At 46.5% G+C, this 139,464-nt stretch overlaps 6 protein-coding genes and 3 long non-coding RNA genes across 16 annotated transcripts; 4 read left to right on the top strand and 5 right to left on the bottom strand.

Moving 5' to 3' along the window:
• The first annotated feature begins 27,798 nt into the window (after positions 1-27,798).
• Positions 27,799-29,960, top strand: SLC16A11 (solute carrier family 16 member 11). Of its 2 annotated transcripts, XM_059998337.1 has the most exons (5): positions 27,799-27,803; positions 28,046-28,253; positions 28,522-28,665; positions 28,829-29,596; positions 29,684-29,960. In XM_059998337.1, exons 2-5 carry the CDS (start codon positions 28,052-28,054, stop codon positions 29,911-29,913), a joined length of 1,344 nt encoding a protein of 447 aa, XP_059854320.1. In that variant the 5' UTR covers positions 27,799-27,803; positions 28,046-28,051; the 3' UTR covers positions 29,914-29,960. The 2 variants fall into 2 exon arrangements, with proteins under 2 accessions (XP_059854320.1, XP_059854319.2); XM_059998336.2 differs by lacking the exon at positions 27,799-27,803 and having other exon boundaries at positions 28,037-28,253.
• Positions 29,961-30,329: 369 nt separating this feature from the next.
• SLC16A13 (solute carrier family 16 member 13) lies at positions 30,330-34,203 on the bottom strand. Of its 2 annotated transcripts, XM_059998340.1 has the most exons (4): positions 33,817-34,203; positions 33,523-33,666; positions 31,800-32,537; positions 30,330-31,156 (listed from the first exon to the last, which is right to left on the bottom strand). In XM_059998340.1, exons 1-4 carry the CDS (start codon positions 34,013-34,015, stop codon positions 30,957-30,959), a joined length of 1,281 nt encoding a protein of 426 aa, XP_059854323.1. In that variant the 5' UTR covers positions 34,016-34,203; the 3' UTR covers positions 30,330-30,956. The 2 variants fall into 2 exon arrangements, with proteins under 2 accessions (XP_059854323.1, XP_059854324.1); XM_059998341.1 differs by lacking the exon at positions 33,523-33,666.
• Positions 34,204-36,588: 2,385 nt separating this feature from the next.
• Positions 36,589-42,421, bottom strand: BCL6B (BCL6B transcription repressor). Its single transcript, XM_059996832.1, has 9 exons — positions 42,358-42,421; positions 41,617-41,807; positions 41,175-41,396; positions 40,718-41,065; positions 40,273-40,397; positions 39,548-39,712; positions 39,327-39,457; positions 39,072-39,209; positions 36,589-38,680 (listed from the first exon to the last, which is right to left on the bottom strand). The coding sequence occupies exons 2-9, from the start codon at positions 41,793-41,795 to the stop codon at positions 38,564-38,566; spliced, it is 1,425 nt and encodes a 474-aa protein (XP_059852815.1). The 5' UTR covers positions 41,796-41,807; positions 42,358-42,421; the 3' UTR covers positions 36,589-38,563.
• A 3,326-nt stretch (positions 42,422-45,747) lies between these two features.
• LOC132414602 (uncharacterized) lies at positions 45,748-50,288 on the top strand. Its single transcript, XR_009516987.1, has 3 exons — positions 45,748-46,143; positions 49,148-49,281; positions 49,534-50,288. It is a non-coding gene; the product is annotated as an uncharacterized lncRNA (long non-coding RNA).
• Positions 48,011-50,851, bottom strand: BACC1 (BPTF associated chromatin complex component 1). Of its 4 annotated transcripts, none has more exons than XM_059997280.1 (6): positions 50,703-50,851; positions 50,421-50,515; positions 49,680-49,781; positions 48,808-48,998; positions 48,469-48,573; positions 48,011-48,270 (listed from the first exon to the last, which is right to left on the bottom strand). In XM_059997280.1, exons 1-6 carry the CDS (start codon positions 50,721-50,723, stop codon positions 48,206-48,208), a joined length of 579 nt encoding a protein of 192 aa, XP_059853263.1. In that variant the 5' UTR covers positions 50,724-50,851; the 3' UTR covers positions 48,011-48,205. The 4 variants fall into 4 exon arrangements, with proteins under 4 accessions (XP_059853263.1, XP_059853264.1, XP_059853265.1 ...); XM_059997281.1 differs by having other exon boundaries at positions 48,011-48,266; positions 50,703-50,850; XM_059997282.1 differs by having other exon boundaries at positions 50,299-50,515; positions 50,703-50,774.
• Positions 50,852-51,028: 177 nt separating this feature from the next.
• Positions 51,029-52,783, bottom strand: RNASEK (ribonuclease K). Its single transcript, XM_059997278.1, has 3 exons — positions 52,567-52,783; positions 51,798-51,874; positions 51,029-51,419 (listed from the first exon to the last, which is right to left on the bottom strand). Exons 1-3 carry the CDS (start codon positions 52,642-52,644, stop codon positions 51,278-51,280), a joined length of 297 nt encoding a protein of 98 aa, XP_059853261.1. The 5' UTR covers positions 52,645-52,783; the 3' UTR covers positions 51,029-51,277.
• A 76-nt stretch (positions 52,784-52,859) lies between these two features.
• On the top strand, positions 52,860-55,669 carry LOC132414601 (uncharacterized). 2 transcript variants are annotated; one of them, XR_009516986.1, is made up of 3 exons: positions 52,860-53,201; positions 55,270-55,350; positions 55,530-55,669. It is a non-coding gene; the product is annotated as an uncharacterized lncRNA (long non-coding RNA). The 2 variants fall into 2 exon arrangements; XR_009516985.1 differs by having other exon boundaries at positions 55,270-55,394; positions 55,530-55,622.
• ALOX12 (arachidonate 12-lipoxygenase, 12S type) lies at positions 54,684-66,388 on the bottom strand. Of its 2 annotated transcripts, XM_059997276.1 has the most exons (14): positions 66,152-66,388; positions 65,354-65,555; positions 63,971-64,052; positions 63,762-63,884; positions 63,542-63,645; positions 63,128-63,288; positions 62,085-62,228; positions 61,083-61,292; positions 58,553-58,639; positions 58,162-58,331; positions 57,549-57,670; positions 55,576-55,676; positions 55,283-55,453; positions 54,684-55,167 (listed from the first exon to the last, which is right to left on the bottom strand). In XM_059997276.1, the coding sequence occupies exons 1-14, from the start codon at positions 66,284-66,286 to the stop codon at positions 54,988-54,990; spliced, it is 1,992 nt and encodes a 663-aa protein (XP_059853259.1). In that variant the 5' UTR covers positions 66,287-66,388; the 3' UTR covers positions 54,684-54,987. The 2 variants fall into 2 exon arrangements, with proteins under 2 accessions (XP_059853259.1, XP_059853260.1); XM_059997277.1 differs by lacking the exon at positions 54,684-55,167 and having other exon boundaries at positions 55,326-55,453; positions 55,544-55,676.
• LOC132414600 (uncharacterized) lies at positions 66,127-126,755 on the top strand. Its single transcript, XR_009516984.1, has 4 exons — positions 66,127-66,184; positions 80,725-80,802; positions 116,265-116,377; positions 126,688-126,755. It is a non-coding gene; the product is annotated as an uncharacterized lncRNA (long non-coding RNA).
• The last annotated feature ends 12,709 nt before the right edge of the window (positions 126,756-139,464 follow it).

Genomic DNA, 139,464 nt, shown 5'->3' with positions numbered 1-139,464 from the left:
CTCTCTCAACAGACCAAATAGATGACGATGGCTTTTACTATTTCTTGTTTAGAGCAGAACGATTTGTTATTTTAATAGAGAAAAATAATTTTTAGCCTTGCCTTAATATAATATTTGGCAGGAAAATATTCTCATACTTTAAAAATGTTATAATAAACTCATCAATATAAAACCAATCTTGCCAGTTTTAATACATTCCATTCCTTCTTTTTAGTGCCATTATTTATAGGTATTATATAAAGTCCAAGGAAAATAAATTTAATTTCACAAACCTTCTACAACTTTTTGTCCACCCAGGTTTTACCCTTCATTATCATTTACACATTCTGGAACAACTAAACACTTTAGGGAAAAAACTACTCTCTTTTTTCCCTTGATTAAAAAAAAAATCACACACAAAAAAAAAATCACATTTTTTTTGCATACACAGTCCTATTTCTTTGCTATCATTGTTTCAGATAGTCTCCACCACTTTGATTAATTATAACTGTCAAGGTAATAAATTTCACAGACAAAGCTGGGAGGCAGGTGATTGAGAACTGTTTGTTATATACCAGGGTCTAAAACTCCAACAAGACTCATGATCACACAACTACAACTCCCTATAGCCACACGCATTCCTTTTACACTTTTTAAAGTGGCAAAATGATTGTTTTAACATAACCCAAGTCAAGAAATATGAAGAGTGTGAGATTTCCTTGAAGTGTCTGTATTTTTGTCCTTCTTGTAAGCTAATGAGCTAGTCTGCCATCACTTTATATGTATGAGCAGAAGATCTGACACCACTTGGTCAGAGAGAAAAGGTTTTATTATTCACAATACAGCAAACAGCACGAGCCTCACGTTTGTTTCAGTTCCCTTGTCTTCCAAGCCCAAGGGAGTGACTCAGAGGGACCCCAGTGAATGCTGCAGATGCAGTGAGTTTGCATCACAGCAGAGGTACACAAATCTTTGTTTTTAATTGAACTATGGTTGATTTACAATATTGTGTTATTTTTAGGTGTATAGCAAAGTCATTCCGTTATATATATATCTTTTTTCAGATTATTTTCCATTAAAGGTTGTTATAAGATATTGAATATAGTTCACTGCACTATACAGTAAATCTTTGTTGCTTATCCATTTTATGTATAGTAGTTTGTATCTCTTGATCCCATACTCCTAATTTATCCTTACCCCACTCCCTTTCCCTTTTGGCAAGCATAGATTTGTTTTCTATGTCTGTTAGTCTGTTTCTGTTTTGTATGTAGATTCATTTGTAGTATTTTTTAGATTCCACGTATAAGTGATATCATATAATATTTGTCTTTCTCTGACACTTCACTTATAGTATGATATTCTCTAGCTCCATCCATGTTCCTGCAAATGGCAATATTTCATTCCTTTTCTATTCCACTGGGTATATACTACATCTTCTTAAGCCAATTGTCTGTTGAGGGGCACTTGGGTTGTTTCCATATCTTGGCTATTGTAAGTAATACTGCATGTATCTTTTAAAATTAGAGTTTTCGTCTTTTCCAGATATACACCTAAAAGTGGGATTGCTTGATCATATGGTAGCTCTATTTTTAGTTTTTTAAGGAATGTCCTTGCTGTTTTCCACAGTGGCTACACCAATTTAAATTCCCACCAACAGTGTACAAGGGTTCTCTTTTCTCCATACCCTCTCCAACATTTGTTATTTGCAGAATTTTCAATGATAGCCATTCTGACCAGTATGAGGTAATACCTCATTGTGGTTTTGATTTGCAGTTCTCTAATAATTAGTGATGTTGAGTGTCTTTTCATGTGCTTTTTGGCCATCTGTATGTCTTCTTTAGAGAAATGTCTATTTACGTCTTCTGCCCATTTTTTGATTCGGTTGTTTTTTTGGTATTGAGTTGTATGAGCAGTTTGTATATTTTGGATATTAACCCCTTGTTGATCACATGATTTGCAAATATTTTCTCCCATTCCGTAAGTTGTCTTTTTGTTTTGTTGATGGTTTCCTTTGCTGTGCAAAATCTTTTAAGTTTGATTAGGTCCCATTTGTTTATTTCTGCTTTTATTTCTTCTGCCTTGGGAGACTGACCTAAGAGAATAGTGCTATGATTTATGTCTGAGAATGTTTTTCCTATGTTCTATTCTAGGAGTTTTATGGTGTCATGTCTTATATTTAGGTTTTTAAACCATTTTGAGTTTATTTTTGTATATGGTGTAGGGGAGTGTTCTAATTTCACTGATTTACATGTAGCTGTCCAGCTTTCCCAACACCACTTGTTGAAGAGACTGTCTTTTCCCCATTGTATATTCTTGCCTCCTTTGTCATAGATTGACCGTAGGTGTGTTGCTTTATTTCTGGGCTCTCTATTCTGTTCCATTGATCCATATGTCCTTTTTTTGTGTCAATACCATGCTATTTTGATTACTGTAGCTTTGTAGTATTGTCTGAAGTCTTGAAGGGTTATGCCTCCAGCTTTGTTCTTTTTCCTCAGGATTGCTTTAGCAATTCTGGGTCTTTTATGGTCCCATATAAATTTTAGAATTATTTGTTCTAGTTCTGTGAAAAATGTCATGGGTAATTTGACAGAGATCACATTAAATCTGTAGATTGCTTTGGATAGTATGGCCATTTTAACAATATTAATTCTTCCAATCCAAGAGCATGGGGTATCTTTTGTGCTCAATTTCCTTTTCTTTGAATCATCTTCAATTTCCTTTATCAATGTTTTATAGTTCTCAGCATGTAAGTCTTTCACCTCCTTGGTCGGGTTTATTCCTAAATATTTTTTTGTGATGCAATTTTAAATAGGATTGTCTTTTTACTTTCCCTTTCTGACATTTCACTGTTAATGTAAAGAAATGCAACAGATTTCTGTGTGTTAATTTTATATCCTGCTACCTTGCTGATTTTGTTTATCAGTTGTAGTAGTTTTTGTGTGGAGTTTTTATGGTTTTCAATATATAGTATCATGTCATCTGCATATAATGACAATTTTACCTCTTCCCTTCCAATTTGGATACGCTTTATTTCTTTTTCTTGTCTAGTTGCTGTGGCCATGACTTCCAATGCTATGTTGAATGGAAGTGGTGAGAGACATCCCTGTCTTGTTTCAGATTTTAGTAGGAAGGTTTTCAGTGTTTCATCATTGAGTATTATGTTGGCCATGGGTTTGTCATAAATAGCTTTTATTATGTTGAGATATACAGAATCATTTCTTAATGTGGCTGTAACACAGCCACTGTCCATTTTCAGCTTGTGCCCATGTTCTCAACTGATCCATACATAAACCAAGCTTGGGCTTTTTCTCCCCCTTCAAATGAAAACCAGGGAAGAGAACTGATGCAAATGTGGTGGGTGAGAGGGGCTAGGGGTGTTACTTGCTCATGTAGCTCACTTGGGCCCTTTGATCTGGTCCTGCTTAGGCTTGATTCAATTTCCATCTGACCATGAACTGTTGCTGTTTATGTCTGACTTTATGATTTGGTAGGTCTGACAAAACCCAGTTCATAATGAGAAGTTTCAGATACATGGTTACATTGTATCCTATGGTTAAACATTCCATCTCTTCCAGGGTCCAGTAACATGTCAAAAGCTATTTCTCAAAGTGCATCTAATTCTCTGCTGCAGATATCATGGTTTTATTCCAGAATCTCAGAGGCTTGTGTTGTGACTCTTCTACTGGAGCTTTCCATAAGCTCCATTCTGCATCTAACACCTCCAAAACTTAAAGTCTGTGGGTCATATGGCCCAAATAGCAAGGTTGGTTGCATTGCAGACTTAATCTGCTGTAGTGCCTGTTCCTGCACTGGATCCCATTCAAAACTGTCAGCCTTCTGCATCACCTGGTATATGGACCAGAGCAGTATTTCTAGATGTGGAATGTGCTGCCTTCAGAACCCAAAGAAGCCCACCGGGCACTGTGCTTTCTTCTTTGTGGTGGTGGTGGGGAATGCAAACAGCAACAATTTATCTTTTACTTTGGAGGGGATATCCTAGAAATCCCCTAACCACAAGAACCCTGAAGCAATTATACTCCAACAAAGATGTTAAAAAAAAAAAAAGAACTGTAACAGCTTTATTGAAGTGGCTTATCCCTGAATTTTTATAGAGTTTATCTCCCTACATCCTGTAGAGTGTATGTGCCCTACCAAGGCCTCCAGTGTACTAGCTACCTCTTGCTCTTCCTGTCCAGTCAGCATGATGTCATCAATGTAGCGGATCAGTGTGACATCTGTGGGATGTCCAGATATCCAGATCTTTCAGGACTAGATTAAGATAGAGGATGAGAGAGTTAAATAGCCCTGAGGCAAAACTGTAGGTGAATATTGTCTGTCCCATGTGAATATGAACTTTTAAAAATTTTTAAATTTTATATTGGAGTATAGTTGATTAACAATGTCATGTTAGTTCCAAGTGTACAGCAGAGTGGTTCAGTTATACATATACATGTATCTATTCTTTTTCAAAGTCTTTTCCCATTTAGGTTATTACAGAGTATTGAGCAGAATTTCCTGTGCTATACAGTAGGTCCTTGTTGGTTATCTATTTATTTATTATTTAAAAAAATAAATCTATTTATTTATTTATTTATGGCCGCACTGGGTCCTCGTTGCTGCGTGTGGGCTTTCTTTAGTTGTGGCGAGAGGGGGCTACTCTTTGTTGTGGTGCACAGGCTTCTCGTTGTGGTGGCTTCTCTTGTTGCGAAGCAGGGACTCTAGGTGTGTGGGCCTCAGTAGTTGTGGCACACAGGCTCAGTAGTTGTGGCTCGTGGGCTCTAGAGTGCAGGCTCAGTAGCTGTGGTACATGGGCTTAGTTCCTCCATGGCATGTGGGATCTTCCCGGACCAGAGATGAAGCCTGTGTCCCCTGCATTGGCAGGCGGATTCTTTGGTTATCTATTTTAAATATAGCAGTGTGTACACGTCAGTCCCAAACTCCCAATCTGTCCCTCCCCTACACCCTTCCCCCGGTAACCATAAGTTCATTGTCTAAGTCTGTGAATCTGTTTCTGTTTTGTAAATAAGTTCGTCTGTATCATTTTTTAAAGATTTTGCTAAGTGACATCATATGATATTTGTCTTTCTCTGACTTACTTCACTTAGTATGATAATCTCCAGGCCCATCTATGTTGCTGAAAATGGTATTATTTCATTCTTTTTAATGGCTGAGTAATATTATGAACTATTTTTTTGATCTCTTTTCTAATTGGAATGGAAAAGAATTCATTAGTCAAGTCAATAGCCATATACCATGTACCTGAGAGCTTACAAGTATGCTTTGACAGTAATGCGCACCCAGCACAACAGCTGAAATGATAGCTTGGTTAAGTCTGCTTCACACTGTGGGAGAAAGAACCAAGTGCAAGCCATTGGTAATACCAAGATATTAGACCAGAGCAATACCACATCCCTGGAGAAATTCATAATATTAAAAGACTTGGGGGCTTCCCTGGTGGCGCAGTGGTTGAGAGTCCACCTGCCGATGCAGGGGACACAGGTTCATGCCCCGGTCCGGGAGGATCCCACATGCTGCGGAGCGGCTGGGCCCGTGAGCCATGGCCGCTGAGCCTGCACGTCCGGAGCCTGTGCTCTGCAACGGGAGAGGCCACAACAGTGAGAGGCCTGCGTACCACAAAAAAAAAAAAAAAAAAGACTTGGGAACCACAAAAGACCCCAAATAGCCAAAGCAATCTTGAAAAAGAAGAACAAAGCTGGAGGCATCACACTTCCTGATTTCAAAGTATATTACAAAGCTGTAGTAATCAAAACAGAGGGTATTGGCATAAAAACAGACACAGAGATCAATGGAACAGAGAGCCCAGAAATAAACCCACATATATATATAGTCAATTAATTTATGACAGAGAAGCCAGTAATATACAATGGGGAAAGGACAGCTCCTTCAATATATGATGTTGGGAAAACTGAACAGCCACATGCAAAAGAATGAAACCGGACCACTATCTTACACCATACACAAAAATTAATTCAATATGGATTAAAGACTTGAGTGTAAGACCTGAAACCATAAAAATCCTAGAAAAAAACATAGGGAGTAATGTCATTGACATTGGTCTTAGCAATGTTTTTGTGGATCTGACTCCAAAGTCCAGGTAAACAAAAGCAAAAATAAATAAATGGGGCTACAACAAACTAAACAGCTTCTGCACAGTGAAGGAAACCATCAAAATGAGAAGGCAACCTACTGAATGGAGAGAAGATATTTGCAAATTCTATATTCTATGAGGGATTAGTATCCAAAATATATGAAGAACTCATACAACTAAATAGAAACAACAACAACAAACAATACAATTTAAATATGAGCAGAGGATCTGAATAGACATTTTCCCAAAGGAGACATACAAATGGCCAACAGGTACATAAAAATGTGTTCAATGTCACTAATAATCAGGGAAACGCAAATCAAAACCACAATGAGATATTGCCTTACACCTATTAGAATGGCTATTATCTAAAAGACAAGAAATAGCAAGTGTTGGTGAGGACGTGGAGAAAAGGGAAACCTTATGCTCTGTTGATGGGAATATAAATTAGCGCAGTCACTATGGAAAAGAGTATGGAGCTTCCTCAAAAAATTAAAAGTAGAACTACCATAAGATCCAGCAATTCTACTTTTAGGTATTTATCTAGCAGAAACAAAATCACTATATTGAAGAAATTTCCACACCTCAATGTTCATTGCAACATTATTTACAATAGCCAAGACATGAAAACAACCTAAGTTTCCATTGATGGATGAATGGATAAAGAAGATCTATCTGTCGATCTATCTATCTATCTATAATGGAATATTATTCAGCCATGAGAAAGAAAGGAATCTTGCCTTTAGTGGTAACAGATGGGCCTTGAGAGCATTAGGCTACTTGAAATAAATCAGACAGAGAAAACAAATACAGTCTTACCTCACATATATGTGGAATCTGAAAAAACCTGAACTCACAGATACAGAGAACAGATTGATGGTTGCCGGGGGTAGGGGTGGGGTGGTCTGACACAATCTCCATCACAGACTTGACGCTCAGTAAAAATTTGCTACTGTCGCCTGCTCCTCCCCTCCTGTTCCAGTCAGGAAATCCCATTCTCCATCACCCTCTCTCCTCCTTCCCCCCATGGTCTTGAATCCTTGGTTGACTTCTACTTCTGAGTGCAGGGAAGCCCAGAGCTGGGCAAGCCTGATGAAGCTGGGTCAGGGGTTCAGATTCTAGCAGGCCAGGTCTGAATTGGGCAAGAGAAGAGAAATGGGTTCCTCTAGACCAGAGTCCGTGGTATCTGGAGACATCAGCAGTTCTGGGGAATTTAGAGGCAGGAAGTGAAATAAGATGAGGCAGAGGAGAAACAATAAACTGCACCCCTGGCTCCTTCCTGTCCTGCTAGCACCCCCTCCCAAATGAGGAAGTCAGGGAGCTGGAAAGAAGGGGAAAGGAGAGGAAACGCTCCCTGAGAAAAGGATGCCAGGTGGGGTTCATCCCCCACTGCTACCTAAATAAACCCTTTGCCTGTATTCCAACCTGTTTCTTATTTATGGTCCACAGTCAGGAGCTAGGGGATCTCAGGGTACAGAATGCTGGGCCCTTCACACACAGTCAGGAAGGATTCAGTCACTCATGTGGAATCTCTCCACTTTATGGCCCTTCATTCAGAATTTCCGGACCCTGGTACCTGGGCTGCCTGAGGAAACCAGGAATCACATTCTCCAACTTTCTGCAGATAACAGGACTGAGGAGGCAGGGAGAGTAGGAGGGAAGATGGGGGAGGGTGACTTTGTGGTTTCCTTGGAAATAAATGGGAGTTTGGATCACAGATTGAATTATTAATTGGAGGAGATTGAGACTCTGTCTCTCCACTGACCTCAGGATTGGGTTAGACACATCTTCAGGATAGGTTCCCCTGTCCTCTGTAGAATAAAGAATCCTCCCGAGCTATAAATCCCTCTGTAACTCTGGGTTTCCTGCTTTGGGCTGTCAGTCACTTGCAGTTACTAGTTCAAATGTCTGTCCAGCCTCAAGGATAGAGTCCTAGGAGGGAGAGCCACACCTGCCCCTTCCCTGACATAGTCTCAGCTCCTGGGATGGGGTGGAGGGTGGAGGAAGGAGCTTTCCCAAGGAGCAGACACAGTATTTCACAGTCACAGGAATCAGACATCTGAAATGGAATTTTACTTAGTTCTGTATAACATCCTGGCATTGCTCTGGAGCACACGTTATCGCTAATGGCAGAAAATCACCTTGTCAATTCGGAAGAATCTACTCACTTCTGGATTTTCTGTCCTTTTCAGGCTCAGGTCAATTTTGGATGCTCTCCCTTCCCTCTTCCCCTATTCGTCCTGGGGATGATAATACTTTTTTTCTTTTTTTATAAATGTATTTATTTATTTTTGGCTGCATTGGGTCTTCGTTGCTGCACGCGGGCTTTCTCTAGTTGCGGCGAGCGGGGGCTGCTCTTCATTGTGGTGCGCGGGCTTCTCATTGCAGTGACTACTCTTGTTGCGGAGCACAGGCTCTAGGCGCACCGGCTTCAGTAGTTGTGGCCACTCGGGCTCAGTAGTTGTGGCTTGCGGCCTCTAGAGCAAACGCTCAGTAGTTGTGGTGAACGGGCTTGGTTGCTCCGCGGCATGTGGGATCTTCCTGGACCAGGGATCGAACCCATGTCCCCTGCTTTGGCAGGCGGATTCTCAGCCACTGCGCCACCAGGGAAGTCCCGGGATGATCATTCTTGATGGAGCAGGGCGTCATGTTTTCCTCACAGGTGTCATTTCTACTTCCTGTCAGTGGGCCTACTGGTGTGAGGGCTTCGCCCCGAGGTCTTTTGCCAGCCCTTCATCTGAGAAGCAAAGCACAGATCTTCTCTGCTCTGTTGAACCCAGCCCACTGTACGTTCAATCTTCCTTGTCCCCAGAAATCTGACCCCACCAGTAGTCCAAGAGCCAATCCCTTTTATAGGAACCAAACCAAGGACTCACTCGCTCTTTTTTTTTTTTAAGTTGAATTATAGTTGATTTACAATATTGTGTTAGTTTCAGGTGTGTAGCAAAGTGATTCAGTTATATATATGTATTTTTCGGATTATTTTCTATTGTAGGTTATTATAAGATATTGAGTATAATTCCCTGTACTATACAGTAAATCCTTATTGCTTAATTATTTAACGTATAGTAGTTTGTATCTGTTGATCCTATATTCCTATTTATCCCTACCCACCTCGCTTTCCCCTTTAGTAACCATACATTTGTTTTCTATGTCTGTGAGTCTGTTTCTGTTTTGTATATAGATTCATCTGTATTATTTTTTAGATTCCATATATAAGTGATATCATATGGTATTTGTCTTTCTCTGTCTGACTTACTTCACTTAGATGATAATCTCTAGGTCCATCCATGTTGCTGCAAATGGCAATATTTCATTCTTTTTGTGGCTGAGTAATATTCCATTATATATACATATATATATATATACACACATTTTATACACACACACACACACACACACACACATCTTCTAGGCCAGTCATCTATTGATGGGCACTTTGGTTATTTCCATGTCTTGGCTATTATAAATAGTGCTGCTATGAACATTGGGGTGAATGTATCTTTTCAGATTAGAGTTTTCATCTTTTCCAGACATATACCCAAGGGTGGGATTGCTCGATAATATGGTAGCTCTACTTTTAGTTTTCTGAGGAACCTTCATGCTGTTTTCCATAGTGGCTGCACCAATTTACATTCCCACCAACAGCATAAGTAGGTTCCCTTTTCTCCACACCCTCTCCAGCATTTATTATTTGTACCCTTTGATGATGGCCATTCTGACTGGTGTGAGGTGATACCTTATTGTGGTTTTGATTTGCATTTCTCTAATAATTAGCAATGTAAAGCACCTTTTCATGTGCCTGTTGGCCCTCTGTACGTCTTGTTTGGAAAAATGTCTATTTAGATCCTCTGCCCATTTTTTGTTTGGGTTGTTTGTTTTTTCAGTATTGAGTTGTATGAGCTGTTTGTGTATTTTGGATATTAACCCCTTGTTGATTGCATTGTTTGCAAATATTTTCTCCCATTCCATAAGCTGTCTTTTCATTTGTTGATGGTTTCCTTTGTTGTGCAAAAGCTTTTAAGTTTGATTAGGTCCCATTTGTTTATTTTTGCTTTTATTTCTTTTGCCTTGGGAGACTGATATAAGAAAACAGTGCTACCATTTATGTCCAATAATGCTTTTTTTTTTTTTTTTTTTTTTTTTTGCGGTACGCGGGCCTCTCACCGTTGTGGCCTCTCCCGTTGCGGAGCACAGGCTCCGGACGCGCAGGCTCAGTGGCCATGGCTCACGGGCCCAGCCGCTCTGCGGCATGTGGGATCCTCCCGGACCGGGGCACGAACCCATGTACCCTGCATCGGCAGGTGGACTCTCAATCACTGCACCACTAGGGAAGCCCCAGGGTTTTTTTTTTTTTTAATTAAAAAAAATTCGACAAATAAATGACACTGAAAAATATCTAATTAGAAATTTCCAAAGATCTAGAGCATAAAGTTATTTACAACACAGATTTGTTTGAAAACAAACGACAGGCAGCAATGGAGGGTGGATTAACATTTTGGGTTGGGAATGAAAATCATGCCATAAATGCATATTTAATGATTAACAAAGGAAGTCGTGATCTGTGTTAATTAATAAAGCACATTATAACCTAAAAAAAAAACGAAAGAAATTCTCCCAACTTGCACAAGCTCTCCAAGTTTGGAATAAGTGAGTCAAGGTCACATGATAATGGTCACCCCCACAGCAAAGACAAAATCAAACAATTCCAGCCTGGTTGGGAGAGGACTGGGGTGTGATGGTGTCACAGGTGCCACAAAGGAGAGACTGTCCCAGCTCTGAAAAGTCAGAATGCTTGGAGTGGGGTTGACTTAGATGAGGGTGGGCAATTTGTGACAGGTTCTGAATATTAAGAATATCAATATCGAGGGACTTCCCTGGTTGCGCAATGGTTAGGAATCCACCTGCCAATGCAGGGGACACCGGTTCGAGCCCTGCTCCGGGAAGATCCCACATGCTGTGGAGCATCTAAGCCCATGTGCCACAACTACGAGCCTGCGCTCTAGAGCTTGCGAGCCACAACTATTGAGCCCGTGTGCCTAGAGCCCATGCTCTGCAACAAGAGAAGCCACCGCAGTAAGTCCGCGCACCACAAGGAAGAGTAGCTCCTGCTCGCAGCAACTAGAGAAAGCCTGCACGCCAACGAATACCCAACGCAGCCAAAAAATAATAAATAAATAAGTTTATTTAAAAAAAAAAAGAATATCAATATCCAGAAAGGGTGCAGGGACTGGAAGGAAGCACAATGAATCTGGCATAGCCGACGCATTGCAAATTGAATTTGCAAGCCGAGACTTGCAAATTGAACAAAAAGTGTTATATAAAAGCTACATTTTCACAAATTAAAACAACAACAACAACAACCTGAATTTTCTTCTGTCTGGCATGAATATATTTTAAAAGAAGACTGTTCCCTAATTTTAGGAAACTTCCCAGGCTGGCTCTCTAATTATGCAAACAAACCCTCTGTTATTCAAAGTTATACAAGACTCTCTTCTGAAAAAGGACTTTGGTCCAAAGGAGATAAAAGTGCTCTTGGGTGATCATGTAAGCTTTTCTATGTTGATTCTGGAAACAGAGTCTTAAGTAAGCAGAGGACGAGACTGAGGAAGGGCTTGTGTGACATGTGTTTGTCTGGACTTGTTTGAATCCCTATTGGAGTCCTATATTGAAAGGACTCTGGTTATAAACTACAGAATATCTCTGGGTTTAGGTAATGCCAAAAGACCATTCATTACACAAGGGTGTCTCACACAGCCTGTTATGGGTTGAATTGTGTCCTCCAAAAAGATGAGTTGAAGTCCTAACCCCCAGTACCTGTGACTGTGACCTTATTCAGAAATAAGATGGTTGCAGACGTAATTAGTTGAAATGAGGTCATATTAGAGTAAGGCGGGTCTTTACTTCAGTATGGTGAGTGTCCTTATAAGGAGAGAAGAGACACATGGGAGAAAACCATGTGATCACGGAAGCCGATTAAAGGGTGGCAACTGCAAGCCAGGGAAGGTCAAGGATTGAGGCATGAGAAGTTAGGCAGGTGCAAGGAAGAGTCATCCCCTAAAGGTTTCAGAGGGAGCATAACCTTGCTGGTGCCTTCATTTCAGACTTCTAGCCTTCAGAACTGTGAGACAATGCATTTCTGTTGTTTTTGCAGCAGCACTCTGTTAAGGCAGCCAGCCATACCTAGGAAACCAACAGGTGACTCTAGGGCAGGGAAGTGGCTAAAGCCCTGAGATAGACTGGAAAGGGGACCTGGAACCTCGAGAGACTCTTTCCTTTCCACCATCCACTTCAGTCCTCTTTCTCACTGCAGACTATAATTCTCTGTTCTTTAGCCAACACTTCCTGTGATCATTTCTTGCTTCTTCCTTTGTTCAGGTATACAGGTGTGGGGCACAAACCAGTCCGGGGTAGCCCCTCCCTTCTTCACTACTAAGGGCTGAGTTATGACTGGTTTAAGCTTATTAGGGCATGCCCACTCTTTTGTCTGTGATTGGTTTAGGGTTAGACATGTGACTCCGTTTTGGCCAATGACATTTGAGGAGCTGGAAACCTTCTGGGGCTTCTGTGCAAGATTTTCTTCCCTGGTTAAAAAAAAAAAGAAAGAAAGAAAGCTGTCTAGGGAGGACCCCTGCTTGTTGCCTTCCTGCTGTGGATGGTTCCTTGTTGAGGACATGATGTTTGGAGCGGTGGCAGCAGTCATATGACTATGAAGGGAAGGTAAGGAGTAAGGAGTTACTTAACTGCCGGAGCAGCGTGAACCTACAGTGACTCCTTGGGGGAAGGCAGAGAGCTGGGTGATTAGTGGATCTAATACTGGCTAAATGTTGTGCACTGAGTAAGGTGCTCTCCACATCCCGCTTCTCATCTGGAATGAAAACGTATACTTCTTAGAGTTAACCTACTTGTAGGTTTGGGGAAAAAGGACAAGAATCTGAACAGAATCTGAAGAAAATGTACGACTCATTGGATGGAAAGGAAGATAAATGCCTCTAGTTGTACTCCCAGAATTGTTAGGATTTGAAATGTCAGAATGAGTCATAACTGGTCATGTTTTGTAAGTGAAAAAGCAATCCCATTGTGTATTATTCACATGGTGCATGATTACTTCATGGAGGTGGATGGGAACAGTCTATTGCCCTTTAGTAGAATGGTTTCAGAATGAGAAAAGAAAACCATTAAGTAAATCAGGATAAGCAGTGCACGATGCTCCTAATTCCACCACTTTTCCATAGATCGATTTGCACTACCTGAGAATAAGGGGCAGACACCTCTCCCTGCTGTACACAGAGGCATAGCCGCTACCGCCTAAAATTAGCCAATCAGAAGTTAACACATAAACTCTCCAGTTTCATATCTTGACTGTGGTGAACTGTGACTAGGAATGGAGTAACTCTGTCCCAGAAGGTCATAAGGAACAGAATGCTTATATAAACTAAACTGCCAGGGGCTTCCCTGGTGGCGCAGTGGTTGAGAGTGCGCCTGCAGATGCGGGGGACACGGGTTCGTGCCCCGGTCTGGGAAGATCCCACATGCCGCGGGGCGGCTGGGCCCGTGAGCCATGGCCGCTGAGCCTGCGCGTCCGGAGCCTGTGCTCCGCAACGGGAGAGGCCACAACAGTGAGAGGCTCACATACCGCAAAAAAAAACAAAAAACAAAAAACAAAACTAAACTGCCTTAGACCTCTGTAAGAAATTATATGGACAGCAGTTGCAGATAACTGAAAAATATTGTTCCCTTCTGTCAGCAAAACTGTTGAGCTCTACTCTGCTGAAGTCCTCATCGGGTTCTATTGAAGCAGCAGATGGACAGGACTGAATGGGAAGTGAAGTCCTTTGCATTATACTCCCCTGACCACTCACATTAATCCTGAGACCTTTACCAGTTCACTGACCACCAATCACAGCCAATCCTGAGGTGGAGGCAGGTCTATACTTCTCAACATAAGGGACTGGAATGAACTCCCTCTTGCCTTTGCTGTCCTCATTCCACCACTGCTCTTCAGACTTTTCTTGGATTTTCAGGATGTCTCTTTTCTTAAAGTCAAAGAGAGGTTGGATAACACATCCTCTGGCTCTTCCTGCCTGAGAATCACTCCACTTCCCTGCCTGGCCTTGGGAACTGGTTTTATCGATGTTGTAGTGTCTAAATAGTACATTTTGTAGAATTCCAGTAAAGTAGGCAATGAATCAAACTTCTGATCTTCTGTTTGGAATCTGAGGTGACTCAGCTCAGTTACTCGGCTCCTCCAAGTGGAAGTCGCCTACCTTGGCCATCTCTGCACCCACGTGCTGAGACTCAGTAGCCGTGTGCATCCCCACCAGCCCCAGCATCGACACCACAGTGGACCAGCTGGTGTCTCAGCCTCACTGTTGTGCCTGAAATGGCAGTAGCAGCTGTGAGCACTCGCCACTGGAAGTCTCTCTAGTCATTTGATCATTTTTTCTTCATAATTTTTTTCATATTCATATTTTCAGACTCTTTTCTACGTATTTAAACATATTAGATATATTCATTTTGTATTTTTTCAATATTCCAACATCTAAACATAAAGTTCTATTCTGCTATTTGATATTTCCACTGACTGTCATTCCAGATGCCCTATTTTTTCTTTTGTGTTTTGTTTTGGTTTTTACACTATAAGCTCTTAGTTTTTGAGACTTTGTCTCTCAAGATTCTTTCGGGTCTGGTCTGGTGGTATATTCCTCCAGAGAGGATTTGTGTTTGCTTCTGCCAGGTGCCTAAAGTCCTTCCAAGCTGAGACTCCTTTAAATAAATCACTCAGCTGGATGTTTCTTGAAACTCAAATGCCGTGTGTATTTGTGCCCTGATCCTGCTTGAGGACAAGCTTGTGGTTATGAATTTTTATGAGAGTCTTCTTTCATTCTCCGGAAGACCAGCTTTCTTCTTGTCTTTGTCAACTGGAAAAAAAAAAAAAAAAAAAGCACAACCTGGGGAATTCCCTGGTGGTCCCGTGGTTAGGACTCTGCACTTTCACTGCTGAGGGTGCTGGTTCAATCCCTGGTTGGGGAACTAAGATCTCACCAACGGGGTGGTGTGGCCAAAAAAAAAAAAATCAGCACAACCTAAAGTTGAGAATTATGTTTTATTTGGCAGGCTTTCTGAGGACTTCATGCCTGGGAGACAGCCTCTCAGATAGCGCTGAGGGGCTACTCTGAAGAGGTAAGGGAGGAGCCAGGATATACAGAAGTTTCATAACAAAACCCAGGTAGTCAGAATATCAGAAGATTACTGTTAATGAAAGAAAACCAGACATCTCAAGTTAATGAATTTAGCGCTTGTCTATGTATGAGAAGATGGGCTCATTGAAATCATTCCTTTGATATGTACCTCAGCTGTCTGGGGCCAGTATCCTGTGTTTTCCCATCCTGAGACTCCTCAGGGTGCACCGTTAGAGGGGGGCTGCAGTGGCCGATGGCTTGATGGCGGGCATCCTGTTTCCATCCTGAGTGCCCTCAGCGCTCACTGCAGGGGGCAACTGTAAAGTGATGGCTTGAGGGCTGCACCATCCTTTGTTTACTGAAATGGCAGGCGATATTTTTCACTCACGTCTTTTCTGTGGTCCTTCCTGAGGCTGCTATTACGATCTGACTCCCCAGCTCACGTGGGCCCAAGTCTTCGACGCTGGCCACTCACACAGGTGTTCCGTTTGAAACTGCACGTTGCATTCAGCTGTAGGGTTATCTGCTTAACCCTTGCTTACAGCTCTGGACTTATTATGCTCAGCTGTAAGAACCTCTCTTATTTTCTTTCTAGCTAAGACACTAATTTAAAAGGAATTAAAAGATGTTTTTATCTAGCACTTTTAGGTATTCTGTAGTAGGAGTTTAGCTGCCCTACTGCTAAAAAAAGAACTTAAAGCTCCTGTTTTCATTTATCCATCTTGTATCCAGCCACCTTGCCAAAGTTTCTTATTCATTCTGAAAATGTTTTATGCTAGAGCCTGTTGTGTCTTCTAGGTACTCAGTCTGATCAGTATTTACTCTCTTTTTTGTGCCTGCTAAAACCTTTATACACCGTTGGGTAATAATGGTGATAACGCTTTTTAATGAAATAGATTTAACGATTTTCTCTTTAGAATAACTGCTTCTTTTTGGAGAAATGGACTTTATTAAATTTAAGAAGTTTCCTTATATTTCTATTTTACTTAGAGTTTAAAAAGAAAAGAAAATGGCTGCTGAAGCACATCCAATGTCTTCTTAGAATTTATCGGTGTGATGCTACATCCAATTTGTAACCACGCTGTGCCTATTCATGCTTCACTCGTTCACCCCTCTAGCAGGCTGAAGCTGAGGATACAAAGAGAGAAAGAGAGAGAGAGAGAGAGCTCTGAAGATATGATTTTCAGGCTGGATTCAAATGATTATGGCCCTTGTGCTCTTGGCTAAGGAGTCTTGAGTTTGTCCTGAGGGCAGTAGGAGCCTTTGTGGGTAGATCAGACTTGAATTTTGAAAAAAAATCACTGCTGCAGTGAAGAGAATGAATTGCTGGTGGCTGGAAGACCAGTTAGGATGTGGGTTCCATCATTGAGACTGGGGGAGGCGAGACACGCTTTTATCTGTTGCTGCTATATCGATGCCCACTTCATGACAGACATTATGTTAGATCCTTTCCACGGAGTATAGGTGTTTCTTCCTGCTCCTTGTGTATATGTGTGGTGGAGGGAGGAGTTTGTGGTAATCATCAGAGGGAACAAATCACATTAATAATAACAAACAAAAAATCCCCATTAGTGTCCCAGGAATAGTAATAGGAATTACTCCTCCAGAGGAATAGCCCCTCCAGAGTAATCTTTGGCTTTCCGACCTCCCCAGGTCCCTTCAGGCACCAACAGGGAGTTCATAGATGGTTTAGCCAACACTCTTGGTTTCCTATGCAACAATTATTCTTTTTTCTCCTTCCTAACTGACCCTAAATGGTGTTTAGGAATCCACCCTACAGCATACAGTCATGTGCTTCAGGTGAATCCAGCTCCAGGATGAGAATAAGTCAGTTGTGGTGGTCCTATCCCCCTTGCCAATGGCTGGTTTAATCATGAGCATGGGATACAAATCTGGCCACAGATGAGGGGCTATCTGCTGGGGGCTGTAGGGAAAGATTTCTTTACTACTAAGGGGGACACACTGGAAGAGTTGTGCTCATTTTTCTCCGCAATATGGTCATGGCTGGCTGCCATATCTAAAACTGGTGAAGCCATGTTGCAACCTTAAGAGGCAAAAACTAAAACCCTGAGGGTGACAGACTGAAAACATAGGAAGAATCTGATTCCTTGATGATGATTAGCTAGCTTTGGGTATTCCTACCTCTAGTTTTATTGATACATGAGATAATATACTTTGTTATTATTCAAGCCAAGTTGAGTTGAACTCTTCTTACTTAACTTTAATTAAGAAACATAACTAACAGAGATGGTTTGTGCTGCCAGTGAGCACACTGCATATGCTCTCCAGAAGGGCTTATGACGCGCAGCCAGCAATGATCTTCCCTTCCCTCTGGGGCTGGTACTGTTACCAAGCCCAAGCTCACTCTGCTCGCCGCATGACAGGCCAATGAATCAGAGATGAAGTGTTGAGGCAAGGAAGACAACTTTATTCGGAAAGCCTGCAGACCGAGAAGACGGCAGACTAGTGTCTCTGAAAAACCGTCTTACCGGGGTCTGCATGCCAGTTTCTTTTATAGAATCAGAGAGGGAGAGGCGGTGAAGAAGTAAAGTAAAAGGGCCATCAGTCTTGCAAAACATCTCCTAGAATGACCAGCCTCGGTGAGGGTATGTGTTAGTTTCTTTTTTCTTGCAGCCATTCACAGGTGGGCAGGGTTCCCTGAGGCAGGCGGTTATGTATGATTATAATAACAAAAGCAATGAGAAGCAAAGGTTAAAGTCAAAGAAACAGATCCAACGTGGAATCCGATTTAGCTCTTCTCCGTTACAGTACTACCAGGAACTGCTATCCGCTGAGCTTTCTTGGCACTGCCACTTCTCGTCAGCATCCCCAATACCAAATGGCATTATGGGAAGTTGGACCCCTAACTGGAGACAAAGCCGAAGGTGAAAGTGAGAGAGACCATCAGAGACTGGAGGGGTAACAGAGTGTCAAGGAGGTGTATGTATTGTGTAGGGTAGCAATGGTCAGCGGAGGCACAGGCTGCTCAAGGGTCCAGCAGGTCAGCGCCCAAATGGATAATTAGCTTTGGGAGGGACTAGGAAGACAGCTTCCTTAATAAAACCAAGTTCGAAACTCCATGGATTAGCCCAGGGAGGAGAAGCACTAAAACTGGGCAGCAATTCTCTGGTCCAAGTTTTCCCTTCTCCTTGGGGCTCTTTTAGCTCTGCCTCCATCCTGAAAGCCCAGGTGTACATGGTTCCTCTCATTGTTGTGGCCTAAGGCTGCACACAACACTCTCCTTTGGTTCACCAGCCCAGGTGAACTGGCATGGAACTTTCCTAAAGACTTAAGCAAACCCTCAGGGATCAAAAGCTCTCCTGCAGGGCCTCTCCGGTGGTGCAGTGGTTAAGAATCCGCCTGCCAATGCAGGAGACACGGGTTCGAGCCCTGGTCCGTGAAGATCCCACATGCCGCGGAGCAACTAACCCCATGCGCCACAACTACTGAGCCTGTGCTCTAGAGCCCACGAGCCACAACTACTGAAGCCTAGAGCCCATGCTCCGCAAGAGAAGCCTAGAGCCCATGCTCCGCAAGAGAAGCCCCCGCAATGAGAAGCCCACGCACCGCAACAGAGTAGCCCCCGCTCGCCGCAACTAGAGAAAGCCCGCGCTCAGCAACAAAGACCCAATGCAGCCAAAAATAAATTAATAAATAAAATAAATTTTTAAAAAAGACACTCCTCAGCTTCCCTGGTGGCGCAGTGGTTGAGAGTCTGCCTGCCGATGCGGGGGACACGGGTTCGTGCCCCGGTCCGGGAAGATCCCACATGCTGCGGAGCGGCTGGGCCCGTGAGCCATGGCCACTGAGCCTGCGCGTCCGGAGCCTGTGCTCCGCAATGGGAGAGGCCACAACAGTGAGAGGCCTGCGTACCGCAAAAAAAAAGAAAAAAAGATGCTCCTGCAAGGCAGCTGGTCAACCAGCTGCCCTCACCTTTCTTTAGGCCTACTCAGATGTGACTTCCCTCCAGGCCAGACCCTGCCACCACACTCTTCAAACTACACAGTAGGCATCAGACTCATAGACTTGCTTTAAACCAGGATCAGTCCCACTGTGAGAGACTCCTGGTTGTGAATCAAGAAAGAGATATGATCAGAGTTTGAGACAAAGGTGGGTAAAGCTGGGTAAAGCTATTTGTCTGAATGAGATAGAGGAAAGGAACCCTTAGGAAGAAAGGCTACCTAGCATGTAGCCTTTAAGCATGATTTAAAATGCTTTGAAAGTAGGGGAGAAGGCTTTGCAGAGGAAATGACATTGAAGTGCAGGCAGGGGCAAAGGAGATTCAAGGCAGACAAGCAGAACTCTGTTCAAAAGCAAGGGAACTGAAAGGCAAAAGACCCACCCTGTGCACAGACAAGAAGAGGTCTGTGGTAACAGGAGCCAGTCACAGCCTCTTTAGTTCACAAACCCTCGAAGGAACAAAGATCATACAACGGAGAAAGGACAGGACAATAAATGGCATTAGGAAAACTGGATAGCCACATGCAAAAGAATGAAACTAGACTACTATCTTACACCATGCACAAAAATTAACTCAAAATGGATTAAAGACTTGAATGTAAAACATGAAACCATAAAATTCCTAGAAGAACACATAGGCAGTAACCTATTGACATCAGTCTTAGCAGTGTTTTGGGGGATCTGACTCCAAAGGCAAGGGAAACAATAGCAAAAATAAGCAAATGGGACTACATCAAACTAAAAAGTTCCTGCCCAGCAAAGGAAACCATCATCAAAATGAAAAGGCAACCTACTGAATGGGAAAAAGTATTTGCAAATCATATATCCAATAAAGGGTTAATACCCCAAATATATAAATAACTCATACACTCCACAACAAAAAAACAAACAACCCAATTAAAAAATGGGCAGAGGATCTGAATAGACATGCAGATGGCTAACAGTCACATGAAAAGATGTTCAACATCACTAATTGTTAGGGAAATGCAAACCAAAACCACAGTGAGACATCACCTCACACTGTTAGAATGGCTGTTATCAAAAAGACAAGAAATAATAAGTGTTGGCGAGGATATGGAGAAAAGGGAACCCTCATACATTATTGGTGGGACTGTAAATTGGTGCAACCACTATAGAAAATAGTATGGAGATTCCTCAAAAAATTAAGTATAGAACTACCATATGATCCAGCTATTCCACTTCTGGTATTTATCTGAAGAACACGAAAACACTAGTTCAAAAAGATATATGCACCCCTATGTTCACTGTAGCGTTATTTACAATAGCCAAGATATGGAAACAACCTATGTGTCCATCGATGGATGAATGCATAAAGAACATGTGGTATACGCACAATAGAATATTACTCAGCCATAAAAAAGAATGATATCTTGCCATTTGGGACACCATGGAAGTGAAATAAGACTGAGAAAGACGAATACCATATGATATCATATGTCTAATCTAAAAAAGCAAAGCATGGCTTCCCTGGTGGCAGTGCTTAAGAATCCGCCTGCCAATGCAGGGGACACGGGTTCCATCCCTGGTCAGGGAAGATCCCACATGCTGCAGAGCAACTAAGCCCGTGCGCCACAACTACTGAGGCTGCACTCTAGAGCCCTCAAGCCGCAACTACTGAAGCCCGCATGCCTAGAGCCCATGCTCCGCAACAACAGAAGCCACTGCAATGAGAAGCCTGTGCACCATAATGAAGAGTAGCCCCTGCTCTCCACAAGTAGAGAATGCCCACGTGCAGCAAGGAAGACCCAACGCAGCCATAAGTAAAAATAAAAGTAAAGCAAAGCAAATGAATAAACTAAATGAAAAGACAGAAACAAATTCATAGATACAGAGAACAAGATTAGCAGTTATCAGAGGAAAAGGGGGTTAGGGGGTGGGTACAGGGGGTCAACTGTGTGGTGATGGATGGTAATTAGACTTGTGGTGGGGATCACTTTGTAGTGTATACAGATGTTGAATCATCATGTTGTACACCGGAAACATTTATATATATATAGTATACCTGTAAACCTGAAACACACATACACACACATATGTATGTGTACAGATGTACAGGCATATATATATAGTACCACAGAGGGGAAAAGACAGATGTCATCACTGGCCCCTTCTGGTGTGACTCCCCCTCTCAGATCAAGACATGGGAGCACAGGGAACTAGAATAGAGATTAGACGAGAGTAGAGGTGAAGGGGTGACTGTCTGTGGCCAGAAAATGGGAGGAAATGAAATGGATGGGAACCTGCATTTGTATAATGCCTACCATGTGCCTGCCTGCGGTTGTGCTGGTCCTTTCCAAGCTTTATTTCTTTGAAGTCTCACCAACAATGCTTTGAAGTATTACCACCTTTTAATAGATACCTAGAAAACGTTGGATTTGGGAATCAAGAACCATGTTTTTCACAATTCACCGTGTCCAAGTTGTTTTTGCAGGATGCACACACCCTGCTGCCTCAATTTGAATCCCGTTCCCATCCTGATGACCAGTTTTTAGTGGACATTTTGGGCTGTCTCGCATCTAAAACCCTTCCTTTGTTTGAGAAATTCCTGTGATGATGATGATGATTCCGCTTTACTGGGGTATGATTGACATGTTCCACCTTATTATTTTGGATGGGAAGCAGAACCCATGTACCTGTCAACACTGAAAACACCAGGTACTCACTCTCCTGGTGTCCCTTCCAGCTATGATAAGAGCACATGACCAAGGCTCAGGTGGTCAGAAGCACGACCCTGGACTTGAGTTTGGAGCTAGAAGTGAATGAGACAGAGAAGATATTTTCAACTGTTGACCATCAAGTAAGGCCATCAAGCCATCAGCCACTACAGCTGCCTGGACTGTGCACTCTCAGGGGATACAGGATGGAAGAAAACAGGATACCAGTCCTAGAAAGTTAAGGAGCATATCAAAAGAATGATTTCAGTGAGCCCAGACTCTTGCATCTTCCCATACACAGAAAAGTGCTAAATTCATTAACTTGAGATGTCTTTTTTTTCTTAGTTAGCAGTAATTTTTGAAGTTCTGACTACCTGGTTTTTTGTTGCAAAAACTCCTGTGTATCCTGGTTCCTCCCTTACCTCTTCGGAACAGTCCCTCAGAGCGATCTGAGGGGCTGTCTCCTGGACTTAAGTCCTCAGTTTATCCACCAAAAGAAAAGATAATTCTCAAAACAAACAAACAAACAGGATGTTTCTGAGCAGCAGCAGCAGTTTCTAGGTCCAGTGGCTGCAAAAGGCTGGCAGCGACATCTAGTGTCCGATGGCGACAGCAGTGGCCTTGGCCCCTCGCTTAGACTTGTGGCCGGTCTGTGTTCCTGCCAAACCTAGTTCTGTAGTCTTATTGGTAATTCTGAGTGTTACACACTATCCTGCAATCAATCGTTTCTCTCCTTAGGTAAGTCAGAGTTGGTGCCTGTGGCTTACAACTAAGGACTTTGACACACATGTTGGGCAAAGTCCCAGAAGCAGAAAATGCTGGAATAAGACATATTTGGATCTTTAAACAGACCAGGCGCAGACTTTAGCTAGGTGCTCCTCCGCCATCCTGATCTCCTGTCCTGGAGGCTGGGCTGTCCAGAGAGATGCAAAAGCCAGACGCTCCAGATCTTCAGCAGGTGGTGGGGCTGGGGAGGTGGGGGGCGGGAGGGTGACAGAGGGAAGGGATTGGGGACTGGATTGAAGAAGCACCAGAGACAAACTTGGTAGAGGGGCTCAGAGAGGAGTAACGTGGGGTTGGGACTCCCGTCCCATCCTAGGTCTTGGCCCCAACCTAGCTCCAGCCTCAGCTCTGTCTCATTTGTGCCAACTTCAAGCCCACCACCAGCCTCCCCTGGCCTCAGACTCAGCAACCACTTACCCAGCCCCAGCCCCAGCACAAGGTTCAGGGGACCTGGTTCAGTTCCCCATTCAGGTGTGGTCATTCCAAGCAAATTTGTTCTCTGCACATCCTAAGCCCCACTGAGTGGGCGCTTTCATCTTCCTGTTTCATGACCCACCCCCATTACAGAGTGTCTCAGCAGATGTGCTCCCCTGGCCTGAACCACAAGCCCTGACCTTTGTGTCCTTGGCCCCTTCCTGGGTCATGGTCTTCTTCCACTTTGAGGTCTATGCTGACTTCCCATGGCTTGGTCTTGGGTGAGCTGGGATAGGAGAAGATTCTGGGAGGCGAGGGGTGAGAGGCAGCTGTATTAGGCACTTAGAAGCCCAAGATCAGCAGGGCCAAACGCGGGAAAGCCTCATATTTTTGTGTACCTCAAATAGAGCCACGTTTCCTGTGGGTGATGCCCTGCACCCTTGTCCGCCCCTTCCTTCCCATCCATACTCTGCAGAGGGAGCTGCCAGTGGGTGTCCTTAGGCAATGGCTGGGCTCAGCTCAGGGATACCCAGAGGTTGCAGGCCCCAGAGGACCTAAGAACCTCTCCCAGGGGCTCCCAGGAGAAAGCCTCAGAGCAGTTTTAGAGTTCACAGACACAGACACACTCCCTGATCTCGTGGTCCCCAAAGCAAATTATGGACAGACCTTGCCCCTCTTGTCTGATCTCCCTAGACCCGACCTGGATCAGCATCTGCTTCTGGAGCTTTCTCTACGTGGGTGGACATTGCCAGTTTGGTCCATCAGCAACCACTTGTGATCTCGCCACATCTGATGGAGCACGAGGCCCCGAGTCCACACATTCAGTGGGTCCCGTGTTCAGTGTTTCTCTCATGCAGTGAGTTGTATTCACCTTTGGCACCTTTGGGTGTCAAAGATCCAGAGATCAATAATGCAAGGTCCCACCTCCTGGGCCTCAGGGTGCAGGGGCAATGTAGGGGTGGAGGGCAAAAAGGATGATGTCACTGCAGGCTGAAAAGTGCTCAGATGGGGTGAGTAGGCAGAGGGGGAGGCACCTAACGCAGATCAGTGGTTGGGATGACTTCCCAGAGGTGGCTTCTGCCCAGAGGAGGACTGGGGAAGAAAAACTTAAATAATTTATCTAGTCATTTAAAGCATAACTTTCCTATGAAGATATGCATCAATGATTATGAAGCAGGATGCAAAATTTTCAATGTAAAACAAGATAGTTCAAAGAAACGTCCCCTGCACAAAAGGTCTACACCCCAGACTCTCCTGACCCTTCTGATTCTGGTATGAGTCCTCTCCCCTCTGTGATCAGCTTCCAGTATTAGTGGATATTAGTGACTGCTGCATCAGGGGTAATTTTGAGAAGAATCAGTCCCCGGGAAAACATCTAAATTCCTTGGCCTGGCCTTTCATGATGGGACCCTCTGCCCCAGCAGCTTCGTCCTACATTATTCTCCTACACACTCCCTGTTCTCCACACAGCGGCTATTTACAGGTCCCCAAACAATAAACAATGTGCCAAGCTGGTTCATGCCTTTGTGATTTTCCACAGGCAGTTCCCTTTGCCTGGAATGCCCCTGCCCACACAGCCATCTGGCAAACTCCTACTCATCCTTCAAGACCCAGCTCAAAGAGCTCCTCTTCTGTGAAGCCTTCCCAGCAGGCCCAAGCAGAATGAGTCAATTCCTCCCATGCACCACTCTATGGTGTCTGCGTCCCTTTCGTTGTGTTGAGATGTCTTTATTTCACTTTTTCTCTTAATTTGATTGTGGGGGCTTGGAGGGGAGAGACTGTAGCATTCATAGTTGTATCCTAGCCCTAAGCAGAGCATCTGGCATGGTAGGTGTCTATAAATATTTTGTATGAGGAAGCGAATGAACAAAACTTATTTTGACTCCTTTTCTTCTCATTTGTTTTTAGAGTTGAGATAGGGAGACCAGCATTTTCTCCTAAACTTTGGAAAATGCTAAGAAAACCACTCACTACTAAGAGAAAAAATCCGTTTAACCTCTCTTTGTAGCCATTCACGTCTTATAAAGCTGTGTAGTTCTACTGAGAACTCACCAGACTAATGTGGTTCTTTAACCTTGAGGCATCAGTAGGTGTAGCCAGTGGGGAAGGGGCAGGGGTGCAAGAGGGGCTGACATATATCATGTTCCAGGCACTGTTCTAAGTCCCTTATTCATACATGTATACACAGTGTCTCATTTTATTCCCATAGCAATCCTATCAGGTAGCTACTATTATTATCCCCATTTTAGAGATGAAGAAATCGAGGCACAGAGAGGTTGAATAACTTGTTTACAGTAATACAGCTAATAAGTGGCAAAGATGGGCTTCAAACCCACGAAGTCTAGCTTGGGAATTCATTCTCCCAACCTCACTGCTATATTTGCTTGTTGTCTGAGAAAAATGCACAACCTAAAAGTTGAGAGTTATGTTTTATTCAGCAGATGAAACTGAGGACTTAAGCCCTGGACACAGTATGGCAGATAACTCAGAGATTGCTCCGAAGAGGCAAGGGGCGGAGCCAGGATATCCAGGAGTTTTTGCAACAAAGACCAGGTAGTCAGAACATCAAAAGATTAATGTCAATTAAAGAAAACCAGATATCTTAAGGAATTTAGCACTTTTCCATGTATGGGAAGATGCAAGAGTCTGGGCTCACTGAAATCATTCCTTTGATACGCACCTCAGCCATCTGGGGCCAGTATCCTGGGCTTTCTCATCCTGAGTCTCCTCAGGGTACACTGTTGGGGGTGGAGGGCTGCAGTGTCTGATGGTTTGATAGGGGGCATCCTGTTTGCATCGTGAGTTCCCTCAGGGCTCACTGTTGGCTAAGAATACAGGCAACATGAGGTAGAAGATGAACGTGCCCTTTCGCAGCCAATCACCGTAGCCCCAGGCTCTGGGATGCCCTGTTGGTTCATAAGTATCCTGTAAAGGTGCTCAGTGTCACTCCCAGACCCTGAGGACCCAGTCTCCTCTTTGACTGCCCTGCATTTCTCCTTCACCATGGAGAGGGAGTGATTTGTTTCACTTGGCCTCATTCAGCTTGGAGCAGAGTCCTCACCGGCCATGTCGGGACGTGGGCTCCGTGCCTTCCCCCTGGCTGAGGACATGCTGCCTCTGTCTCCCAGGTGCCTTTCACAACAGCACACCCAGCTAGGGAAGCTGGTGAGACCACCTTCCTAGGGTGTGTGTGTCAGGGCTCCTGTACCCCATCCAGGCCATTTCAAGCAAAGGGCATGACATATTCAAAACTTCAGGAGTGAGAAAAAGCTAGGCATGTCCATACAGGCGGCTGATGGAAGGGTGTAGGAGAGAGGGGAGGGAGGTGGGATGGAAAGATAGTCTACCTTTGATTGTGAAAGGCCTCATGCCCAAAGTAGAGAATTTTGTTGTTTTTTTTACCTCCTATAGGCAGTGGAGAGCCCTCGAAGATCATGTTGTTAGGTTTACAGTTTCACTGATTAAGAAGCTGTTTTTCTTTTCTTTATTTGTAGAAACGTTCTCAACCATTAGGAAACACTGCCACCATGTGGCTTTCGGATGTTGCATACGCCAAACTGTAAACTGCCAATTTCTCTGATACTGTTGGAAAATTAAATCAAAGAACACATCCCTTGATCAAACAGCTGAAGTAAATTAATGGTAAACTTAATCCTAATGTAAAAAGGAAAATTTTTTCAAGAAACCAATACCTGGGTTCAATTATCGGATTTCTTAACTTTGTTTTTAAAATTCTAATCTAACTCTTCAGCGATTCTGACCTCAAGAATCCTTTGTATTCCCAGTAACCCCTATCTCAGAATCATAAACTCTCTGGCTCTGCAAAGGCTCTACCATTTCCAGGTCAGTTTGGCATCAAACTGTCTCCAGGCCATTTCCCTCCATGGTGGCGGATTCTATTTCAGTCCTAGGTCTGTTCTTCTTGTATGGTTCCGCAGTTGGACAGACCCCAATTCAAATATTTCCACCATTTTTTTCTTTTTTAAGCTGAGTGATTTGGGCAAGTCACCTAACCTCCCTAAGTTTGTTACCTTATCTGTAAAATGGGAAGAACACCTTTTTCACAGGGTGATTGTGAAGATGAAAGATGACATGTGTACATGTCCCTGGCCCATCATAAGGAAGTCCTCTTCCTTCTCCTCCGTCCTTGAGGGCATATTATTGTTAAGCACGCAACATACACTCCGTGGAGGTGATTTAACATCCGAGAGCTTTTACCAGGTTCTCCAGCAACGTTCCCTGAGAACGAAAGTACTCATCCACTCAGGCTTTGGGAGGACTACCGCTATTTCCGTGCGTTGCCTACCGACGTTGGGCAGGCTGGAGGTTGCAATCCACGCGTCTCCCGGGTGCACAGCCGGCGGCAGGTGCGTGGGCGTGGGCGTGGCGGCATTCATTCCTCACCCCTCCCTTCCCCGGGGTTGGGGGTGTAAGTGGATAATTCAATCCCCGTAGGACTCGGCGTCTGGCCTCACCCGCGGCTCGGCGGATTGGCTGTCTCAGCTCGCCCCCGCCCTCCGTACCCCCCCCCCCCCGTCCCAGGTGGCTCAGCCCCCCTGTGGAGCTCTCTGTTTACCTTGAGAGCCCGTCCAAGTTGGGCTCCATCTCTACATTTGCTCCCTCTGGGGCCCCGCCCGCCCCGGAAGCAGGGAGAAAAGCGGGCCGAGCCCTTCCTCTCCCCGCACCGCCCGGAGAGGTCGGGTAAGGGAGACGGGTGTGTGGGAGGGGGAGTCTCAGGCCTGGGGGATCCGGCTGTCATCCCGTCCCGGGATCGCGCGAACCCGGGAGTTCTGTCCCTAGGCTCCTCCGTCTCCGTCCTGTCGTGCTCAGGGTGACGTGCCCACCCTGGGCAAAGAGCCAGAAGCTGGATCTCAGGGATGCCCGGGTCCCTAAAGGAGGCACAGACCTGGAGACTTCTCTCACAGGTGGTCCCCCTCCTCCAGGCGGTGATGACCCCCAAGCCAGCCGGACCCCCGGACGGGGGCTGGGGCTGGGTGGTGGCGGCCGCAGCCTTCGCGGTGAATGGGCTCTCCTACGGACTGTTACGCTCCCTGGGCCTCGCCCTCCCTGACCTCGCGGAGCATTTTGACCGAAGCGCTCAGGACACTGCGTGGGTCAGCGCCCTGGCCCTGGCCGTGCAGCAGGCAGCCAGTGAGGGGGGGCCCCGAGGTGGGAGGCGGGAACCGGGGTGGAGGGGCCATGAGTGCAGTGGTGGGGGACACACCTGGTTGATTACCAGACAACGTAAGAAAGGTCGACCAGTGTACCTAAGTTCTAGAATATAGTGGGTCTTGAGGTCAAGGCGGAGAGGCTATTAGGCAGGGGGAGAAGTTTAGGCCAGGCAAACAGCCAATGAGAAGTGTTGGAGCGAGTTTGGGGGTCCAGGAGCGTGTCTTCCGTTGACTCCGCCTCCCTCCAGGCCCAGTGGGCAGCGCCCTGAGCACCCGCTGGGGGGCGCGCCCCGTGGTGATGGTTGGGGGCGTCCTCACCTCGCTCGGCTTCGTCTTCTCGGCTTTCGCCCGCAGTCTGCTGCACCTCTACCTTGGCCTGGGCGTCCTTGCTGGTGAGGAGAGAGGGATTCCCGGGTTCTTCAGGGGTGATGGTGGAGACAGAGCGTGTCGGCAGCTGGAGGCCAAGGGCGCGAGGGCCTCCTGCGAGCAGCCGAGCTGGGATGGTGGGGGCAGGCATCCCAGCTCCTGTCCTCACCCGGTCCTATCCATTCGCAGGCTCCGGCTGGGCCCTGGTATTCGCCCCTGCCCTCGGGACCCTCTCCCGTTACTTCTCCCGCCGTCGAGTCTTGGCCGTGGGGCTGGCACTCACGGGCAACGGGGCCTCCTCGCTGCTTCTGGCGCCCGCCTTGCAGCTCCTCCTCGATAATTTCGGCTGGCGGGGCGCCCTGCTCCTCCTTGGCTCCATTACCCTCCACCTCACCCCCTGTGGCGCCCTGCTGCGACCCCTGGCGCTCCCTGGAGACCCCCTGGGCCCACCCCGAAGCCCGCTAGCTGCCCTCGGCCTAGATCTCTTCACACGCCGGGCCTTCTTAGTTTTTGCTCTAGGCACGGCCTTGGTGGGGGGCGGGTACTTCGTCCCCTACGTGCACCTGGCCCCTCACGCTTTAGATCGGGGCCTGGGGGGGTATGGGGCGGTGCTGGTGGTGACGGTGGCTGCCGTGGGGGACGCGGGCGCCCGGCTGCTCTGCGGGTGGCTGGCGGACCAGGGTTGGGTGCCCCTCCCGCGGTTGCTGGCGATGTTCGGGGCCCTGACAGGGTTAGGGCTGCTGGCGGTGGGTCTGGTGCCGGTGGTGGGGAACGAGGAGAGCTGGGGGGGCCCCCTGCTGGCCGCGGCTGGGGCCTACGGGCTGAGCGCCGGAAGTTACGCCCCGTTGGTTTTCGGCGTGCTCCCGGGGCTGGTGGGCGTCGGCGGTGTGGTGCAGGCCACCGGGCTGGTGATGATGCTGATGAGCCTGGGGGGGCTTCTGGGCCCTCCCCTGTCAGGTAAGGGCCTGAGCCAGCAGATCCGCTCGCACCCCTCCTCTGCACCTGGGCACGGAGGCCTCTGAGTTCCTTTCCCCCTCCTCTCAGGCTTCCTAAGGGATGAGACAGGAGACTTCACTGCCTCCTTCCTCGTGTGCAGCTCTTTCATCCTCTCTGGCAGCTTCATCTACATGGGGCTGCCCAGTGCGCTGCCCTCCTGCCGTCCAGCCTCACGTCCAGGCACCCCACCCCCTGAGAGGGGGGAGCTGCTCCCCAGCCCTCAGGTTGCCCTGCTCCCCCCAGGAGGCCCTCACTCCACTCTGGACAGCACTTGTTGACCATTTTCTTGTTTGAGCCTCGCCCCCAATAAAGACTTTCTATCTGCTTTTGTTAGGCAATCTCCAATTGTTAGGCAATCTAGGATGCTGCAAACATTCTACTTAAAATATCCAAAAAGGCTGGTTGATAGGAACAGGATCCCCCTAAGCCGTGCGAGGCAGGAAGGGTGTTTGTCTAGTCAGTCCGTTTCTCTTTGCCCAAGTTCTTGCCATTATAACAGGAAATCTTTGAGAAACTGTCTGCCTATCAGCTTCAGTTTGTTGGAGGAGGGGGGTGCTCATGGGTGCTAGCTGCTCCATCCTCATTTCCCAGATAACTCTCTCCTGCATTTCAGTCTCCTTCTACTGGCCTGATGAAAACATAAGAATCCCAGACCCAGACTTCAGCTCTCTTAGCTTTATCTCCCCCTCCCCAGCTAGCACCCCCCGCATGTCCCTCACCATTTTCTTAATTTCTTTCCTAAGTTACAGGGGATAGTGGGAAAGAGGGAGGTCAGTGGGCAAGTAGGAGGAACTGTGATCCAGAGAGCAGAGTCCAGGGTTAAATGCTCTGGGTCACCAGAGCTCCTGGATACCTCCCCTCCAGTCCCCAGCGTGACCCCATTCAGCCAACCCAGGCATATGGGCCCCAATTCTTTTTGAGGTTCTGATTATTGTCCGGTTTTCTTATTCAGTTTTATCTCAAAGGGGCATCCCTCTTTCCCAAAGATCTGTCTTCAGGGAAGAAATGTGGGAGGCAACACCAGAGATCACATGTAAAACATGATAAGTCTCTTGGCCTTTGAGTTTCCACAGTCGATTCACAGCTCAGTGGAGCAGGCTGAACTCCTGGATCCTTCAGAAAAGGTTGTGCGAGCGAAGAAGAGATAAGACAAAATACAAAGGGTTGGCACACACATCGCAGGAGCCCCAGGCCTGCTCTGGGGGGGAGGAGGCAGATAACGATGCTTAAGGCACTGTGGTTCTGTGGGTGCCAAGATGGGGCAGAAGACCTGGAGCCAACAACCCCTGGGTTTCTGGGTCTGACTCCCCCTTCCTGGAGTTCAGTCCTCTCCCAGCCCCTCCCTGGGCAGGGGGACTTTGGTATCCAGTGCCTCTGTTACAGGGTCCTGGGGCTTGGAGGTAGGAGCTGACAAGCAGAAGAAGTGGGGCAGAGTGATGAGAACTCCACTCCCTGCAAGAAGGAAGGCCCCAGCCACCACAAAAGAAGCTGTGTAGGTGCCTGTCACATCCCGGAGGTAGCCTAGATTCAAGAGAGAAAAAGAATACACATGGGTGATCTGTTTCCTGGGACTCAGACACATTTTGGGGTGGAGGGAAGAAAATAATCCTTAACCCATCATCTTGGAGAATTAGAACTCTCAAGGTAGGACTGGATGAGCTCGAGAACTCAGCTTCCCAGGGGCCTCAAAAGGCCATTTCAACCACCTTCCTGCTTTCAGAAAGGATCTCTGAACCAGCCAGTGGGGATTTGGGGATCCGGATGGAGTCAGGCACACTTGTGCCTTTCTTTCCAGTAGCTGTGGCCTTCTCTTCCATGCCTTCAGTTAATAGTTAGGAAAATGTTAAGGGTCTGAAGGTTCTGGCATCAGGAGCCTGGAGAACTTTGACCAGATGGCTCAGACCCCTGGCCTGGGGCCCAGTGGGCCAAGGGAAAAGGCAGACACTGGCATGTTATGTCTGGCCAGGTCTGACCAGGTCCTCTGAAAACCCCAACTGTAGGTACCCTGCCACTTTGGACCCATTTCAGGGCTGCTGTGGTTGACCATTCAGGCTGTGTATGTACCATACCAGAGGGCAGTATTCACATAACTATAATGTCAATTCCCTCCCTGAATGGTATGACGTGGCAGCCCGCACCCACCTGGAAATCCCAGTCCCCTTACCTGATAGAGGAGCCCCCAGCAGCCCCCCGATGCTTTCTACCATCTGCACCAGTCCCAGGCCACAGTATATCTTTCCAGTTCCCACCAGTTCAGGCAGCACGGAGAAGGCCACTGGGGTCAGGGCCCCTGATGTGAAGCCATAGGCCACAGTCAGAGCCACCAGGGCTGTGGGAGCCTGAGCCGCAGGGTACAGGGCCAGTATCACCCCAGTCAGGGTGGTCCAGAGCATCAGGAGTCTTGCCACAGGCCCTGGGACTGCATCCCCTAGCCACCCAGAAGCCACACGCCCCACAGGGTCAGAAATAGCCGCCACTGAGAGCAGGAAGGCAGCAGGCAGTGGGTCCCAATCTAGGTCCCGAAGATGGGCCACCAGGTGCACGTAGGGAATGAAGTAGCCAGTGTTGATCAGGGTGAGGGCAACGGTGTAACGGAGGAAGGGGCCATGATGGAGAAGGTTGGCAAGTTGGGCCCCAGGGCCACCCACGACAGGGTCCTCGGCCAGGGAGAGTGGGCGGAGAAGAGCACCACAGGCCACCAAGTGGAGGGAGAGGGCAGACACCAGCAGCAGGGCCCCCCGCCAGGCGTACTGGCTGAGCAGCCATTGGAAGAGTGGAGCAAAAGCAAAGGAGGAGAGGCCCACGCCCGTCAGTGCTAGCCCAGTGGCCAGGGATCGCCGACGAGAGAAGTAACGGGACAGGCAGGCCAGGGTGGGAGTGAAGGTCAAGGCCCAGCCAGATCCTGTCAAAAAGGAAGAAATGGGGGTTGAGGGACCCATAAGGAGCTCAGGGCACACAATCATCCCAACACTGCCCAGCAGCAGAAGGTAGCACAGGTGTAAATTACAATCCTAGCTTGATACTTGCTAGCTGTATGACCTTGTCTATTTACTTAATCTCCTAGCCTCAATCTCATCTGCAAAATGGGGGTAATATACTTTATGGGACTCTGGAATGTTTGCAAAGTTAACTACCATAGAACTCTGGAGTTAGACCTGGGCTCTACCATTTCTGGCTGTGTGAACTTCACTTGCCAAGTTGCATAAGCTTAAAGCCTTTCCTCATCTGTAAATAGGATAATGATATCTATTTCACAGCTTTCACATCTGACACAATTTTACAGTAATTCTTTCTTTTACACTCCAGTCCCACTAGCCCTGGGCTTGTGTCTTTGAATTTCCTGATTTCCCCTAACCTGTTTATCATTTTAGTCACCTCTCTTAAGAATTCCCTTCTGGGGGAGTTTGCTGGTGGTGCAGTGGTTAAGAATCCGCCTGCCAATGCAGGGGACACGGGTTCGAGCTCTGGTCTGGGAAGGAGCAAGGGCCACGGAGCAACTGAGCCTGTGCACCCCAACTACTGAGCCTGCGCTCTACAGCCCGCGAGCCACAACTATAAATCCCACATGCCACAAATACTGAAGCCCGCGCGCCTAGAGCCTGTGCTCCGCAACAAGAGAAGTCACCGCCAAGAGAAGCCCGGCGCACCGCAACGAAGAGTATCCCCCACTCGATGCAACTAGAGAAAGCCCACGCGCAGCAACGTAGACCCAACGCAGCCATAAATAAACCGATGTAATTAAAAACAAAATTGCCTTCTGGGCACAGGTGCTAGCCAAAACTTTCTCTCAGCGTCTCCCTAAGCCTTTTGGAAGGAGCAGGAAGAAGGTAAAAGTCCAGAGGCCAAAAAGACTCAGGCTTTTGACCCGCCCTTGCCCAGGGTCTCACCTGAGAGCAGCCCAATACTCAGGTACAGGTGGGTTAAGGAGGTAGCAAAGGCGGCGAGCAGCATCCCCAACGCAGCCAAGATGCCCCCAGCCATCACCACAGGCCTGGGCCCGAACTTGGTGCTCAGCGCACTGCCCACTGGGCCTGGAGAAGAGGAAGTGTTCTGAGAGAAGATCACAGGCGTCCTTCTCCAGCACTGACCCCACCCCCACCATCTCCTTTACCGTCCCCGCATCTCCTCTCCCTTCCGAGGGTCGAGGGTCACAGGACTCTGGACCCAGGCGCAGCACTCACTCCCGAACTGCTGCACCGCGATTCCTATGGAGGCGATCCAGGAGACTCGCGCTGCCGGCTCCTCAAACGCAGCCACAAACTCCACAAAGAAGACGCCGAAGGAGCGGAGCACTCCGAACACCAGCGCCGACTGGAAGAACGCTGAGAGCACCACCATCCACCCCCAGCCCCCGTCGGGGGGCTCGGCCCTAAGTGCCATCTGGGAGGTAACAGGACTGCCGCCTTAAGCCCCTTCCGGAGCAGGGCTCAGGACGTTCCACCTCTGCCCACCCACCCAACCGGACCACTCGCAGCCGAGCAGGGAGCAGAGGATGGTAGAGAGGAAAGTACCAACGAGGGCTTGAAAGCTGCAGAGAGGCTGCGTGAGGCGCCTGCGCCCTTCCCCTAGCGGGGGCGATATAGGTAGGGAGACCAGGCGGGCGCTTGGCCCTGCGCTCAGCGCCGGGGGGCGTGGCTCCGCCGGCCGCGAGTGGAGAGTCGAGGCCTGGGCGGGACAGACGGAGGAGAGGGCTGACTTTCGGTCTAGGAGCCAGGGGGCAGCACTGAGTTTGGGCCCCATCCCTGAGGTCTCAGGGTGGATTATCTATCTTATCGCTGGAAGTGTCTGCACCTGGCCAGCCCGGCCAACATCCCTGTCTGTAGCTCACCAATGAGAACGCGGGACTCCTCAGAAGGGGGCGGAGCCATAAGGGCAGGGCGGGCTTTAGAACCTGTTCTGGGGCAGTGAGTGGGGCGCAGGCGTGAGGAGGGGACTTTAGCAGGCTAAATAGACGGGCCCTAGGTGACCCAGGAACCAACCAGGAGGTAGCTTCGGTCTCCTGTCCAACTAGCGGGCCAATTCGACCAGATTTCAGCACGGAGATGCGCACGTAAGGAGTCCGTGGGCGTTAGGAGTTGGTAAACTGGTTCAGGAGAGGAAGACACATACTTGCTTGATGAGGGGCCCGGGAGCTGAAAAGCGGGGCGGGGGTGGGGTGGGTGGTGCGGAGGGATTATGAGATAAGATAAAATACCTGGCCAAGCGCCTGAGGCCACTAGAATCTAGATGCCTGGATTCCTGAGTGGGTTCAAAGGCCAAGGAAAGAGAGAGGAGACTGGGCTCTTGGACTCTTGGCGTTGATTTCTCTATTGGGAACTCGTTCCTGTCCCTTCTGTTCCCACTAACAGGAAACCTACGGGTCACAGAGACCAAAAATAACTGGGGAGAGGAAGTGCAACTCTGAGCTCACTCAGAGCCCCACCAGCCCTCGTCTTCAATGGGGCTGGAACATTTTCCTCTGACCTCTAGTAACAACCACTTCCTAATCACAGCTTTTGATCTCATGATGGGATAGACTAGAGACAAGCCATGACCACTGGCGCAATCAGCCCCTCCTACCCAACCAGTACCCAGTTCCTCCAGCCTTATAGAGCACTAATGACTTGGCTTCAAGATCCTTAGGACACTGACCTTGAAATTTGAACTCAAGGGGTCATACCCAGACAAGTGGGGCTGGGGTGGGGAGGGAGGCTGTATAATTTAAAAAAGCATATTGAGCCGTATAATTTTATACGTGGGAAATAAAAGTAATCATACCCAAGAAGCTTCTTTTTTTTTTTTTAAGTGGAGTTAGAACTTTGGCTGGTGGGGACTGTACCAAAGATGTAGAAATTGGTGTGGCTGTATAACAGAGTGGTTAAGAGCGCAGTCTTTAGAATCAAATCACAGTTCCAATCCTGGTTTCATCACTTCTTAACTTGGCCAAGACATTGAACCTCTCAGCTGGTTTCCCCACTTGTAAACTGGGGCTAATAATAGTACCTACTTTTAGGGTTGTCGGGGGAGTTGAATTAGAAAATCTATACACTAAAATGTTTAGTTTAGGGCCTGACATGTAGTAGGAGTTAAGTAATATTAGCTGGTCTTATTTTATTTTAAGCTGGTCTTATTTTAAACAGGGGATAAGCTGCAGTGGGAGGGGAAGGAAGGTTTTAGTTTAGTTTCTTTGTTTTGTGCTTAAAAAAAAAATCTAACCCAGGTCATGGGTTTTAAAAGATTAAGAAGCACAACCACAAACTGTAAACGTTGGAAGGAACTTATTCCTTCCATGCTAATGGACTTATTTCATGGATGAGGAATTTAAGTCCAAAAGGAATTTAAGTCCAAAATTTAAGTCCACTTATCAGAATTAGTGACCCCTTAACCTCTGGGTAGAACAAGGCTGTGCACCCATGACACACACAGGACAGGGGAAAGGGTGGGAGAGAAGTGTGTACTAGGCACTGGATGGATTCCAAGACACCACTGCTGGGGGAGGGGTAGAGCTGGCACGCTGGCTCTAACCACACAGCCTTCTCACTGCCACCTCCAGCTCCTATTATCCTTATGGCACCCAAGTCCTATCCATTTTCTGTGGTGGTGGTGGTGGTAGAGGGTGTCCAGGCATTAAGTTTTCCTGCACAGATGCATCCCCCAACATGTTGGTATTATTAGTGGCTTCCTGGTTTCTCCCTGCTGCCTCCACACCTCAGGCAGGAAGTGACTTCAGAGCAGTAGGATGCAGGTGGCTCCGGAGAAACTTCATGAAGTCACTGGTTCCTACACAATGATCCGGAAGGCAAGGGCAGGGAAGGGGAGAACAAGGGCCACTTAAAATGTCTGGTGGGATGGGACAGTGGGATGGGCACAGAATCCAAGATGGTATCCAGGAAGGATAGGATACCCTCTTTCCCCAGCTTCAGAACCCTCAGTCCCCAGATCCCCACAGGCAAGAACCCAGGACACAACAGGCAGCACAGAGAGGCTTCTTTATTCCATGATTCTGATCTTGCAAGATCTAACATCTCCACCCCTTGGCACTCTCCACCTGCCCATCCAATCTGGTAAAAAAAAAAAAAAAAAAAAAAAAAATCATGGTTCCTTCTCAGCTCTCTCCTCTGCTTTCCCTACCTCCTTCAATTCTGCAGTGGGGAGTAAGAGGCAAAGAGGGAGAAGAGTAGCTCTCTCACCAGTCCCCAAGTGACAGCCACTAGTACTGACCTGTCTTGAGGAACCTCCACCCTGCAAATTCAAAGTGCTTTTTAACCTTCCACCCCATGTCCCTAATCCCCCAGGGCAACAGGGGCAGGACTGTAAATCAAGGCTTCAGAGTATCATCTAACATTCCAGACATTCCACACAGTTAAGAAGCAACCCATTCCTAACCTCCTACCTACTTGGCCTACACCAGAGACTTTGCCCCTCAACCAACCTCTTAATCCTACCTGGATACTTGGTCAACTAGAGGGTCCATCAGTCAGTCTTTTAAATCTTCTAAATCTCTAATCCCAACAGTAATTCCGATCATAATCCCAAACTACAGAAAATCCATAGTGGAACTCAACCCCTTTTCTCTCCCTGTGGAAGGTTCTAGTGCTTTCACTGGTTCCGGACAGGAATGCAGTGACAGGAAGACCAGGTCACAGACCCAGCTTTTCTAAGGTAAGAAAGTTACCAAGCAGCTGTGACTTCTAGAGGCAAAGAAGTTTCTGGAATCTGGACACTTGCCAGAAGATGTCCGAAAACCTACTAAAGGAAGAACAGGTTCATCTCAGGTAGAACCCCAAGGAACATTCAAACCCAGACACCTCTGCAGTAAAGGATGAGTCATACTCTTTACTGTTTAGTCAAGATAAAGGGTTTCATAATTCTCCCCTAGGTCATAACATGCTTAGAGACTGGGCAGAATCAGAAAAGATTGCATCATCTCTGGTGAGGAATTTCAGATCTCTCCTGCATGGAGGGATCAACTCAGTGCTAAGAACGGGCCCTAGTGGGAGGATTGTGGGCCCAACTCAAGCTCCTGGGTGAGTTCTATCAAACAGACACAGTGGAGCCAGACCTAGGTGATCAGACGAATGGGACAGTTAGGAACATAAGAGAAAGCCCCTGTAATCATCACCCCAGTTCCAAGACTGACAAAGGCCCACACCCACTGCCTCTAGGAGGTACTTATTACCTCCACTTCAGGCTCACCATAGGTTCCTGTAACCCTTGAAGAACAGAAAAAGTCTAATCCAGTGCTGGCCTGCTAGAAAACCGACAACATTCAGAATACCAGAGAGGGTTCCTGACCCAATTCCATAAACCCACATGTTCCCAGAGCTGCCCTAGAACAAATTACGTTTCCAGACCTAGAATTGGAGGGGTAGGACACAGAGAACCCCTTTCTCCATTTGAAACAAACCAACAAGCAAATAGGAAAAGAACAACTCTAAAGATAAAAGTTATGACAATAATAATACAAAACACTCACGCCAAAGGAGGCAGCCAAGTGCTAATCTCTGCCGGCAGAGCCATGACCTCACATTCTGTGTTTCAGGTCACTTTTGATCACACTTGGGGAAGAGGGACATGGGAAATGCAATAGAATGAAGGCCCTGGTGCCACCCAAAGGCCTCAATAAATTATATTTACAGATAAACCGAATGAGATGGGGGCTGCAGGTAGAAACCAGGCCTCCAGTCTCTCCCCTCCTCCAGCTCCTAGCTCGTTCTCTCCTCAGAAACAATTGTGATCGTGGGGAAGAGGTTTTGACCAGCAAAACAAAGGCAGATCAAGTTGGGATCTGCCACCCCTGCTCTCCCCAGTGAGAAATTAAGGTGGTGGCAAGTCGCTGACATCGAGGGGCCTTGCACACCCCTATGCCCAAGCCTGACAGCGAACCCAGGCGTGAGCCGCGGCTTTCCTGTCTTCCAGGAAGGGAGTGGGGCCTGGGCAGGCGCTCAGCTAGGGCCCCCCCAGAATGTGGTAGTGCACTTTGGTGTTGGTAGCAGCTCCGTGTTTCTGGCGCAGATGCAGCCGAAGTTGACTCTTGTGCCGGAAATGCAGACTGCAGGGGTCGCACTGTCGGAGGACAGCTGAGTCAGGTCCCTCCCCAAGCACGACCACCTTTTAGGTGTTGAGCAAAGGAGAACCGCCCAGCACTCTATCTTAGAGAAGCTCTTTAGTCCCTACATGCTCCCAAATCCTTAGGGGAAGGCCTAGGAGCTACGCCCCGCCCTCTTCAGCAAAGCTTTCTCCATCCGTCAGCTCCTCTCCAGGAGGGTAGCGCCCCGTCCAGGAGCCTAACTTCTATACCTGCCACCCCTACCCTCGGCCCCCGCCCCTTACTCACAAGGACACCGCCCACCTCGAACAGGTCTAGAACCGCTGGGCCGGCTCCTTTCAGAGCTCCGCCCCTCGGTAAACGGAAGGTAATTCCAAGGCTTTGGGTCAAGCCAGGTCGGGTACTCACGTGGTAAGGCTTCTCTCCCGTGTGGATGCGAACGTGGCTCTTGAGGGTCTGTAGGTGGCGGAAGCGAGTCCCGCAGGTGGGGCAAGGATAGGGCTTCTCCCCGGTGTGGATCAGCACGTGCGCGCGCAGATGCGCTACCTGGGAGAGGAGGGGACCTCAGACAGCGCCAATGGGAGGGACAGAACCCTCCCCATTCGGCCCACCTCGCCCTCTCGGAAATTTGCCTGCGAGCCGTCTCTGAAACGGGCGCCGTACCTGTACAAAGCGCGAGCCGCACGTCTCACACTTGTAGGGCTTCTCTCCCGAATGGATGCGGCTATGCGTTTTTAGGTTAGCCGGCCGGTTAAAGCGGGCTCCGCAGACGGAGCAGTGGTAGGGCTTTTCCCCTGGAGGCAGGGAGGAAGGGAGGTCAGGGACTCTACCAGGGGACGGCTGTGGGCACCAAGGCCAGGGCCCTCTCCCCGCTCCTCCCCTACCTGTGTGCACCGTGCGGTGGCTGGCCAGGTTGCCCTTATAGCGGAAGGCAGACCGGCAGAGCTGACACTTGTAGGGCTTATCCTCATCCCCAGGAGCCAAGGGGTCCAGCCCCGATGAGCACCCAGCCACAGCCTCACAGCTCTGGCAGCTGAAAAATTCACTTCCTGGGAAGGGTGGTGGGTAATGACAATACCAGTGAATCCTCAAACCACACGGTAGCGGGTTTTCTTTTTCCCAATTTACTGTTAAGGCTTCTGGAGCTCATTTGACTTGCTTGGGGTCACATGGTTATTGAGAGGACAAGCCAAGATCTGACTCCATGTCTGTCTGATTCCAGAGTACTCTGCTAATCACTCCAATAGCGGTGGTGGTAGGTGGAGGCCCCTACTCGTGGGTGGAAGTTTCTGTTTCTCTCTCCTCTCTTGCACCACTCTGGGCGACAGCTTGCCAGAGAGGCCTTGCCAAGCCCTGGGCTGACCACTCAGGCCTGGATGGAAATAGGCCAGAAGTTCCCAAACAGTGCTGTTCACTGGAAGCTTTAAAAAGTACTGATGCCAGGCTCCCACTTGCAGACTTTCTGATCTATGGGGTGTGACCTGGGCAATGGGATTTTTAAAAGCTCCCTAGGTGAGTCTAATCAGCAGGAAATGGACTGGGCCTTTAAACTGGCCTTGAGCAGCCATGGGAGAAAATCCAAGAAGGGGGTAAAAGGAGGGGCTCTTACCTGGTGGTGGATGAGCCCGCCCAGAGTGTGACCCAGTGGTCTCTGGAGCCCGGGGTGTGAGGAGATGGGGGGTATTGACTGGAGCCCCACATTTGAACTGTACAGTGGCAGCAGTTGGAGAGAGCCTAGGCAGATGTCAAGGCCCAGAGACAAGGGTTAGGAGAGATTATATGGCGGCGGCGGTGGTGGGGTTCTCCCCTGGAAGACTTGTTGCCATAGGCCTACCCTCTGGAGGTGAGCCACTATGGACCAATGTGCCATGTCCAATTTCACTGCCCAAGTCCCACCCTACAGAGTAAGCCTGACCTCTGGCCAACTCCCTAAGGTGAGCTGGTGTCCCTGAAGCCCACTCCTTCACTCCCTGTTCCTGACCACCCAGGCCCAAGGGCTGTGCCTCTGAGCTGAGGCTGCCTCTACAAATTGCGGGGGGTTCCAGTTTCTGTACCTGCTCTGTGGACCGGAAATGGGTCCTTCTTCACTGCTGCTGCTGCTGGAAGCCTCATCTCCACTGGGGAGCCGGGCCTGGGAGCAAAGTTGACCAGAACTCCTCTCCCCTGCCAGGCTCCCTGCTTGGGAGGCCTGAGAGTTTAGCACGATGAACTTGTACTTTTTCCAGTTGCAGGCCTTGGGGTCTGGGCTGCCTGGACTGGGGGGCCCTTGACTGCAGCTGCGAGACTCAGTAGGTGGGTCTGGGTGCCCTTCGGAGCGCCTGGGACTGCCTGGCGGAGGGGCCGTTGGGGGCGTGGGGGGTTCTGCCTCCAGGGGCCGCAGGGAGATGCCCAGAGGTTCATAGCTGAGAAAAGTGCGATGGACATTAGTGCTATTTCCTAATCTTGGCCTTTGCCCTTGACACCTAGGATGCCACTTCACCCATGAGGAACACCGAGTTGGGGCTCCCTCACCTGGCCTGGATGAAGCGGTGGCATGCCTGGACCACGTGTTCCATCTGCAAGTAGGTGGCGGCCGCAAGGACTGCTGGTGCAGTGGCCGGAGAGAGGCGTAGGCGTGAAGTGTACATGAAGTCCAGAAGAGGAGCGAAGCCTCCGGCTTCGGGGCCCCCGGGCAGGGAGAGCACGTCTACCCCCACTCCTGCACGGCCTCGGAAAATTGAATAGAAGAAGCCACTGGAGAGAGGAAAGATAGGTCATGTTAGGGGCTGGGGAACCGAGGGAGACACGCGCCCCTGTACAAAGCCCCGCCTCCCCCACTCTCACCCCGCCCCCAATTCGCGGACGCCCCGCCTCCTGCTTCTGGAAGGTTTGGCTTCGGGTTCCCTCCCAAAGACCTTCGGGCTCCGCCCCTTTTCCATTTGGTCCCACCCCACCCCTGAGCCACCCCTCGAACCTGCAGGCGATAAGAACTGCCTTGTGAGCTCGAAGGGGTTGCCCGCCAACCAGCAGCGTGACGTCAGTGAGGATCCCGCGCAGGCGCAGCTCATTCAGGTTGCCGAGCACGTCGGAGGAGTGGCGAGTGAACTCGCGGACGTAGCCCAGCGTTCCCTCCGGGGCAGCGGTGGAGCCCATGGCGACGCAGGCCTGCGGGTGCCAAGGAGAGGGCTCAGGGATCCAGGCCGTCCTAAGACGCCTGCCCTTCCGCAGTTTGCCTCTTCCTGCTGAGGTGCAGCTAGAGCCAAGCCCCCGGCCCCGGCTCACGCAGCCTCACTTAATTCATCTTGTTCTTTCTACCCTCAACCACAGCATCGCTCGCTTTCCTCCTCTAGATTCCACAGCGCTTGGAGCGAGTTGAAGGTTCCCACACCGCGGCGTCGATGGCAAGTGTGAGGAATCCGGCCCGCAGCGCCCTTACTTAGACTCCCAGTGCCCTTCCAGCACCCCCATTTCCCCTCTGCCCCACCGCGCGCCTGGTCTCAGGAGTCCGATCCTGCCTGGAGACCCCAGATGACCCGTGGTCCACACCCCTCCAAATCCCAATCGAAGCTCCCTTCCCCGAATCACGAAAGTCCATTCTCTAGTCCCGGATCCCTAGTTTAGCTCAATTTCTGGGCCTCTGTCTTCTTACCATCAACAAGCCCCAACCCTCTTAGGGGGACCCAGGAGTCTGGCTCCCTCAGTCTCTGGTTCTTACCCCCGTCCTGCAGGGGCTTCAGCTTTCTTCTCAAGGGGGGCGGGGTCTCTCTCCCCTCTTGGCCTCGGCTCCTTTATCTGGCCGGGATGTCGGGGGCGGGGGTGGAGGTGGGGTGAACGCCTGGGTCTGTATCCTTCCTTCCTCCCTCGCTCTCCAGATGGCGAACCCGGGGCGGGGTCTCCGGCTCCAGGGCGGGACCTCAGAAACACTAGGTGGTCGTAACGTAAGGGGTCTTGGGCCACTGAAAGTGGAACTGATGGGACATTGGAATTGGGGCGGAGGTTGGGGATATTGAGATTGGAAATATGGGTGACCTGGGTCGTCGGGGGGCCTGGGACAGCGACAATTGGTGTGTTGGCTTTAGGAAGGAACCTGTTACAGGAGAGTGAATACAGCAAAACTCCCCCTTCCAGTGTACGGTATTAAGGGAGATAAAGGGGAGCCCAAATAGGAACTAGGTTTGGGGAGGTGATAGTGGGCTCCCGTGGGGTCTCAGACAGAGGGAGGGTGTGGTCATTCAACAGGCTCCTCTAGCGGGGCCTGCAAAAGAGGGGCTCTGGCCGGGCGCGGTAGGGAGGGGGCGGATATGATTTCTAGTTCGTTTCCTTCCATTGTCCTGCGACCGGACGGCTCCGCCAGCTGCTTCCCCTCGAGGAGGTGGGGAAAGCCCCTGGTGGGGGCCGAGAGACGACGCTCAGGAGACCTAGGGTCCGGTCTTTCGCTCCCGACTCTCTTTTGAATCCTTTTAGGGATCCAGCGAGACAGACTCCCGCCCAAAGCCCTTTCGCCCTCCCCCAGTCCCAGATCTTTAGGGCCTCGGGCATCCGCCCGTCGGCTACGCTTGGAGGCTGGCGGGACGCCGGGGTCCAGCGCGGCAAGTAGGCAAAGCTCGGCAATGTTTGGCTCCTTCCACGAGGGGGCGGACGAGCACTAGCCTCGCCTCGCCCGTCTTCTCCACCCGGCTGGGGGTCCACTCAAACGGGGGCGCAGGATCGATTAGGTCTGAGCGGCTGAAACCTTCGTTCTCCCCCTCTTTGCTCTGGTTTATTTTGTCCAGGGGACTAGGGTTGGGCGGAGGGAGGGAGAGTTAGGCGACAGAGGGGACTTTCCTCCGAGGATGGGTTTCCTATCTGGGGTGAGAAATCCGCGGGCTTTGGGAACAAGGGAAATGAGTGGGACAAGGAGCGGGATCTGAGTCCTGGGAGCCCAGGGTTTCTATTCTTTTAAGCTAGATACTATTATCCGTCTTTAGAGGTGACTTTTTAGTGAACATTAATATGAAAGTTGGGTGCAGTGAACAGACAGAGGGGAAACAGGGAGGGTCTCAGGGTAAAAGAAGGGAGAGAGGGCAGGAGGGGCTGATAACCCCAATTTAAGTCCCTGATCTGGAAGATAAGCACGGGTCACACCCTCGTATTTTGTTTGGGGAGAGTTGGTGGGGCAAGGTTCATTTGGAGAAGTGGGGCAAGAGCTGAGTTCAGCTGCAAAGCGGGACTTGCATCTGGGCTCAGGAGAGTCTACCGTTGCCCAGTAATGACTGACCATTATCCGTGGAGCTGCATATCGAGGCCTGGGGCCCTCCCCTTCAGATGTGAGGGTGTCTTTATTTGGGTGCAGGAAACAACTGCTGAGAAACTGGGAATGGGGAACCACTGGGGATTCACGGTGGTGAGGTGGCTTTTGCAAATGAGGGTTGCTTTGGTCTCTGCCCAGTTGGAGGTGGGAGTTAGACTGGGGGCTCCCTTTGGTATCAGGATGGAGTTACTTTTGTGTTGTCTGGTCAATTTGTCAATTGTGGGGTGCATGTTTACTATGGGGTGTTGAGTTAGTTTGTTCTGGGCCCTGAAGCCTGCATTCAGGGTTGAGGGCCAGTAGTAAGTCTGAGGTATGGAGCTGATTTTGAAGCTACGTTAGTTAGTTCTAGGGGTTCTGACACCCACAATTTGGAGTTTGTCATCTTGGAATATCAGGGGAACCTGCTAGGTGTTTTTCAGAGGTGGATGAGGATTTTGTTTTGGGGATTCATAGTCATCAGTGTATGTGGACAATCTGATTTCAAGTGGAGTAATTGTGCTGGTTTTGGGGTGCAGTCTGTTTTGGGGTGCCAGATAAGTTTTGAGGTTCAGATTATATTTGGGGGGACATGAAATTCAATTTGGGGTTTTTATTAGCTTGAGGTGGAACGTAATAGGAACCTGGGAGCAAGTTTGAAGGCCTTCTGTGGTTGTGGGTCCTTGCGGGGAGCAAAGCTTTATATTTGAATGTTGTGCAAACTTACTTTGAGGAGGGGGATATTTCTGTGTATGCACTGAGAGCCAGGAGGCTTTTTCCAGGGGGAGAAACAAGATGAGGGCCCAGGGTAGGAGACTAAAGTTTTGGGGTGTCCTTATTTTGGGGTGTTTTGCCACTCTTTGGGTGCATTTGGTGTAACTGAGTGATGGATCGTGAGGTGAGATTGATTTTAGGGTTCACTTAATTTGGAGCATGATGCTGCTTTGGGATGTCCTTTGCTTATAGCTCCCGCTCACCCCAGATTCTAGAAGTCTCTTTCTTTAGTGAACCTCCAAATATTCCCAGGATTTGAAGGACGAAATTCGGAAAGGGAGTGTATCTCCCCTTATTTCTATGTGGCCTGGATAGATCTGAGGGAGAAAAGGTGGTTTCAAACTCTGAACCCCAATTTCTTAAGGGCACATACCTTGGTTTGGGGGCAGATGGGGGGGAAATGGAGTGTGTTGTGGTAAAGTGGACACCCCTGACTAGGGCAGTCTGTTGGAACTGTGCAAGGAGAGGTGGTAGTGAGGTACAAGGAGGGGAATCTTGTACCCTGATTTTCTAGGATAAGAGCCCCAAACAGAAAGCAGACAGAGGACTGGGAGTGTGGGTGAGATGGGGGGGGTTCCCCACGGCAGCAGGGGCTGGGGGGTAATCCAGGCCAGCTCTGCACACCCCGGTCCCTGCTCTCTTTGGCTCTCCTCCCCTCTCTCCCTCCCACCGCCCACCCCCCCAACCCAAGGAAAAAAACTGCCTGTGCAACAGCAATGGCAGATTCCAATCCTCCAGGCTTTCCTAAACCACCACGGAGACCAGCCAGGGGGGAGGGGAAGGGAGGATCGGGCTTTCCTGCTTCCCTAAGACTGGGGCTATGAGCTTGACCTCCTGGCCCCTAGCCCTTCGAGGAGTGCCCCCCTCCCCCGGCCTGGAAGCCAGGTGTCCTGGACCCTAGCCCCCGAGCGGGGGGGTGGGGGGGGGCCTGGAGAGACGGGGAGGAGGAAGGAGGGAGTGACTTCCAAAATTGGCATCGGGACAGAGCAGGGCTGGCGGGAGGCAGGTGAAAGACGGAATTTTCCTGAAAAAACGGGGGGATCTGAGGACCCCAAATTTGGGGAGCTAGTCCAGAACCGTCCAGCCAACATCCTAGATTTTTTTGGGATTTTTTGGGGCCCCCGGGACCCCTCTAGATGGGGTGAGGAATGTAGTGTTGGGGGAATCTGACTGGGGCATTGCAGCTGCCTCTCCCGCCGAGTTGGAGACGGATGGGCTGGGACGGGTTTGGGGGGGGGTGTCCCCAATTCTGACTGGGAGTGGAGGAGCCCCCTCATGTGCTCTCTTGTGGGGGTCCCCCCTCCCTAGGGCACTCCCCACTCCCTGAGCCAGCCGAGAGGAAGGAGGCCAGCGATGCGACTGGGGCGGCTCCTTTCTCCTGCACCCCAAATGTGAGGGATGCACCCCAAATTTTGTTCCCTTCAAAATAGGGGACCAGGATCTCAGGGGAGAGTAGCTGAGGTAAGTGGGGAGGAAAGTGTCCCCTGTTTTCAGGAGAGACGTGGCGGTTGGGGGGGAGGTTTGGAGGTGCGTGCTGGGGTGGGGTCGGGCTTTGTCAGCCTTGAAACTGGGGGGATGATTGGAGAGGCTTTCTCTTACACCCCGAAACTGGAGTCCCCCAGATGGAAACCAAAGACAGGCCAGAGGGCCCCCCAACATCCCCAGCCGTTAGTATAGTGTTTGATTTCTGTTTCATCCCCACAAAGGCTCTGCCGAGGATGGGAGTTGGGGGCAGCTGTTCGGTTTTGGGGGTACGGGGGTGGCGTGAGGAGCAGAAGGCCTTGGCAGGATTTGATGCTGGACAGATAGGGGTCTCGACCGAGGGGGTCCGGCATCCCCCGGGGCCTGAAAACTCTGCTTACACCACCATCTTAGATCTTTTTGATTGCTAAGAGTTTTGGGGGGTGTGTCGGAAGGTGGGGGTGGTAAAGGGTGGGATGGGAGGTAGGAGGATAACTTTTGGGTTTTAGGGGATATTATTGTGATTTGCGGAAGGGGTCTTGGCCCTTGGATTTTGCTTTCTGGTGGGTGTTTTTTAAAAATCAAGTCCTGGACAGGAGAAAAAGGCTGAGGGAAGGCCTAGGGTGGGGGTGGGGAGAGGCATGTTTGTCTCAGCTTAAACGTGGCTTTCTGGGGTGGGCCTGCCTTCCTGGGCCTGGTGAAGGGGCTGGGGGGGGGTTGTTGCGGGGGGTGGGACTTGGGTCCTGGGGGTCCACGGGGAGTGGGGACAGTGCTGGGGGTGGACTACCTGGCCCCCAGGTCCAGATGGCCCTCTTCCTGTGCCCTGCTGCTCCCCTTTCCCCCTGGCCTCCATTTCCTGCCTTTGGCCTCCATCTTGTGGCAGGCCCAGGGCCCAGGGCGACTTCCGGCCCCCCTCTCCCGACCATGTTCCGGCCCCACCACCTCTGGACTGCCAACTCCCAACCCTGCTGTCCTTGGCCTTCTGTCTCTCCTTGCTTTCTCTTGGGTTCTGACCCAGGGAGGGGAGGAACGGACACAGGAAGCCTTGGGTCCCTGCCCTTGCTGAGTCGAGAGGCAGTCTGTTGGTCCCCCCCAGTCATTCCCTGCTTCCTCTGCCTCTGACCCCACCCTAGGGATCCCCTGAGCAGAGTTCCTACAAGGAAGATGGTTCCAGTCTTATTACACTGCGAGCTCACCCCTTAGGCCCCTCTCCCTCCAGTTGCCTGCTCAGCTTCTAGCTCTGGTTTCTTGTTTTCCCCAACGCTTCTTGGGGCCATGTTTGCCTTTTAACCTTCCCACCCTTGGTGGTAGGGGTCTTCACAGCACTGCCTCGTGCTCCCTTCTTCTCAACCCACCCCAGTCCTGCTCCCGCCCCAGCAGCACACTGTGGTTTGTACGGCACTGTGGCCACGTCCAAACCACACTGTGGTGTTAGAGCGAGGGTGGGGGAGGCACCGCTGAGGCCTGGCCGGGGAGGCCACCCTGGAGAAGCGACACGAAAAACATCTGGGGCCTTCTGGTGAGGTGGCGGGGGTGGGGGATGAGGGTGGAAATGGAGGTGTGAAATCACTGGAAGCTGCCCTTCTGAAATCCCCAGGGTAGTCTCAGGAGTACTGCCTGCCAGAGACCCCGGAGTAAGTGCTGCCTTCAGAGAGCAAAGTGGAACCTTTGTTGCCCACACCCAGCTCCCCTGGCTCTAGCAGCACAGAAATATTGGCACTGGGAAGAAAGCCTGCCAATATTGGCTGTGCTGCTCCAGGCAGGGTGGTGAGAGCTGCTGAGGAGGGGCTGAGCCCCGGGGTCTAAGGAGAGAGGGAGGTGTCCCTTGCACTCCAGTAATGTCAGGCTGAAGGCACCAAGCTGAGAGGGAGATCTTTACTGTTTTCCGTATAAAAATGTCCATCAGTTGGGGGTCATAGGGGTTGAAGGAAGATGCTCATACAGCAACAGCAAGGTGGGCCACCCGGCAGCCTTTCCACCCTCTCTCATGCAGGCCTTGCTCAGAGTCCCAACCGGTCCACAGGTCCAGGGTGAACAGTGAAAGGGGTGAGAGGTGGAAGGCTCAGCAAGAGAGCAGAGGAGGATCAGCGGAGGTCAAGAGAAGGCCAGAATCCAGGGTCAGGCTGTCTGGAACAGGAAGTAAAATGGGCCGAGATGGGGCGAGCTCCAAGTATGACTCCCACCTCCCTAGAGCACCAGCTCTTTGCAGACCCAATCCCCTGCATGCACAGGAGGGAACCTTCTCTTCCACAGCCCCTGGGAGGGGGATCCTGCTGAGACCCTCCCCCACCCCTTCAGCTGTTGTGGGAGGAGGAGGACTCCTACCCTGGTCGAAGTTGAGTTTCTTGGCTGGAGGAGTTTCTCCTAGCCCTTCGATATCCACCAGGTCACTGTTGGCGTCCGAGTCATTCAGAGCACTGAGTGTCACATCTGGGAGAGGGGCACAACCTAGGTTCTAGGTTCCCTGATGGTCCCCCCCAACCCGCCCACTTCCCCAAGTTTCAAGCTCTCCCGCTCTCCCTCCCTCCCTCCCCTACCCCAGCCACCCTCTGGGAACCTTCACTGGGAGAGGAAAAGAGATCTGTCCTTTGACCCAAGCCCAACTCTCTCACTGAACCTCAGATGGGACCTTTAATCCCCAGGCACCAACTCCACAGCCCTTACCAGCCTTCTGTTTCTTTATGGGGGGACCGCCGGCCTCAGGGGCACTGGAGCTGCTTGGTGGAGGGGCAGCTGGAGGAGGCGACAAGACACCAGATGCCACCTTCTTGGGCCCTTTCTTGGGTGAATCAGCTGGAAGGGGGATGCCGGAGTCTTCATATACCTTGCGTTTCACGGTGGCCTTTATCTGAGCCCTGAAGAGAAGAGAGAGCAAGCTAGGAAGGGAGTCATCAGAGAGGCTAAGGGAAGCAGGGAGGGGAGGACAGGGGCAATGGGCAACTCTGAAAGAACACTGGGGAGCCCCTTCATAAGAATCCAGGTGAGGGCCCCGACTCTTTGCTAGGGTCCTCGTTTTCCTGAAGCCTTGCAGTCACTTAGGGCAAATGGAGCCTGAAGAGTGGAGTCCAACTGAGAGTGGGAAAGGCCCGTCTTCTACTTCTCTTCTGGGAGAGATGTATGAATGTGGAAGGCTACCAGGTAAGCCTGGGTGACCTACCGGGAGATTGAGACTTATTAATAGATCCTGATCCACTAGCTCAGAACCATAATATCCCTGGAAACACCACAGTAGAGTCTCAAAAGATCTGTATAAATAACCAGGGACTTCCTATTACCAAATTCAATTATTGGGTGTCTCTGGAAACCTAAAATCAAATTCTTGTAAGGTCCTGATTACCACAGCATTTTAGTGACTTCTGACCAATTGTGACAATTCTTTTATTCTTTCAGTTCTCCAGGGACTTTGTTGCTAACAAAACTAGCAACAAAGTAGGAAAGATGTTGAGCTGGAAGGGAGTTTGAGGAAGATGGAACAATGGGTATGGAGGAAGAAAGCTGCCCACCCGCCCTTTCTCTGCCAGCCAACCCTCCCTCACACTGTCCGTTCCTTGATGACACAGCTGATGTGATTAAGATCGTCCCCAAATCGCTTCACAGCAGCCCTCAGCATCTCTATCTCCGTCTCCGTCCACTTGGCACTGTCAGAAGGGGAGAAGGGAATAGCGAAAGTGGGAGGAAGAGGGGTGTGGAGCCAGCCCACAGGCTACGCATTCCACAGCAACCAGCCTCCTCCCCGCGATGCCTGGGGCCCCTTGCATAAAGAGGTCCTCCTTAAAAAAACAAAAACAAAAGCAAAAAAGAAAATTCTTAAGGCGCCGTGGGAACCCTGCGGACCCCCAACCACAAGATATTGAAACAACCGCCACCTTAGAAGAAAACTTCTCCCCCATCAACGTGAAACAGCTGCTTATGTAAACAGCCCACTGAAACCCATCCAACAAGTGGGGGTCTTACAGACAGAGCTTCTAAACACAGTCTGCTGCAGTCTGACAGAATTCCACATGATTTGGGGGGTGGTGTGGTGTGGGTAGTGGTGGCGGTCTATGGTCTACCAGTTCGCAGCAGGGCAGGGCTGTGAAATGAGTCCGGATTATGAGCCTCGGTCTGTGGTTTATCTGTCATTCATTCATTCAACAATCATTTATTAACACCTACTCTGCGCTGTGCCAGGCACAAAGGGAAACTAACATCTGTCCCTGCCCTAGAGAGTGTCGGTGTCTGTGATCGAGACCCAGCGTCCGCTCTCAGCGTCCATCTCCCAGCCCGGGCTCACGTACCCCGCGGGGGAAGAGTCGGCCACGGGATGCAGCTGCATGGTCAGCTCCCCGAGCTTCGTGAAGGCGGCGCCCGCCGCGGAGAAGATCTCTCCGACCTGGGGGGCGGGGCAGCATTACGGGGGGCCGGCGCACAGTGCCGCGCCGGACCGCCCGGAGCCCCTAGCCCCACCCCAGGCTGGACTCCCGCCCGCCCCTCGCCCGGGATGGAAGAGCCGGGAGCCAACTTGGGGGCCCCGCCCTCCCGTGGCCGCCAGGGAGCGCTGTCCGCGAGGGAGGTCGAACCTTTGTAGACGCTGACGTCATGGCCCCGCGCGCCTCCTCACGGAGACGTTGCCGCCGCCGCTACCTCGGAGCCGGGACCACGGAGAGCAGGGCGATCGAACGGCTCCAGCCCCCGCGCAGGAAGTCCCGCCCCTTCCCGCAGCTGATTGGCTCCAGCTCGGCCGCTCACCGCCTCACCGCCTCGGCGCGCGGGAAGGAGAGTGGAAGACACCGCCTCGCTTCCGGCCCGGCTTCACTCCACTTCCGTCGAGGGGTCGGGACTGCCTATTTGGAATCCGAGCTCCAGCCCGGATGCCTGCCCCGCAACCCATGCACACACACGAGGCTTAAGAGAGCAGTTTCTCTTTATTGTGTAACGAGACAAGGCGAGGGGGCCGGAGGGACAGGGAACGGCCAGCCCCGACCTCCCTCCACTGGAGCCGGGCGCCAGAGGTTGAAGAACAAGGGATTCAGTCTATCGCCAGGGAAACCCAGTCCGCAGAGGGCGCCAGACTGGGGGTGGGGGGGGGTTGTGACTGGGTGGGGGGAGTCTTTAAATAGAGGAGGGGGCTGGAGAGGGGGAACGCGACGGTGCTCTAGCGCACCATGTATTCCTTGCGCTTATTGAGCCGAACTTGGCAGAAAGAGAAGCCTCCGAGGAGGAGGTAAAGGCCCGCGGCGATGAAACAGTTGTAGCTGACTTGCTCGTAAAGGTTGTATATGTTCTGGGGGCCATTCCTAGGGGTGGGGATTAGGCAGAGAAATATCGGAAACATTATTAACAGCAGCCAACATTTACAGAGCACTTACTATGTGCCGGGTAACCGTTCTAAACGCTTTTACGTGTATTATCTTAATCTTCATAACCCTATGGGGTGAGTTCTGTTATAGCATACACTTTGCATAGGTGGAGGAGGCACAGAGAAATCAAGGAAAATACCTAAAGAAGCCACACCTAAAGCGGTGGGTTTAGGATGGCCGCTGAGGTCTGACTCCCAAGACTGCTCCTGTGCGCTAAACAGAGCAGCCAGTTCCCTAGCCTCTGGGCCCCAAGCATCCAGCCTCCTGCAATTCCCCGCCCATAATTCTGACCACTTCCCCCGCCTCTGCACTTACTCAAAATCTTTCTCCGTTAAGGGAACGTCTTCAATTAGCACAGCGGAATGGACATTGAAAAAGATTCCGAGCATTATCTGCAAAAAGGGAAAGGGTAGGTTGTTGAACTCAGGCACCTGACCTGGTCACTGCCTGAATTCCTCCCACTTCGAATGTTGCCACAACATCTGGGTATGGGAATTACCAGAATGAGCTGGGATTAGGGATGGCTGTTGCCGGATTTGGACTCCAGTCACCCGGAACAGGGCATGAATGGTGACATAGAGAAGACTTGGCTGGGGCAAGGGTTAGGAATAATGAGCAACCAGGAACCAGATTTTCATCCTCTCCAGAGGCGTCATTATCACGGGACAGGGAGGAGGGGGTCAAAGGGAATCGGCACTTCTCCATATTATTTTTCCTGAAGTGGGTCGGGTAGAGTCCTCGGGAAACAAGACCCAGCTATCCATTTCGGGAACAAGCTCTCCCTTTCCCCACTGCCCTCCATTCAGCTCAAGGATCTCTCAAGAACGTAGCTCTTCTTCCTCCTACCTTGAGGGTACTCCAAATTGACCAGCCCCCGGGCCCATTCCAAGCTTCAGCTCCCCCTCTCCCTTCCAATTCCCCATTTCTCAATTCAGTTCTGTCTCGTTCTCCAGCGGCTAATCAACCACCCCCTCCGGCCTGTCTGCTGCTTTCAAACGCCTGGTGTCTCCTAGCCTTCCAGCCCTCCAACACCCGGGCCCCTCAGGCCCTCTCCTCTCCGGTTGTCGCCGGGCAGTCCCCTCACCAACATGATCACTCCCCAGGCGCTGAGGACGATGCCGCAGGCGGCCAGCTTGGGCCCACAGCACAGAAGCGACGCCATGAAGAAGGGAGTCGGGGATCGCCTAGATGTGGGCCAGATAGGAAGGCGGTGAGAGGAAGCCCCGATGAGCGGGGTGGGGGGAAGAGAGCTGGACTTGGGGGCTCGCGGAGGACCGAGCGCAGGGAGAGCGACTGAGGGGGCGTGGCTTCCGGGCCCAACCATCGGGCTGGCGGGCGCCAGGCGGAGAACGCTGGCGCCTCCGGGTCCTCTCGGACTTCGGCGGGAAAGGGCGGTGTTTCTGAAATCGTAACGGCCCCTCGGGAATCCCTTATTGACCCATATGTAGCTGGGGTGCGAGTATTGCAGGAGTAAAGTTCTCCGGTTTCTTGGATTTCCCCCCTCTCCAGTTTGGAATGGGAGGAGCCAGTATATCATGTGACCAAGTCTGGCAAGTCACGTGACGAGGAAGAAATGGTAGCCCGGCCTCAGGAAAGCTTTTATCTCTGGCGGAGCTCCTGGTAACCTTGGCGATGCGCTCTCAGCAGCCGAGGATTGAAATTATGTCATTTTTCTCTCAGATACCTTAGTCTCGGGTGGTGTCCTGTGATGGAGACGTGGTAAGTGAGACATAGAGATTTACACCGAGAGAGAACGCCTCTATCTCCTCTCTACTCATCCCTACCCTTTAAAATAGACACTCTGACACAGTGAAAGAAGACATAGAGCCCCTTCCCGAGCCCAAGCGTGCTGTTCTGGCTAGAACGCTTTAAAATTGCTGAGGGTTCTTGGCATTGGATATACTTAAGTAACGTTTTGTTACCAAACACGAAATACTGAAGAGTTGTGGTTGCCAAATCCAGGAAAAATATGGGCGTTAGGAAAAGTCCAAGGAAAGCAGATTCAATGAACAAGCTGTTAAGGTGAGTGGCCCTGCCAAATGTGCTGGAGAAAGGAATAAGTACACACAAATGTCAATTTTCTTCCCTACCGTAAACCAAGGAAGCGGGTCATAGGTCCTTTGAACAAGGTAGAGTACAAGATTTTAAAAATATGAATGGATCATACCCTCCAAAGAAAAAGTTTGTACACCTCACTGGTGAAAAACAGATTTGTAATAATTATTCAGGGAAATAGTGGTGTTTGAAGAACACAGTTTTGCACTGAGTATGTTGTACCCATTCTAGTGAGGACAGTGGTCATAGCGTAATTGAGAGGGGTCATTTTGATCCCAAGACCCCAGAACCAGACAAATACTGTCAGTGGTTAGCATAACTTTGTGGTATTTTTCCATTTATTTTGTGCAGATTGTTCTTAAAAGGGTCGTGAAAGAGAACTTGGAACCTGGGAAACACTTAGAGACCCCAGAGTACTGAAGAGCCTGGGATAGTGGCCTTGAGACATTATTTCGTGTCTCTTTTTTTTTTTTTTGCGGTACGTGGGCCTCTCACTGTTGTGGCCTCTCCCGTTGCGGAGCACAGGCTCCGGACGCGCAGGCTCAGTGGCCATGGCTCACGGGCCCAGCCGCTCCGCGGCATGTGGGATCTTCCCGGACCGGGGCACGAGCCCGTGTCCCCTGCATCAGCAGGCGGACTCTCAACCACTGTGCCACCAGGGAAGCCCTCGTGTCTCTTTTGTTTGAGACTGTTCGGAAGGAAGCCATTTGGGGGTGAAAGTTTTTATTTTGCCTTAGGGGCATCATTCTCATTCAGGGACTTTTGGGGTAGGTGTGTGACTAGGAGACACAGGGGTGGAGAGAAAGTTGCCAAAGAAGAGTCAGGAATTTTTAAGTTGGCCAGGCATGAAGTCAAGCTCCTGGGAAAGGAGAATTAGTTGAGGTAGTCGATTTCTCCAAGAAATCTTCCTCACCCTCCCCACCCACCCTACCATCCTCTGGATGTTTTGCAAGTAAGGTCAGTGCCTCAGGCTACGGCAGGGTACCGTTGTGCAGGTACTGCCCCAAATCCAGGGCCAAATCCAGCCTGTAGCCTGTGCACATCCCTGTAGCGAAGCACAGGGTTTTGTTGTGTGTTTTTGCATTTTAAAATGGTTGACTAGACCGAAAGGAGGATGTTTTGTGACACAGGAAGTTCATATTTCACTCTCTGTAAATAAAGTTTTATTGGAACACAGCATTCATTTACATGGTGCCTGTGGCTGCTTCCGTGCTACAATAGGAGAGCTGAAGTTACTGTGACAGACTGTGTGGCCTACAAAGCCTAACATATTATCAGGCCCTTTACAGAAAAGTGAAGGCCCTTGGGCTCATGGGATGCAGATGTAGGGGGTTTAATTGGGGGAGGAAATAGAGCCTCTGCAGCAGAGACTAGGAAACCATGAAACTCAATATGGAACTGTCAGTCCCAGAGCTGATCTGCAGTCTTCCCGGTGGGGGTGTCCCAGAGCTCAGATAGTGATGCTGTTCTCGATGAGGCTGGGCTTTAGGTATTCATAGGGCAGGTCAAGTTGCTCATTCCGGGCTGTAATCTCCCTTTCCAAGTTTTCCAGATCTGTTTGGAATTGGTTTAGTACAGACTTGGCCTTGGGGTCTGAGAAATACTTTTCTTTGTGATGCCCCAGAGGCACCTAAGAAAGAACAAAGGATCAGTCAGTTTTGAGTCAGACACACCTAGAGCCTAGCCCTTCACTCTTATGTTTCCCTTCCAACTGTCATTTCCCTTTCCCCAGGGTCCTCTCTTACCATGTCTGGCTGGCGGCGCCCCAGATGCCATGTGACGACCATTTGAAGACAGGCCTGTCGGACATCAGGTAGTGAGCCCATCACCGTGGCCACTGTCACATCTTCCTTGGTGGTAGGTGGGGGCATCCGCATTGTGCATGGGGCATTAGGGACCCAGGCATACCAGTCCAGCTGGGGGAAGAAACTGCAACCCTAGGATCCTGGTACTTAGGATTTGAACCCGCATCTCTCCCTTGGGCATCCCAAGGTCCAGACACTTGCCTTCAAGGACCTGGGCTTTCAGCTCTCCATACCTGGCCCTGGTTGATGGCCCCATGCTGAGCAGTGCACGTGAAGACACACATGGTAAGGAAATGGCAGAGCTGATTCTGGGACTGGAAGGAGATGGGGAAACCTGGGCAGGAAAGAAACAGCATTTAGAGGCTGCAGTCTGAGAAGAGAGAAATAAAGGCCGAAGACTTGGGATGTCTACGTTTTGGAATTGATTGTTGTTTGTTTAGTTCATTTATTCAAATATATTTGCATCAGACATGGATTTCAATTCAGATTCAAGTAATATATTTGGGTTAACTTAGGCCAATTACTTAACGTCTCTGAACCTCAACCTCTTGACCTGTAAAGTGTAGGTGATACCTATTTTATAAATGAGATAATCACCTGGTGTGGAACAAGTTCTCAATAAATAATAAGTATTGTTATTTTGGAAGGGTTGGGGGCTGAAAAGTTCTGAGTGATCAAAAATCCTCTGCCTCAAAAAAAAAAAAAAAATCCTCTGCCTCAAAAAGTGGTTGAGAATTTAGGGATGCTTCCTCCTATTCCCAGGTAGGGAGTTACAAGTGTCTGAATTATAATGTGAAGGATAAGAGAAGTCATAGATTTATAGGGTCATAGCCAAGAGAGGCTTTCCGCAAAGATTATGTCAGGCCATTCAATTCACAGTGGAGGTGGGGGGTTCAGAGACCCAGAAATCCTGTCAGTTAAGTGGAACAAATATAATCACTTCCCTTTTGTAGATTAAAAAAAAAAAACAAAAACCAAAGACCAGAGAGATTAAACTGCTTGTCAGGACTGCATAATTGGGAGAAGGCAGAGGCTGATCTTGAACTCGGGTTCCTGACTGCTAATCTCAGGCCGTTTTTAGCACACTTTCTCCAAAGAGTCTGTTGGGAAAGTGAGGCGAAGGTGAGCTATGAGAACTGAAGGACAGTGGAGGAAGAGAGAATGAGAGGCACTTAGTGGAGGTTAAAGTTCACATGTGGATGTTTATTTTCATTTTCCAAATGTAGATACTGGTTGGGGAAAAGATGGCCAGGGAGAGGAGGGGTCTCCTGGTAGCACGTGGAGCCCAAGGGACATACCGAGATGTACTAGAGAAAGTTTGGTCCTGGAAGGGGGGTGGTGCAGACACAGATTCCCTAGGGAGACGCTCCCTCCAGAGGGCGGGTGTTGTGTTACTGCTCACGGCACCCTCAGAGGCCGGCCATAGCGGCTCCCCAGCAAATGTTTGTAGTTGTCCCACAGAGGCAGAGATGTTGGTGCAAAGTATGAGGGGCGGGGACGCAAGGACAATTTGGAGCAGAATCCAGGCTGACCCACGTGTGAGAGAAAGAGGAGGAGGAATCTAGGAAGAGCTCAAGAAAGGCTGTTTCTTCCCCAGAGGTTAGAATGCAGGTGGGGTGCTAAAGACGGTGGCTGGATCCTAGCAGCGGTGGGGAGAGGCTGGATTGGCCAAAGAAATGTGAGCCTCAAGGGGCAGGGCACCGAGTTCAGGGTTGAGCCAAAGCGTGCAGAGCATTGTGTTTGCATCTGGAAATGACCTTGCACTGTGGTCAGTGTGCAGTAGGCCTGGACTTTCTATGCGTGTGCTGGACAGTAGCAAGCAGGAGGAGAAGAGGGAGAACAGAAGGGCTTTGGTGGAAGAATCTTCACATTTATATCCTCAAGTAGGAATAGACAAGCATGAGGAGAGAATGTGAGCCCCAGCAGGGCCTGGGCAGATCCCTTGCTGGCTCAGGTTCTGGCCCTGTGGCGTCACATGCTGTGGCAGGTTAGGGGATGGGGTGGAAGTAAAGGTTGATGGCCAGGGTCTCTGCGGAGGATGATCCTGGGGTATCTAGAATTGTCCTGAGTCTTAGGAGGTGGGAATGGGATTCAGATGTTTGACGTGTGGAGGGAGAGGGGGTGGCATGAGGGGTTGGGGTCCTGAACCCAGACTCTGCTTGGGCAGAGTGTCCAAGGAGCTCCTGTCCCTGGGGAGGGCTCTCACCTCGGTTCTGGGCCTGGCACAGCCCCACCTCAGTGATCTCCCGACACCAGGCCTGCAGCTCAGGGTCCCCTCTCACGACGTCATCCCCGCGGTAGAAAAGGTGGATGATCCCCTCCACGTAGCTGCCCAGGGGAGAAGGGAGGTGAGCTCCTTGAGAGGAGAAAGCTTCGGCCTTTGACCCCTGCACTTTTCCATGGTCTCTGCCCAGCTGACTCTCAATATGTCTGAGTATAGATTCTTCAAGACCTGCCTTTTGGGTCATTCCCAACTCTTTCTACAAATTAGTCTAGAGAGGAAGGACATGTGGGTCATTAGTTCTAGGATCCCTATACATGGTTGACAGCCATTCTCCCTGACAAAACCCCTGATTTTTCCAGATCCCTCAGCCTCCCAGTCCACAGCTTTCCCAACGTAGGTTCTCTGTCCCCAGCCTTCTCCTTCTCAGGCCGTACGCACTGACTCACGCTTCCTCATCTCTCCCCAGGATCCAGTCCTTTGCTCCTCTTGTCTGGACCTTCTTGTTTTCAGGTTCCTTTTGCCCCATGCTGACCTCAGGCCAGAGCCCCACTCGCCCTCTCCCCTGCCGCATTTCTCGGCTCCCCGTCTCACCCACCGGGCAGTGATCTCCCAGAGCCGTAAAGCATCGCAGGCATAGAGAGCACCCGGGGTTCCCAGCAGGCCGCGGTCAGCCAGATTGTTGGGAGGACAGAGGGAACAGTAGGTCAGCTGAGCCAGGGCCCGGCGGAGCAAGTGCACGTGGCCCCCTCCACCGGTGCTCACTGCCTGGGACAAGAGAGATGCGAGGCCTTGAGGAGGAAGCCAGCACACAGTATATAAGGGGTTCAGGTGTGGCATTTTCACATTTAGAGACATAGATATAAAGGGACAGGCTCATGGGTTTAAGGGTCAGGACATTCACCCAGGTTGGTCTGGGATCTTGAAAGTGGCAGGAAATCGTAGAGAGTCAGACGGTGAGGCAGCCCCATGCCCCATCCCCTCCTTACCTTATCAAATATACCTCCGTCTGGGAGGAGTTGGGTCCGTGCCCGGGTGTTGATTTCCATCGTGTAGCGGATGTGTGGAATCAGGAGCTGGGATGGGGGAGATTAGAGGGGGTGGTTTATGGAGGACATGCTTGGGTCCTTCCTTGTAGGCAGCATGGTGCCTACTCTTGATGCTTTCCTCCCTTGACAGGCTCCTCTCTTCCTGCTTCTGTGATCACTCACTCTCGTGATCTTTTCGCCCCTGTGAGTCAGGCTCTGGAGCCAGACTGACCTGGGTTTCACTCTACACTTCAGCACTCACTTTGATACTCATCCGAGGTACCAAACCTTCTAAGTGTTGACCTGTCTATCTCCTGTCTAGCCCCTCGTCTGTCAACAGCGGGTGATAATAGGGTCTTTTGTCTCAGGAGGCTGCAGTGATGCTTATGTGAGTGATGTATGAAGAGTTTTTAGTCCACACAGAAGCCCTTAGATACTAGCTGTTATCGCTTATCTTTATGATTTCCACCTGGGGTGTAGGTGGCCTTTGAGAATCAGCCCCTTTTAATTTGCTTTTATACTCTGTCACTTACAACCTCACAGCTTAAATTAGCCTCTCTACTTGTTACCAAAGCCATGCCTCCACCCCCTGGTCGCTTCACTGTTGGTTTTTTGGGGGGTGGGTTCCCTTAGGGAGATAGAGGAGCCATACTGAGCCACATATGTAAGCAGCAGAGCAGCTGTCGTCAAATCTCCCCCCACCCCCAATTAGGCAGTGAGGTCCCGTCTATATTTTATAGCTTTTCAAGAAATGGCTTTTCCCTAGCTATTAAAAACGGCTATCTCATCCTCACATGCATTTCTTTTTATCTCAGACTATTTTGTCTTCATTTACACCCAGTTTATGTACAGGTTTCACGTAGCATTGGTATTTATCTGAGTTGTTGGTGGACACAGGGTGTGAGGCAGAGATAACTCTGGTGCCAGGAGGTCAAAGCAGCTCACATTGGACTGCAACTTTTCACAAAGTTCATGAAAGGTGCTGAGTGTCATGGAAAGCCCAAAGTCCACGTGAGGAGCAGAGATACCTTGGGACAAACAACTCTTAACAAATCATTGCAAGAACTAATTTTTTCTAGCTTTTAGCCTGTGTCACACTATTAGGTCGTTTCAGCCTTCAGCAACCCCACGATGGGCCTCCTGTCATCCCCATTTAGACCTGAGGACACTGAGCTCACGTCTGGGAAGCACAGAGGTCAGGATTCAGGCTTCAGACCCCGGCAGTCCGAATCCAGAGCCTGTGCAGGTCACCTCTGGGACATTGCTGGCCTGGCTCTCCTGCGTGTACTGATTACGATGCAGCTGTTTGCCATGACGTCGCTGTGGGAATGGAGATAGTTGGGCAGAGGGCTGAACTCGTAAAGGGGGATTTTCAGTGTGCCTAGAGGCTTAGCCTCTTCAGGGTGAGCAGGAGACGGTGGTGCAGGAGCACCGTGAGATCAGTAAAATCCAAGATGCTGCTCATCACACTGGTCTCCATCTTGTCTGTGTCACCCCAGACTCGGAGAGGCCACAGCTACTGCTGGCCAGGCTTGGGGGTCGGCGGGGCCCCCGGCTGAAACACAGTTCAGTCGTTCTCCTTGCCAGGTGCTCACCTGCATGTCCTACCAACATTTATGACTCCCTGTACCTCAAACTGAACCTCATTTTTGCTTCCCAACTGGCTTCTTTCCTGGCTTCCCTGTTTCTGACAATTGCTCTGGTTCATAAGCTTCTATCAGTTTCATCCCTTCTCTGTCTTGTTCCCTATATCTAAAGTGTCATCAAGATTTTGAGGACATTTTTACTCAAGCACAAGCCTTATGTCACTGCCTTCTGCCGAGCAATAGATGCTGAGCTCACTCTTTCATAAAATGACAAGATTTCTGGGTCAGTCTGCAATACCCACCCTTGGGCTTCTGGGTGTTGCAGGAGCTTAGACCTCTGACCTTTCTGTCTCCGGTCTGATATCCAGGCTTGCGGCAGCTACTATTCCCTCCCTTCCCCAATTCTGATTCTGCTGTGCCGCTCTCCTTGCCTCTTGACCTGCTCCTACTTAGCAAACTCAGTTGGGGTGGAACATACTCCATCAGTACTCTAGTGTTTATCGCTGTCTCTTGTGGTTTCAGATTCTAGATCCAGCTGTTGTTCTCTGGGTAGTTCTTATGGGCACCATTTGTCATTCTGGCTAAATCGTAAATCTCCTTAGGCAGGATCAAGGCTTTTGTTTTACTAGCAATATTCCGGCTGTACTCTAGGCCCATTGTTAGATTGTCAGATCTCTGAGAATTTCAGAGGGTTTCCTTAGTAATATGTCCTGAAGAAACCTTAAGTGACTTGACTTAATTAAAACACAAGTCTCAAAATATTGATGCAGTCTTCCTTCTGTTCTCACCTCTTTCTTTCACAGAGTGATAAAAATTTTGTTTTGCTGCTGCAATATCATTTGATACTGGGCTGTTTCCTTTCTCTAGGGTCTGAGTGAAGGGGGCATGGAGGGTAGAGGTTGTACCTTGAAGACTGGGTGCAGCCCCGGGAGGCACCTCATGGTGGCCACAGCAATGACCTCAGCCAGCAGGTGGGTGTTCAGCAGATGATATTGGAGCTGGTGCAGTTGGAAATCTGAATTTCGGACCCAGGACTTTGCCAGGAGCCAGGCAAGTGGAGGATCTGAGGGCAGGAACAGTGGTGGGGTCGGAGAGCTGGGGCTGGGAGGCTGGATCTGGGAAAAAGAGAAATTAAGCCTTCATTGAACTCCCACTTTATGTGTGACATTATGGCCAGCAGTCTTGGGGAAACAGATGAGTAAGTACGATTATCGCGTCCAGGAGGTATAATCTAGGAGGAGGAATGAGGCCCCTCCCACCCTGCCTCTCACTAGCTGTGGCACTGTGCGAGCACCATGGTCGTCAGGTTGAATGCAGGGGAGTCTGAAGCAGGGAGTCCAGGGAGGAGATCCCGGCAGTGGTCTGGGAGAAACGTGATGGGGGTCTGAGTTATGGTGGGGGATGGAAAGGGAAGCTGGGTGTGGGAGATAATTGACAGTATTTGTTAACTAACTATTGAGACCAGTGGGAGAAAAGAGAGGGGACTGAGAGATTAAATAGCGATTCTCAGAGTGTGTTCCCAAGCTAGCGGCATCCGCATCACTTTGGAACTTGTTAAAACTGCAAATTCTCAGTCCCCATCCCAGACCTACTGAATTGGAAAGTCTCATGCTGGGACCCAGCAAGCTGTGTTTTAACAAGCTGTCTAGGTGATTCTGATACACAATAAAGTTAGAGAACCATCGGGTATAGGACGAGAACTCCAAAAGGCCATTATGACTCTTGAACAAGTCCTGCCAGTTGGGTGAGTCAGGAGAAACCAGGCTTTAAGCGGAGTGACACGAGAACATGTCTCACTGTGTGAGGTTGGGGTTTGGGAGTCAAGAGCCAGGGGGCTGGTTCCTCGGGAGCAGAGGTGGAGGTGAACAGAAAGCAGTGTTGGGAAGTGGATGCTGAGGGCGCCCCACCTGGATGACCATGGGTAGCAGCTTCCCACTGGTGTCCATCTTCAGCATGACAAGGGGGGCAGCCAGGTACTGCTTCTCTCCTCGGATCACATTGGCTGGAATTCCATCCAGGAGAATGAAATCAGCCTCAAACAGGGAACTGTTCTGGGGAAAGGAGGAATGTATCCATCGTTAGAGTTCGAAGTCTAACCCGAGAGGGCCAGGGCAAAGGGGGAAGACATTCAAGACCTGTATCTGAATTCTTGCCATCATCCTATGTCGGTTGCAGAGTCCTATTGGCAGAACCAGAGCATCTGGCCCGATTCCTCTCATCTTAAGTGAAGAAACAGCCTAGTGAGGGTAGACATCTTGCCCAGGGATGTGTGGTGGCAGATCTGATTTTAGAACCAGGCCTGCTCAGTCCCGTGTGCAAGCTGTCCCCTTGTCGAGATGGCCAGGTCTCTTCCCCACTAGCCCTCGATGATCTGAACACCTTGTGTTTAGCTGTCACCAGCTCAGCAAATGCTCTTTCACTCCCTAAAACTCACCTTCTCTGCCAAGTAATCCACAGAGGCTCCCCTGCCCAGCCCTGCCGCAGAGGCCAGCGCACATGTGCACACATGCACACGGCATGCTCACATCCTGCCTCGCTCGTCCTCCTCACATGTAGCTCACCTCTTCCAAACCCAAGTAACCCCCTCTTCCAAACCCAAGAACCCCCAAACCCAGTTCTCCCCATCTGATGGCATATTTTCTACCCTTCTCCCTGCCCATGAACACTGCTGTCCAGAGCACTGACGTCAGCCAGGGAATGTCATTGTCCCTGCTGACACCTCTGGCCCCATCTGCACCCTGGGAATCTACCCTGTTTCCCCTCTACACCGGGAGCCTCTCATAATTTTCCCTACATACTGTATCACCTCTAGGTTTTTCTAGCACTGGAGTCTGGACCAAGGGGCTGTAGGTTACCACAGCCTCCCTTCCTTGACTCATCTTTGGTCCCTGCCCTTGACTACTTCTGGCCACACCGCCAAGGAGAGAACAACACAGGGTGGGAGGGGTACCTGGAGTTCTTTCTCCAGCTGGGTCCGTAGCTCCTCCATCCCCGAGGGCAGCACTAGCCGGGAGGGCAGAGAGGTGCAGCGTCTCAACAGCATGGGATTGGTGCCATTGAGGAACTGGTAGCCAAACAATTCATCGTCCTGCCAGCGCTGGCGAACCTTCTCTGTGGGGTCGGGGTGGAGTGTAGGAGGAGGATGTTTACACAGCCGGGATGTCCCTCCTCCAGGCCCTACCCCAGTGATCCAGGCACGTGACCATCCCATATCCAGCCCCTGCCTTTTCATCTGGGGCCTCTGAGAAATGACCCAGCACAATATATTCTCATCTGGGAGGTCTCGTGAGGGGCTGTGGAGTGTGAAGGTCGGGTCATCAAAAGGGGCCAGCAAGGGGTTATAGAGACCTGGGGAACCACTGACCAGCCAGGGTATTCTTCTGGCCCCAGAAGATGTGATCAAAATCCTCAAAGCAGTTCCAGGAGCTCAGGAGGGTGTAAACATGTTTGAGGACCATCTCCAGAGCCCTAGGACAGGAATCGAGCCATGAACCCATTTGCCAATCCCTCAGCCGCTCACCATTGACCACCGTTTTTGGATCTCCCAGCCCTTTCCCCACTCTGAGCTCCAGGCCTGTTCTTACCCTGCCTTCAGTGTCCCCTCAAAGTCCAGCCTCTTTTCCTCGTGGAATCTCATATTGGCAGGTAGATCGTCCTCACAGCCCGCAGCTATTGTCAGGGGTAACCCTTCCTTCCATGTGGCCCAGCTAGGAGATGGGGACAAGGCTTCAGGGAGGGTGTCCAGGTCAGTGACAGGGGGTACCACTGAGAGGCCCTGTAGGTGGGTGGTCACCAGTATATCTGACGTCTTTCTTTCAGTTCCTTCTCTCGATGTTTCTGGAACACATCCAATGCGTTGTTTCCTGCCAGGCGGGCTGGGGAGACATTAAGACAATTGGCCACGGTTTGTGTGGTCCTGTGCTCTCCTCTGCTCGTCCTCATCTTCCTTTTCGCCATCATAGGCCATGTGTTCAGTCAAGCTCTGTTGCGTTTATCTCTGGCCTTGCCTCACTCCATTGATTCCTGAGACACATTTATCTTATCATTGCCAACTTTGCACTCTGGGTTTTGCTAATCTCTCAACCCTTGTCTCTTGTCTTGAGACAACAATCTCATGTTTGACACCCTTTCTTGTCCCTTAACTCGTCTTTCCCCACCTGATCCTATTTCATCAGTATCTATGGTTGGAAAAAATCACCTTAAGTAAGGTGATAAAATCTTGGGAATTCCCTGGTGGTCCAGTGGTTAAGACTCTGTGCTTCCACTGTGCTGGGGGGGCGGGGAGGGCACAGGTTCAATCCCTGGTCAGGGAACTAAGATCCCACGAGCCATGCGGCGTGGCCAAAAAAAAAAAAAGGTGATAAAATCTCAATCGCTCATATGCCCATACCTATTTTCTACTATATATTGCTTTGGTTAATTTCTCATCTCCTGAACCTCACCTACCACACCTCAACCGTCCTCAAAAGGCTTTAGGAACAGCTGTTTGCTTTCTTTCCCTGACTTCACTCTTCTGAGATTTACCATCAGAGTCTATATTATCAACTTGTTCCTGTTCTTATCCGCATTTATACTCACCTGGCTCAAAGTGATGTATTTCGTGTTTCCATCCTTAATTGCCCTTGCCCTCATTTGCCTCTGTAATCATCTTTCTTACTTATTTCCCACGGTAACAAATTATGTATTTGCTGTCCTCATTCATTCCCACCCACCTGTCAGTGTGCACCCTCTCCCTCGTGGTTTTCTTCCATGTTTTCCCAACCAAATCAGCTCTCCAAGTCATATTGCTTATTGTTTCCCTTAGCTGCCTCCTCTTAGGGGTCACCCTCATCCCCTACTCCATGTGCTACCCTTACCTGCCCTGCCCTAACTTGTCCCTGCCCTAACTTGTTCCTGTTTCCCATCATCGCTGCGGCTCCCATCCCGTGTCCTCATCTTCTTGGAGGGTGGGATCTGCCCATCACTTATGTCCCTGTCCAGCCCCACTTGCAGCCTTTTTTATTCTGTGTATAAATTTGGTACTTTATAACTTTTTTCCAAGGTCCTGTCTTCTCCACACTTAACCTGCTGAACACTCACTTTCATCAAGGCCCTCTGACCTTCCGCAGCCCTCCCCCACCCCTTCCCCAGCAGTTCCCCAGGCCCTGCATCCCCCCCTCCCGACACTGCCCCTCACCGGTGCCCTCGGGTAGGCACAGCACGCTGTCGGCCTGCACCCAGCGGTAGCACGGGAAGGTGGCCTCCTGGAAGGCTACAGGGCCCTGCACCGTGATGTGGTCGCAGAACCACGCGTTGTCCACCAGGGAGTGGTGTTTGCGCAGCTTCACGAACTGCAGTGGTCCCAAGTCCTCGGGAATGTCATGCTCAAACTCCTTCTCCTGTGGGACCAGAACCCGGAGACTTAGTAGCAGGGTCCCAGGAGAGGCCGTTTTGCCTGCCGGGGGTGGGGTTGGGGGGTCAGAGGTGCGGTGGGGACAGGAGAGGAGGGGACCTTTGTGGAGCCTCCGTTGACAAGGCCTCCAAAGACAGCCTCCCTCGTTCCCTCCTCCGGACATCTGCGCGGTGTGTCTGACGCCCCATCGCACCGGGAGGAAGAGGGAGCGTGGCGCGTGGTCCGCAGTGTCTTGAATTGATGTCTGAGTATCAGCACCTTCATCGGTCCTTTAACTGAGCTCTCCCCGCTCCCTCATTCCTAGGAGCGTCCCACTTGACTTCTGATCCTATATTGACACTGGACTGGGGTCATTTGGAGAAGGAGTTGGAGGCTGCGAGGACCAGGGCCGGCGGGAAGGGAGAAGGGGTATGCGCTCAGCCCGGGTCCTGGCTCCCGATCCTCTCCTGGCCCAGCCGCCCGGGCGTCCCAACACCTGGAAGTCCTAGCAGGCACGGTTCCGCAGTCGTTTCGCCCTCGGATCCCGCCCCTCGCCGGCCTCCCGCGTCCCGGCCGGGGTCTGTCCCCGCTCCGCCCGCTGACCTGGCCCCGCGCCGGCAACAGCTGCAGCTCCAGGTCCGTCTCCCCGCGCGCCCCGACCAGCCACAGCTGCACGCGGTCGTGCGACCCGGCGAAGAATGCGGCCCCGGTGGCCACGCGGATGCGGTAGCGGCCCATGGCAGCCCCGGCGGCTTAGGCGAAGGGAGCCGGATGGGGCGCGCTTCTCGGGGTCGCCGGCCGGTATCGAGGCGCCTCAGGTCCCGGGCCTTTAAAGAGAGGCCCGCGTCCCCGCCCTCCTCACCACTTTCAGACGCTCCCAGTCCTCGCCCCAGACTAGCCCGAACCTGCGAGCCGCTGAGCCGGTTGCGGGGAAGGGCCGTCCCTCCCGGGCCGAGTGGAGCTGTGGGGCGATGAAGGGGCCTCCGCTTGGGTGAGGCCGAGAGCATGGAAGCGCCCGGGGTTTCTCTGGACCTCCGGGGGAGGCCTGGGGCCAGGCGCCTCGGGGTTGAAGGCAGTAGGATGAGGACACTTCCTGAGGTCTCCCGGCCTTTAGGAGAGCTAGGAGGAAGAGGGGTTGAGTCAGTCTTCCAAACGCAGGAGAAAGCCTCCGCTTTTCTGGGCTGGGACCCGGGAAAGACCATGGGCTGAGCCCTGGAAGGCCGGCCTGCTAGGCTGTGCTGGGCCCATGCGGAATGTCCTGCTCTGGACCCAGTGCAGCCCAGTAAGTCTTCAGTTCCTGATTTATACCTCATTTGAGCCCAGTCCTTCATTAAATGACCAGAGGTGCCCCAGGCTGCCTAAAACCTGGAAAAGTAACAGCTGAAAGACTTGCCCCCTCACCTCCACCCCCAACCTCATTTCAAACATGGCTGGATTAGGACCCTGGGCACACCAGATACTGAGGGAAGCCCAACTGAGGCAGGGCAGTGAAAGCCTCCTTTTGTCCAACCTTCATAGTGGCTGCTGAGAATGTTAGGGACCAGGTGTTAGGCCGCAGTATGGAGTCACTTAGGGGACCCAGCATCTGTGCGCAGTTACCATGGACTTTGTCCCTTCCAAATGAATGCAGCCTCTTTCCCTTCTGTAGGTTCCAGGTAAATTTTTATTCCGGCCTCACTGACCGTGGTGCCTGCTTTCCCCACCAGAATTCAATTTCCTTCTAAAAAATTAGGTGTAAAGATTTTATTAGTCATGAAGTTCTACTTCTTTCGTCTTCCCTCTTGTCTTTGTACTGCTCACTGCCCCCCCTCCCCCCTCCCCCCCACTATTTTCTGGTCCTTTGTGGCACTCAGGGCAGGAAACCAGGGAGCAGCGGTGGGGCCAGTGCTGGTTAAGGACTTTGTAAATGTCAGAAGGATGATTCAGGGCTCAGGCTTTACCACCCACCCAGGAAGCCTCTTGCAGGTCCCTCTCCAGGTCTTCTTGACCCAAGTCATTCTAAGCATCTGGCTCACAGTGGGTGTGTTTGGCAGCTGGGCTAGGCCAGGGCAAGGTAATTCTGCTTTCTTGAGCCAGACCCTCAAAAATGACTTGACATGTTGGTCATTGGTGGGAATGAGGGATTCCAGTCCTGCCTCCCAGCCTCCAAACCTTATAGAAGTGTCTGATCCTTACTGAGTGCCCTTCCCCTTCTTATCTTCTGGGCCCACTCCTGCTTACTACATCCTCAGTGCTCAGGGCTGGTGTCTGCCATATGCTGGCCCCCAGTGTCCTCCAGTTTGGGATATCTTGTAATATCCGAATAGAGTGGCTCACATTCCCATCTTATGGAGTAGCTGAATCTGGCCTTTCCACACACGCCCTTCAAGGGTCACTTTTAGCTAGAAAAGAGAGTTTGCATCATACCTACTTCCAAAACCAGTCCAAACTTCAGCCTGCTTCTCTGCTGTTCCGTGATACCTTTTCTGCCCACTGGAGAGTTCTCAGAGGCAGGGTGGGGGGTGAATAATTAAGAACAGTAATCCAAACTACTACATAGCTAATTAAGTTAATGTGTAAAACACTTAGAACGATGCCTGACAGTAGTCTCTGTATGTATATGCTGCTATTATGCTATTATTTACATTTTGGAAACAATTTTCAGTTGAATGTCAGCGTCACTCTTAGAAATTCCTCTCTCTCTCCCCACTGGTTTTCCATGTCCGTCCCATTTAGGGGTCTTACATCTCAAAACCTTCCCACTTTTTTTTTTTCTTTTCTTTTTAAGCACATGCATTATGTTGGGGAATATAATTAAAAACAAAATTTCCCAACCCAGGAAAACCTCTCCACAAAGGTAGTGGAGGAAAGAAAACAGTTTTATATTTGAATAAGCATTACCAGAATGTGATGTGCGCCACAGGCCATCTGCTAAGAGATTGTAGAGATAAAGTATCCCACCCTGTTATAGAGCCAAACAGATACAGCCATTACACGCATGTTCTCAAGATAAACAGTAACTAGTCCTCAAGTAAGAGGCTTGAGAGCACCATTTGTCACACACATTCATCCTAACTTTACGGTAATTGGTGATCCTTTGTGTTATTAATCGGCTTAATTGCAGGAAAAACAAAGTATCTTTACGACAGGAGGTAGTTTTGCAACTTGGAGCAAGAAGCCCACCTCAGTTAGGATCCTACCCTCCCATAGGAACTGGGAGATAGGGATGCGCTCTCTCCTAATATTTCCATTTCGAAGAGATGGCTCCCAGGGCCTTGGGAGAGACATCCCTGGATCCTAATGCTGCACGAGGCTGATTTAGCTTCTAAAAAGACACACATTTCAAAGAGGCAGAGAAAGAGCTTACAAGTTTTCTAAAGTTAGTGCTCTGAGAAAGGGGTGGGGGGAGAAGTCTCTTATTTTCAACAGGGAGAATTAAGCCTCTTATTTTAAAATGTTTATTGGTCTGTAAAATTACCATTTTGTTCTTCTGTTTACCACAGGAAGGACCAGGGGCTGGGTTTTGCTGGGCCCTTTGCAGCAGGGAAGCGCATGTGTACACCCCAAAGCTATACTCTCCTCTTCTTCTAGACTTCCAGGGCCCTGTTTTTCATCCCACATTCCCATGACCTCTCTTTGCAGAACGGTTTAATAGCTTTTTTTTTTTTTTTTTTTTTCTGGCCGTGCCCTGCAGTATGCAGGATCTTATTTCCCCAACCAGGGATTGAACCTGTGCCCCCTACAGTGGAAGCATGGAGTCTTAACCACTGGACCACCAGGGAAGTCCCAGATTCAACTTCTTGATCAAAGCTTCTCTCACTAGGTTGGGCTTCCCTGGTGGTGCAGTGGTTGAGAGTCCGCCTGCCGATACAGGGGACACAGGTTCGTGCCCCGGTCTGGGAAGATCCCACATGCCGCGGAGCGGCTAGGCCCGTGAGCCATGGCCGCTGAGCGCGTCTGGAGCCTGTGCTCCGCAGCGGGAGAGGCCACAACAGTGAAAGGCCCGTGTACCACAAAAAAAAAAAAAAAAAAAAAAAAAAGCTTCTCTCACTAGGTTATACCCCAGGGGCTGTGGGTGAGGGGGACGGACCTTGCATTTCATAGCCGAAAAGTCTTGTTAAAGTGTTCTAAACACAAGAATAATTTCACCCCCTTCCTTTCTCCTGTGCTAGTGTGGCTCAGACTTAGGTCGGCTCGAGGATAACTCCACTGTCCCTGCTATATGAGTGTTTGGAGCCCATATTTAGCACGGGGCTAGAGAAATTTGTGTTTGTTCCTTGAGGACAAATTGGACATACAAACACGGCTTTATAAACTGTGTAACTTTAAACTAAACATAGGCTCTGATTTCAGGGTAGACATATCACATGTTTTTCCACTTAGTAATTTGAGTACCCCCTGCCCCTATGTGCAGGAAGCCCAGCACTCCCCACCCCGACCCCGCTCTGAGTATTGTTACTTGCTTCTGTTCTTGTTCACTGGTGGAACTAGGGACACATTGTTCCTACACAATCTGATGGGTCATTTTCTAGTGCCACGGGGACCACTGCCTAGGCCACAACAGTGATGCACACTCGGGCTTCCCAACTCTTAGTTCAGCAGTCCCCAAGCTTTTTGGCACCAGGGACCGGTTTCGTGGAAGATAGTTTTTCCACGGACCGGGGTGGCGGGGTGGGGAGATGGTTTCGGGATGATTCAAGCACGTTACATTTATTGTGCACTATATTTCTATTACTATTACATTGTAATATATAATGAAATAATTATACAACTCACCATAATGCAGAATCAGTGGGAGCCCTGAGCTTGTTTTCACTTGCTACTTACTGATAGGGTTTTTTTTTTTTTAATTTATTTATTTTATTTATTTTTGGCTGCGTTGGGTCTTCGTTGCTGCACACGGGCTTTCTCTAGTTGCGGCGAGCGGGGTCTACCTTTCGTTGCAGTGTGTGGGCTTCAGTCGTTGTGGCTTGCAGGCTCCAGAGCGCAGGCTCAGTAGTTGTGGCATGCGGGCTTCAGTAGTTGTGGCTCACGGGCTCTAGAGCGCAGGCTCAGTAGTTGTGGCGCACAGGCTTAGTTGCTCCGCGGCGTGTGGGATCTTCCCAGACCAGGGCTCGAACCCGTGTCCCCTGCATTGGCAGGCGGATTCTTAACCACTGCGCCATCAGGGAAGTCCCTACTGATAGGGTTTTGAAGTGAGTCTGCAAGCAATTGACCTATTATGGTCTCTGTGCAGTCAGACCTCTCTGCTAAGGATAATCTGTATTTGCAGCTGCTCCCCAGCGCCAGCATCACCGCCTCAGCTCCACGTCAATCATCAGGCATTACATTCTCATAAGGAGCACACTACCTAGATCCCTCGCATGCACAGTTCACAGTAGGGTTTGCTCTCCTATGAGAATCTAATGCCGCTGCTGATCTGACAGGAGACGGAGCTCAGCCGATAATGCGAGCGATGGGGAGTGGCTGTAAATAGACATGAAGCTTCGCTCGCTCGCCCAGCCACACCCAGCCACCACTCACCCCCTGCTGTGCGGCCTGGTTCCTAACAGGCCACGGACAGGTACTGGTCCATGGCCCGGGAGTTGGGGACCCGTGTCTTAGTTCACACAGGTTTGGGCAGGGTCCTCCAGTGTGACTGTGGTGCCAGGGGCCTGGGTCAGGGCCATGTCCAGCCTCAGCCCCTTAAACCTTTAGGCACTGGTATTGAGCCTGGCCATTTGACCAGATGACTTTGCTCGCAGAGGCTTCCCTTTCGGGAACTTTAGGGTTCTTTCCTCCTGTTGGATCTCTGTTAGAACCTTCTCAGTCTCTCAGAGATAACTTACTTAATATTAAACAGTGTGAAAAAGAATTCCAGTCTCACTCTCTTTCCTACCAGGTAGTGTCTTGGGCCCTTGAGGTCCATTTGCCCCGTCCTCCTCATCCACCAGCTCTGCCGACCAAGGGAGTATTGGGGTAGGGGTGGGAGATGGGGAGGGTGTGATGGGGAGGAGAGAGCCTTTGTGGGACCTCAAAGGGTGCTGGAGAGGGGACACTTAAGACTCAGAGGAGAGTCAAAGAAGGCTTGCTCCCAGGGAGCTATGTACTTACAGAGAGAAGAAAACTGGCAGATCCTTGCCCCCTTGCTGCCTGTCCCACTCTTCCTCCCACCTCTGCCACCCCGATCCCAAGTCAAGCCCAAAGAGTCTGCTCAAGTTTCTGTGGGTTCATGGAATCATCTTCAATCATGAATACACTTCTAGGAGTGGCTGGCTCTGGTTGTTTAAAAAATCTGTGCCATACTGTACACTTTGCCCTGCAGCTTGCATTTCTCACTTAAGAGATCTGTTTCATGGACATTTCTGTAGTTCAGTAGTTATACCTTGGACTCATTCTTTTTTTTTTTTTTTTTTGCTGTGCTGTGCAGCACGTGGGATCTTAGTTCCCCGACCAGGGATCAAACCTGTGACCCTGCAGTGGAAGCTCGGAGTCCTAACTACTGGACCCCCAGGGAGGGAATTCCTTGGACTCGTTCTTTTAACAGCTGCATGGTGCTCCACAGTGGTTTTAACCACTCCTCTGCTGATGATCATTCAGTTTCCACTTTTTCTGACATATGATACATGCTACAGAGGGCATGTTTGTATTTTTTTTTTTTTTTTTTTTTTTTTTTGCGGTACGCGGGCCTCTCACTGTTGTGGCTCTCCTGTTGCGGAGCACAGGCTCTGGACGCACAGGCTCAGCGGCCATGGCTCACGGGCCCAGCCGCTCCGCGGCGCGTGGGATCTTCCCAGACCGGGGCACAAACCCGTGTCCCCTGCATCGGCAGGCGGACTCCCAACCACTGCGCCACCAGGGAAGCCCTCATGTTTGTATCTATATCCTTATGTACTTGGTGGTTTTATTTCTGTGGGTTTGAGTACAAGAAAAGGTACAAAGGATAAAATACCACCAAATAAAAAAAACAAAAACAAGAACAAAATAAAACGAATAGATAAAAGCAGTCCACAGAGCTGAGTGTCTTTTCTTGTCAGGCAGAAGAACCCACCAGGGGAGACACTGACTGACTCTTTCACGGAGGGGCATAAGTCAGGGATTTCTAACTGCTAGAAAGGGGCTGTTCATAATGTTTATGCTGATTAAAAGTTGCAAGCTTGTACCCTGGAGAGACCGGAGAGAGTCCACAGGTTTGTACACGGTTGGTGAAGACAAGTCCCATCATTCCAAGAGAGTCTTAAGTTAGGTTCACTAAGGATTGGGCATAGCAGTGTTACTCAATATTCATAACCATTTAAAATCTTCGGCTGGTTAGAAACAGTTGTGGTGAAAAACAGCATTCAGTTTTGGTATTTCCTAGGCAGGTGCTGGTAAGATTTCTTTTACATGGGATTGCTGGGTGGAAGAGTATGTGTGTGGGAGCGGCGCAGAGTTCATTTATGATATTATGGAGAACAGGTTCGGCAGAGAGACAGAGGCAGAATGCAGATCAGAGTGTGGTGTGCCCTTTGAGAAATAAGGCCGGGAAGGAAACAGAGAGGGGGCCATGGCTGGAGATGGGTGACCAGTAGGCACCATGAGAGGCAGAAGTTGAGATGCCAGAGAATGGGATTGTTAAGTGTTGAGGGGAAGACCCCGAGGGAAGAAATAAAATCCAGAAAACGTGGGGAGGAACTGGCTGTAGATCCTGGATGCTCACAGGGGGTGGGGCCACACCACTGTAGACATTACAATGGTGTGTGGCCCTTTGAAGGGCCACATACACAAACAGATACACCAAGGTGTTAAAATCTCATGTCGTAGGGGCAGAAAGCAATCAGGAAATAAAGGTGTCTTAAAGGCTTTGTAAAGGGGCAATCATAGAAAAAACGGTAGAGGGACATGACTTGGGGTGTGACTTCCCTAGCAGTACTCTGCTTGGTTGCTGATGCAAGACAAATCAAAGGTTGGAATCATCCAGAACATTATTCTGAGGCTCCGTCTGGCAGAGGCTGACGTGAGCCCCTCCCTCGTTCTTATCTCCCCAACATCAGTGGTAGAACAGGTATGAACCCACACTTGTATGTTACCGGTTAGCATATTATGTAAACATGGTGTTAAGAAAGGCCTCCTAGATTCCCTTTCCATGAGATTGACATCTTGAAACTACTTGGATTTACTTGTTCTGAAGCTGGCTCTTCTCAACATTTCTGTAAAGAGGTTGAGAGGTTAATCCTGGGCCTTCCTCCAGACCCCACTGCTATTCTCTGTTTCTCAGGGATCCAATCTCCAACCCCTGACCTCTCTTTTCAGGACTGAACTGCAAGGCCAGACCCATGGAGTCTCGGACTTCTCACTCCATCTTAGAGAAACAAAGGTTAAGGGACAAATGAGTTGTGGGGTTCATCAGAGGGTACAAGGGGTACACAAATTCTACTCCTTCTGTGGGATCCCTGCCAACATCCCTAAACCAGCCTAAACTCTTTGTTCTAACGTTTACCTTATAATCCTGTAGTATTCAGATCTCTTAATCACACTGATTTCCAGATAATTTTCATGTCTTACCTACTGCTGATGAAGCTCTTTGCTCTACCCTGTGCTGAACCATATTTAAAAGCAATCACGGGCTTCCCTGGTGGCGCAGTGGTTGAGAGTCCGCCTGCTGATGCAGGGGACACGGGTTCGTGCCCTGGTCCAGGAAGATCCCACATGCCGCGGAGCGGCTGGTCCCGTGAGCCATGGCCGCTGAGCCTGCGCTCCGCAACGGGAGAGGCCACGACAGTGAGAGGCCCGCGTACCGCAAAAAAAAAAAAAAAAAAAAAAAAAAAAGCGATCACTAGGGACTTCCCCGGTGGTCCAGTGCTTAAGACTCTGCGCTCCCAGTGCAGGGGGCCTGGGTACCATACCTGGTCAGGGAATAGATCCCACGTGTCGTAACTAAAAGATCCTGCATGCCGCAATTAAGACCCGGCGCAGCCAAATACACACACAAATAAATAAATAAAGTGATCACTAACCCAGAGCTGTTCCATGTAACAGATTTGTACTGAGGGTTTGAAAAGGCAGTAGCCAGGGCAGGGACTAGGGTGAGGTGAGTGAGGCACGTACCTTGAGTGCAGCATTTAAGGTGCACTCCAAAACCCGGTAATCAAGGTAAATAGTATTTTAATGAAATATTTGAAAAAATCAAAATTAATGCAAAAAATCCATAATCAACAAAATATTAAAATTTTAAAGACAGGATCAGTTGTAAGACTTAATATTAGGCATCTACATATATTCTGAAAAATTTTTTTTTAATAAATTTATTTATTTATTTATTATTTTTGGCTGCGATGGGTCTTTGTTGCTGAGCACCAGCATTCTCTAGTTGCGGGGAGCGGGGGCTACTCTTTGTTGTGGTGCACAGCCTTCTCATTGCGGTGGTTTCTCTTGTTGCGGAGCACAGGCTCTAGGCGTGGGCTTCAGTAGTTGTGGCACACTAGCTCAGTAGTTGTGGTTCACGGGCTTAGTTGCTCCATGGCATGTGGGATCTTCCCGGACCAGGGCTCGAACCCATGTCCCCTGCATTGGCAGGCGGACTCTTAACCATTGCGCCAACAGGGAAGTCCACTGAAATTTTTTTGCAATTGTTTCTGCCACCAGAAATTGCTCTCTGGCTAACTTGACCCCCAGTACACTCATACCCAACCCAGGATTAATGGGGGCCGTTTGCTTGCTTCTCATACAGATTTTCAATCAGTCTTACTGTGTTCAGTCTTACCTACACCCCTGTCTTCAGGGATCATTGGTACTCTAATTTCTGAGCCTTTCTGGGGATCTGTGCTGATTGCCCCATGCACACCCTGGAGCCATTTGACATTTTTTCTTAATCATCCATTATTTTATTTATTCTTTTTTTTAAAAAAAATTGGACTATAGTTGATTTACAATGTTGTGTTAGTTTCAGGTGTACAGCAAAGTGATTCGGGGTGTGTTTGTGTGTATTTTTCAGATTCATTTCCATTATGGGTTGAGTTTGCTTGTAGGAGGGTGGACTCCAGCATCTATCAGTTCATCATCTTGTAATCAGTATTGTGTATTTATTCTCTACCAAATCCCCCAGTAGCGATGACCAAAGAGGTATTTTAAAACAGTCTTGTGATTCTTAAACTCTGATCAAAGAAGCAAAAAGTAGTTTAACCAATATATCCTGTTTTACCAGTTTGTTACAAAATTAGGTTACACCCCTTTCAATTTTTTTTTTTTTTTTGGCCACACCACTGCATGGCATGCAGGATCCTATTCCCGGACCAGGGAATCCTATTCCCAGACCAGGGATCGAACCTGTGCCCCCTGTGGTAGAAGTGTGGAGTCTCAACCACTGGACCACCACGGAAGTCCCTCCTTTCAATATTTAGATTAAACTATTCTTTACCTCCACCCTGCCTATTAGGATGTTTTTCCGTCTCCAGGATCCTTCTTCCACGATGACAGTTAACAGTTCTGTAGTATTTACTTTGGGCCAGTCATTCTTCTAAGTGCTTTTTTGCATGTATTAGCTCATAATAACTCCAGACTCCTCAGGGAAGCTTTTTAAGTGTAATGGGTTAGTACTTGTCATTATTATCTTGAGGAGAGCAAAATCTGAAAGTCTGCTCAGTCTGCCAGAGATTCCTGGGTGTGTGTTTTGTGTGTGTGTGTGTGTGTGTGTGTGTGTGTTGACTCTTGTTGCCCTTAATCAACTATGGATTGCTGGTGAATCTCAGGTTGCCTAATGATTTTGATCCTTGTCTACTGATAAGTGACCCATTGAACACCAGTCAAGGAGAGTATCATATCCTCTTGGACAGTGATCGGTTAAGAGGTGGACACATGGCCCAAGCTGGGCCAATCAGAGCCAAAGATGCTTACTTCTGGGACTTGGATGGAAATGCAGAGAATGAAGTCTCTGTGTTTCCACCGTGGCTCCCAAGCTTGTAGACTATAGGCCTGTTGACTGCAGTGTGCTCCACTTAGAGAAACCCTAACAGAGAATAAAGCCAACATAGAGGAAAGCAAAGCTGGGTCGTGGAGGGAGAGAGAGAGACTGAGACCTGATGATACTGTTTGAACCCCTTGATCCAGCCACATGACTGCTCCTGACTTTTCAAATTACAGGAACGAATCAATGTCATCAATGTCTTTTCCTTTTTTATCTTTTTGGCTGCACCACGCAGCATGCGGGATCTTAGTTCCCCGACCATGGATCAAACCCATGCCCCCTGCAGTGGAAGCATGGAGTCCTAAACACTGGACCGCCAGGGAAGTCCTGTCATTTCCTTTTTTTTGGCTGCATTGGGTCTTTGTTGCTGCACGCGGGCTTTCTCTACTTGTGGCAACTGGGGGCTGGCTACTCTTTGTTGTGGTGCATGGGCTCTAGGGCGTGGGCTTCAGTAGTTGTGGCGCATGGGCTTAGTTGCTCCGTGGCATGTGGGATCTTCTCGGACCAGGGCTCGAACCTGTGTCCCCTGCACTGGCAGGCGGATTCTTAACCACTGTGCCACCAGGGAAGTCACAAAGAGAGATTTTTCTTTTTTAAAAACCACTTTGAACTGACTTTCTGTTACATGGATATAAAGAATCCTGGAAAATGCAAGGGGTAAGACAGTGACACAGTCTGTAGGCTGGAGCACCTGGGTGCCTGTGATCTGGGTCTAAGAGATAGTGACTTAAAACAATGTGCCAGCCTGTGAGCGGTGTTCTCCCCAGGCAGCCCAGGATCTGTGTGAGTTTGGATGTGGATTTCTCACTATCTTCCTAGGGTCCTTTTCCAGATGGTACTCTTTTCTTAATTGCTGGGACCTTCTCCTCTCAGGGGTGGGAGCCTGGCATCTCCTGGCTTTTTCCCTATTTCTAGAACCTCTCTGGGTGAGTCTGTTAGTTTAAAAGCCACTGCATTTGGGTATGGGAAGACTGCCCAGCGACTGGCCTTATATTTTCACTTTGGCTCACTATTTAATATTTCTTTTTTCCCCCTTATATATAACTGGAAGTAGAAATTTTCTGTTTTTTTTTTTTCTGGACAACAGTGGTGGGTTTTTTGTTTGTGTTTTGGTTTTGGAGGGGGCTTGGCGGTGGTGAGGTTTTGCCCTGGTGCCTGCCTGCTAAGCTTAGGAGGGGTGGCAAGGCAGTTCTGTCCACCAGCTGTCCTAGAGGAACTACTTTAAAGTAGGTCTTCTTACAAATGAACATATCTACGAAACAGAAATAGACTACAGACATAGAGAACAGACTTGTGGTTGCCAAGGGGGAGGGAGGGTGGGGGAGAGAAGGATTAGGAGTTTGGGGTTAACAGATGCAAACTAGTATATATAGGATGGATAAACAACAAGGCCCTACTGCATAGCACAGGGAACTATATTCAATATCCTGTGATTAAACCGTAATGGAAAAGAATATATGTATGTTTAACTGAATCACTTTGCTGTACAGCAGAAATTAACACAACATTGTAAATCAACCATACTTCAATAAAAAAAGAAGTAGGTCTCCTTTTTTGGGGTGTGGCCTCTCCCATTCCAATTGTATTTGTTCACAGATAATATTCCAAATCTTTTTCATCACTAGGTAGAGAGCACCTGTCCACTGGCCAACTAGCTTATGTTAATTTCATAGTAATATTTGTTATCTTTCCCAGTGTTCCTGGCATCTGGAAACATTTTTGTGGGCAGTGACAATAGTTAACCAGTATGTTTTGGGGGGTGTATTTTGAGTGCGGTTTTCTAAATCTCTCTTCCACAAATCCACTCTAAAGCACTAATCTGTGAGCAGTTTTGTGGTCTCCACCCAACATCAAAAAGTGGCATGGAAAGCCGGCAACATCATGAAGGTTTCACCGATTCATGTTCCAAAAATGTCACAACTCCTGCTCAGGCCACAGCGTCAACACTATATATATATTCAATGATTTATTTTATAAAGGAGTAAGTCCTTTTTTTTTTTTTTTTTTTGCGGTACGCGGGCCTCTCACTGTTGTGGCCTCTCCCGTTGCAGAGCACAGGCTCCGGATGCGCAGGCTCAGTGGCCATGTCTCATGGGCCCAGCCGCTCCACAGCATGTGGGATCTTCCCAGACCGGGGCACGAACCCGTGTCCCCTGCATCGGCAGGCGGACTCTCAACCACTGCGCCACCAGGGAAGACCTCTTTCTTTTTTTAAAATATTTATTTACTTATTTTTGGCTGCGTTGGGTCTTTGTTGCGGTGCGCGGGCTTTTCATTGCGGTGGCTTCTCTTGTTGCGGAGCACGGGCTGTAGGCGCACGGGCTTCAGTTGTTGTGGCACGCGGGCTCAGTAGTTGTGGCTCTTGGGCTCTAGAGCGCAGGCTTAGTAGTTGTGGTGCACGGGCTTAGTTGCTCCACGGCAAGTGGGATCTTCCCAGACCAGGGCTCAAACCCGTGTCCCCTGTATTGGTAGGCGATTCTTAACCACTGCACCACCAGGGAAGCCCCTCCTCATTTATTTCTTTAATGTTTTTGTCCCTTGCATCAGATGTTACGGTCTTTAAGATTATGCCCTGAGGCAGTTTTAGAAGATACCCAGAAATTCTGTGAGACTATCCTTTGAAAGGTGCGGATCTATGTCTTTCCCTTTCCCCAAACCTCGGCGGGTTTGTAACTCCCTTGTAATCAATAGAGTGTGATGGAAATGACGAATGTGTGAATCCTGAGGCCAAGAATAAATGCTTGCAGCTTCTACCTTGTTTGCCAAACACTTGGTTTTGGAGCCCTGAGCTGTAAGGTAAGAAGTCTGAGCCCAGGCCATAGTGAGAGGTTACGTGTAGGTGCTACGATCAATAGCTCCAAGCGGAGGTCTCAGCAGACAGTCAGCCTTATACACCAGACATGGAAGTGAAGGCGCCTCCATGTGAATCCAGCCTCCAGCAGTCAGGCCTTCCAGCCCTGGAGCCTTCCCAGCTGAGGCCCCAGGGGTCATGCAGCGGAAACGGGCCTTTTCTGCTGGCCCCGTCTGGATCTCTGACCCACAGAATCTGGGAGCAAAAGAAAATGTTTGTTTTAAGCCTTTATGTTTTGGGTTAACTTGTTATATATATACATACATACATGTACACATCTTTATATTCATATTTATTCGATTTATTTATTTTTATTGAAGTATAGTAAATTTACAATTCTGTGTTAGTTTCAAGTATACAGCAAAGTGGTTCAGTTATATATATATTCTTTTTCAGGTTCTTTTTCATTGTAAGTTATTATAAGATATTGAGTATAGGGAACTCCCTGGCGGTCCAGTGTTTAGGACCCTGTGCTCTCACTGCCAAGGGCCCAGGTTCGATCCCTGGTCAAAGATCTCACAAGCCACGTGGTGTGGCCTAAACAAAACAAAACAAAACTGAGTATAGTTCCCTTGGGTTAACTTGTTATAAAGCAATAGTAATCAGAGAACACAGTCCTAAACTGAGTCTTCCACCCTTCTCTGTACAACTAAAAGTTTGGAGGGCAGTGATGGAGAACTCATGGTCCCTGTAGGCCCACTGGCTCCCAAGAAGAAAAAAATGGTGGAGCTGAGTCAAGGGTTCCCTTTTAATCTTCCCATAATTACCAATGAGATATGTCATTTTTGCATGGATTAACTTTCTTCCTCATCAAAGAAATATCAGGAGAATGGGACAAGTGTTCACCTCTGTCAAGAAGGGTGTTTTAGGGGCTTCCCTGGTGGCGCAGTGGTTGAGAATCTGCCTGTCAATGCAGGGGACACAGGTTTAAGCCCTGGTCTGGGAAGATCCCACATGCCGCGGAGCAACTGAGCCCGTGCGCCACAACTACTGAGCCTGCGTGTCTGGAGCCTGCGTTCTGCAACAAGAGAGGCCGCGATAGTGAGAGGCCCGCGCACCGCGATGAAGAGTGGCCCCCGCTCGCTGCAACTAGAGAAAGCCTGCACGCAGCAATGAAGACCCAACGCAGCTAAAAATAAATATAATTAATTAATTAATTAAAAAAATAAAGAGGGGTGTTTTAAAGGGTTTATTCTGCATCTCCTCTCCCCCTAAATTATTTCAGTTGACTATTTCTTTTTGTTATAGTGTCGTAATATAAATTATAGTAAAGTTAAAAGAATGAGTTATAATACATTTATGTTACATAATTATATACTATATATAATTAAGAAGTTATAATAAAAATGTTATAATAAAAAATAAAAATTCTCGTATTTGTTTTCTCTTCAAATGTCTTAGTTTCTTGGCTATCTCTTCACACAGGTGTGCAGCATTATAACTCTGGAAGCTCTGAGTACGTGGGCAGGGTTGTGGACACACGGACCTCACACAGGGAAACTGGTAAGTGAAAGGGCTCTGTTATTGGGAATATCCTTAAGTGTTAGAGCAGGGAGGGCTTTCCTCTGGAGCAGTTTCCTTCTGCAGAAAAGAACTGCCCCGTCTCCTGCTTTGTTATGAGCTGCTCACAATTCGAGAAGCTGGTTGGGGAAGGACTGGGGTCCCCACCGTTCAGTGTTAAGTTTCACTTAATCTCCCTATGTTCAGTCCCATCCCTCACCCCACTTCCTCTACTCTACCTGGTCTCCCCACATCTGGAGCATCTCATTTCTTCATAAGGTAAACTTCCCGTCTCTTGTACAGAAGGTGCCAGCCTGCAAATATGGAACATGAGGGAAGGTAGTGGTCTGATCCCTCAGTAACACACGTCCAAGCGCCTCCTCATTTTAGCCTCATGTCTCACCTGCGGTTTTTGTGGTACCTAGAATCTCCAAGGGCTGAGCCTTTCCAGGTTCTGTGAGGTTTAATTGGCTCCTTTCCCAGTGGGCACCCCTATTCAGGGTTAGGAAGATTAAATTGCCCAAAGTTATACATCTAATCATGGAATTTAGACTCCATCTCAGGTTTGTCCGTCTTCAAACCTCTGTGTTTCTTATTTTATAAAGCTAGAAAAAAGCCTGATAAGCCTGAGAAAATAGAATACCAGAAGAACCAGTTTCAGAATATAGATGCAGGATTCCTAAATGTTAACAAACTGAATCTAGCACAATACTGAAAAATCTATACAAGGCAGACAACTCAGTAAAGAAATGCAGAGTAAAATGAGATATCGCTTTTGTGTGTATGTGATTAACTTAGCAGAGATTTTAAGAAAGATCCTACCCACTGTAGGCAGTGGATGGAGGAAATAGGCACTCCCATATGTTTCTGGTGTGAGAATAAATTGGCATCACCTTTCGAGGGGTCGCTTTTACTATATGTAACAAAGTCTTAGTATCCTCCATAACTTTTGGCCCAGAAGTTCCAGTTCTAGGAATTTATTTTCAGGAATCAATCATGATAGGCACAAACATTTAGCTATGAGGATATTAATATCAATGTTATCTATAATATTGAAAAATTAATAACAATGTATCTGTTCACCACTATGGGCTTGATAAAAATAAACTATAGGGCTTCCCTGGTGGCGCAGTGGTTGAGAGTCTGCCTGCTGATGCAGGGGACACGGGTTCGTGCCCTGGTCCAGGAAGATCCCACATGCCGCAGAGCGGCTGGGCCTGTGAGCCATGACCGCTCAGCCTGTGCGTCCGGAGCCTGTGCTCCGCAACGGGAGAGGCCACAACAGTGAGAGGCCCTCGTACCACAAAAAAAAAAAAAAACAAAAAAAAAAACTATAATACCAAACAAAATAATGTTGGAGAATAGTTTTAATAATATGAAAATATGATAACGATACATTAAGTGAAATACATAGGTTCAGAATGGTGTGTTCTCATTGTATTGCAATTTGTCTGTGCAAGTGATGAAAACTGAACTAAAAGTGGCTGAAGAGAAAGAAAAGGAACGTACTGATTCATAGTACTAGAAAGTCAGGGCGTGTAATACCTCAGGCAAGTTGGGTCCAGGCACTCATGGATCATCGCGAGAAATCTGTTTCCATCTCTTAATTTGTATTTTGTGTTGGTTTTACTTTCACATAGACTCTCCATGAGAGCTGTTAAAGAGGGTGTATTAGTCAGTGTCTTCCAGAGAAACAGAGCCAAGGGGACCCGGAAAGCTGATGGTGTAGATTCTAGGCTGAGTCTGAGGCCTGAGAACCAGGAGCGCTGAGAGTAAAGGATTGATGTCCAAACTCAAGTTGTCAGGTAGAGAGTAGACTCAGCCTTCCTCCACCTTTTTGTTCTATTCAGCTCTCAATGGATTTGGTAGGTCCACCCACGCTGGGGAGGGCTGTCTTCTTTACTCAGTCCACTGATTCAAATGCTAATCTCTTCTTGGAACACCTTCAGGCACACCCAGAAATAATTTTTAGCCAGTTATCTGGGCACCCCTGTTGCCCAGTCAAGTTGACACATAAAATTAACCATCACAAGTCCACACCCTGTCAAGTTGACACTCATACATATCTCCTTAAACCATACTAATCTCCAAGTAAAGAATAACAAAGGTTGGGCTTCCCTGGTGGCGCAGTGGTTGAGAGTCCGCCTGCCGATGCAGGGGACGCGGGCTCGTGCCCCGGTCCGGGAAGATCCCACATGCCGCGGAGAGGCTGGGCCCGTGAGCCATGGCCGCTGAGCCTGCGCGTCCGGAGCCTGTGCTCTGCAACGGGAGAGGCCACGACAGTGAGAGGCCTGTGTACCACAAAAAAAACAAAAAAAACACAAAGGCTTAATTCCACCTGACACAACACAACTCTCCATACAACTGAAAATGCACTAGCCCCTTCCTCAGAAGAGGAGGTAAAGTCCTTGAGTGATGTTTACTCTCCTTGTCACCCTCTAACGTAAACAGTATGATGTAGAATTAACAATACTTAAATATTATGATTTAAAGTCAATACATCTTGTGTTGCATGATAAGGAAATAAGAGAGGAAAGAAGACAAAGATACTCCCACACAATCATAACAAAATAAGGAGGAAATCCTCTATGACAGTTACAATCCTCATTTCTCTAACTGGCCACGTGGCTGGTATTTATAACTACTTTCTCCCGCTACCCATTCTGTATTCCCTTTGCCTTCAACAAGCACCTGAGATGGTCATCATCATTCTTTACTTGTAGGATGACCAAACCTTCATTCCTGAAGGGTCTGCACCATTAGTAGTCATGCCTGGGTTGGACTGTACTTTTCCATTGACCTTAATCATAGGACACAGTAATACTAAGAGATGTCTAAGGGATCTCCTGTATTCCACACATATTCTTCCTTACCTCCATCGTGGATAGTCCAATTTCCTCTTGGCAGCCAGGATCAATCACTCCAGCCAGCATAGTAACTCCCTTCTTTGCCTGTTGATTCAGTCATGAGATGCCCAAAGTGGCCGGGTGGCTCTCTTAACTTCCAGCTCATTGGAGTCATTGTTATATCTCTTAGTGGAAGCATTCCTCCTTCTGGAACTAAGACCTGTAGGCCAGCAGAGCATAAGGTCACAGGAACAGGAAGCTAAAACTTTGCTAGTGGGTCATTAGGGGTTAGAGTGAGTGGTACCACTCCCATTTCCACCCCAATTCCTGGATCCGTGAATCCTGGCTATGGGAGAAACAGCACTGTATATTGGACACTGATTCAGAGCATATACAGCCTCCTGGAGAACCTGGCCGCAGCCCTGAGAGGTATCGCCACCTAGCTGGCACTGTAACTGAGTCTTCACAGGGCCGTTCCACTGTTCTATCCAACCAGCTGCCTCAGGATGGTGGGGAGCATGTTAAGACTAGTACATTCCATGAGTGTGGGCTTATTGTTGCACTTCTTTTGCTGTGAAGTTCTTTTTTTTTTTTTTTTAATGTGTGAAGTGAGTTCTTGGTCAAGCATTTCAGTGTGGAATAATACCATGGGAGTGGATAAGGTATTCTGCAAGTCCACTGATGGTAGTTCTTGCAGAAGCACTGTGTGCAGGGAAGGCAAATCTGTATCCAGAGTAAGTGTCTATTCTAGGAAGAACAAAATGGTACTCCTTCCGTGATGGAAGTTGTCCAGTATAGTCAACAGGCCGGAAAGTAGCTAGCAGATCACCTCGGGGATGGTGCTGTATCAACGACTAGGTGTTGGTCTCTGCTGCTGGCAGGTTGGGCACTCAGCAGTGGCCACGGCCAGGTTGGCCTTGGGGAGTGGAAGTGCGTGTTGCTGAGCCTGTGCATTGCCTTCACCCCTGCCACCATGGCTGCTGCATTCATGAGCCAAGTGGGTGATGACTGGGCTGGCTGTGGAAAGAGACTGGCATCCACAGGATGGGTCATCCTTTCCGCTTCATTATTAAAATCTTCCTCTGCTGAGCTTACCCTTCGGTGAGCATTCACGTGGGACACAAATACCTTCATGGTTTTTTGCCCATATATCTCTTCACCACATTTCCTCATCACCAATTTTCCAATCATGTACCTTCTGAGTCCCTAACCATCCAGCCAAACCATTGGACACGTAAATCAGTATATAATCACGTGTCTGGCCATTTCTCCTTCCAAGCAAAGTGAACAACCAGGTGCACTGTCTGAAGTTCTGCCCACACCACTCTCCTTCAGGGACGTCCCCAAAGGGCCTGTGGTGCTACAGCTGTCCAGTTTTGGGTGGTGCCTGCATATTGTGCTTCTAGAACCATCTGTAAACCAGACCAGAGTCTTCTCTTTCTCTGTCAGCTGCCATGGAGAACTCCCCATGAGGCCATAGGTGCAGGATGGGAGAGAGAAGGGGCAGCAGGAGTGGGGACCATGGACCTTTGGGCCACATCTTCATGTAATTTACTTGTGCTTTCAGGGCCTGCTCAGGTCTCATCATGTATATGTCACTTCCATTTGATGATGGAGTGCCGCCGTGCACTATGTGCCTTGGTGGGTCAGGTAACGCCCAGTTCATGGTGGGCAGTTCAGGTCACATGGCAACTTGGGAGTCCTTGGTCAAGCGTTCAGTCTCTGCTAAGGCCCAGTAGCAGGCCAAGAGCTGTTTCTCAAAAGGAGAGTAGTTATCTGGAGGGGATGGCAGGGCTTTGCTCCAAAATCCTAAGGGCCTGCACTGCAGTTCACCTATAGGGGGCTGTCAAATGCTCCAAACAGCATCGCATGTCAAGAAGGAATATCTTGACATGCCCCTTACCCCTGGACCCCTCGAAATTTCACTGAGGTGGAGGGTCCCTGAATTTTTGTTGGATTTATTTCCCACCTTCTGGCATGCAAATGTCTTACCAAATCTAGAGTAGTTGCTACTTCTTGCCCACTAGGTCTGATGAGATTAATGTCATCAATGCAGTGGACCATAGTGATAGCTTTGTGGGAGAGAAAGGTGATCAAGATTCCTGAGAACTAAATTATGACATTGGGCTGGAGAGTTGGTGTATCCCTGAGGTAGCATCGGAAAGGTCTGTTGTTGGCTTTGACAGCTGAAAGCAGACTGCTTGACAGGGTGGAGAAAAAGGCATTTGCCAGATCAGTAGCTGCACGCGAGGTGCCAGGAGATGTGTTATTGGGCTGGCCAAAAGGTTCATTCGGTCTTTTCCGTAAGATGGCTCTAGTAGCGCTTAGTTGTCTTTAACTTCATTGGAAACAATGTTGTTAGATTGTATTATGAAAGCTATCATATCAGCATGCATTTTTTTAAAAAAACTTATTAAAATTGGTGAATTTTTGTATAGCCATTTTAATATTGAAGATGGAAGAGAAAAAGCAACATTTTCGGCATATTATGCTTTATTATTTCAAGGAAGGTAAAAACGCAACTGAAATGCAAAAAAAGATTCGTGCAGTGTATGGGGAGGGTGCTGTGACTGATCGAACTTGTCAAAAGTGGTTTGCTAAGTTTCGGGCTGGAGATTTCTCGCTGGGCAATGCTCCGTGGTCGGGTAGACCAGTTGAAGTTGCTAGCAATCAAATTGAGACATTAATTGAGAATAATCAACGTTATACCACACGGAAGATAGCTGACATACTCAAAATATTCAAATCAAGTGCTGAAAATCACTTGCACCAGCTTGGTTATGTTCATTGCTTTGATGTTTGGGTTCCACATAAGTTAAGCGAAAAAAACCTCCTTGACTGTATTTCTGCATGTGATTCTCTCCTTACACATAATGAAAACAAATTGTGATGGGCGATGAAAAGTGGATACTGTACAATAATGTGGAATGGAAGAGATCGTGGGGCAAGCGAAATGAACCACCACTAACCACACCAAAGGCTGGTCTTCATCCAAAGAAGGTGATGTTGGGCTTCCCTGGTGGCGCAGTGGTTGAGAGTCCGCCTGCCGATGCAGGGGACACAGGTTCGTGCCCCGGTCCGGGAAGATCCCGCATGCCGGGGAGCGACTGGGCCCGTGAGCCATGGCCTCTGAGCTTGCGCGTCCGGAGCCTGTGCTCCACAACGGGAGAGGCCACAACAGTGAGAGGCCTGTGTACCGCAAAAAAAAAAAAAAAAACCAACAAAGAAGGTGATGTTGTGTATATGGTGGGATCGGAAGGGAGTCCTCTATCATGAGCTCTTTCCAGAAAACGAAACGATTAATTCCAACAAGTACTGCTCCCAACTAGACTGACTGAAAGCAGCACTTGATGAAAAGCGTCCGGAATTAGTCAACAGAAAACGCGTAATCTTCCATCAGGATAACGCAAGACCACATGTTTCTTTGATAACCAGACAAAAACTGATACAGCTTAGCTGGTAAGTTCTGATTCATCCGCTGTATTCATCAGACATTGCACCTTCGGATTTCCATTTATTTTGGTCTTTACAAAATTCTCTTCATGGAAAAAACTTCAATTCCCTGGAAGACTATAAAAGGCACCTAGACAGTTCTTTGCTCAAAGAAATAAAAAGTTTTAGGAAGATGGAATTATAAAGTTGCCTGAAAAATGGCAGAAGGTAGTGGAACAAAATGGTGAATACATTGTTCAATACAGCTCTTGGTGAAAATGAAAAATGTCTTATTCTTACTTTAAAACCGAAGGAACTTTTTGACCAACACAGTACTTTGCTCAAGCAATGAAACCACATCTGGTACAGTAACTGCTAGTGGAAACACCACCTGGTTAGGCTTGTGATAATCCATTATTATTCTTTAAGACCCATCTATCTTCTGCACAGACCAGAAAGGCAAGTTGAGTGGCAATATGGTGGGAATTAACACCCCTTTATCCTTTATGTCCTTGATGGTGGTACCAATCTCTGCGATACCTCCAGGAATGCAGTACTGCTTTTGGTTTACTATTTTCCTATGTAGAGGCAGCTCTCGTGCCTTCCACTTGGCCTTTCTCACTCCACAAGTCAGGGAACTAATGGGGGGATTCTGCTAGCTGCTGAGTGTATTTATTCCAATTACACATTCTGGAACTGAGGAAATAGCTACAAGGTGGGTTCAAGGACCCACTGGGCCCTCTATGAGACAGACCTGAGCTAAAACTCCATTGATCTCCTGACTTAAATCAGGCTCTCCTCTGACTGGTGGATCACAGTGACATTTTGGGTCTCCTGGCATTAATTTCAGTTCAGAGCCAGTGTCCAGAAGTCCCTGAAAGGTCTGATTATTTCCTTTCCACCAACGCACAATTACTCTGGCAAAGGCTGAAGGTCCCTTTGGGGGAAGGCTGAGAGAAAGATCAACAGCATAAATTTTTGGTAGCTTACGAGGGTCCTTCCTCAAGGGGACTGGCCTCCCCTTCATTCAACGGGTTCTGGGTCTGTAAACTGGGTCAAGTCTGGGAATTGACTGTGGGACCATTATTCCAGTTAGACTTTTGTTCACCAGACCTGGAATTTTTTTGTTCATATAGATCAAGTAAGCATTTAGTAGGCTTCCTATCTATTTCACTTCTGGAACACCACCATCAACCTGCCACCCAGGTCTATGAGTGTCAGACTGTTCTATTAATACTTTGGCTCTGCTATCCATTATGGTAGCCAAGCCAATCTCGCCTTTGGGTGGTTGAGTGCTACCACTTGGCCTCCACCATCCTGGGATCCAGTTACTCCCATCACATTTAGGGTTCCCAATTCAGTGGCTGCAGTTCCCACTGGGAGATCTGGCCTACAGAGAAGAGCAATCTCAGAGCTCCTCCAGGCTGCTGGGGCTCCCCTCACAAACTTCCTTCTCACTGTCTTCCAGACCCTCCCAGAGAGGGTGAGTAGGCCTTAAATGACAAATGCCCTGTAACATTCCAATCTCCCTAATCCTTTGAATCCTTTCCTCGACATTAAACCAAGGCAGGTTCATCATTTCCAGTTTACTCACTGTGGGCCGCCTTTTGGCCCATGTTTCAGCCAACCAACCAACCAAACTGTTCTAACTTCCCAAGCTGCAAACTAAATGCAGAATCTCTGCCTAGTGAGCCCGTATCAGTAAATTTGGCCTGATCCAATTTTATGTTCCTTCTACCATTATCCCACACCCTTAGTGTCCATTCCTCCACGTTCCCCAGATCTCTGTCTGTGTAAATTAGGAAACCTTAAGTTATATATTGTTATAAATTATATATGAATATAAATACTAAAAAGAGATTTATTATAAGGTATTGGCTCCTATGATTATTGAGGCTGAGAAGTCCCATGATCTGCCATCTGTAAGCTGGAAACCAAAGAGAACTGATGGTGTATCAGAGGCCTGAGAGCTGGAGAGCAGGTGGCATAGATTCTAGTCTGAGTCTGAAGGCTTGAGAAGTAGGAGTGCTTGAGGACAGGACTTTAAATAGGCAGAGAGCAAATTCAACCTCTTTGCACCTTTCTGCTCTATTCAGCCTCAATGGATTGGATAAGGCCCACCCACAGTGGGGAGGGCCATCTGCTTTACTCAGCCCACTGATTCAAATGCTAGTTTCTTCTGGAAACACTTTCACAGACTACCTAGAAATAAGGGTCAACCAGCTATCCGGGCATCCTGTGGCCCAAGTCAAGTTGACATGTAAAATTAACCATCACAGAGGGCTAGTAGCAGCTCTGGGATTATGTTTTACCAATGCGAAAGTCTAACAAAAATAGAGTCTTTCCTTTCAAGTCATTCCAGCAAAAATCCCAATGCTGCATCTCTTTGGCCAGGCTTGGGTCACGTGCTCCTCTTCTTCAGCTGAGAGGTGGTGTGAGTGCCACCTTAATAGTAGTTTAGATAGCTAAAATTTATTGAGTACTAATTATGTGTAAATCATGAATCTGTGTCTAAATTTTCTGTGATTAGATGTGTAACCTTGGGCAATTTAGCCTCCCCAAGCCTGAAAAGGACTCAACATCAGTGTCCTCTGTGTTATTTCCCTTAATCCTCCTGACAACTCCAATAAAATGGATTCTATCATCATCCTCATTTAACTGATGAAGAAACTGAAGCCCAGGCAGTTACGTATATTATGCATGACAAAAGAACTAGCAAATGGTGCCTCCACCTGCATGGACTGAAAATATGGGTGAAGGCAGTTTCCTCCCAAAAGAATCAGATGCTGCTTCTGACATTGAAGACAGAGCCCAAAACAAAAGAAAAACAAAATGAAACAAAACAAACAACCACTCAGGATACAGGGATGTGAAGACTTAAAAAATCTATCACTAATATACTCATAAAGGTAAGAGAATATATTGCACTCGTGTTATAGGAACAGGATGATATAATTATAAATATTAAGAGAAAAAAGAAAGCCCTTAAAAGTTAAAGCAGGATAGTAGGCCCAAAAAATGTAATAGAAGAGTTGGAAGGTAAACTTGAGGAAATCCTGAAGAAGATGAAGAGATGGAAAATAGGAGAGAAAAGATGAGAAGATTAAAACAATAAGTCTGAGAGGTTCAATATCTGAATAATAGAGTTCCAGACAGAGAGAACAGAGAAGATTTAGGGGAAGCAGTCATCAGTAAAACAATACAGAAACATTTACCAAGCTCAAGGACATGAGTTTCCAGATGGAGGGGTCCTTCAAATGCCCAGAAAAAAGGATGAAAACAGACCCACCAAGACACATCATCATGAAATTTCAGAACATGGGGGCAAAGAGATTTAAAAAATCTTTGAGAGAGAAAAAGAGAGATGGAGATTAGGAATCAGATTTGACTTTTCATTCTTCAGTGAATAACACTGGAAGCAAGAAGACAACAGAGCAATGCCCTCAAAATTCTGAAGCAGCATGATTTCCAACCTAGAATTCTCCACCCAGCTAAATTATCAATCAACTCTGAGGGTAAATAAAGACATTTTCAAGTATGCAACATTTCAAAGCATTTCCCTCCTATGCATCCTTTCTGAAGAAGCTACTGAAGGCTGTGCTTTTTTTATAAATTAATTTTTGGCTACGTTGGGTCTTCGTTGCTGCCTGCGGGTTTCCTCTAGTTGTGGTGAGCGGGGTCTACTTTTTATTGCGGTGCATGGGCTTCTCATTGCGGTGGCTTTTCTTGTTGTGGAGCACGGTCTCTAGACGTGTGGGCTTCAGTAGTTGTGGCACGTGGGCTCAGTAGTTGTGGCTCGTGGGCTCTAGAGTGCAGGCTCAGTAGTTGTGGCTCACGGACTTAGTTGCTCTGCGGCACGTGGGATCTTCCCGGACCGAGGATCAAACCTGTGTCCTCTGCATTGGCAGGCGGATTCTTAACCACTGCACCACCAGGGAAGTCCTTACTGTACCTTTTTTTTTAAAAATTAATTAATTTATTTATTTTTGGCTGCATTGGGTCTTTGTTGCTGCGCACGGGCTTTCTCTAGTTGTGGCGAGCGGTGGCTACTCTTTGTTGCGGTGCATGGGCTTCTCATTGCGGTGGCTTCCCTTGTTGCGGAGCATGGGCTCTAGGTGCATGGGCTTCAGTAGTTGTGGCGCGTGGGCTCAGTAGTTGTGGTTTGCGGGCTCTAGAGCGCAGGCTTCGTAGCTGTGGTGCACAGGCTTGGTTGCTCCGCGGCTTGTGGGATCTTCCCGGACCAGGGCTCGAACCTGTGTCTCCTACATTGGCAGGCGGATTCTTAACCACTGCGCCACCAGGGAAGCCCCTTACTGTGCTTTCTGAACAAGAGAATAAACCAAGAGGAAGGCATGACATACAATAAATAGGAATCTGACACAGGAGAAAGGTGAAGGGAATCCTCAGGGCGAGGGTAATGGGAGATTCCAGGATGACAGCTGTGCACTGGATGCAGAAGGAAACAAATTCAGACTGAAGCAATGCGACCCGAGAGAGAGATGAATTGAGGGCTGACACCACCATTTGCCCCACCACCGTCATGCAGACTTTTAAATCAAGGATAAAATGTCCGGAGAGTCTGACCCACATTTTCCTCTGAAGTTTGTCAATATACTCATCACTCCTGGATGACCTGCTGCCTGATCTGCCGTGGATAGTGTCTCACAATGCTCCGCTTAGACCTCTTCTAGGAGCTGGAGGGCAAGTCCTGGTGAACAGAAAATACAGAACAGCCTCTCCCTCTGACTGTATCCTGGCCAAACACCTAAAAGCTGGCCCATGCTGTGGTGCTGCCACATGTCTCAGCTGTGCTGAGCCCGATGCCCAGTGTTACTCATCATGTTACTCAGTGATTTTCCCATAAAAGGCTCTTATAAATACTCAGGGAAGCTGAAGCCAGGCAGTGACCCAGAGACAGTTCAGCTTATCTTCTCCTTCTACAGTGCCAGTGTCACCCTTTCCTTACCCTCCTTGTTTGGTGTTTACTACTCAGATTTTCAAAACTCAGTAATATTTAGGGAGGCATATCTAGGTGGAAAACTAAAAAGGAAAAGTGAAAGTCAACAGTGAAAAGTGAAAATCAACACGAAAGTCATCACAGTGGTTAGCGCTGGGGGGTAGAGAAAAGACTGCAACTGAGGTGTAAACAGAGGCCTTGGAAGGACTGGCTGTGTTTTATATCTCAAAATTAGTGGATGATTACTTTTTTTGTTTTTGAATTTTATTGTATTATTTTTTTATACAGCAGGTTCTTATTAGTTATCTATTTTGTACATATTAGTGTATGTATGTCAATCCCAATCTCCCAATTCATCCCACCCCCCCTCCCCCCTTGGTGTCCAGCATTTGTTCTCTACATCTATGTCTCTGTTTCTGCCTTGCAAACCGGTTCATCTGTACAGCGTGAAGTCAGAAAGAGAAAAACAAATATCGTATATTAACACATATATATGGAATCTAGAAAAATGGTACAGTGGATGACTGTTTATCCTATTATTACATTTAAGTTGCACAAATGATTTTATTCCCCTTTTTGTTTGTATGATACATTTCACAGCAAACCATTGAAAAAAATCAGGTGCTGTTACTCAATAAATAAGGAAATGAATGCAGACAAGCAGAACTAAGAAATGTTCTTCCAGAATCTTTGAAAAATGAAAACACCTGCAAAGAGAAAAAACAGGAGGGGATACTTGTGTCTGGCTCTTTCTGTTACAGGGAACAGAGACCTGCTTAATTTATTCATTTTTTAAAAAATTTATTTTATTGAAGTACAGTTGATGTATATTGTTGTGTTAATTTCTGCTGTACAGCAAAATGATTCAGTTATATGTATATATACATTCTTTTTCATTATGGTTTATCACAGGATATTGAATATAGTTCCCTGTGCTATACAGTAGGACCATTCTCTATATAACAGTTTGCATCTGCTAATCCCAAACTCCCAATCCATCTCTCGCCCACCCCTGCTTAATTTAACTCAAGAAAGGAGTTGGGGTTGTTTTGAGTCTACGTGTGGAATGAACTGGAATGATAAAACTCAGGTAGTTTTTCACTCTCTCTACAGGCATCTCTGTGTCCCTGTCTGTCTGCTCTGCTCCCTATTGGCTCTATAGTAAACCTCCCCCAAATTCTTTGGCTTAAAACAACAATCACCATTTATTTATTGGCTCATGATACTGTGATTTGGGAAGGGATTGGCAGGAACAGCTCATCCCTGCTCCATCAAGTGTTGGCCGGGTCAGCTTGACTGGGGCTGGAGGGTGCTGATGGCTTCACTCACATGTGTGGCTTCTCAGCTAAGGCGTCCAGAACAGCGAGGGGCTGGCTGGACCAATCTCTCCAGCAGGGCTTCTTTACATGGTGACTTAAGGCTCCAGAAGAAGTAAAGCAGAAGCTGTCAGGCCCCTTAAGCAGCAGGTCCAGAACTGGCACCATGTCATTTCTGTTACATTTTGTTGGTCGAAGAAAGTTCATATCATGGGGAGGAGAAGTAGGCTTCACCTCCTGATGGGGGACGAGGCTTACAGAGGTGGGAAGAACACTTGGCAGCTGTTTTTGCAAACAGTAGTTTTCCTCCCACCACATAATTTTGATATGCATGTAATTTTAGTTTGTTGTTGCCTTAACTCCACCCGTGTTTTTCTGTCACCTACAACTTTATTGCCAACTAGCAGACTCGTTTTGTGTTTTTAAGTTCAAATTCATAAGAACTGTTTGGTTCAGTTCATCTTTTCACTTCATGCCACTGGTCCAAGCCTATTTTTTTTCTCAAGTTTTTAGTTTGAAAAACATTGTTTCAGAATAGTTGCATGACTAGTACACTGAATGCCTATATACCCTTCACTTAGAGTCACCAATTTTAACATTTGCCACATTTGCTGGATCACACTTTCTCTATGCATGAACGTATGCAGTTAGTTGAAGACATCATAGCATTTTGTCTTTAAATACTTTGGGATATATCTTCTGAGAACAAGGGCATTCTCTTACATAACCACAATCAAATGAGCATACTCAAGAAATTGAACAATTATATACAGCTATAATCTAATGTACTGTCCATATTAATATTTCCACAATTGCCCCAATATTGTTCTTTATATATGACTTTTTTGGATCCAATATTCAAATTATGATCACACGTAGAAATTTGTTGTCATGTCTCCCTAGTGCCCTTTAATTTAGACAAGTTCTCTGGCTGTTTTTCATATATTTTAAAAAAATATTTATTTATTTATTTTCCTGCACCGGCTCTTTGTTGCAGCACACGGGATCTTTTAGTTGCAGTATGCAGACTCTTAGTTGTGGCATGTGAACTCTTAGTTGCGGCATGCGAGATCTAGTTCCCCAACTAGGGATCAAACCCCGGCCTCCTGCATTGGGAGCATGGATTCTTACCCACCGAACCACCAGGGAAGTCCCTGTATTTCATCTTTATGACATTGACTTTTTGGAGAGTCTAGGCCAGTTGTTCTTTCAGTTTGGATTTGCCTGATTATTTCCTCATGATCAGATTCAGCTTAAACCTTTTTGGTGAGAATACTACATAGGTGATGTAGTGTGGCTAGCCAGTTGATTGGTTGCTCTTAGACAATTGCTGGCCAGTTGCCTATTTGTGCTCACTCCCATCCCCCTTCTCTTATCCTGTTCCCCATCATTCCCCAGTCTCCTTAGCCCAGAACCTTCTGTGTAAGTTTGGCCAAGGGGAGACAGTGACAGATGATTGGAGAATAGGAGAAGTGGAAAGGCTGGGATATTTCCCTCTCTTTCTCGTTTCCTTCTCGCCTATGAAGTCTCTTGTTCCCCCCCACCCCAAACAGACCCTGCCTCTGTGGTTCCAGCTCCCTGGAAATCCCCCTCCTTGGTTCTGGCTCCTTCTGACTGGCCCCAACCTCTGTGCTCTGATAAAACCTCCTTCTCCTGCCATCCCTTCAGCCCTAGGGCAGCACTTAACTTCTGGCTGTTGCTAACCTCCAGTTGCCTTACCATCCTGTGTTTGGCTTCTCAGCTTTTCCATTTCCTGTGGAACCAATTTCCTTTATTTGGTTTGAAAAACCCAGGCTGGCCTCTGCTTTCCTGACTAAACCCTGACTAATACAGGCAGGGTGTCTAATCCCAGTGACCTATGGGATGGGGTTACATGGTATAAACTAAGGCAGCATTAGCAACAGAGGCTATAAGAGGGGAAATTCCTTTAGAAGGAGGAGTACGCACTGTAGGTCTCCTCCCTGGTTACATAGAAAGGAAATGTACAAAAAGGTAACATCTCTGGGTGGTAGAATTTTGGGAGATTTTCATATTATTTTTCTTCTTTTTTGTTTATCCACATTACTTATGTTTTCTGCAACAGACATGGATTGTTTTTGGCATGAAGAAAAAATCTAGCATGCCATATTTAGTAAACAAATGAGAGGATGTTGTGCTCAATAAGATATATCAGAGGATATGGAAGTGGCTAACCCCCATAAGAGTACTTTGGCTCCCAAATATTTTTTTCAGCTTTATTGAAGTATAATTGATAAATCAAGTTGTAATAGATTTAAAGTGTACACTGTGATGATTTGACTATGCATGTACATTGTGAAGTGATTCCCACAATTGAGTTAACACTTCCATCATCTCACATATTTACCATTTATTTATTTATTTTTGTGCAAATACTTAAGTTCTATTCTCTTAGTAAATTTCAATTATACAGTGCAGCGTTATCAACTATAGTCACCATGTTATACATTAGATCTTCAGACCTTATTCACCGTATAACTGAAAGTGTGCACCCTTTTACTAACCTCTCCCCTTTTGTTGCAACCCCCAGCCCCTAGCAAACACCATTCTATTCTTTGTTTCTATGAGTTCAACTTTTTTTGAAAATTGAAGTATAGTTGATTTACAATATTGTGTTAGTTTTAGGTGTACAGCAAAGTGACTCAGATATATCTATATCTATTTTTAAGGGTTCTATTCCATTATAGAATATTACAAAATATTGAATATAATTCCCTATGCTATACAGTAAATCCCTGTTGCTTATCTGTTTTATGTATAATAGTCTGTATCTGTTAATCCCATGCTCCTAATTTGTCCCTCCTTCCCTCCCTCTCCCCTTTGGTAACCATCAGTTTGTTTTCTATATCCATAGGTCTGTTCCTGTTGTGTATAGGGATTCATTTGTATTATTTTTTAGATTCCACATATGAGTGATATCATATAGTATTTGTCTTTCTCTTTCTGACTTATTTCACTAAGTAAAATATTCTCTAGATCCATCCATGTTCCTGCAAATGGCAATATTTCATTCCTTTCTATGGCTGAATAGTATTGCATTGTATATATATACTACATCTTCTTAAGCCCATCATCTGTCGTTGGGCACTTGGGTTGTTTCCATGTCTTGGCTATTGTAAATAGAGCTGCTATGAACATTGGGTTGCATCTATATTTTTGTTTGTTTGGTTTTTTTTTAGAAGTTTTATATATTTATTTATGTATTTTTGGCTGCGTTGGGTCTTCGTTGCTGCCTGCAGACTTTCTCTAGTTCCCTCGAGCAGGGGCTACTCCTCGTTGCGGTGCGCGGGCCTCTCATTGCGATGGCTTCTCTTATTGTGGAGTACGGGCTCTAGGCGCACGGGCTTCAGCAGTTGTGGCTTGTGGGCTCAGTAGTTGTGGCTCGTGGGCTCAGTAGCCGTGGCACATGGGCTTAGTTTCTCTGCAGCATGTGGGATCTTCTCGGACCAGGGCTCAAACCCATGTCCCCTGCACTGGCAGGCGGATTCTCAACCACTGCGCCACTAGGGAAGCCCACATCTATATTTTTGAATTAGAGATTTTGTTTTTTCTGGGTATATACCCAGGAGTAGGATTGCTGGATCATATGGTAGCTCTCCTTTTAGTTTTTTAAGGAACTTCTATACTTTTTTCCATAGTGGCTACGCCAATTTGCATTCCCACCAACGGTGTAGGAGGGTTCCTTTTGTCCACACCTTCTCCGGCATTTATTATTTGTAGACTTTTTAAAGATAGCCATTCTGACCGGTGTGAGGCGATACCTCATTGTGGTTTTGATTTGCATTCCTTTAATAATTAGCAATGTTGAGCATCTTTTCATGTGCCTGTTGGCCATCTGTAGTTCTTCCTTGGAAAAATGTCTGTTTAGGTCCTCTGCCCACTTTTCGATTGGGTTATTCGTTTTTTTGGTATTGAGTTGTATGAGCTGTTTGTATATTTTGGATATTAACCCCTTGTTGGTCACATGATTTGCAAATATTTTTCTCCCATTCTGTAGGTTGTCTTTTCATTTTGTTGATGATTTCCTTTGCTGTGCAAAAGCTTTTAAGTTTGCTTCAATCCCATTTGTTCATTTTTGGTTTTACTTCTGCCTTAGGAGACTGATCTAAGAAAATATTGCTATGAGTTATATCCAAGAATGTCTTGTCTGTGTTCTCTTTTAGAAGTTTTGTGGTGTCATGTCTTATATTTAGGTCAAAATAAACCATTTTGAGTTTATTTTTGTATATGGTGTAGGGGAGTGTTCTAATTTCATTGATTTACACGTGGCTCTCCAGCTTTCCCAACACCACTTGTTGAAGAAACTGTCTCTTCTCCATTGTATATTCTTAACTTCTTTGTCAGAGATTAATTGACCATAGATGTTTGAGTTTATTTCTGGGTTCTCTATTCTGTTCCATTGACCTATATGTCTGTGTTTGTGCCAATAGCACACTGGTTTTTTTTGTTTTTTTTCGGGGTTTTTTTTGCGGTACGCGGGCCTCTCACTGCTGTGGCCTCTCCCGTTGCGGAGCACAGGCTCCGGACACGCAGGCTCAGCGGCCACGGCTCACGGGCCCAGCCGCTCTGCGGCATGTGGGATCTTCCAGTACTGGGGCACGAACCCGCATCCCTTGCATCGGCAGGTGGACTCTCAACCACTGCACCACCAGGGAAGCCCAGCACACTGTTTTTATTAGTGTGGCTTTGTAGTTTTGTCTGAAGTCTGAAAGGCTATGCTTCCAGCTTTGTTCTTTTCCCTCAGGTTTTGCTTTGGCAATTCTGGGCCTTTTGTGGTTCCATATAAATGTTAGAATTATTTGTTCTAGTTCTGTGAAAAATGTCATGGGTAGTTTGATAGGGATTGCATTAAATCTGTAGATTTCCACATTGAGTGGAAAGTAGGAATCTGTTTTTTGAACAGAAATTCTTAAGAGCTCACGAAGTTCCAGGGCTTCACGGTAGCTGGGCTCCAGTTCCAATGAACTTGTGGTAATAAGTTCAATATAACCAATAAGCCAGTAGCCTATAACCAAGTGTAAATTAGTATCCATCAAAAGTCCATGAGTGATATATTTTGCTTTAAATCATAAGGCTGTAAATTACAGGTTTTATATACCTGTATCTTTTACTCTGCCATTTCCACACCACAGTTGCTGTTGTTTTCAATACAGTATCTCTAAAAAATGTCCGTATTACTTTTGGCATCCTTAAAGCATGACTTAGGAACTGTTCACACTGAGCTCACCATCACTTCTTCTCTTTAAGGACAGTGCAAACCAAAGTGACACAATCGGTGCCCTTCGAAATCAGCAGGGCTTGACAGCCCCTTGGATTTCATTGATGAGCTACTGAATGGCTTGGCAGCCATCCTCAGGGTCTGACCAAAGGAAAATCAAAGGATTTCTTTCCAAATTCACAAGCAGAATTTCTTTACTACCAAGTTTCCCGAAAATGGTGTGTGAGTACCTGTCAGTCCATCACTTACAGGAAGGTTTCTGAGGTAGTCCCTAGTCTTTTCTATCCTACTTCTGGTTTCAGAAGACTGGTTTTGGGTGACTGTCCCTCACGGAGGGCCCTCCTGTGGCCCAGGAGGCTGCTATATTACCACTGTGGGCCTGAGAGAAACTGTTGGTTTCCAGGCCCATGTTCTTGTGAAGTCTTCCCTTAGAATGGGGACTTTAAACTTAGATTCTACAGCAACGGTTTTTTTTTTTTTTAACTTATCTCCATGATATCATTTTATTTATTTATTTAATTTATTTTTTAAACATCTTTATTGGAGTATAATTGCTTTACAATGGTGTGTTAGTTTCTGCTTTATAACAAAGTGAATCAGTTATACATATACATATGTCCCCATATCTCTTCCCTCTTGCATCTCCCTCCCTCCCACCCTCCCTATCCCACCTCTCTAGGTGGTCACAAAGCACCGAGCTGATCTCCCTGTGCTATGTGGCTGCTTCCCACTAGCTATCTATTTTACGTTTGGTAGTGAATATATGTCCATGCCTCCCTCTCACTTTGTCACAGCTTACGCTTCCCCCTCCCCATATCCTCAAGTCCGTTCTCTAGAAGGTATGTGTCTTTATTCCCTTCTTGCCCCTAGGTTCTTCATGACCATTTTTTTTAGATTCCATATATATGTGTTAGCATACGGTATTTGTTTTTCTTTTTCTGACTTACTTCACTCTGTATGACAGACTCTAGGTCCATCCACCTCACTACAAATAACTCAATTTCGTTTCTTTTTATGGCTGAGTAATATTCTATTGTATATATGTGCCACATCTTCTTTATCCATTCATCTGTTTATGGACACTTAGGTTGCTTCCATGTCCTGGCTATTGTAAATAGAGCTGCAATGAACATTTTGGTACATGACTCTTCTTGAATTATGGTTTTCTCGGGGTATATGCCCAGTAGTGGGATTGCTGGGTCATATGGTAGTTCTATTTTTAGTTTTTTAAGGCACCTCCATACTGTTCTCCATAGTGGCTGTATCAATTTACATTCCCACCAGCAGTGCAAGAGGGTTCCCTTTTCTCCACACCCTCTCCAGCATTTATTGTTTGTAGATTTTTTGATGGCCATTCTGACCGGTGTGAGGTGATATCTCATTGTAGTTTTGATTTGCATTTCTCTAATGATTAATGATGTTGAGCATTCTTTCATGTGTTTGTTCGCAATCTGTACATCTTCTTTCGAGAAATGTCTGTTTAGGTCTTCTGCCCATTTTTGGATTGGGTTTTTTGTTTTTTTGATATTGAGCTGCATGAGCTGCTTGTAAATTTTGGAGATTAATCCTTTACAGCAAAGGTTTTTAACCTGGGGTCCAAACACCCTCTGTTCATGGTTGAGTTTTAGTGTGTCTGTGAATCCCTTGAAATTGCAAATAAATTTCCATAAATGTGATTTTTCTGGAGAAAGAGTTCTTAACTTTCATCAGATTCTTCAGAAATGGGTGTCCCTAAAAGGCTAAGAGCCACTGGTCTGTCCTGTCTCTGACCTTGATCTAACTTGATACACACGGTTCCTTGTTTGTATTTCTAATCAGTAGAGTATGAATTGATTTTGCCAAGGCCTTAACATTTCCTACCATTCTGTGTGTCTCTCTCTCTTACTTTTGTTCTTTTTTTTTGCGTTACGCGGGCCTCTCACTGTTGTGGTCTCTCCCGTTGCGGAGCACAGGCTCCGGACGCGCAGGCTCAGCGGCCATGGCTCACGGGCCTAGCCGCTCTGCGGCATGTGGGATCTTCCCTGACTGGGGCACGAACCCATGTCCCCTGCATCGGCAGGCAGACTCTCAACCACTGCGCCACCAGGGAAGCCCACTTTTGTTCTTTTTGATTACACATTTTTCTGGTTGGACAACCAATTTCTGGGTATTCTTTGAAATCTTTCTTGTGAGCTTTAAGTTCCTCAATGATTTAACTTATGTTGGTGATCCTTAAATATGTCATGAGTTTTTCTTTTCTTAAACTGTTTTAGTATGGACTGTATAAACATCCAAAAGAGGGACTTCCCTGGTGGTCCAGTGGGTAAGACTCTATGCTCCCAATGCAGGGGGCCCGGTTTGATCCCTGGTCAGGGAACTAGGTCCCACATGCATGCTGCAACTAAGAAGCCCGCATGCCGCAACAAAGTTCTTGCGTGACGCAACTAAGACCCGTGCAGCCAAAATAAATAAATAAATAAATATTTTTTAAAAATCCAAAAGAGCACATGTGAAATTTAAAGAAGAAAATTAAAGCAATTAAAAAGCACCAGGGGGGGACTTCCCTGGTGGCGCAGTGGTTGGGAATCCGCCTGCCAATACAGGGGACAAGGGTTTGAGCCCTGGTCCGGGAAGATCCCACATGCTGCAGAGCAAGAAAGCCCGTGGGCCACAACTACTGAGCCTGTGCTCTAGAGCCCACAAGCCACAACTACTGAGCCTGCGTGCCACAACTACTGAAGCCTGCGCACCTAGAGTCCATGCTCCACAACAAGAGAAGCCACCACGATGAGAAGTCTGAGCACAGCAACGAAGAGTAGTCCCCACTCACTGCAACTAGAGAAAGTCCGCGCACAGCAACGAAGACCCAACGCAGCCAAAAATAAACAAATTAATTTAAAAAAAAGCACCAGGTCACCATAACCCAGTTCAAGAATTATAATATTGCCAGTATCCTATTATCTATACCACCCTCCCCCCAAAGAAAACCTCTCCCAGAAATAACCACTCTTCTAATCTTGTGATAACCATTTCCTTGCCTATCTTTATAGCTTTTCCATGTAGATATGCATTATTTAGTTCTGACTGTTTTTGAACTTTATATAAATGGAATCATACTAAATTATTTTTATCTTGCTTTCTTAGCTCGGTATTTGTAATATTAATTCATGTTGCTGCATATAGCTGTAGTTCATTCATTTTTATTGCTTTGCAGTGTCTTTTGTATGAATATACCACAATTAATATATCTATTTCACTGTTGATGGACAATGGATGGTTACCTATTAATAGCTGTTAAGAATAACGTCATCTTGGACTTCCCTGGTGGCACAGTGGTTAAGAATGCCCCTGCCAATGCAGTGGACACAGGTTCGATCCCTGGTCCAGGAAGATCCCACATGCTGTGGAGCAGCTAAGCCCGTGTGCCACAACTACTGAGCCTGCACTCTAGAGCCAGCGTGCCACAACTACTGAAGCCTGTGCACCTAGAGCCTGTGCTCCGCAGCAAGAGAAGCCACCACGATGAGAAGCACGTGCACTGCAAAGAAGAGTAGCCCCCGCTTGCCGCAACTAGAGAAAGCCCGCACGCAGCAACGAAGACCCAAGGCAGCCAAAAATAAATAAATAAAAAATAAATTAATTTAAAAGAAAAGAAAGAATAATGTCATCTTTTTCATGTATGTGGTGTGTATGGGCAAGAGTTTCTCATGGGTGTGTACCTAGAATTGGAATTGCTAGTTTGTAGGATATGAGCAAATTCAACTTTATTTAGAAAATGTCAGTGATTTTCCAAAGTGGCTCTAGGAATTTAAGTTCTCATGAGCAGTGAATGGGAATTGTTCCACATCCTCAATAATCGTTGGTGTTATGAGTGTTTTTATTTTAGCTATTCCAGAAGCATGTAGTTGTATCTCATTGAAGTTTTAAGTTGTATTTTTCTGATTATTAATGAGGTTGGGAATTTAAAAATATACTTATTACTATTTGGATCTCTTCTTTTTTTTTATTATTTATTTTTGGCTGCGTTGGGTCTTCGTTGCTGCATGTGAGCTTTCTCTAGTTGTAGCGAGCGGGGGCTACTCTTTGTTGTAGTGCGCGGGCTTCTCTTTTCGGTGGCTACTCTTGTTGCAGCACACGGGCCCTAGAGCATGTGGGCTCAGTAGTTGTGGCGTGTGGGCTCTAGGACACACAGGTTTCAGTAGTTGTGATGCGCAGTCTCAGTAGTTGTGGCTCACAGTCTCTAGAGTGCAGGCTCAGTAGTTGTGGTGCACGGGCTTAGTTGCTCTGCGGCATGTGGGATCTTCCTGGACCAGGGATCGAACCTGTGTCCCCCGCATTGGTAGGCGGATTCTTAACCACTGTGCCACCAGGGAAGTCCCTGGATCTCTTCTTTTGTGAATTGCCTGTCCAAGTGTTTTGCCTAGTTATTATTAGGTTGTCTCTTACTTTTTTTCTTTAAATATTTACTTATTTATTTATTTAGGCTGCGCCAGGTCTTAGTTGTGGCACGCAGGAACTTTGTTGTGGCATGCGGACTTCTTAGTTGCAGCATGTGGTTTCTTAGTTGCAGCATGCAGGATCTAGTTCCCTGACCAGGGATCAAACCCGGATCCCCTACATTGGTAGCGCAGAGTCTTACCCACTGGACCACCAGGGAAGTCCCATGCATTGCTAGTAATTTTTGACTGGATTCCAGATATTGTGAATTTTATGCTGTTGGATGCTTGATTTTGTTGTGTGAAAAGATAAACTGGTACATATTAAAATTTTTAAAGTTTATTTGGGCAAAAATCTATTCAAATCAGGTAGCATCCAATCTAGCAGAAAGAAAGGCGCTCTGAGGAGCTGTACAAAATGAAGGATGTTTGTAGGCAGAAAGGAGTGGGAACAAGGAAACTAGACTAGGCGAAAAATCGGGTTGGTTATTGCAGTTACTTTCCTTTAAGGGATGGCAGGGGTCTATCAGGCAGGTTATCTAACTAATGCTGATCAAGTGATCTTACATTGACTGTATTAATTCCATTTCTGAGGAAGCCGAAACTATGATCAAGTCTCGGTTTGACATGGAACTTAGCATAAGCAGCTCCATTTTGGGCAGAAATGTTGACTTACAAATCTGCAAGTAATTGTCCTCTTTCTGGCAATTGTTTGCCTAGCCTCGTGGAATTGCACCCTTGGTCAGATTGGTTTTGAGCCCGACACTCAAGGAGACCCCCGTGCAGGTTTCTGAAGCTCTTTCTCTGTGTATATTCCTCCTCTCTGGTGTTCTGCCCCCTCGACCTTCCTGAACTCTGATCTCTGTTTCCTGAGTTCAGTGAAGCTCTTTTGAGATTCCCCTCCTATGTTGCAGTCCAGAAACTTCCTGCAGGCAGAAAGCCTGGGCAATTGTAGCTTTCATCTCATTAGTTTCCCTTCACAGTCCTGTACTACCTGTTTTTCTGTGTTTGAAAATGTTTGTTTTTGCATAAATTCCGGGGTTTTTTTTTAATGTCAGGAGGGCAAGTCCCATAGTAGTTACCAAGTTTTCAGCTTTTTACTTGTTATTTTCTTTGTGATTCTTTCTATTATACAAATCTGAGAAAATAATTATCCTCTTAGAAATATAATAAACCCACCTTTGAATAAACCCTTCTTTCAAAGAAAGAAGAGGTGGGTTTAGTAGTGAGGATGGAAGAGTGAATTTAAGAGATACTGTAATAGGAACAAGTGTTAGAATCTAGTCATTACACGTGGGGGTGTGGTATGTAAAAATAGCAAGACATTAAAGATGACCTAAAGTTATAATAAAAATGGTATTGCTTCAGTCTGAAAATAAAGCTTCAGTCAAATGAGAAGATGTCCTCATCCTGAGGTAATGTCACTTATTATTATTATTTTTTGCAACTTGAGTAAGAAGATGAAGGTGCGTATCCAAAGAAGACATAACAATATTAAAGAAGTCACACTATATAAACAATGAGATGTTATATAAAAAGCACTAAACTGTGAGTCAGAAATTCTGCATTTTAGTTCCCATTCTGTCATTTACAGGCTCTGTAGCCTGTGGTCATCTGAGCCTTAGTTTCTTTGTTTGTTCCATGGGAAAAACATGTCATGCTTACCTCCCAGGTGAGGCTCAAATGAAATAATGCAAGTGAGAGTGCTTTGTAAATCACTTACATCATCCACAGGTAAGATATCGCTGTATGATTGTTACTGTTTTGCCTAGTAAGTATCAAGATGTGGAAGATCAGAGTAAAGCTTCAGTCAAAGCCAGATAGTTGTAATCTTGGAGTGCTTCCTGTAGAAGGTGTCATTAAAGATAGAAACAATAGCTAGGTGGGAAGGAACTGTCATGGGAACCACCATAAACAAAACTTCAGAGGCAGAAACAAGCTCTCTTTTTATGTTACCATCTGGGACAGTTTACCCTCCCCCTGCAAAGAATAGGTGATCAACACTTTGAGGAAATCAGAGCGGAGAGTTTAAAGGCTGGAGTGGGGATTTTAAGGGTGTGCTGGGGGAGAGGTGAGGACACTGGCTGAGAAGAAGCTAAGAGGGATGGCTGGAAAGAGAGATAGAAAGATGTGGGAGAGAAAAGTGGTTTTCTCACTATTCTTTGGCTAGAGTGGGAGTGAATGGTAATTATAAAAGTAATGTCAACTAATTGTAGAAATTCATGCATAACAGAAGGGAAAGCCCTCAACTCTTTTTCACTTTGGAGAGGTGACTGATCCTAATAATTTGGTGTATGTCCTTTCACACTTTTCCCAATGCATACATAACACATATAGTACAAACTTAAATTCACAGCAAACAACAGTTACCTCCCTAAACCTAGAATCCTTCTCTACCATTGCCTTCTTAGGCCCTGTGCTAATTCTCTTCCTAACCCCCACATTAGCTTTCTTGCTTTTTCTTCCTCACCCCTAACAGGAAATAAACCTCAAGGCTCAGTCCTTGGCTACCCGCTCTTCCCTCTACATTCTTTGCTCTTGAAGATCACTTCCAAGCAGATGACTTCCCCAGTTTCCTCTTCAATACCTGACTTATCTCAAGAGTTTCAAGTCTGTATCTCCTACAACCTGCTGGACATCTCTTCCTTGATCTCTTACCCACCCCTCTCACTTGGACCTTGTCTACAACCAAGATCAGCCATTTGTCTCAAAAGGGCTCCTTCTTCCAGATTTCCTGTTTTTGTCATTTATATTCCCCTAAATTCATGTGCTCAGAACTCTGGCTTTGGTCCAATTGTTTCTTCTCTCAATATCTTTCTCCTCATATCATCTTTTTTTTAAAATAGATTTTATTTATTTATTTATTTATTGGCTGTGTTGGGTTTTCCATTGCTGTGCACGGGCTTTCTCTAGTTGCCGAGGGCTTCTCATTGCGGTGGCTTCTCTTGTTGCAGAGCACAGGCTCTAGGCGCACAGGCTTCAGTAGTTGTGGCACATGGGCTTCAGTGGTTGTGACTCGCGGGCTCTGAAGAGCAGGCTCAGTAGTTGTGGCGCACGGGCTTAGTTGCTCCGCAGCATGTGGCATCTTCCCTGACCAGGGCTTGAACCCATGTCCCCTGCATTGGCAGGCAGATTCTTAACCACTGTGCCACCAGGGAAGTCCCCATATCATCTTTTCATTCCCTCTTTTCACCACCTACACCATGACAGTCATCCTGCCACAGATCCCTCCCTACCCTTATCCATGTCCTCATAGCTGCACACCAACCTATAAAACACTATTTACATCTTAATCTTCTATTCCTCCTCAACATAGAATTCCTCACCTTCTTGCTTAGCTGCCACTGTCCCAATTCCTCAACCTGGTGATGATACCTCTCACAGTCTAGCACCAAATTATCTTTCTAATCTCATCACCATGACTCTTCTATACCTCCTTTCCATTCCAGCCCAAATAATTTAATCACTGTTCTCTGAAAACTCCTTTTACCTGTTGGCTCCTGGATCTTTGTTCAAACTGCTAACTCAGCTTAAATTCTGATTCCATTTTTCTGAACTTGTCCAAGAACCCTAGTTCAAAACCAGGTCAAGCCTTGTCTCCTCCAAGAAGAATTTTCTGACCATCTCCACTGTCGGTGGTACCATCCCTTCCAGAACCTAAGGACACTGATTATTGAGAGACTAGATTGGTCTTTCTATATTATCTCGTTAGATACTTGTTTGGCCTCTTTGAGTTTCCCATGTATAGCGACTATACTTCATTCCTCTGTTTACCTTCAGTGCCTGGCACAGGGCCTGGGCATCACAGATGTTCAGTAGCTTTTATGAAACGATTATGCTTGGGGATAGAATGTTGATGGTGTGGAGACAAAGGAGATAAAGTTTGGGGGATAAAGAAGAGGGATATTATGGGAAGAGTTGAGGAATAAAATTGTGGCAGAGGACAAAGAGAAGAGGTTGAAGGAGGGGCAGAAATGGGTGTTTGGGAATGAAGGATATAAACATGAGATTGAGTGAAGATTGTGCTCCCACCTGTCTTTGGTAGGGCCCAGGAATAGAGGCCCTATCAAGATGTGGTCATGAGGCGGTTGTGTGATGGGCCTCGGGCTAGGGAGAATTAGGTGAAGTTGGCTCTCTCAGCTCTACTGTGGCAGGCAGCCAATGAATTATTTAATTTAACTCTTACAGGGACTCAAAGAAGCACCTTCTAGAAGGCCTGGTTACTTGTTTCACAGAAAAGGAAGTGTAAAGATAGGAAAGTATTTTGTTTACTGGATTCATTCACAAAATGTTTGTTGAGCACCTATTATATACCAGGCACCAAGAATACAGAGATTTTTGTCCTCAAGGAGTTCCTAGTCTGGTGGGAGAAACAAAATGATTTAAAAAAATGCAACCGTATGTTACTATAAGAATGAATTCTATATAGGGTGTGGAGCACAAAGCAGGGACGGGTCAGTTTACCTTGTGGAGACAGAAAAGACTTCTCAGGGGAACAACTTGAACTGAGCCTTGAAATCTGAGTAGGCATCTGCCAGGTTGGTGGGAACAGAGGAGACCTGGGGAGACGGGAGGCACTCTGGGCAAATAGGCAACAAGAGTTCCAGGGAGCTGGTGTAATTTCAGGGAAATTCATGAGGTTGGGATCAGGAAGAGATAAGTGATGTGGTTGGAAAGGAAACAGGAGACTCATGAGAAGAGTTCTTTGGAGTGCTGGTGAGAGATGATAAGGGCCAGCAACAAGGCGGGGTTAGCAGGAATAGAGGTAGGGGAGGGTGAAAGAGATGCTAAGGAAGTAGAATTGTCAAGACTTATTCCACTGGTGATGGTAGGGAGAGAATGGAGAGAAGGATGTGAGAGAGAGTGTGGAAAAGGGGGAGAGAAGGCAAGAGAGGCTGATCCAGTAAGACTTCCTGGTTCCTGGCTGAGGCAAGTAGGTGTATGATGGTATCATTTACTGAGATGCGGGACACATAAGGAGTGGAAGGATTGGGAAATACAATAAACGTGGCTTTTGGCAAATCAAGTTTGAAGCACCTCTTGGAGTTGTAGAAGAGTACCTCATGGCCCACTTCACTGTCCACTGCTTTGCATATGTAAAGCTTTGATGTCTGAGAAAGGTCAAAAGAATCCTTGGTAGAGTGACTATAAGCAAGTGCAATCCAATTCAAAATAAGTTCTTGAACATTTACTATGTGCCACACTGCAACACACACTAATCTCCAAGGGGACTCTATCTGCCTTGTTCACATTTGCATCCCAGTGCCTGGTACAGTGACTGATACACAGTGGACATTTAATTAATATTTGTTGAATGAATAACTGAATGTATGAACGAACACGTTTGGTAATGAGAATACAGCAATGAATAGCTCCTGAATCTCTCCCTTAGGAACTTACTGTCTGGTTGGGGAGACAAATGCATGCACAAACAGTGTCGAACAGCATATTAACGCTTGAATAGAAGTTGGATGTAAGGGCAATAAGGACTCGGGGGAGAGGGAGTGACTTACTCAGTCCTTGTGCTGGGTTTTACAGTTTTCTAGGCAGAGAAGAGGAAAAGACATTCCAGAAGGAAGGAACAGACCAAATAAAGGCCTAGAAGGGTGAAAGTGTCTGACATGGTTCTCAGACTAACAGTTTAGTGCAGCTGTACTCCACATGGCAATCATCATGCCTGCCATCCCCTTATAAGGAAATATTCCACATCCACATCCCTTGCTGAGGGAAAGCTCTGAGTGTTCTTGCTTTACACAAAATGAAACTGCTGTTCAGCCACAGGTGGCCACTCACCCCAAAAGAGACAAATCATACGCTGTCTAGCAGCCTAAGAGGTATACTTGAGCGGAGCCACTGTCAAAACCAGAAGGAGCAGGGCTGTTCTGCTCACTGTGATGTGAGTATGTCTCTGTGTGTGGTGGTGGTGATGGTGGTGGTATGGGAAACCAGAGAGAATCGGGCAGTTAGCCATACCTTCAAAGATGGAGAGAAGCCAGAGAGGCCAAGCTGGCCATAGGAAACAGAAGTTACAAAAAAAGTCGACGCCACATGGCAGAAAAAAGACATGCTGAGCAGAGGGAGAAGCAGATGGAATCAGAGGTCATCCAGTTAGATCACCGTCTACATATATTAAAACCCATTAGTAATGTTAGAATACTTGCTGTCCACCATCAAACATATTTAATAATTCATTAGGAGAGGATATTTGAAATTTCTGTTGTTCTTCCTTTATTCCCAGTGACCCAAGTTTCCTGCTCATATCATTTCTGTTTGAATAACTTCTTTTAGCAATTCTTTTGGAGCAGGTCTGCTGGCAATGGATTCTCTTAGTTTTTCTTCATCTGAGAATGTCTTTATTTCATCATCATTTCTCCAGGATATTTTTTCTGGATATAGAATTCTGAGTTAACAGGTTTTTTTTCCTCTCAGCACTTAAAAAATATTATTCTACTTTATTCTGGCCTCCGTTGTTTCTAATGAGAATTCCACACTCATTTGGATCATTGTTTCTCTATAGAAGTGTGTTTCTTTTCTCTGTCTGCTTTCAAGATTTTTTCTTTGTTTTTAGTTTTCAGTGGTTTGCTTGTGATATGCCTGGGTGACGATTTTTTGTTTGGTTGGTTTTTTATCCTGTTGGTAATTTGGTGAGCTTTTGGAATCTATAGGTCTATGTCTTTTATAAAATTTGAGAAGCTTTGTTAAGCCATTATTTCTTTTTAAGAAGTATTTTCCTATACCACACTCTCTTTCCTGTACTTCTTTGACTCTGATGACATGAATGTTAGACCTTTTGGTTTTGTCCTACATATCCTTGAGGCACTGTTTACTTTTTTCAATCTCTTTTCCTCTATGTTATTCAAATTGCATAGTTTCTATAAATATATGTATACTTTTAATTTTATTTATTTATTTTTGGCTACATCAGGTCTTAGTTGCAGTGTGTGGGCTTCTCTCTAGTTGTGGCGTGCAGGTTCTCTAGTTGTGGCATGCAGGCTCAGTAGTTGTGTGAGCATGTGGGCTCAGTAGTTGTGGCACTCAGGCTCTTTAGTTGTGGCGCACAGGCTCAGCCTAGTTGCCCTGCAGCATGTGGGATCTTAGTTCCCCGATCAGGGATCAAACCCACGTCCCCTGCATTGGAAGGCGGATTCTCAACTGCTGGACCACCAGGGAAATTCCTATTATCTGTATTCAAGTTCACTGAATCTTTCTTTCATCAGTTTCTTTCTGTCATTGAGTTCATTTGATGAATTAAAAAAAAATTTTACTCATTGTAATTTTCAGTTCTAGAATATTCATTTGGTTCTTCTTTATATTTTCTATTTATTTTCCTGAGATTTTCCATCTCTTCATTCATTTCAACAGTGTTTGCCCTTACTTGTTGGAGTATTTTATAATCATTCCTTCAAAGTCTTTGTCAAATAATCCCAACATCTGTCCCAATATCTTCACATTGATATCTATTGTCTCTTCTCATGTGAGTTGAGATATTCCTGGTACGAGTAATTTTGGAGTGTAATCTGGATATTTTGAATATTATGTTATGAGACTCAATCTTGTTTAAGTCCTATAGAGCATGCTGGTATTTTTGTTTTCTCAGGCAATTGAGCTGGTTGGATTCAGGTCACAAATTCCAATCAGTGTTCTGTGGTTGTGGTTTCAACGCCAGTTCTATTTTCCAGGCCTTTGCAATGCTATTTGGATCTGTCCCACGTTTGTGCCACCCAGTGGCCAGTGGTAGCCTGTCATTTAATTCAGTTCTCAAAGTCTGTTGACTTTGTTCAGTTCTCCTGTCTGTTTGTGATCTGATCCTTACTTGTGCAGTTCAGGAGTGAGCCCAGGAGTTCATATACAACATTTTGGGGTTTCTTTCCTAAGATCTTCCCTCTCTGTGGTAACCCCAGTGCTTTCAAGTTCCCTGGGATTTCCCTTTTTGGTCCTCCAGCCAGAAAATTAGGGCTTAATTTACCCCACTTTGCTGTACATTTATTACAATTGTGCCCTCGTCTGGGTTCAAGCAGCAAGAGGACAGAGAGGAAAAAAAGTCCGTGGGGTTTTTCCCATCCTCTTGGGACCACACCTCTTCTAATTGGAGAGGAAAGTTCCACTTCTTCAGAGTTGTGAGTACCTATAGGTCCTTGCTGCTACCGTTGTCATTCCCAGGTGACCCCTTTCCCACGATCTAAGCCGGACCTGAGAGCTTCCCCTGAAGCTCTCTCTGTCCATGCTGATTTACACTTCTAGTTTTTAGGCTGCCTTGAAGTCAGTTTAGGGGCTACTGGAAGGGAAAAAAAAACAGTAAACTCACTGCCAGTTTGCACTCTGGTCTTACTCCTCAATCCACATGCTAGTACCACTTTTCAGAGTCTCTTTATTTCCTTCCATTATTTGTTCTTTTGTATATTTGCACTTTCTCACTTCCTCATTTTTGATTGGGCTAATGAGTTATTTACCTTTAAAAAAGTATTTTAGATTTATATAGTAGTTCTGTTTTTCTTGTTTTCTAATTTATTATAATTTGGTTTTCTTCGTTCGTTCCTTTCTGCAGCTTTCCTTTGGTTTATTTTGTTATTATTTTCTATCTTTTAAAAAAGATGCTTATTTCTCCATTTTGTTTTGAAATATGTATTTAAGGTGATTAAGTATTCCTCTTAGTACTACTTGAGCCACATTTCATAGATTCTGGTATATATTCTTTACATTATTATTTTTATTATTTCCATTAATTCTTTTGTTTTGGGTTATGTTTCCATTTTGACCCAATTATATGAAAGAGAGCTTTATTTTTAACTTCCAGGACAGAGAGGACTCTTTGATTTTCTTATTAAATTCATTTGTTGCAATATGATTATAGGATATTTTCTGCATTATTTCTGTTTTGGGGGTGTTTGAAATATTTCTTAAAGACTTAAATATGATTAATTTTAATAAATATTATTGGACAATTGAAAGGATGAAGTATCCTCTGCTTTTAGGATGCAGAGTTTGATATATATCAGTAAGGTCTGCTTTGTTAATTATATTGTTTAGGTCAACTCTATTTTTAGGGTTTTTATTTTAACTATTTTTTTTTTTATGGCCTCACTGCACAGCTTGCAGGATCTTAGTTACCCAACCAGGGCTTGAACCTGGGCCCCAGCAGTGAAAGCGCTGAGTCGTAACCACTAGACCGCCAGGGAACTTCCCTATTTTTAGTTTAAAAAAAAATTATTATTTGTTTTTGATTGGATGAAACAAGTAATTTAAAGCCTCTTTTTTATTAGCACGTTTCTGTTTCCTTCTTCTTGCTTATTTTGTAATTTCTGCTTTGTGAAGGTTATTTTTATGTTGTTTGGTACATTGATAATCATAATCGTTACATTTTCATTGCCAATTGTACCCTTTTTTTTATTGGAGTATAATTGCTTCACATTACTGTGTTAGTTTGTGTTGTATAACAAAGTGACTCAGCCATATGCATACATATATCCCCATATCCCCTCCCTCTTGAGCCTCCCTCCCACCCTACCTATCCCACCCCTCTAGGTCATCACAAAGCACCGAGCTGATCTCCCTGTGCTGTGCTGCTGCTTCCCACTAGCTAACTATTTTATTTGGTAGTGTATATATGTCAATGCCACTCTCACTTTGCCCCAGCTTTCCCCTCCCTACCGTGTCCTCAAGTCCATTCTCCATGTCTACGTCTATATTCCTGCCCTGACACTAGGTTCATCAGTACCATTTTTACTCCATATATATGCGTTAGCATATGGTATTTGTTTTTCTCTTTCTGACTTACTTCACTCTGTATGACAGTCTCTAGGTCCATCCACGTCTCTACAAATGACCCAATTTCGGACTTCCCTGGTGGCGCAGTGGTTGACAGTCTGCCTGCCGATGCAGGGGACACGGGTTCGTGCCCCGGTCCAGGAGGATCCCACATTTCGCGGAGCGGGCCCGTGAACCATGGCCGCTGAGCCTGCGCGTCCGGAGCCTGTGCCCCGCAATGGGAGAGGCCACAACAGTGAGAGACCCGCGTACCGAATAAAAAAAAAAAAAAAAAAGACCCAATTTCATTCCTTTTTATGGCTGAGTAATATTCCATTGTATATATGTGCCACATCTTCTTTATCCATTCATCTGTCGATGGACGTTTAGGTTGCTTCCATGACCTGGCTATTGTAAATAGTGCTGCAGTGAACATTGAGCTGCATGTGTCTTTTTGAATTACGGTTTTCTCTGGGTATATGCCCAGTAGTGGGATTGCTGGGTCATATGGTGATTCGATTTTTTTTTTTTAAGATCTTTTTTAAAATTTAATTTAATTTTACTTTTTTTTGCTGTGTTGGGTCTTTGTTTCTGTGCAAGGGCTTTCTCTAGTTGCGGCGAGCGGGGGCCACTCTTCATCGCGGTGCGCGGGCCTCTCACTATTGCAGCCTCTCTTGTTGCGGAGCACAGGCTCCAGACGCGCAGGCTCAGTAGTTGTGGTTCACAGGCCTAGTTGCTCCGAAGCATGTGGGATCCTTCCAGACCAGGGCTCGAACCCATGTCTCCTGCATTAGCAGGCAGATTCTCAACCACTGCGCCACCAGGGAAGCCCTGGTAATTCGATTTTTAGTTGTTTTTTTTTTTGCGGTATGCGGTCCTCTCACTGTTGTGGCCTCTCCCATTGCGGAGCACAGGCTCCAGACGCGCAGGCTCAGCAGCCATGGCTCACGGGCCCAGCCGCTCTGCAGCATGTGGGATCTTCCCGAACCAGGGCATGAACCCATGTCCCCTGCATCGGCAGGTGGACTCTCAACCACTGAGCCACCAGGGAAGCCCCGATTTTTAGTTTTTTAAGGAACTTCCATACTGTTCTGCATATTGGCTGTATCAATTTACATTCCCACCAACACTGCAGGAGGGTTTCCTTTTCTCTACACGCTCTCCAGCATTTGTTGTTTGTAGATTTTCTGATGATGCCCATTCTGACCAGTGTGCGGTGATACCTCACTGTAGTTTTGATTTGCATTTCTCTAATAATTAGTGTTGTTGAGCGCTTTTCATGTGCTTCTTGGCCATCTGTATGTCTCCTTTGGAGAAATGTCTCTTTAGGTCTTCTGCCCAGTTTTTGATTGGGTTGTTTGTTTTTTTAATATTGAGCTGCATGAGCTGTTTATATATTTTGGAGATTAATCCTTTGTCTGTTGATTCGTTTGCAAATATTTTCTCCCATTCTGAGGGTTGTCTTTTTGTCTTGTTTGTAGTTTCCTTTGCTTTGCAAAGGCTTTTAAGTTTCATTAGGTCCCATTTGTTTATTTTTGTTTTTATTTCCATTACTCTAGGAGGTAGATCAAAAAAGATCTTGCTGGGGCTTCCCTGGTGGCGCAGTGGTTGAGAGTCCACCTGCCGATGCAGGGGACATGGGTTCGTGCCCCGGTCTGGGGGGGTCCCGCATGCCGCGCAGCGGCTGGGCCCTTGGGCAATGGCCGCTGAGCCTGTGCGTCCAGAGCCTGTGCACTGCAGTGGGAGAGGCCACAACGGTGAGAGGCCCACATACCACAAAAAAAAAAAAAAAAAAATCTTGCTGTGATTTATGTCTAAGAGTGTTCTTCCTATGTTTTCCTCTAAGAGTTTTATAGTGTCCAGTCTTACATTTAGGTCTTAATCCATTTTGAGTTTATTTTTGTGTATGGTGTTATGGAGTGTTCTAATTTCATTCTTTTACATGTAGCTGTCCAGTTTTCCCAGCACCACTTATTGAAGAGACTGTCTTTTCTCCAGTGTATATCCTTGCCTCCTTTGTCATAGATTAGTTGACCATAGGTGCGTGGGTTTATCTCTGGGCTTTCTATCCTGTTCCATTGATCTATATTTCTGTTTTTGTGCCAGTACCATATTGTTTTGATTACTGTAGCTTTGTAGTATAGTCTGAAGTCAGGGAGTCTGATTCCTCCAGCTCCATTTTTTTCCCTCAAGACTGCTTTGGCTATTCGGGGTCTTTTGTGTCTCCATACAGATTTTAAGATTTTTTGTTTAGAACTGCTTTTGCTGCTTCCCATAGGTTTTGGGTCATCGTGTTTTCATTGTCATTTGTTTCTATGTATATTTTGATTTCTTCTTTGATTTCTTCAGTGATCTCTTGGTTATTTAGTAACACACTGTTTAGCCTCCATGTATTTGTGTTTGTTACAGTTTTTTTCCTGCAGTTAATTTTCTCCAGTTGTACCCTTTAGCTTTATAAAGTAACCTTGCTGTCTTGGCTCGAATTCCACCTTGTCGATTATTAAAATCATGACTTCTGCTTTAAAAAACTTGTTGCATACCCTTGCCAATGTTTTAATCTTTAAAATAAACTTTAAGAGTGGTTCTAGATTTACAGAAAAATTGTACTGAGATTTACAGAAAAAGTGTACAAAATTGAAGGTTGTACTGAGAGTTTTCATATACTCCACACCTAGTTTCCTCTATTGTTAACATCTTACGTTAGTATAAGGCTTTAAACGTGAAGAGAGTGAGAGGAAGCAAATAACACAAATTGATAATGTAGGAAGTGGAGAAACAAGAATACACATAAAACATTTAAAAAATAAACCAGTAAAATAAGCAAATCTCAAGCGAGCTTTAGTTTTTTCACAAAGTGAGAGAGTAGGAATAAACCATGAGAAGGAATGAAAGAAACACTACTTATACAGTATAGGCTTAAAAAAAAAAAAAGTAGTAACTCTGCAGCAGGGATAGACAGGAGGGAGTGCTCTAGGAGTCCCTGGTAATTTACAAAGCCTGTTGTTTGAACCTCATCATTACCTGACACATCTAGGGGTTTTTTTGTTTGTTTCTTTTGTTTGTTTGTTTTGGTTTGGTTTTCTTGGCCATGCCGTGGCTTGCGGGACCTTAGTTCCCTGACCAGGGATCGAACCCAGGCCCCTGCAGTGAAAGTGCCAAATCCTAAACACTGGACCACCAGGGAATTCTCCATGCTGTAACATTTTATTCAGTTAAGTGTCAACGGTCCTCTTTTTAAGTAGTTATTGTTGCTTTGATTTCAGCTAGTCCACAAAGTAGAAAATATAACCCACCTGGTCTGAAGATGAGACACTAAAACCGCACATTTTAATTCCTCAGTTTATTCCTCATGGTTTAAATAGAGAGCCCTCTAGGGGGCAGCAGTGGAATGACAGGAGCTGCTGTTTGGATATTGTGGAGAAGAGGGAGAGACAAAATGGTGACCTCTAGACCAGAGCTTCTAGGTAAAAGAGAAGACTTGGCATTAGAACTCTTGATCCTTTCTCTTACTGTTTACAGATGGCCACCATGTCACACACTGCAGTGGAAACCATTCACAGAGGATCCAATGTGAGTGCCCACCTGGAGTTGTGCAGCAGTGCAGCCCTACAAGAGTACAGATGGAGTGAGGGGTAAGAAGTGATCAAAGTCAGATCAAAGGAATGTGACCAAGATTCCCAAAGGTGTTTTTTCTTTTTTGCGGTACGCGGGCCTCTCACCGCTGTGGCCCCTCCCGTCGCGGAGCACAGGCTCCGGACGCGCAGGCCCAGCGGCCATGGCTCACGGGCCCAGCCGCTCTGCGGCATGTGGGATCCTCCCGGACCGGGGCACGAATCCGTGTCCCCTGCATCGGCAGGCGGACCCTCAACCACTGCGCCACCAGGGAAACCCCCCAAAGGTATTTTGAGCCTGGTGTAAAAAGAAGGGAGAGAGAGGATTGATGGGAAAATTAGGGGTGTGTAGTCCAAATGGGAATCACCATTAACAAAGATTTAGAGGCAATAGTAAGCCTCTTATATGCAGTGATTCCTGGGCAGATTGTCCCAGTAAAAGAAGACTCGTTGCACCAGACTCTCCTGGTAGATTAGGGTGGAATTTTTTTTTATTGAAGTATAGTTGATTTATAATGTGTTAATTTCCACTGTACAGCAAAGTGCTTCAGTTATACATATATATATCTTTTTTTAATATATTCTTTTTCATTATGGTTTATAATAGGATACTGAATATAGTTCTCTGTGGTATACAGTGGGACCTTGTTGTTTATTATGGTGGAATGATTTGAAGACTGGAGTGAGTCCTTGGCCCACCCACATTCAGTCTTTTTTTTTTAAATTTTATTATTTATTTATTATTTTTGGCTGCATTGGGTCTTCGTTGCTGTGTGCGGGCTTTCTCTAGTTGTGGTGAGCAGGGGCTACTCTTCGTTGTGGTGTGTGGGCTTCTCATCGCGGGGGCTTCTCTTATTGCTGAGCACGGGCTCTAGAGCACAGGCTCAGTAGTTGTGGCTCGCGGGCTCTAGAACACAGGTTCAGTAGTTGTGGTGCACGGGCTTAGTTCCTCCGACATGTGGGATCCTCCCGAACTAGGGCTGGAATCCGTGTCACCTGCATTGGCAGGCAGATTCTTAACCACTGTGCCACCAGGGAAGTCCCCCACATTCAGTCTTGATAGTTTAATTTGGATGTCAGTGACCCCTTTTTCAATTGTCTGCTTAATTGCTTCCCATAAGTGTCCCACTGTTACTCTAACTTAAACAATTTTTCTTCTCTCTGGCCCAATCATGCTAATACTCATAATCTCAGACTCAGTCTTTTAATGTCCCTCATTCACTCCTCTTCTGAAACTCAGTCAGTCTTCAGGTTGTTTCAATCTGTACCTCACAAAGTTTCTCCAGAAAAACTTCTAAGTGGCCAGTGCAAAAATTCTGAGAGTTTATGATTTCTCGAGACTGTCTTTTATTACCCATCTGACACGGCAAGTTCTAAGCTAAAACTCCACCTCTTGCTTGGTGAGGTAGTGAGTGGGTTGCTGAAAGGTTGGCGGCAGGAGGTGATTTTTGATGGATCATACGTGTCTGTTTCTGCCTTATTAACTGTATTATGTTAACCTTATTTAAATTTCCTCAAATATTTGTGGAAAGCTGTGGGGCATAGATAAACTAAATGTGTAAGATGTTTCAAGGATTCAGACTCTCTGTATCTGTCATGTCCTTGCCATCTCACAGCCCTTACCCCAGGCCAGGGCAGGCTCCTCACGTTGAGATGACACCAATAATTTCCAGATTGGGCCTTTGGTCTCTACATTTTAAGAGTTATCTTTTTATACACTGTTTTGCTCATATGCTCTTAATCCTAGCTTTGATTCTTCCTCTCAACTGGCCCTTGATCTTCTTAGATTTGGTTATATGTTATGCTTTTTTTTTTTTAAACCCTTTTAAGCACATGGGCCTGGTGGAAACAGCAGTGAATCTACAATGTCCCTTTTTGTTGTGTTCTTGGAGAAAAATGGGAGCTTTCACATGGTACATGGGTTCCAGGAGTGCTAGTCTAGCTGCACCCACTTAGGGATTCAGGCTGCTGACCTTTGCATTTGATCCTCCTATTCTGTGTTCCGAGGGATGCCCTATTACAGGTTACCTGGCCCAGATGGGCAGAAACACACTGACTAGTGCATATCAAGATGTACGTGGAGGCAACATGGCTGAGCTAGGGCTCTCTAAGGATATGGGGAAATCAGAAGACTTAGAGGCTGAGAGACCAGAGGTTAGACAGTAAAAGGGATAGAAAGACCAGAAATGTGTATAAACACAGAGGGAATGGAGTCCTGGGGGTCCTGGCCTTTGGATTACGTGGCTCATTCATAGTGGGTATTTGAATGTTTGTCGACACGGAATGAATCTTGGAACTCTGAGGTACTATGGAACGTTCTGCAACCATGTAGGAACTATGGAACTATGGCCCCAGAGGGGCCACTGCTACTCATGGCCAGGTTCGGGAGTGGAGGTGGGGACCGGCAAAAGAAACACAACTCAGTTGTTCCGCCTGCCGAACACTAACTTGCACATCCTACCAACACTTTAAACTCCTTGTATCTAAAACTGAGCACCTCATCTTTGTTCCCAAACTGGCTTCTTCTCCTGCCGTTACTGTTGCTGACAGTTGCTTCGGTTCATCAGCTTGTATCCTTTTTTCCCCCTTCTCTTCCATATCTAAAGTCTCAAGATTTTGAGAATATTTTCTAGGCAAGAGTAAGTTTTATTTTGCTACCTTCCACCTAGCAATACATACTGGACTCACTTTTATAAAATGTTAGTATTTCTGTGTCAGTACAACAGTACCCATTCCTGTGTGCTCCTGTGTGTTGCAGAAGCTTAGACCTCTGTTCTAGCTTTCTCATTCTTGCACTCAGGCATGCTGCAGTGATTTTCCTCCATCACCAGACTTTTGATTTCTCTCTTCCACTCCTGTCACCCTCATGCAGGACTTTAGCCACCTCTCTCCTTGGGTAGGCACGAATAATCTGGGCTGTTCTCTTTGCCCTTTGATCTACTTTATTAAAGATTTCTCAGTTGTTGTGGAACATTCTACAGCGATCCTATAGTGTCTATGGTGATCTCTCTTGATTTCAACTCTGTTCCCAGATATTGTTCTCTGGTTGCTGTTGTTGGTTGTTTTCTTCCCCCCCCCCCCCCCGCATATGTACCACATTTCTTCCCAGCAAAATGGTAACTCTCCAAAAGCAGAACCAACACTTTTGTTTAACAAATTATATTCCTACTCTACTTCATACTGATTGCTAGAGAATTCTGGAGAGCTGCCCTGCAACATGTACTGAATAAATGCTAAGTAACTTGACTTAATAGGACAGATGGGACCTCTCTGTCTTATTTCTTTTTTTTCTTTTTTTTTTTTGCGGTACGCGGGCCTCTCACTGCTGTGGCCTCTCCCGTTGCGGAGCACAGGCTCCGGACGCGCAGGCCCAGCGGCCATGGCTCACGGGCCCAGCCGCTCCGCGGCATGTGGGATCTTCCCGGACCGGGGCACGAACCCGTGTCCCCTGCATCGGCAGGTGGACTTTCAACCACTGAGCCACCAGGGAAGCCCATCTGTCTTATTTCTTAAAGCTGCATGTGAATCTGTAATTAGCTCAACATAAAAAGAGTTTAACATTGAAAATAAAAACGCAAGGGTCAAGATTTTGACACAATCATCTGTCACACTTCCTCTCCTCCATTCACAAATTGCTGTAAAGATTCTTTGCTACAATAATGTACGAATGCTTGTTGAATTTGAAGCATCTTTGTTTACATCGTTCTAGCCAGATGGCTCAGGCTTTTAAAATCCTAAACAACTGTTGGGCTGTTTCCTTTCTCTGGGGTCTGAGTGAAGGGGGACGTAGAGGGTAGAGATTGTACCTTGAAGACAGGATGCAACCCCGGGAAGCACCTCATGGTGGCCTCAGCGGTGAACTCAGCCAGCAGATGGGTGTTCGGCAGATGACATCGGAGCTGGTGCAGTTGGAAATCTGAATTTTGGACCCAGGACTTTGCCAGGAGCCAGGCAAGTGGAGGATCTGAGGGCAGGAACAGTCCTGGGGTCTGGGAGCTGGGGCTGGGAGGCTGGATCTGGGAAAAAGAGAAATTAAGTATTCATGGACCTCTCATCATACGTAAGACACCATGTGCAGCCCATCTGTAACCAGCAGAAGGAAAATACAGGCCCTTTTGGACACTCTCATTTTATTCACAGGCAGACAAAGTGTTCCAGAGTTCTTCCGCCAGCTCTGAGGTTTCCACAGCTTGCCTGTTTCTCTTGGCTTTATGAGTACCGGGAGGCTCCCCCATCTAGTACTGCTTGGTAGCCAGCAGGTGGCGCTCAAAGGTCAAAGTAGGCTAAAGAGCCTTCCTGGATTTGCCGGTTACCTTATGAAGATAGAGAACAAATAACCAAGAAGAGGTCGGTTCCATTCCTACCCGTCCCCCACTCCATCTCCCTCCCTTTCCCCAACCCCCATTGCTAGGTACAGAGGGTCAGTCCGTGTAAATATAACCAGGCCATTGAGTTGGAATCTTGGAGTACAAATACTTTTGAGCTGATGAAAAAATCGCTACTATGTAAATAGGTTAGGCTGAGGCAAGCCTTGCCCCAGTGTCAGGACTGCTGACCCCAGAGCCCATCCCAAGGCTGCAGGGAGATGAAGAGGGTGCCTTTAGGGTGGCCTCCAGTGTCCAAGGCCAGAACACACCCAGAGAGGGTGCTCTACGAAAGCCCCACTGAACCCTAAATGCCTGTGCCCTTGTAGCCAGCACTCTCCTTCTGTCCATTCTAAGTGCTGCCAGCCACCCTGGGTGGGCAAGCAGGATAGAGGGTGGACTCAGAGGGGTGGGGGGGGAGAAGGGAAAGAGGAAGGGTGCAGCCAGGAGCAGGGCTGTTTGGAGGGCAGGGCCAGCAGCTGGGTTATAAATGAACCCTGCTAGGGCAGCAACCACAGCCCGGGTGAGAAGCTCCCAGTGACACCTGGCATCCCTCCCTTCCTCTCACGTTCTGCCCAGAGTTTGCCAGGCCCTTTGCTCCCTAGAGAGCCTAGACTCAGAGGGGCCTTTCCCTGTGTGTGGGCTGCAACCTACAACCTACAGATGCCTGCCCAGAGAGCTGGGGAGCAGAGTTAAGGGGCCGGCTGGAGATCATCCAGATGCACGGAGAAAAAGACATCTTTTCCTTCCTTACCTCACTCATTTAATATTTACTGAGTACCGGGACTTCCGTGGTGGTCCAGCGGTTAAGACTTCGCACTCCCAATGCAGGGGGCCTGGGTTTGATCCCTGGTCAGGGAACTAGATCTCACATGCATCTTTAGTCCCCCACAACTAAAGATCCTGCACAGGGCAATGAAGATCCCGCGCGCTGCAACTAAGGCTCAGCGCAGCCAAATAAATGAATAAATACATTTTTTTAAATTTACTGAGTACCAATCACATGCCTGGCCCTTCTCTAAGCCTTACATGATGGGGGTGGAGGAATGGGGAGGGAGCAAAAAAAGTGAATTAAGACATGCCTTCTGAACTGTCATGTGTGTGGAAAAGTCAACCTCAGGTACTGACATAGGAGGGCTCGAGGTATGGAATACTCAGGTTACTTCTGTTTGTCACGTCCGGGGAGTGTTGCACATGCAGGAGACCCACAACCTGGTTTCGTTCCCAGGGACGGAGGGAACAGCAAGTACAAAGAGAAAGAAGTGTGAGAATGTTTGCTGGAGGGTGGGAGGTGGGGATGGGATGATACAGGGCAAATAATTCCAGGATGGTTAAGTGCCCTACTCAAGCGATTCACTCCTCACAGATGAGGCACAATGTCCGTCGGTCTCAGAGGAATTGTTTCTTAACTGAGAAGAAAGCAGCTCAAGTCCAGATAATGGTGGAAATTCAGGCATCAGGAGTGTGTGTGTCTATGGCCCAAGGTCAGGGTGAGCAGGATAGATTGGATAGAGAGGTCTTTGCCCTTTTTCTTGCCTTTATTATTCCTCCCCAGTCACAAATGCCTCTCTTCAGCTCCTTAGTTAAGGGTGGATCTGCCTCTGCAGAGACCAGCATTGTACACTTGGATGACGTGTCTCTGATCAGCGATGTCCAATGGCTTCCTCTCTCCTTCTCAGATCCTGGCGCTGGAGCAGCGCCATATCTCTCTGGCTCCCAGCCTCCGCTTCTTGGCTTTGCTCTGAGCGTCGTCCCCAGAGAGCTGTGTTTCTACCACTGTTACCAGGAGATCATGCCTACCAGAGCCAAGCTGGGTGCCCAGAGCACCAGCATCTATTCTGGGGCCACAGCTGGAACTGGACCACCATGGCCAGTGTCATGAGTATCTTGGCTTGGTTCTTTGACATAGGTTCTAACAGTTTAGGTCAGGAGGTCAGATCCTGGATGGAAGAAGGAATGTCTGAATGTTTTCCACCAGCCTGGACTAATTCTCACCCTCATGGAAGCACTGGTGCTTCAGAATGGTCCAGCTTTATCTCTAAGCAGCCTGCTTCCCCGGTGAGTGCTGCGAATTTTGAGTGACCCTCCGCCTCCTCCTCTGAATTGCCAAGAGGAAGTGGATTGAAGTATAGCCAGGCGACCCAAGTGCGCTGATCCAGGTGTGCTATAGCCATTGCTCCAATTCCCCCAGGCGTTGCCTTTAGCAGTCCCTGATGCTAGCGGTAATCGAAGCCTGCCCAGTGCCAGGGAAGCACTGAGAGGCTGAGCACTGCCCAGGGAGCTCCACTCCCAGCCTGAAGGGAAAACCCTAAGGATACACTGGGACTGGGAAAGGGAAAAGGGTGGAGGGATATCTCTGGCAGAGTTAACAACTAAGCAAACAAGCTTATGCACTGTATTTAATATTTTCAACACCATCAGAATCACTTTTTATTTCTACTGAAAGAGGAAGCTGAATCTTAAATTGTTCATCTTAAACCTTCAAGACAAACTGGGCTGTTATGAGATTTGAAAACAAACAAAGCCCCGTTAAGAAAAGCTGAATAAGCTTACTGTCGGGTGTTTTTACATTAATTGATACACATCTTTAAATGTCATTAATCTGAAACAACTAACAGAGGCTCCTTAATGTCCATGAAGAAAAGAGTAAACTATTACTTTTTTAATATTATTCTGATATTAGAAAAAGTATTCTCTTCCTAAAAGAAAAAAAAAATGCTTTTTATACCGAGGAACCGAGAAATATATTTGCTTTGAAATTAATTTTTTTCCTTTAATATGTAATCTTGCCAGGAAGCAAGATACAAGTTTTGCAACATTCTTAAAAGAAACACTTATAATTTTAGATCGTATTCCTCCTTAGGTTAAAAGGTAGGAGGCTTGGGTTTTGTTTTTTGTTTTTTTTTAAACAAAGAATTGCTTTATTAACACAAACACACAAACTATAAAGCACTAAAATTTAAATATCTAAGTCATAGCAAACAGGTGACAATTCAACATCCAGAGTCGACCAAATGCTTGTCAGAGCAACAGATAAGACTCCCAGGGTGGGACCTCCCTGGTGGTGCAGTGGTTAAGAATCCGCCTGCCAATGCAGGGGGCACAGGTTCGATCCCTGGTCTGGGAAGATCCCACATGTCGTGGAGCAACTAAACCCGTGCGCCACAACTACTGAGCCCGCGTGCCACAGCTCCTGAAGCCCGCACGCCTAGAGCCCATGCTTCGCAACAAGGGAAGCCACCGCGATGAGAAGCCCACACACCGCAACAAAGAGTAGACCCCGCTCACTGTGCAACTAGAGAAAGCCCGCGCACAGCAACGAAGACCCAATGCAGCCAAAATTAAATCTTTTTTTTTTTTTAAAGTACTAGTCAAGCCAAGAGACGGGACTAGATTCAAAAGTACAAGAGGAAAAAAGTCAAAGAAAGAGAATCGCAGACATTAGAGTTAGCAAAACAAAGACTGTAAAATAATGGATTCATGTGTTGAAGAAAATAGGTGAAATGATAAAAAATTTCACCAGAAAACTGTAATCAATAAAAATGAATCAAACGGCAACTCTAGAGCTGAATGATGCAACAGCTGAGATAACGATTTCAATTAGGTAGATTTATAGCACATAAACCGAGCATAAAATTGGATTAATATGTAAAGCAATTATACTCCAATAAAGATGTTTAAAAAAATTGGATTAATAAACCAGAAAACAGGTCAATAGAAAATAACATAGTAGAGAAAGAAGGAAAAATAGAAAATAAAGAGCATAGTTATGTTGAACACAGTTAGAACACATGTTCTAACATGTGGAATTCTAGAAGAAAAGAGAATTAGGCAAAAGCAATTTGAAGAGATAATGGCCAAACATTTCTCAAAACTGAGTAAAGATATCAACCCAGAGATTCAAGAATCTCTGTGAACCCCAAGCCCCCAAGCAGAATAAGTATAAAGAAAACTACTGCCAGGCTTATAATAGCAAAAGTGCTAAAACAAACAAAAAATAGAAAACTATAAATGCAGCCAGAGGGGGAAAAAAGATAACTAAAGGAACAATAGCTGAGGTGTCATCTCCATTTCCCAACAAAAATGAGGGAACCAGAAGACAACAGAATGCTATATTTTTAAAATTTATTTATTTATGTATTTATGGCTGTGTTGGGTCTTCGTTTCTGTGCGAGGGCTTTCTCCAGCTGTGGCAAGCGGGGGCCCCTCTTCATCGCGGTGTGCGGGCCTCTCACTATCACGGCCTTTCTTGCTGCGGAGCACAGGCTCCAGACGTGCAGGCTCAGTAATTGTGGCTCACGGGCCCAGACACTCCGCGGCATGTGGGATCTTCCCAGACCAGGGCTCGAACCCGTGTCCCCTGCATTGGCAGGCAGACTCTCAACCACTGCGCCACCAGGGAAGCCCCCCAGAATGATATTTTTAAAGTGCTAGGAGAAAATAACTTTCAAAATATCCTTCAAAAATACAAAGTAAAGATATTTTTAGACAAACAAAAAACAGAGAATTCATCACTGTCATATCTGCTCAAAAACAAATACTAGAAGGAGTTTTTTAAGCAGTAAGGAATGGTTCCAAATAGGAACACAAAAATATAAGAAGAGGGCTTCCCTGGTGGCGCAGTGGTTGAGAGTCCGCCTGCCGATGCAGGGGGCACGGGTTCGTGCCCCGGTCCGGGAGGATCCCACGTGCCGCGGAGCGGCTGGGCCCGTGAGCCATGGCCGCTGGGCCTGCGCGTCCGGAGCCTGTGCTCCACAGCGGGGGAGGCCACAGCAGTGAGAGGCCCGCGTACAGCAAAAAAAAAAAAAAAAATATATATATATATATATATATAAGAAGATTATACACACACACACACACACACACACACACACACAGGAATATTATTCAGCCATGAGAAGGAATGAAATTCTGCCATTTGTGACAACATGGATGGTCCTAGAGGGTGTTATGCTAAGTGAAATAAGTCAGAGAAAAACAAATGCTGTATGATTTCACTTCTATGTGAAATCTAAAAACGCTGAACTTGTAGAAACAAAGAGTAGAATGGTGGTTACCAAGGGTGGGGGGATGGGGAGATGTTGGTCAAATGTACAAACGTCTAGTTAGAAGATGAATAGGTTCTGGGGACGTAATGCACAGCACTGTGATTATAGATAATCATACTGTACTATATATATACGTGAAAGCTGCTAAATGAGCAGGTCTTAAATGTTCTCACCACGTAAAAGAAATGATAACGACGTGACGTGGTGGAGGTGTCAGCTAACACTACTGGTGTTATTTGTTATAGCAGCCTGAACAGACCAAGACATTTTCATTTCCCAAACCAGCATCAGTTGTGTTCCTGAGGCAGATTGAATGAAGATGCTGAAAGAATTAAGTATTTTCATCTCTAAAGGACATCTTTGTGATTAAAGGTCCCAATGATCAGAAGCTTACAGTCCTAATAATAAGGGGGGAGGGGAACACATTTTAAATTATATAGAATAAACCTTAATCTTAGGAACAACAAAATAAGTTCTAATGAAATGCAAAAAAATCCACTCATTTTATTAGAGAACTAAGAATGACTAAGAACTAAGGAAAAGGAAAATATTTGTTTCCCTCGCAATCTCTCTTTCCTTTCATGTCAATAAACAAGTGAGAAAATTGGAGCATGGTATACACAAAACTTATTGATGAAACATCATGTGTACTTAAAGAATCATGCAACCTGTCAATACTGTGCATGTATAATGGGACTAGCAGAAGAAAGAAAGGAAGGGAGAGAGGGAGGGAGGAAGGAAGGAAGGGAGGATAAATATTTACCAAATGATAGAAATATAGAGATTTATTGTTCTGACAATGAAGTGACCAGTGGAATGTTAGCAAAGCCATTCAGTAGTGAACTTACTGAGTAGACTCTACAGGTGGGTCTCACTGAACATCTCACTGAGTGTCTTCGCTTCTGATTATCTCCATTAGGTGAAATTCCACAGTTAAGTGGGCATCCGAGAAAGGGAGTCATGCTCCTGGCATCCATTTCATTAGAGGTAAACCTCCCTTGCACCCCTTTTCCTGAAGAAGCTCCCTCTCCCCGGCTTAGACATGGTGTTACCCCCTCACTAGAGAAGACCCCATATGCAAAAAGATAATAATTGTCCCTCAGACCCACTCCCCATCACATGATAGGCTAGGAATCGGGGAGTCTCACTGAATGTGGAGAGTCACGACTGTCATTCTGCTTTTTTAGAGTTGGAGTTGACCACTGCCTAACATTGCATTTAAAAACTGCTAAGCCAAGCTCCAAACGCTTTGTTTCAAAGACTGTTACGTAAGAGAATGTTCATTTGTATCAAAAACAGTTATGTACCATTGCCTGTATCTTAAGTTATTTAGACAGTTGGGTTGTTGCCTGGAAAGAAAGTTCAGAGGAACTTTATCTTCTGACTCTCCCCATTAGGTGAAATTCTGTAGTTGAGTGGATATCCAAGAAAGGGAGTCACGCGCCTGGTATCCGTCCCAATAGAGATGAACCTCCCTTTCCCTCCTTTCCTGAAGAAGCTGCTCTTCCCTGGCTTAGACACGATGTAACCGCCTCACTAGAGGAAGACGCCATGCAAGAAAGCAAACCATAACTTCCCTCAGGACCTACTCCTCAACAAGAGCCAGTAATCAGAATGGGATCCCAGCATTCAGCGACATGTAAATGGAAAACACATGTACATGTGACAGCAGATTCTGAAAAAGAAAGTTTGCATATTAAGAAGATTAGAGACATTTTGTTTGTTAATGTCAATACAAATCCAAGGACTTTTTTGGGAAGTGGATTTTGAGGACCACCAGCCAAGGGAAGAGGAGTATTATTTTACATCAGGCTGCAATTGTCGATCTAGACGGATTTAACAGAGCTTCTGAGTTCGGGGTGTTTTTTGGCACATCTGGGTGTGATTCTAGCAGATACATTGGGCAGCAAACTGCCAGATACAGTTCTGGATGATATAAAGGAAGCTTAGATGCCATAAAGCCCTTGGCATTTTGCACAGGAAGAAACTAAGACCTGGAGACATAACAATGCTGAGTTAGTTCCATTATATATATATCCCCTTTGTTCACACGCCATGTCCCTTTATAGGACCCCAAATTTTCTCCGCTCCCTGAAATTGAGAAACACATCAGTATGGGAAGCGCTAGTTCTTTTAAATGAGTTTTACTGGCTCTCCTAAAAAACAAAAATATGTTACTCAAGAAGACATCTGGAGGCTGTACAATGACCATGTGCTTTATTTAATCTGCTCTGTGATTTTTAATTTCAATAGTAGCCTCCATATAAAGTAAAAGTACTCAATTACCTCAACTTTGATTTAGATTAAGGTATCATAAGCAATTAAGAATTTTAGAAAAGACATTTAAACTGATACCATGAAACATAATCATCATTGAAAATAAGCATTTGTCAGAAAAATAGGCCATCTTAAAACTTTCCACCCAGATAGTATAGTGGAATAACTCATAGCTACACAAAGTTTTCAATTTTATCTGACTTGTAAGAACTCGTTTATAAAGATTTTTTATTTAAATCATACCAATTTAGGGCTTCCCTGGTGGCGCAGTGGTTGAGAGCCCGCCTGCCGATGCAGGGGACACAGGTTCGTGCCCCGGTCCGGGAGGATCCCACATGCCACGGAGCGGCTAGGCCCGTGAGCCATGGCTGCTGAGCCTGCGCGTCCGGAGCCTGTGCTCTGCAACGGGAGGGGCCACAGCAGTGAGAGGCCCGTGTACGGCAAAAAATCAATCAATCAATCAATCAATCAATAAATCATACCAATTTAGTTGAATACACACGTATACTTTTATCTATTCTTTTTATTTATTTATTTATTTGGTTGTGCTGGGTGTTAATTGCAGCTCGTGGGCTCCTTAGTTGCGGCTCACCAGCTTCTTAGTTGCAGTATGTGGGCTCCTTAGTTGCAGCTCCAGGGCTCTTTTTTAGTTGCGGCTCGCCAGCTCCTTAGTTGTGGCATGCGGGCTCCTTAGTTGTGACACATGAACTCTTAGTTGTGGCATGCATGTGGGACCTAGTTCCCTGACCAGGGGTTGAATCCGGGCCCCCTGCATTGGGAGCACGGAGTCCTATCCACTGCACCACCAGAGAAGTCCCTATATATTCTTAAGTAACAGTGTAATGTAACTTATCTGACCTATAAAGCAAGTGTAGGGAATTTAGAAAGTTACATTTATTTTAGTCTTTTAAAAAGACATATGTAAATTCTTGCATAAACTTAAATATCATTTTGTATTTTTATTTCACACTCTGGAAAATTCCAGGACATAATGTAGAGCCACCTTCTACCCAAAATTTACAAAGCAATTAAATCTATCAAAGGGTTTGCCTTGACTTGAAATTTAGAGTGATTAAAATATGATTCTCTCATTTTTCTTTTGCTGATTAATAATAAGTTCTTCTATGTCTTAATTAAAAGTCTCAGTATCAAGTGTTGAAGGCTTCTTATGACCACTAATAGTTGGCCTAATGTAAATTCACATATTTTTTCTTTAGCTTATAACTTAGCAAGGCTGAGTAAAAATTTCCCTTTTAGTCATCCAAAAACTTTGGAGAGATAGAAAGAATGTATTTTGAAGTAAGAATACTGAGTAAAGGGACTTCCATTGTGGTGCAGTGGTTAAGAATCTGCCTGCCAGTGCAGGGGACACAGGTTCAATCCCTGGTCTGGGAAGATCCCACATGCCGTGGAGCAGCTAAACCCGTGCGCCACAACTACTGAGCCCATGTGCCACAACTACTGAAGCCCGTGCACCTAGAGCCCATGCTCTGCAACAAGAGAAGCCACCGCAATGAGAAGCCCGCGCACCGTAACAAAGAGTAGCCCCCACTCGCCGCAGCTAAAGAAAGCCCGCACGCACAGCAATGAAGACCCAACGCAGCCAAAAAAAAAAAAAAAAAAGAATACTGAGTAAATTTTTTATTAATAACAGTTGTTTTGCACGGTTAACTTATATGGGTTTTATTTTTCTCATCCATATATAATATTTATCTTCTTAAATTGAGGTATAGTTGATTTACAATATTACATTAGTTTCCTGTATATATATAACATAGTAATTCAAAATGTTTATAGATTATAATTCCATTTATAGTTACTATAAAATATTGGCTTTATTCCCTGTGCTGTACAATATATCCTTGTAGCTCATTTATTTTATACATAGTAGTTTGTACCTCTTAAATCCCTACCCCTATCTTGCCCCTCCCACCTTCCCTCTCCCTATTGATAGCCACTAAGTTTGTTCTCTATATCTGTGAATCTGTTTCTTTTTTGTTATATTCATTAGTTTGCTTTATTTTTTAGATTCAACATATAGGTGATATATTTGTGTTTCCCTGACATTTCACTAAGCCTAATACCCTCCAGGCCCATCCATGTTGTTGCAAATGGCAAAATTTCATTCTTTTTTATGGCTGAGTAATATTCCATCATGTATATATACCACATCTTCTTTATCTATTTGTTTATTGATGGGCACTTAGGTTGCTTCCATATCTTGGTTATTGTAAATAATGCTGCTGTGAACATTGGGGTGCATGTATCTTTTCAAATTAGTGTTTTCATTTTCTTTGGATATATACCCAGGAGTGGAATTACTGGATCATATGGTAGTTCCATTTTTAGTTTTTTGAGGAACGTCCAGTATGTAATATTTATCTTTTAACTAAATTTCTATAACTTAATTGAGTAATATATTTTTTTACTTAAAAATACCCTTTTAAACGTGAAAACCATAATAAGACTCTGTCCCTTTGAGGCCAGTTTAATTACAGATATAATATATTTGTGGAAGGTAATGACTATAATTAATGACTTGGTTCTCTTTTCAAAGACTGTGAAGTTTTTTTTTTTTTTTAACATCTTTATTGGGGTATAATTGCTTTACAATGGTGTGTTAGTTTCTGCTTTATAACAAAGTGAATCAGTCATACATAAACATATGTTCCCATATGTCTTCCCTGTTGCGTCTCCCTCCCTCCCACCCTCCCCATCCCACCCCTCCAGGCTGTCACAAAGCACCGAGCCAATATCCCTGTGCCATGCGGCTGCTTCCCACTAGCTATCTACCTTACTGCGTTTGTTAGTGTGTATATGCCCATGCCTCTCTCTCGCTTTGTCACAGCTTACCCTTCTCCCTCCCCATATCCTCAAGTCCATTCTGTAGTAGGTCTGTGTCTTTATTCCTGTCTTACCCCAGGGTTCTTCATGACATTTTCTTTTTCTTAAATTCCATATATATGTGTTAGCATACGGTATTTGTCTTTCTCTTTCTGACTTACTTCACTCTGTATGACAGACTCTAGGTCTATCCACCTCATTACGAATAGCTCAATTTCGTTTCTTTTTATGGCTGAGTAATATTCCATTGTATATATGTGCCACATCTTCTTTATCCATTCATCCGATGACGGGCACTTAGGTTGTTTCCATCTCCGGGCTATTGTAAATAGAGCTGCAATGAACATTTTGGTACATGACTCTTTTTGAATTTTGGTTTTCTCAGGGTATATGCCCAGTAGTGGGATTGCTGGGTCATATGGTAGTTCTATTTGTAGTTTTTTAAGGAACCTCCATACTGTTCTCCATAGTGGCTGAACCAATTCACATTCCCACCAGCAGTGCAAGAGTGTTCCCTTTTCTCCACACCCTCTCCAGCATTTATTGTTTCTAGATTTTTTGATGATGGCCATTCTGACTGGTGTGAGATGATATCTCATTGTAGTTTTGATTTGCATTTCTCTAATGATTAATGATGTTGAGCATTCTTTCATGTGTTTGTTGGCAGTCTGTATATCTTCTTTGGAGAAATGTCTATTTAGGTCTTCTGCCCATTTTTGGATTGGGTTGTTTGTTTTCTTGTTATTGAGCTGCATGAGCTGCTTGTAAATTTTGGAGATTAATTCTTTGTCGGTTGCTTCATTTGCAAATATTTTCTCCCATTCTGAGGGTTGTCTTTTGGTCTTGTTTATGGTTTCCTTTGCTGTGCAAAAGCTTTGAAGTTTCATTAGGTCCCATTTGTTTATTTTTGTTTTTATTTCCATTACTCTAGGAGGTGGGTCAGAAAGGATCTTGCTTTGATTTATGTCATAGAGTGTTCTGCCTATGTTTTCCTCTAAGAGTTTGATAGTTTCTGGCCTTACATTTAGGTCTTTAATCCATTTTGAGCTTATTTTTGTGTATGGTGTTAGGGAGTGATCTAATCTCATACTTTTACATGTACCTGTCCAGTTTTCCCAGCACCACTTATTGAAGAGGCTGTCCTTTCTCCATTGTACATTACTGCCACCTTTATCAAAGATAAGGTGTCCATATGTGCATGGGTTTATCTCTGGGCTTTCTATCCTGTTCCATTGATCTATCTTTCTGTTTTTGTGCCAGTACCATACCGTCTTGATGACTGTAGCTTTGTAGTATAGTCTGAAGTCAGGGAGCCTGATTCCTCCAGTTCCTGCTTTCGTTCTCAAGATTGCTTTGGCTATTCGGGGTCTTTTGTGTTTCCATACAAATTGTGAAATTTTTTGTTCTAGTTCTGTGAAAAATGCCAGTGGTAGTTTGATAGGGATTGCATTGAATCTATAGATTGCTTTGGGTAGTAGAGTCATTTTCACAATGTTGATTCTTCCAATCCAAGAACATGGTATATCTCTCCATCTATTTATATCATCTTTAATTTCTTTCATCAGTATCTTATAATTTTCTGCATACAGGTCTTTTGTCTCCTTAGGTAGGTTTATTCCTAGATATTTTATTCTTTTTGTTGCAATGGTAAATGGGAGTGTTTTCTTGATTTCACTTTCAGATTTTTCATCATTAGTATATAGGAATGCCAGAGATTTCTGTGCATTAATTTTGTATCCTGCCACTTTACCAAATTCATTGATTAGCTCTAGTAGTTTTCTGGTAGCATCTTTAGGGTTCTCTATGTATAGGATCATGTCATCTGCAAACAGTGACAGCTTTACTTCTTCTTTTCCAATTTGGATTCCTTTTATTTCCTTTTCTTCTCTGATTGCTGTGGCTAAAACTTCCAAAAACTATGTTGAATAAGAGTGGTGAGAGTGGGCAACCTTGTCTTGTTCCTGATCTTAGTGGAAATGCTTTCAGTTTTTCACCATTGAGGATGATGTTTGCTGTGGGCTTGTCATATATGGCCTTTATTATGTTGAGGAAAGTTCCCTCTATGCCTGCTTTCTGCAGGGTTTTTATCATAAATGGGTGTTGAATTTTGTCAAAAGCTTTCTCTGCATCTATTGAGATGATCATATGGTTTTTCTCCTTCAATTTGTTAATATGGTTTATCACATTGATAGATTTGCGTATATTGAAGAATCCTTGCATTCCTGGAATAAACCCCACTTGATCATGGTGTATGATCCTTTTAATGTGCTGTTGGATTCTGTTTGCTAGTATTTTGTTGAGGATTTTTGCATCTATGTTCATCAGTGATATTGGCCTGTAGTTTTCTTTCTTTGTGACATCCTTGTCTGGTTTTGGTATCAAGGTGATGGTGGCCTCGTAGAAGGAGTTAGGGAGTGGTCCTCCCTCTGCTATATTTTGGAAGAGTTTGAGAAGGATAGGTGTTAGCTCTTCTCTAAATGTTTGATAGAATTCGCCTGTGAAGCCATCTGGTCCTGGGCTTTTCTTTGTTGGAAGATTTTTAATCACAGTTTCAATTTCAGTGCTTGTGATTGGTCTGTTCATATTTTCTATTTCTTCCTGATTCAGTCTTGGCAGGTTGTGCATTTCTAAGAAATTGTCCATTTCTTCCAGATTGTCCATTTTATTGGCATAGAGTTGCTTGTAGTAATCTCTCATGATCTCTTTTATCTCTGCAGTGTCAGTTGTTACCTCTCCTTTTTCATTTCTAATTCTATTGATTTGAGTCTTCTCCCTTTTTTTCTTGATGAGTCTGGCTAGTGGTTTATCTATTTTGTTTATCTTCTCAAAGAACCAGCTTTTAGTTTTATTGATCTTTGCTATTGTTTCCTTCATTTCTTTTTCATTTATTTCTGATCTGATTTTTATGATTTCTTTCCTTCTGCTAGCTTTGGGGTTTTTTTTGTTCTTCTTTCTCTAATTGCTTGAGGTGCGACTGTGAAGTTTTAAGATGTCATTTTCTTCTGACAATTATTTCCTTTTCTTCCAGCCTAAAGAGAATCTTTCCTAAAGACTGTCGTATCTAAAGCACCATCAATTTTGGTCTTATCTCTACCTAGCCCCGGCCCAGCTAGTCTTTGCACTTTCTTATCTTAGGTTTTTACAGAGCACTTACTAATTTCTTATAATTAAACAAAACAGAAACTCTGTTTAATTTGGAAGATTTCATGACCTTTATAATATCTCTGATTCAAAGATGCTTTCTGAAGGAAATTATTTTTCTTTGTTATCCTTGGAGTACATATAGTACCAATCTTTGGGGGACTGCCAACTTTGGCAAACATACTGTTTGTTTTTTTTTTAATTGAAGTATAGTTGATTTACAATATTGTGTTAGTTTCAGGTGTGCAGCATAGTGATTCATGTTCTTTTTTTTTGCCGATTATATTCCATTATAGGTTATTAAAAGATATTTAGTATAATTCCCTGTGCTATACAGTAAATCCTTGTTGCTTATCTATTTTATGTATAGTATTTTCTGCCTTTTAATCCCATACTCCTAATTTGTCCCTCCCCAGCTGCCTCTGGCTGAGTAATATTCCACTGTATGTGTGTGTATGTCTTAAGCCAATCGTCTGCTGTTCAGCACTTGGGTTGTTTCCTGTCTTGGCTATTATAAATAGTACTGCTATGAACATTGGGGTGCATGTATCCTTTTGAATTAGAGCTTTCATTTCTTCCAGGTATATAGTGGAATTGCTGCACTGTATGGTAGCTCTATTTTTAGTTGTTTAAGGAATGTCCATACTGTTCTCCATAGTGGCTGCACCAATTTACATTCCCACCAACAGTGCAAGAGGGTTCCCTTTTCTCCACACCCTCTCCAGCATTTATTATTTGTAGGCTTTTTTTTTTTTTTTTTTCGGCACGCGGGCCTCTCACTGTTGTGGCCTCTCCCGTTGCGGAGCACTGGCTCCGGACGCGCAGGCTCAGCGGCCATGGCTCACGGGCCCAGCCTCTCCGCGGCATGTGGGATCTTCCCAGACCAGGGCACAAACCCGTGTCCCCTGCATGGGCAGGCGGACTCTCAACCACTGCGCCACCAGGGAAGCCCTATTATTTGTAGACTTTTTGATGACATCCATTCTGACTGGTGTGATGTAATACCTCATTGTGATTTTGATTTTCATTTCTTGAATAATTAACAATGTTGAGCATCTTTTCATGTGCCTGTTGGTCATTTGTGTGTTTTCCTTGGAGAAATATTTATTTAGGTCTTCAGTCCATTGTTTTCTAAAGTCTTTATTGAATTTGTTACAATATTGCTTCTATTTTATGTTTTGGTTTTTTGGCTGCGAAGCATGTGAGATCCTAGCTCCCTGACTAGGGATCAAACCCGCACCCCCTGCACTGGAAGGCGAAGTCTTAACCACTGGACCTCCAGGGAAGTCCCTTTGGTCCATTTTTTAAATTGGTTTGTTTGCTTTTCAGATATTGAGTTGTATGAGCTGTTTTTATATTTTGGATATTAACCCTTTTTGGCCACATTGTTTGCATATATTTTCTCCCATTCCGTATGTTGTCTTTTCATTTTGTTGATAGTTTTCTTTGCTGTGCAAAAGCTTTAAGTTTGATTAGGTCCCATGTGTTTATTTTTCATTTTATTTCTTTTGCCTTGGGAAACTGATCTAAGGAAATATTGCTGTGATTTATGTCTAAGAATGTTTTACCTATGCTCTCTTTTGGGAGTTTTAAAGTGTCATGTCTTATATTTAGGTCTTTAAACAATTTTTAGTTTATTTTTATATATGTGGTGAGGAAGTGTTCTAATTTCATTGATTTACCTAAAGCTATCCAGCTTTCCCAACACCACTTGTTGAAGAGACTGTCTTTTCTCCATTGTATAGGCTTGCTTCCTTTGTCGTAGATTAATTAACCATAGGTGTGTGGGTTTATTTCTGGGCTCTCTACTCTGTTCCATTGACCTATATGTCTGTTTTTGTGCCAAAACCACGCTGTTTTGATTACTAAAGCTTTGTAGTATAGTCTGAGGTCTGGAAGGGTTATGTCTCCAGCTTTGTTCTTTTTCCTCAGGATTGCTTTGGCAATTCTGGGCCTTTTGTGGTTCCATGTAAATTTTAGGATTATTTGTTGTAGTTCTGTGAAAAGTGTCATTTATATTTTGATAGGGATTACGTTAAATCTGTAGATTGCTTTGGGTAGTATGGCCATTTTAACAATATTAATTCTTTCAATTTAAGAGAATATTCAATGGGATATCTTTCCATTTCTTTGAATCATATTCAGTTTCCTTTATCAATGTTTTATAGTTTTCAGCATATAGGTATTTCACCTCCTTGGTTAAGTTGATTCCTAGGTATTTTATTTTTCTGACATGATTTTAAATGAGATTGTTTTTTGCTTGCTCTTTATGATATTTCATTATTAGTGTAAGGAAATGCAACAGATTTATGTATATTAATCTTGTATCCTGCTACCTTGCTAAATTCATTTATTAATTCTAATAGTTTTTGTGTGGAGATTTCAGGGTCCTCTCTATAGAGTATCATGTCATCTGCAAATAGTGACAGTTTTACCTCTTCCCTTCCAATTTGTGTACCTTTTATTTCTTTTTCTTGTCTGATTGCTGTGGCTAGGACTTCCAATACTATGTTGAATAGAAATGGTGAGGGAGTTCCCTGGCAGTCCAGTGGCTAGGACTCGGTGCTTTCACTGCTGTGGCCCAGGTTTAGTCCCTGGTCGGTGAACTAAGATCCCACAAACTGTGCAGTGTGGTCAAAAAAAAAAAAAAGGAATAGAAGTGGTAAGAGTGGGCATCCTTGTCTTGTTTCTGAACTTAGAGGGAAGACTTTCAGCTTTTCACCGTTGAATATTGTGTCAGCTGTGGGTTTGTCATAAGTGGCTTTTATTACATTGAGATATGTTCCCTCTATGCCCACACTTTGGTGAGAGTTTTTATCATAACTGGATGTTATTCAAATACATTTTCCATCCCCTTCTCTCTCTCTCATCTCCTTCTGGAACCCCTATTATGCGTAGGTTGGCATGCTTTATATTACCCCATAGATCTCATATATTGTTTTCTTTTTCTTTTCTTTTTTTTTTTTATTTGTCTTCCTGTCATTCTGTTTGGGTAATTTCCATTATTCTATCTTCTAGATCACTTATTCGTTCTTCTGTGTCATTTAGTCTGCTATTCCTTGCTTCTAGATTGGTCTAAGCAATTGAATTGTCTAACTTTGGTTCATCTTTATAGTTTCTATTTCCTTGTTACAGTGATCTGCATTTCTGTTGATAATTTCTTAATTCCCTTAGCGTTTTTAAACATTTTTTTATTGAAGTATAGTTGATTTAGAATGTTTTGCCAATCTCTGCTCTACTCCTTTCGCATTTTTATTGCCTCCTTTTTTAACTTGGGGTCTGGTGGACTGGTGAGGTCTGTTTCATTATTTGTTCTTTCAGGGGATTTCTTTTGTTCTTTTAGTTGGGAATAGTTCCTCTGCTTTTTCATTTTACTTAACTTTTTCTGTCTCTAGGCATTCAGGAGAAACAGTTATCTACTGTGGTCTTGCAGGTTGTTTTTATGTGAGAGTATCCCTGTGTAGACCATGTGGGTCCATTATTTTTGGTGCGAGGGCTGGCTTTTGTTGTTGTTGTTGTTGTTTTGCCGTGCTGTGTGGCTTGCAGGATCTTAGTTCCCTGACCAGGGATTGAACCCAGGCCATGGCAGTGAAAGCATGAAGTCCTAACCACTGGACTGCCAGGAAAGTCCTGAGGGCTGGTTTTGGTATGGATGCCAGCCATGTCTTTCCTCAGAGCATGCTGTCAGCTAACCCCTTGGTATAGGGGGTGTGGTTGGTGTTGTGGTGTCCAGACCCTGTGCTGGATATTGGGCGGGGCTTCCTCTTTGCTCCATGGCTGTCTCCATCCTGTCAGGGTGGGGTCTGCTCCCCAGCTTCTGGAGTAGAGGCCCTGAGAGTCAGGTTCAGTCAGGCTCTCTCTCCCAGGAGGTGGTTGTCGAAGCAAGTGAGGCCCGTGTAGTCACAGAGAAGCTCTGCACCACCTGTGTAGGCATCCGTGGTTCCACTCAGAAGCAGCCCAGGGTCGCACCCCTTTCTCTGTTGTGTTCCTCCCTGATCTAGTACAAGTGTGTGGTGTGGAGTGGGCTGGGGCTTGGGGGGTCAAGGGTGTTGTGGCTGCAGGAATTGAGGTAACTGTACTGCTGCCTGAGATCTGGGCTGCCGCTGTGACAGACTTCTCCTGGGTTTGTCTGCCCCACACCTAGCGCTGAGCTGCGGTGTGGAGTCGCCAGAGCCCAGGCCCTCTCACTGGGAAACAAACTGCTGTGTACTCCTGCCCAGGGCCTGTCTGCCCAAGATTCAGCCCTTGTTCACTTGGTCACTGTGCATTCTTGTGACCGCCGAGGAGAAGTGGGTGTGGCCTCCAATGAGAAGAGGGTGTGGCCTCCAAGAAGGGGTTTGGTCTCCAATGAGAAGAGGGTGTGGCCTCCAAGGAGACAGGGGTATGGCCTCCAAGGGGAAGGGGGTGCCTCTGTGAGTGTGACTTCCAGGACCCTGTCATACCCTTACTTATAATCCTTCAATGGCTGTTTCCTAAAGGTCAAGCCTAATTTCCTGGCGTGAAACATGTTCTTCATGAGACCACCCCTTCCCACCGCTTCTCTCACTCGCTAGACTGCATTATTTCTGGTGTGGAGCTGCGCCGTGCTCTCTCTCACCTCCTGTGGGCTCTTCTGGATCCCAGCATTAAACTCTACCCCAGCCTCTCAACTCTGCATTTCGTATTCTTCCTTCAAGAATCAGACCAAGCATCACCCATATGTCTTCTGCCAAATTAAATAGAATCAGAGGCAGGAAGCAACTTTGATCGTACTGTAAAGGAAACAATTCTGGTTTGTGTTTACTGTTAGTTTCTGTTTCACCATATCCACAGATGATCATATTAAGAAATCAAACTTCCAAGTTTGTTTTTCCAAACTTTTAATCAGATACAGAAGTTGGATTTTATTGACTCCTTTGTTGTCCCCCGTTAAAATAATGAGATTTTTAGTACTTTTCCAGTTAATCCTTTTTACTTGGAGCTTTCCAACTGATGAAGTGCAAACGGATTATCCATATGGATCCCTTGGGCAAAACCCTGAGGCCAAGTACCTCCAGCTGAGAGCAGCTTCTGCAGTTTAACCAGTTAACTTCCATTTATCACTTTCTAAGTGAGTCATGAAATGAAAATCTTGAGAATTGCTGTGTTAATGGTTTGCTTTGTGTTGTGACTGGTCTCAGGACAAGCAGTGAATCCCATCCAGTTAGAAAGATGTGTTGTACACTCTTTGGCCAATATTTGATTTAGCATAGTTTGGACTGAATTCTTTTCTTTCATTAGTCTAAAATAGATTTTTCCTGTCATTAACTGAATTTAGGTTCAGAATCATATTTGATTCATAAAAGGTTCATTCATTCATTATCACCCTGTTCTGTTCTTGGAACTGTTTGTATAAATGTGGCTGTTGGGGCTTCCCTGGTGGCGCAGTGGTTGAGAGCCCTCCTGCCGATGCAGG

Source organism: Delphinus delphis, chromosome 19 (assembly GCF_949987515.2).
Source record: "Delphinus delphis chromosome 19, mDelDel1.2, whole genome shotgun sequence".
Taxonomy (NCBI): domain Eukaryota; kingdom Metazoa; phylum Chordata; class Mammalia; order Artiodactyla; family Delphinidae; genus Delphinus; species Delphinus delphis.
Note: the sequence above shows the minus strand (reverse complement) of the source record. Positions and strands in the feature narration are given on the sequence as shown.

What these genes read in the sequence shown, in the direction of transcription:
- SLC16A13 (XM_059998340.1), bottom strand. Translation starts at nt 34,015, where the DNA reads ATGGCACTTAGGGCCGAGCCCCCCGACGGGGGCTGGGGGTGGATGGTG. An exon ending in CGCGGTGCAGCAGTTCGGGA is followed by an intron (nt 33,667 to 33,816) that starts GTGAGTGCTGCG and finishes CCTCTTCTCCAG; the next exon opens with GCCCAGTGGGCAGTGCGCTG. An exon ending in GAGTATTGGGCTGCTCTCAG is followed by an intron (nt 32,538 to 33,522) that starts GTGAGACCCTGG and finishes CCTTTTTGACAG; the next exon opens with GATCTGGCTGGGCCTTGACC.
- RNASEK (XM_059997278.1), bottom strand. Translation starts at nt 52,644, where the DNA reads ATGGCGTCGCTTCTGTGCTGTGGGCCCAAGCTGGCCGCCTGCGGCATC. An exon ending in CCTGGGGAGTGATCATGTTG is followed by an intron (nt 51,875 to 52,566) that starts GTGAGGGGACTG and finishes CCCTTTTTGCAG; the next exon opens with ATAATGCTCGGAATCTTTTT. An exon ending in TTAACGGAGAAAGATTTTGA is followed by an intron (nt 51,420 to 51,797) that starts GTAAGTGCAGAG and finishes CCCCACCCCTAG; the next exon opens with GAATGGCCCCCAGAACATAT.
- BACC1 (XM_059997280.1), bottom strand. Translation starts at nt 50,723, where the DNA reads ATGACGTCAGCGTCTACAAAG. An exon ending in GCCGACTCTTCCCCCGCGGG is followed by an intron (nt 49,782 to 50,420) that starts GTACGTGAGCCC and finishes CCCTTCTGACAG; the next exon opens with TGCCAAGTGGACGGAGACGG. An exon ending in GTCATCAAGGAACGGACAGT is followed by an intron (nt 48,999 to 49,679) that starts GTGAGGGAGGGT and finishes TCTTCTCTTCAG; the next exon opens with GGCTCAGATAAAGGCCACCG.
- BCL6B (XM_059996832.1), bottom strand. Translation starts at nt 41,795, where the DNA reads ATGGGCTCCACCGCTGCCCCGGAGGGAACGCTGGGCTACGTCCGCGAG. An exon ending in ATTTCCGGTCCACAGAGCAG is followed by an intron (nt 40,398 to 40,717) that starts GTACAGAAACTG and finishes ACATCTGCCTAG; the next exon opens with GCTCTCTCCAACTGCTGCCA. An exon ending in CCACCGCACGGTGCACACAG is followed by an intron (nt 39,458 to 39,547) that starts GTAGGGGAGGAG and finishes CCCTGCCTCCAG; the next exon opens with GGGAAAAGCCCTACCACTGC.
- ALOX12 (XM_059997276.1), bottom strand. Translation starts at nt 66,286, where the DNA reads ATGGGCCGCTACCGCATCCGCGTGGCCACCGGGGCCGCATTCTTCGCC. An exon ending in ACGGAGGTATATTTGATAAG is followed by an intron (nt 58,332 to 58,552) that starts GTAAGGAGGGGA and finishes CTCTTGTCCCAG; the next exon opens with GCAGTGAGCACCGGTGGAGG. An exon ending in GTGCCAGGCCCAGAACCGAG is followed by an intron (nt 55,677 to 57,548) that starts GTGAGAGCCCTC and finishes TTTCCTGCCCAG; the next exon opens with GTTTCCCCATCTCCTTCCAG.
- SLC16A11 (XM_059998337.1), top strand. Translation starts at nt 28,052, where the DNA reads ATGACCCCCAAGCCAGCCGGACCCCCGGACGGGGGCTGGGGCTGGGTG. An exon ending in TGGCCTGGGCGTCCTTGCTG is followed by an intron (nt 28,666 to 28,828) that starts GTGAGGAGAGAG and finishes ATCCATTCGCAG; the next exon opens with GCTCCGGCTGGGCCCTGGTA. An exon ending in TCTGGGCCCTCCCCTGTCAG is followed by an intron (nt 29,597 to 29,683) that starts GTAAGGGCCTGA and finishes CCCTCCTCTCAG; the next exon opens with GCTTCCTAAGGGATGAGACA.